A 137,485-nucleotide genomic window follows, 5' to 3' on the forward strand; every position below is an offset into this window, starting at 1 on the left:
TGTTCCAAATATGCAGATAAACTTTTTTTTAAAGATTTTTTATTTATTTCTCCCCCCCGCCAGTTGCCTGCTTCTGTGTCCATTCACTGTGTGTTCTTCTTTGTCCGTTTCTATCCTTATCAGTAGCATGGGAATCTGTGTTTCTTTTTGTTGCGTCATCTTGCTGTGTCAGCTCTCCGTGTGTGCGGTGCCATTCCTGGGCAGGCTGCACTTTCTTTCGCTCTGGGCGGCTCTCCTTATGGGGTGCACTCCTTGCGCGTGGGGCTCCCCTACGCGGGGACACCCCTGCGTGGCAGGGCACTCCTTGCGCGCATCAGCACTGCGCATGGGCCAGCTCCACGCGGGTCAAGGAGGCCCGGGATTTGAACCCTGGACCTCCCATGTGGTAGGCGGACGCTCTATCCATTGGGCCAAGTCCACTTCCCCACAAAAAATTTTTTGTTTGTCTAAACCAGGGTGCAGCAAAAGTTTTCTGTAGAGGGCCAGGTAATAAATAGCTTAGCTTTGCAGGCTGGAGGGTCTCCATGGCAACACCGTAGCCCCAACACAACTATAGACGATACTCGTCCATGAATGGGCGTGGCCGTGTGCCAATAAACTTGATTTTTTCGGGACCCTGACATTTGAATATTTGTACTGTTTTTGTCCATGTGTTTTGTCTTGTTTGTTAGAGAAGTCGGGATTTACAGAACAATCATACAGTTTGTTTGGTTTTTTTTTGCAGTTGGAGATGGAGTTTATTGTAGGTGGACAGATGGACACGGACATTGAGGGAGAAAGAGAGGGGGTGCAGCTGTAGGTTTTGAGCTCAGATTCCTACAGGTGGAGGCTCTGGTAGCAGAGGTCAGGCTGAGGTCACTTAGATGATGCAGGCTCCTGCCTGATAACGGAGGAAGAATTCCATATACTTCTCCTGTGTCACAAAATCTCACCCTTCTTTTGATCCCCCGCCCCCAGCCATTTACAAAATCATCCTTAACTCCTTCAAAAACGGACCTGGAGCTGGAGTTGGCTCCCAGGCTGTAGTTTGCCAACTCTTAGTCTAAGCAACTGTTGCAGTTACTGTTCAGTTTTTAGTAAGTGGAAGCCTCAAATTAGTGCATTTGTGTTATTGACCATGTAATAAACATTGTATCTTAGGTGGAAAGTAATTTCCACTGCAGCTGGCCTGGACACACACAAACTCAGCCACACACATTCCTTTCCAGGTTCATTTCAGAAGGGTTCCAAAGCTTTTTTTAAAAAAATGGACCTATCATATATATTTGCCATTTTAACCAGTTTTAATTGTAAAATTCAGCAGCCTGAATTACCTTCACAATGTTGTTCTACTATCACTGCCATGCATTACCCCAATTTTTCTCTCACCCCCAAAAGAATCCCCAGACCCATTAAGCAGCTGCTCACCGTTTCTCCTGCCCCCAGCCCCTGTCTCTGTGGATTTGCCTCTTCTGGACATTTCAGGTCAATGGAATAATAGGATATGTCTCCTTTTCATCTGGCGTCTTTCATTTTATGTAATGTTTGCAGGGTTCATCCATGTTGTAGCGTGTACCAGAGCTTCCTTTTTCATGGCTGGATAGTACTCCATTATCTGGAGGGACCACAGTTTGTTGCCCCATTCATCGGCTGATGGACACTTGGGGGGTCTCCACTTTCTGGCAATTGTGAACAATGCTGCGATGAACACTGGTGTGCAATTATCTACTTAGTCCCTCTTTTCAACCCTTTGGGGTCTCTACCTAGGGATGGAATTGCTTGATCTTATGGTAATTCTGTTTAACCTTTTGAGGAACCATCAAAGTGCTTTCCATTTCCAAACCTTCTTCTGAGCTCACTTTGGGGACAGTCCATGTCTCCAATCCCTGTGGGCAGATTTGAAATAAATAACAATAGGGAAACGGATTTGGCTCAAAAGAGCGTCCGCCTACCACATGGAAGGTCCAGGGTTCAAATCCAGGGCCTCCTGACCCGTGTGGTGAGCTGGCCCACACGCTGTGCTGATGCACAAGGAGTGCTGTGCCACGCAGGGGTGTCCCCCCCACGGAAGGGAGCTCCACGCACAAGGAGTGCACCCCGCAAGGAGAGCCGCCTAGCGCGAAAAAAGCACAGCCTGCCCAGCAAGATGACGCAACAGAAAGAGTCACAGATTCCCGGTGCCGCTGACAAGAATACAAGCAGACACAGAGGAACACACAGCAAATGGACACAGAGAGCAGACAAGGGGGGAGGAAGTGGAGAGAAATACATAAAAAATTAATCTTTAAAAAATAAATAAAAATAAATAACAATAGCCCAGCGATTATAAATGCAAAGAAATAGAGCTTGAACTACTGCAATACTTTTGTTCTGACTACTCAGAAGATTTATTTGCATTTAATTTTTAAACAGTGGAAGAGTTTGACCTGCAAATAATATTATTTTTGTTTGGTAAGCTCAAATTTTAAGTCATCCATGAATTATTTTTCCTGAATTTAAGCCATATCGGTAAAACTAAAATTTCTTATTTTTTATTGTTATTCTTATTTTGATTGCTTGTCATTAAACTGAAATGCTAAAATTTATTACTGCGACAGACTAGTATGTTAAAATAAGTTTTTCTTTTGTTAAAAAAATTTAGGAGTGGATATAGCTCAGTAGTTGAGCACTTTTTTTTTTAAGATTTATTTATTTATTTCTCTCCCCTTCCCCCCCCCCCCACCCCGATTGTCTGTTCTCTGTGTCCATTTGCTGCGTGTTTTTCTCTGTCCACTTCTGTCGTTGTCAGCAGCACGGGAACCTGTGTTTCTTTTTGTTGCTTCATCTTGTTGTGTCAGCTCTCCGTGTGTGTGGCGCCATTCCTGGGCAGGCTGCACTTTCTTTCGCGCTGGGCAGCTCTCCTTATGGGGTGCACTCCTTGTGCGTGGGGCTCCCCCACGCGGGGGACACCCCTGCGTGTCAGGGCACTCCTTGCGCGCATCAGCACTGCGCATGGCCAGCTCCACACGGGTCAAGGAGGCCCGGGGTTTGAACCGCGGACCTCCCGTGTGGTAGACGGACGCCCTAACCACTGGGCCAAGTCTGCCGCCCGAGCACTTTTTTCACATATACAAAGTCCCAGGTTCAATACCCATATCTCCTTATTAAAAAAAAAAATTACTAATGGAATGAAAAGATATGCATTCATTATGACATTTTTCCTTTTTTTTCCCACTTCATTCATGTTACTGGCATGTGATTCTATTAGAAAGTTCAATAAAAGAAGACATTTATCTCTTTATAGTTCTTTTCTGACCATCGTTATTTGTTTCGTTTCATAATTACTACTACAATATTCTGTCGTATAGACGAGGGGTTTCGAACATGACCGTGGGTGTGAAATACATTTCTTAAGCCTCTGCGTTTAAGCTCTTAGTGCCTGGTGAGCAACAGTTGAGTAAAAATGTTTATTCTCATCATTTTGAGCTGCGTCTTGTCTCTTTGTTGTTACAGATGCGAAACGAACGACAGCCCAAGGCCGCCTGTTTTTGTACAGCCCAAGAACTAAGAACGGTTTTTACGTTTTTAAATGGTTTAAAAAAAAAATAGGAAAAAACTCTTCCTTGACGCGAAAAAAGCACATGAAATTCCCATGTCAGGGTCCATCAATAAAGTTTTATTGGCACGCAGGCCCACCCAGTATTTGTTCAGGGATGCCGACGGCTGTTTTCACGCTCCCGTGGCAGCGCTGAGGCGTTGGGACAGACGACTTCTTCATCCTCTTCTCTTTAAGGAGAGGTTTGCTGACCCCTGGCCCACCCCGCGGACCCGTCTCCTGCGAGCCCCACTTCCAGAAGGGCCGAGGACGCAGGGCCGCGGCCCCCGCCGGGCGGCGGGGAAGGTTTGCTGAGCTCTGGCGCCCTCTAGAGGATCCCGGAGCAGCTGCCTTCTCCTCCTCCTCCCCAATCCCTCTCTTCCTGGGAAGTGGGAGATTCTTCTTGCACCCCCTCTTTGCCTTGATTCTGTCCCCTGACGAGGTCGCCAGGGCCTCCGCCTCCTGGGGCCATGACTTCCCACCACCCGAAGCGTCCTCAGAGAATAAACCACACGAGCTAGTGCCAAAGACACGGGCATGTGCACGCGCGGCCGTCCACGGCCTTTCTTCTGACGTACCTGCGAGGTCTCGGGCTGTGCGTGTCGGCCTCGCATTGTCTGGTGCCCCCCCCAGGTATTCTGGGATCCATCATTTTCATCAGGCATCTGCATGGACCGGCAGGTTTATTCAGAATTTTAAAAATAGAAGGGTCAAGAAGTCCAGTATTTGGTTTGAGCTCATGGAGAATGTTGGGGCCGAAAGAGAAGACGAGGCTGACGAGGGAGGCCTTTTCTCATTCCATGCTGGGACCAAGCCCCTATTCTACCACTTGATACCTTCCCACTGCCCCCCCCCCCGCTTCAGTTCCTGCGTCTGTAAAATAGAATGTGGGCAAGGCTGACGCCCCGTGTTTTCAGGGTGCGAGTGGAAAGGAGGACGTTCTCCAGGGAGGGGACATCCATACCAGCTTTGCCAGAGATACCTTGGGAACGGATGGGGCTCAAGCACCTGAGGGTCCCCCTCCCGCATGGGAGGTCCTGGTGCCTCCTAAAGAAGACAAACAACGAGCAGACAACAAGCAAAAACAACGAGCTGGCAACGAGCAGAAACAAACGAGCGGGGGCAGATGTGGCTAGGGCAGTTGGGCCCCCGCCTCCCACATGGGAGGTCCCGGGTCAGTTCCCGGTGCCCCAACATCACCTGCCTGGACCCGTGCAGTCGTCTCCACCCTGGGCCCTGACCCCTACCCTCACTCCCTTCCACAATCTGTCCTTCCTGCAGCAGCCTGCATTAGGTCCTGTCCCTCCTCTGCCTACGGCCCTCCATGGCTCCTACCTCCCTTGAGTAAAAATCCAAGGTCTCCCCGGAGCCCACCAGGCCCTGCACAACCTGCCCCAGCCCCTGCCTGCCCTCCTCCTGCTTCCTTGGCTCCAGCCGCACAGGCCTCCTCACTGTTCTTCCAAAAGGCCAGGCTGGGTCCTGCCTCAGGGCCTTTGCACGGGCCGTGCCCTCTGCCTCAAGAGACCCACATTTCCATGGGGGCACCCGCATCCTTTTAGGCCTTTGCCTAAATTTCCCCTTCCCCCTGGGACCTCTCCTAATACCTTCCTGTCCTCCAGGTCTCCTGTTCCCCTTCCTTCTACGTGTTCCTCCAGGGCACTTACCAATAGCTGAAATATTCTTTATTGTACTTTTTATTTGTTTACGGTCTATACCTCTCTCACCAGGCTGAGGGCTCCATGGGGGTGGAGATTTGGCATAATTCGCCCTGATGTCCCCGACGTGTAGACAGGGGCTTGGCACAGAGCAGATGCTCAGTGAAGACTCGTGGAATGAATGAGTGGCTGCAGAAATGCTCCATCCGCCTGAAGCAGAATCATTTACCGTGGCTTGACAATAAAGAGCACAGACGTGCTATATATTCCAAACACTTCTCAGAGGAAAGAATGGCTTACCACGCGGGAGCAGGGGCTGGCAAGCCATGGGCCCGAGGGCTAAAGCCACCCTGCCTCCTGTTTTTGGTGTGGCCGCTGCATCAAGATCGGATTTCACATACTTAACTTTTTTGTTTTTAAGGAGGTACCGGGATCGAACCCAGGATCTCGTCTGTGGGAAGCAGGCGCTCGACCACGGAGCTACATCCGCTCCCCAATGAGAGCTGGTTTTCTCATTTGTTTTTCTTCCTTTTTTTTTTTTAAAGGAGGTACCAGGACTCGAACCCGGGATCTTGTACATGGGAAGCAGACACTCAACCCCTTGCGCTACCTCCGCTCCCCTTTGACACACGAAAGGTCCACAGAGTTCAAGCTTCCGTGTCCATGCATTTTCACTGGAATGCCGCCCGCTCGTCGATGCACTGCCTGTGACGGCTTTGGCGTTGCAACGGCAGACTGTGTGGTTTGCAAAGCCCCAAATACTTGCCATCTGGTCCTTTGCGGAAGAAGCTGGCCGACCCCTGCTCTAGAGAGGAGGAAATCATTTTGCAAGAGGGGAAACTGAGGCCTGGAGCACTGCAGGAAGGTTTTTTTAATCAGTGCCCGCAAGCCCGAGGAATTCCACATTTACCAGATCGCCCAGGAGGCCCCAGTCACATTCGCAAACAGGCACCTCCATAAACGGAAGGTCGTTCCTTCTGGGTATCGAGCACATACCATCTAATCTTGCTAAGCCGGGAGACTTTTAATTGCCCCTGTAAAAAAAAAAAAAAGTCACAGCTCTTTCTAGAGACCTTGAGTTTGGAACTTTGATCGGAGCGACGGCCCCATTGCATCACTTTTATTTCATCCCCTCTAGAGGCATTTCACGGGCACAGGTGGCCTTTGGCGGCAAAAGGCAAGGCTCCTCCATGGTGACAGAGAGGGGATGAGCAGCTGGCAGGGCTGGGGGAGGTGGGAGTGGAGAGTGACCGTCCACGGGTACCGGGTTCCTGTTTGGGCTGATGAAAAACGTTTCGAAAACAGATACCGGTGACGGTTGCACAACGTGGTGAACGGAGTAATTAATGCCACTGAATTGAAATGACATATTTTATACTATATATACATATATTTTTTAATATCCCCCCCCTCCCCGATGGCTCCCTCGTCTGTCTGCTTGCCTTCTTTAGGAGACGCCAGGAAGCGAAACCGGGACTTCCCGTGTGGGAGGCAGGTGCCCAACTGCTTGAGCCCTGCTTGTTGCAGCATCCGCTCGCTGCGGTGTCTGCTCGCCACAGCACCTGCTCGTTGTGGCGCCTGCTCATCTTCTTTAGAAGGCACCAGGAACCAAATCTGGGACCTCCCACGTGGGAGGCAGGCACCCAATGGCTTGAGCCATATCTGCTCCCCTACATATATACATATTTTGTCACAATGCAACTTAAAAGAAAGAAAAAGGAAGGAAGGCAGCTGTGATGCACACCATGGATGAGCCTTGAAAACATCACAAAAGCGGAAGAGACCAGACGGGAAGGCCACGGCTTGTAGGACCCCACTTCTCTGAAACAGCCAGAGTAGCCAGGACCTAGAGGCAGAAAGCAGGAGAGTGGCTGCAGGGGGCTGGGGCACAGGAGATTGGGGGGGAATGCCCGATGCGCACTGGGTTCTCTTGGGGGTGATGAGAACGTTCTGGAATTAGAGAGCGGAGATGGTTGGACAACCTTGTGAAGATCAGGAAGCCCGCCAAATGGCCGGCTTCCATGTCAGGAATCTTACGTCACGGGAATGAGATCCCGATTGAACAAAATAAATAAAGCAATGCTCACCTTTTTCAGCTTTTAATTCAAAGGAATCATTATGTGTGTGTGTTTAGGAGGCACTGGGGATCGAACCCAGGACCTCGTACCTGGGAAGCAGGCGCTCAGCTACTTGAGCTACATCCACTCCCCCAAAGTAACAATGTCACCTGTCGCCCTCCCCTGTCCCCGTCAAATGCTGTTCGTTTTCCACGTTCGTTGTCTGCGTAGGTCTTTTCTCTGCGGTGGAAGAGCCGGAGGGCATCTTGACCAGCTGTTGGCCAGGCAGCAGCAGAAATTCTGGGAGCAGGCATCCCAGAGCCTGGCCTCGGTGCACCCCAGATTCTAGCCTCTGCCTGAGAATCGCCCCCCACTCCTCACCCCTCCCTCTTTCTGACTAAGCATCTGGAAGCATGGGGGGAAAATGCAAGACATTTTTTATCGATTGAAATGCCAACAGTCAGCTTGCCCTCTGGGAGGAAAATGCATGCATAGGCACACACACGCACACCTGCTAGGAATGTCACCGATAAAAAGGTGTCGCATCCAGCTTTCAAAGGTGGGTACCGTTGTCCCTGGCTGCTTTCAGGCAACAATCACAGAGTTGGGTGATTGCAACAAAGTAGAATATTTACTGGCTGACCCTTTACCAAAAAAGCTCGTTGACCCTTAGTCTAGACAATCAAAAAAAACACAACAAATAATAAATCAAGCCTTCCTGTGTAGCATTTGCTAATCTCCTCGGTTTAAATAGTCCCAACCTGGCCCATTGCAAGCTACCAGCATGATGTCCGTGACCGTAAACTTGGCAAAACATGACCGTAAACTTGGAAAGACATGCGGCAGCTCAGCACCCAATAGTATTTCTACAAACGGAGACAGTAAACAAAATAACCTCAGGAATATCCATTGCAGCAGAAAGTAGTAAAATCACTGGGTGGTGAGGTCTTGAGTCTTTGTTACCTTTTTAAAAAAGGTATTTAACTACGTTTATCTACTTTAATTTTCTTTTTTTAAACTGTTGGCATTCCTGCATGGGGCAGCACTCTGTGTGGGCCAGCTCACCACGTGGGCCAGCTCCACGTTCACCAGAAGGCCCTGGGCATTGAACCCTGGACCTCCTATATGGTAGGCAGGAGCCCAATTGCTTGAGCCACATCTGCTTCCCTTTATTTTGTTTTGTTTTGTTTTGGGAAAAACTGGGGAATGAACCCAGGACCTTGTACATGGGAAGCAGGCGCTCAACCACCGAGCTACATCTGCTTCCCAATGAGAGTTATTCTTTCATTTGTTTCACTGTTAGATCAACAAAACAAAACAAAACTTTAATTAAATAATTAAAAAATATAAAACAAAACAAAACTTTAATTAAATAATTAAAAAATATATCTAACAGTACTTTTATCTACTTTAATTTTTTTTTTTAGGAGGTACTGGGGATTGAACCCAGGACCTTATACCTGGGAAGCAGGTGCTCAACCACTGAGCTACACCCACTTCCCTAGTTTAATTTTTAATAACAGTTCTTGACAACCAGTTGGCCAAATTCCGGAAAAGTTAACCATCGGGTCTCGCACACCTGGAACAAGGAGGCCCTAGCATGATACTACAAACATTCTTAGGATATCCTAGTTTAGTTTGTTCCTTGAGCATTGCGTCCGAGGAGGTTGAGTCAGCGCGTTGGAGGCTGGGGAAGCAAGCTTAGATTGTTTTCTGGAGTTTCACTGCTGGCTGAGAACCCCAGGATCCCTCGTGAGGTGTTTTATCAGGGATCCACTTGATTTAGGAGGAAAAGTGACCCACGACTGCAGTAACCAGTAACCAGGCAGACAGAGGAAAATGAGTGCCCTACCTTCTAAGAGCTCCCACGGGGAAGCGGGTGTGGCTCAAGTGACTGGGCTCCCGTCTACCAGAGGGAAGGTCCAGGGTTCGATTCCTGGGGCCTCCTGGTGAAGGCTAGCTGGCCCATACGATGAGCTGGCCCGAGCAGAGAGCTGGCGCAGCAAGGTGACACAACAACAAGAGACAGAGAGGAGAGACAACAAGAGACACAGCAGACCAGGGAGCTGAGGTGGCGCAGGAGATCGAGCACCTCTCTCCCACTCGGGAAGGTCCTGGTACTGCCTACAGGAAAGACAAGCAGACACAGAAGCACACGCAGCAAAAGCACACAGAAGGCAGATGAGAGTTGGGGGACAGATAAACACATACTTTTTTTAAAAGCGCTCAGGCTTCACAAAAAACAAACAAAACATGTATTGCTGTTTTGTACCCCTAAACATTATAAGGTTTCGTTTTCTGGGTTCTTTTTTTTTTTAACTTTTTAATTTGAAATAATCTTAGGTTCCCCGTAAAAGTTGCAAAAATAGCACAGAGCTCCCCCCAGCTTCCCCCAATGCTCACACCTTCTGTAACGGTAGACCGATACCAAAAAACAGGAAATTCACGTTGCTACTCTACTGTGAGCTAAAGTAAAGACTGTTCAGATTTCACCAGTTTTTACACGCCTGCGTTCTTTTTTTGGAGGTACCAGGCATTGAATCCGGGACCTTGTACCTACAAAGCAGGTGCTCAACCACTGTTCTCTGCAATTTGGTCGCACCCGTAGAGTCTTCTCCTCACCACCGAGGAAATGCCCCATGCTCCCTTTTTATAGTCACGATTGTCCCCAAGAATGTCACATCCACGGAATCATGCAGAATGTAACTCGTTGAGACTCAATCAAGGAGGTCGATCGTTTATTACCATGTCCAGCCGAGTGATAGTCATTGTGCAGAGGCTCCACAATTTGTTCATCCGGTTATCCGCAGAGGGACATTTGGGTTGCTTCTGATTTGGGGCGATGACAAATAAAGCACCTATGGACATTCACAGGCGGGCGTGTGTGGGATACCTGAGCTACATCCTGGGTAAATCCTTAGGATCACCATGGGCAGGTGTGTATGTTTAACTTTATCAGAAACTGCCAAGCCATTTGCCGGGGGGGGGGGGGGGGGGGGGGGGGGCTGTACCATCGTGTAGCCCCCCAGCCAAGTTGGACACGTCTTGTTGTCCTGTACCTTTGTCAGCACTTGGTCTTGTCAGGATTTACCTTTTAGCCAGTCTGAAAGGTAATGTCTTGTTGATTTAGTTTGCATTTCCCTAATGGCCCATGAAGCTGAGCCGTTTTAATCTTCTAAAAGTGGTATCGGGGAGCAGATGTGGCTCCGTGGTCTGAGCACCTGCTTCCCATGTACAAGGTCTCAGGTTCAATCTCCTAAAAAAAAAAAGTGTCAGAGAGACCTGTGACCTTTTGTAACTGGCATTTTTCAAAAAAAACTTACGCTCCTAAGACTGTTGTCTTATTTTCCACTGTGTGATATCCCTTTGTAGGACAATCCCAAATATATTTTTCCATTCTCCAGGTGACAACCATTTGCAGGGGCTTCAGATTTTTTTTATATTGTATGTGTCTCCTTATATCCAGCCACGGGTGTCCCTAGAAGTAGAATCGCTGGGTTCATAGGGTACTTAAGATAGGGCTAAATTGCTTTCCAAAGTGGTGGGGTCAGCCCTTCTCTCCATGAGGGGAGGGAGAGAAAGTTCAGGGTGCATTTCGAGATAGGAACAGGGCACAGACGTGGTATTACCACCAGATTGTCCCTGGAGAAGATAAAGGTGACCTTGGGGCGAATCTATCAGCAGAGCTACGAGGAATTTATTTCCCGGGGGAAAGCGAGTGAGGAGATACCCAAGGCTCCAGTACATTGGAAAACAGATGTACTAAGTAAGATGTGACTGGAACAGTGATAAGTGGAAATACGTGCGCCAGGGAGCGGCTACGCACCAGAACGGGCTTGGTAATAAAGATAGAAAGTGGGTGGAGCGTGTCGACGTGCCCTGTCACCTACCAAGGGAAACAGCACGTTTCCTAAGACGTGCCCAGAAGCCTGTGATGAGCAGGAAATCCATCTCCCCGAGGACAAGCTCACCCATTTACTTCCTTCGCGGACGGCCCATATAGCCAGCGTCAACTATATCCGAGAAGTCGGGTTGGGCGAGTAGGAGGCAAATTCCGGTATTTTCCTTGCCCTCAAAAAGTTCCGTAATGAGTAAGGAAAGCATAACTAAAAAGTGGACAAATGAATCCAAAGGCAGTGAGAGCGAAACAGCAGTGATAGGTGCCTTGGGAATTCTAGGAAGTAGGGACAAGCAACCGACTGATGGGAGCTGAGATGGAAAACATCTGGCCATCGGAAAAGACTCGGAGGGAGTGGACGTGGCTCAAGCAGTTGGGCACCCGCCTCCCACGTGGGAGAAACCGGGCTCGGTTCCCAGTGCCTCCTAAAAACGATGAGCAGGCACAACGAGCAGGGAGCAGGTGTGGCTCAAATGGTTGAGCACCTGCCTCCCACACAGGAGTTCCCCGGGTTCGCTTCCTGGTGCCTCCTAAAGAAGACGAGCAGAGACAATGAGCAGAGACAACGAGCAGAGAGATGAGAGGTGGCAATATAAAAAAAAAAGAAAAGACTCGGGGAGTGGATGTAGCTCGGTGGTTGAGCGTCTGCTTCCCGTGTACGAGATCCTGCGTTCAATCCCTGGTAGCTCCTTTAAGAAAAAAAAAAAGATTTGATCTTCTTGTCTTCCTCAAGAAGAATCCATCTACTATTCCATTGCAAGGGTGACTCCCAAAATATATATAAGGGAATATCGTACAGCGAGGAAAAAGAACGAATTACGTACGGTCACATGCCACCACATGTGGCGAATCTCAAGGACACCGTGCTAAGCAAACAAGCCAGATACAAGAGTACATACTGTACAGTTCCATCTCTGTGAAGCTTTAGAACAGGAAAAGTCAATCCTACAGAGGCACATCTTCCCACTGCAGGCGAGCTGGAACTCAGCCACGGTGGGAAGATTTGCACCACGGATATGGGCAAATACTACAAACCAGACTCTCCCTTCTCCTCTTGTTTGAAAAACGAGTTGTTAAATATTTCACAACGGTAGGGCGGGGCGGTGGTTGACTGGGGAGGGCACAGAGAAAACTTTCTGGAGTGACGGAAACGTTGTGCTGTATATCTTGTTTCAGGGGATGGTTATGCCGATGTGTTCCACTGTAAAAACTCAACGAACTGAACAGTTGAGAACCAGGGGTTTATTATATGTAAGCTATAGCTCAATAAAAAAAAAAAAAAAGAAAACCATGTAATAAAAAAAGGGTGTGATCGCTGGGCAGAACCCAAGCAGGGTGGAAACACCCAGCGCTGTGAGAGGACGTGGCATTATTTGAGGCCACACATTGCCCTGAATTTTGGGTGGCTGGGGGAAAGGAAGAGACAAAGAGGAAAAGCCTCTAATTCCGAAGGTGGCTGAACAGACACAGTGCAAGCAGCTTTAATTAGGGGGAGACTGCAACTTTGGGGGTCAGATTTTGCCAAGTTGCAATGCTTACGTTATGTAGCAATTTTTCACATTATATCCCTGGATCCCAGTAAAGGACCTGGCACATCAAAAGCAACGCAAACTAGCCCGGAAGAAGATGGAGCGGGGGAAGCAGGTGTGGCTCAAGCCACTGGGCAGCTGCCTACCCCACGGGAGGTCCCGGGCTCGTTCAGGTGCCTGCTAAAGAAGAGCAAGAAGACAGCGGGGTGGCGTGGCGAGCTGACGGGAGGACTCTTAACCAGGAGACACAAGCAGGGAGCAGATGTGGCTCAAGCAACTGGGCACCTCCCTCATGGGAGGAGGCCTGGCGTTCGGTTTTCAGCACTGCCTAAAAAAAAGACAGGAGACATGGAAAGCACAACAACGAACAGACACAGAGAGCAGACGGCAAGCGCAAACAAGTAAATAAATAAATCTTTAAAGCAAAAAATAAAAGAAGGATGGAGGGGCAGCTGGATAGGAAGTGGGGCTGCACTGAGCCACGGGAGAGGAGGCCTGGGGTGGGGTGAAGGGAAAGGGGCAGGTCTAGCCGGGACCCTGGAGTCAAGGTACACCCCTGTGAAATGCCCACGGGTGCTCAAAAAAGAAAACAAGTGGGAGACTCTCAGGGAATCAACGCCCCCCCACCCCGCCGTTTAAATGCCTTTTATTCTGAACTACGTGCTTCCTGCCTTTGGGGTGTTAAAATGGCCTTTCTCTTCTGAAAGAACGGGCCTAATGGATGCCACGAGGTGGTGGCGACGGTGGTGGGTGCGTGCAGAGCATGGCTAAGGAAAAAAAGGGTAAGTCGAACCCGGGTCGGTTTTCACATTTTTTTTGCAATTGCACTGGCTCACGTAGGCCCAGTCTGGGGCGCCCACAAGGCCCCGAGCGGCCTGGCCCACCCCCTCCACCGCCACCTCCCCCAACTCTGGGCGCTCAGCTCCCCCCAATCTCGCTAAAGCCGGGTAGCCCAGGCGCATGCGCACCGGCGCGGAGGGAAGGGAGCCAGCGCGCACGCTCCCGGCCCCGCCTCGAGTCGGTCTCCGCCCCCTTTCCCTCGCAGGAGGCGGGCCCGGGCTGGTGCGCAGGCGCGGCGGCCGCGGGGCGGGGCCCGGCGCTGGCTCTCGCGAGAGGCCGCCCGCGATCTCGGCCCCCTCCCCCCCCGCCGCTCCGCGCCCGCGGCCTCCCGGGTCCCGCTGCAGCGTCAGCCTCGCTCGGGCTTCGGCGCTGGCGGCGGCTGCTCGGCCTCAGCCCCGGCGCCCCTCGGCCGCCCCTCGGCCCCGGCCCGCAGCGCCCTCGCCCCCGGCCGCAGCCCCGGGCCCGCGCCGGCGCCGCCCGCTCCCGGCCCGCCCCCTATGGGCCCCGGCTAGAGGCGCCGCCGGCCCGCGGAGCCCCGATGCTGGCCCGGAGGAAGCCGGTGCTGCCGGCGCTCACCATCAACCCCGCCATCGCCGAGGGCCCGTCCCCCACCAGCGAGGGCGCCTCTGAGTGAGTGGTGGGCGCGGCGGGGGCCCCCGGCGGGAGGATGGGGTGAGGGGAGGTCCCTGCGGGGGGAGGCGGGGCGGGCGTCCGCAGCAGTGAGATCGGGGTAAAGGGGTCCCTGTGGGGGGAAGATGGGCTGGGAGACCCCCAGCAGTAAGGTCGGGGTAAAGGGGGTCCCGAGCACTGCGATCAGGGTAAAGGGGGTCCTTGTGGGGGAAAGATGGGCTGGGGGTCCCTCAGCAGTGAGGTCGGCGTAAAGGGGGTCCCTGCGAGGGGAAGACGAGAGGGAGGGGGATTCGCGAGCAGTGAGATCGGGGTCAAGGGGGTCCTTGCGGGGGGTAAGGGGGGAGATGGGCTGGGGGGCCCCCAACAGTGAGGTCGGGGTAAAGAGAGCCCCTCCTGGGAGGAGATGGGGCGGGGATCCCCCGGCAGTGAGATGGGGATAAAGGGGGTCCTTGCCGGGGAAAGACGAGCTGGGGATCCTCCAGCAGTGAGATCGGGGTAAAGGGGGTCCCTGCGGGGAGGAAGATGGGGCGGGGTCCCAGAGTGGTAAGGTGCGCGTAAAGGGGGTTCCTGCGGGAAGAAGATGGGGTAGGGCTCCCCGAGCAGTGAGATCTGGGTAAAGGAGGTCCCTGAGCAGGGATCGGGGTAAAGGGGTCCCTGCGGGGAGAAGACGAGGTGGGGGTCCCCCAGCGGTGACATCGCGGTAAAAGGAGTCCTTGCGGGGAGGAGACAGGGCAGGGGTCCCCCAGCAGTGAGATGGGCATAAAGAGGGTTCTTTGCGGGGCGAAGACGGGGTGGAGGGGGTCCCTGAATAGTGAGATGGGGGTAAAGGGGCTCCTTGCAGGGGGAAGACGGGGCGGGGGTTCCCCGAGGAGTGAAGGTCCCTGCGGGAAGAAGATGGGATGGGGGTCCTGGAGTTGTGCGATCAGGGTAAAGGGGTCCCTGCAGGGAGAAGACGGGGCAGGGGTCCCTGAGCAGTGGCATCAGGACAAAGGGGGTCCCTGCGGGGAGAACATGGGGTGGGGGTCCCCCAGCAGTGAGGGGAGTCCTATGGGGGGAAGGTGAGGCAGGGGGGGTCCCTGTGGAGAAGAGGATGCGGTCGTGAGAGCCGAGTGAGGGGGATTCCTGGAGGAGATGAGGGGCACCCCGAGTAGTGAAATGAGACAAGGGGGTTCCCTGTGGGGAGAAGGTGAGCAAGGCATCCCTGAATATTGCAGTCGGGGGAGGGATCTTGGTGGAGGGGTCCCTGTGGGGTCAGGACGGAGTAAAGGGAGTCCCTGAGGAGTGCAGTTAGGATGGGAGGAGGGGTCTTGGGGAAGGACAAGATAGGAGGCCCCTAAGGGACTAGAATGGGGCAGGGGGTCCCCGCGGGGAGAGGAGGGGCCTGAGAGGCTGGGGTGGGGTAAAAGGGGGAAGAAGAGGGGGGCCCTGAGAGGCCAGGCTGGGGGGAGGGTCCCTGAGAGGTCCAGTGAAGGAGGGGGGATGGGGCAGAGGGTCCCAGAACTAGGAGGCTGTGGGGAGGGGTACCTGAGGACTCAGGCTGGGGGGGTCCCTAAGAGGTTGAGGTGAGGGAGGGGTCCCACAAAGGTCAGGCCGGGGGGCCCTAAGGGGCGAGGAAAAGATCCTGCTGGTGGAGGGGCTCGAGCCCTCGGAGGCTGGGGTATCCCGCGACGGGGGAGGGGAACCCCGAGGCCTAGGGCTGTGGGCAGACCTGGGAGGGGTTGAGCCCCAAAGCCTAAGGCCAGAGGTGACTTAGGGAGATTGGGGGGCTGGGGGAGTCCAAAAGGCTGGAGGCAGGGGACTGAGGAGGAGCAGCCCAGGGGCACTGGGTTAGGAGATGGGAGGGTTCCTGTTATATGCTGGAAAAGTCTGGAAACGGTGAGGGGAGGTGACATCAGGCATTGGGGGGCACGTAATGGTGACATCGCGGGACAAGCCCATCCGACACCCCCTCCCCCCATTTATGTGTCCCGTGCTGGAGCGAGACCCAGCCGGCCGGGGTCGGTTGTCGCTGTGGCTTGAGGGGTGAGAACAAGGTGGGGCTCCTCCAGGGCCCCCCCTTTTTCAAAGGCCCTCTCCTTAATCCTTCCTAAGAGCTTTCTTTCCCAAAGCTTCTGATTTTCCTCCAAGAATTCCCCCAGCCCTTGGAATTCTGGGGTTTTCTAATAACCACGGTCCTGCGCAGTTGCCGTTTGATTGAAAAACCCTCTGGGTTCTGGCCTCAGAGCTGCCCCTCCGCCCTGCAGTCCCCGGATGAACCGGCCACATGCGTTCGTTCCCAGGCCACCCGGTCCCGGCCCAGGGGTTAGAGACATGGGCGGGGGTCCTGGGTCGTGATTGGGATACCCCGGGTTCCTGGCAGCCGCTGCCGTCCCCAACGGCCGTGACCTGGGTGAGCTTCTGAGCCTCCGAGCCTATCAGCCCCTTCCTGGGCGGAATGACAAGGTGCCAGGTGCCCGCCCCCCCGGATGAGCCCTCAGCTCCGGGCACGTCCCTACGTGCTCCAGGAAGGGTAGCCACCTCACCCCGGGCCTGCCTGAAGCTTGTCAGCGCACGATGGTCGGGCTCGGGTTGGAAGGTTCCAGAAGGCGTGGCCCGTCCGCCCGCCCCTTCATCCCCTGCTTGAATCCCCTCTGACGTGGCCCGCAGGTGGGCCTAAACGCTGCCCTGCTCTACTCAGGCTGCCGTACCGAAGCCCCACAAGCGGGGGGGCACTTCAAGCAACTGACATTGGTTGTCTCCCCATTCCGGAGACCTGAAGTCCAAAGCCAGTGTGAGCGCTGGGCCGTGCTGCCTTGGTAGGGAAAGCTCTGCTCCGTGCCCCCTCTCGGCGCCCGGCCTTGGGGCCCGCGGGCAGCACCGTGTCCTCTGCTCTGGTCGTCACGTCGTGGTCCCTGTCCTGGTGTCCAGTTCTCCCTTCCAGGGACCCCGGTCACAGTGGGTCGAGGGCCTGGTTACGGCGCCCCTGGAGGCCCTGCGGAGTGGGCCTTAGCACCTGCGGCCTTAAACGTAACTTCACTTCCCCCACCCGGTGTCGCCGTGGCTTCCAGGACGCTTTAACTCTCACACGGGGCTCACGCGTCTTTCTCCTGGACAGCCCGGGGTTCGTTTTTCCAGCTGTTGAGCTCAAATCCAGCCTCCTGGCAGAAGGAGCTGCTTGGTACCCCAGGATTTGGTTCGAAGCCGAGGCCTTGATGAAAATAGCCTGTGGTCAAAGTGTGCTTTGAAAATCCCTTAACCCGCCCAGTAAAGTACATCCCCCCCAGCAGAGCGTCCTAGAACCTAGTTCAGGAATGTGCCTGTGTAAGTGTGTCCTGTTGAGGGCCATGCACTGGATGGAAGGAGCGCGTCCTCGAGTGGAAAGCCCTGGAATTCCTGCACGATGCCCGCGGCGTCCCAGCACGTGCCTCGGTTTAGCCGAGGTTAACTAAGCGCTCGTAGGACACCATTTCTGCCTTCCACTGTGCAAGTTCTCTTGTTCTCTCGGAGGCCCCTGGCCCCCCCCTGCTCTCCCCATCCCTTGAAAGACACTTGTCCTACCCTGGGCCGTTGCTCACCTACCCCCATTCACGCCTCCCCGGCCCCCCCCTCCTTCTAGGTGTAGTCTGGGGTCCCTGGACCAGGAAGCAGGACCCCTGGGCCCAAGGCCTGCACTGGGGAGCCCACGAGTGGCCTTGAGGCAGCGTCCGCTGTTCCTGGGAGCCGGCCTCCTTTCCACCCGTGTGCGTGGGTGGGTGCACAGGCCCCCCCACGCCTCTCTCTCCTGCTAGACCGTCAGCCCCTCCAGGGCAGAGTGGGGTCCGCTCACCTCGGCGCCCCGCGGTCGGCGCGGCTCGGGTGGAGCCCTGTCCTGGCAGCTCGCTCGCCCCGCGCTAACCCCTGCCCCCGGGGCCTCCGCAGGGCGAGCCTGGTGGACCTCCAGAAGAAGCTGGAGGAGCTCGAGCTCGACGAGCAGCAGAGGAAGCGGCTGGAGGCCTTCCTCACCCAGAAGGCCAAGGTTGGCGAGCTCAAGGACGACGACTTCGAGAGGATCTCCGAGCTGGGCGCCGGCAATGGCGGCGTGGTCACCAAAGTCCAGCACCGGCCCTCGGGCCTCATCATGGCCAGGAAGGTGAGGGGCCGGCGGGGGAGTCCCCGGGCGGGGCGGGCGCAGGCTCCGCTTTCTGTGCTCGAGGCCCTTCCCCCCAGCGATGGGCCCTGAGGATGTGGCAACAGGCCCGGCCCTGAGGCCACCCTTCCCTTCCGCGGGTGACTTCTGCCTTCGCGGCCCTTTTAACTCCAGGCGCCCGCGGGCATCCCTGCCCCGTGCGGTTTGGCGTGAGAAAGAGAGCAGATGGGGTTTTCGCAAAAGAAAGTGGGAGAGCCAGGGCCCTTCAGAGCTGGCGCGGGCCCCGCCATCGGCTGTGACGGCCGCGATCGGGTCCGAGGGTGGCGGCAGGATGGCCGGCATCCCGGCCTCACTCGGCCTCCGCGCCCCTGGCCCTGACTCGGTCTCCCCCTGAGCAAGGGCATGACGAGAGAGACGTAGGGGCTGTGAAGACGAGAACGCGAGCGTCTGAGGACAGGGCTTCCTGGCACACTGCCGGGGCTTCTTCCTCTTTACAGGTTGTTCAGCTCTCATAATGTGGCGGATCAGCCAGACGCCAGCCAAGGGGGCACTCGGCTGCACTCAGTTGGCTTTTATAAAGGGTATTGATCTGGGGTAGGAGCTGACAGGCACAAGGCCACCAAAAGTAAATTATGTCCCTCACCCAAGTCGGTTGGCACGTGGTGAACCAAGATGGCGGGCGGCGTGGTCCCAGCTTCCCGATCACGGCTGTGGGCCGGCACAGGGCGCGTCTCTCTTCTCGGGGCTCGTTTCCGCTCGGCTGCTCTGCTCGCGCCACAAGGCCAGCTGTAGAGCGTCCGGCTCATTCTCTTCCCAGGACCTCTGCTGTGTCGCGCGGCCACGTCTCTGCTTCCTCGCTGTCTGCTTCTCTGTGTATTTGCTTCCCGGGGCTCCAGTGTCGATACCCCGTCCCTCCTCTGCCCTCTGTGTTTTCTCTGTGAGGCTCTGCCCAGCAAGGGGGCAGGGATATGACGTCCTACTGACGCGGCCCAATCAAAGCCCTAATCATAATTAATCATAATCATAATTCAATCAAGTAAAAGTAAAACTTTGGAATCTAATATACCCAGAGGAAGAGACCAGTTCACGAGCACAAGCCAGTGTCTGTGTGTGGAGGAGTCCATAAACAACATCAAACTGCCGCCCGTGGCTTCTCGGAGACCCCCCTAGAAAGCTGCCTCGCCCCGTGGCTCCCCGGATCGTGTTCCCAGAACCAGCTCGTTATGCACCCCGGTGGGTCTGGGGGCCCTCGGCCGGCCCTCCTGAGCCCCGCGGCCGCAGCCTTTCTGTTTCTGTCCCCTGACGGCAGGCAGCCTTTGACAAAACCAGGGCAGCGCCGCCCATCTCCACGCTGCCTCCGCCAAAAGCTCGGGGAAGCCAAAGGCTCTGACAGCGACGGGGAGCGGGGAGGGGGGCCTAAGCGCAGAGTCAGGGCTGGCGGTGGGGTCCAGGGCCCACCCTCAGGCGAGTGGAGGGGCTCCAGAGTCAGGGAGAAGGTCTCCTTAGGCGGGCATGGGGGGCCCCTCAGTCAACGTGAATCCGGAACCTTCCGTCAGCGCTCCAGCTGAAAAGCACGGTTTACACGGGCCTCCCGGGTTTTGGGGGGTGGGGGCAGGCCTTGAGCTGCAGCCTGGACGGGAAGGTGTGGGTGTCTCCACCTGGGTGACGAGGAAGTCGTCGACAAGTCTCGTCCAACGGAAAGCAGACTCCAGGTCTGGCTCTCGCCCGCCAGCCCCAAGCGCCATCTTCGGGAGAAGCCGGGTGAAGGGCCTGTAGCCCTCTCAGCGCTAATTTTGCAACTTCCTGGGAGCCTATAATAATTTCAGAATCAGAAGTTAAAACCAGTAAAAAGTGGGCCCCCAACATGAGAGCGGGGGGGCGCCTCAGATTTTACTCTCCCCCGATGGCGGCCCCCTCCGGGTGACCTGCCGCCTGCGTGCCCGGCGCAGTGGTGGAACCCGCAGGAGGGCGTCTGCCTCGCCGCTTCACCATGTGGGCCTAGAGCACCTCAGGGCCCAGCCCATGGCGCCAGCGGCTCCTCGAAATCCTTCCAGAAGGCCGAATGGCGGCCGGCTGGCTGCTCAGGAGGGAAAGCTGAAGCAAAAAGGCCGTGTTTACCGACAGTGGCCTCCGTGCTTTCGCCACTGTGTGGGGCCACCTTCTTCACTGCCCGGGGAAGACAGCACGAAGGAATTCCAAGCCAGCGAGTCAGAGGACTTCTCTGCAAACAGGCTCACCTACCAGATCTCCAGGTGTGGGGGCTGGTATGGAAGCTTCCGGAAAGCCTTTCAGCTCCTTCTCCGTGGACTGGCATCATTTGTTGCCAGCGTCCCTTGGGTCCTTGTTGCAGCGTATCCTTATGTAGCCACTGCGACGTAAGACGGGGCAGCGACAAGACCGTTTCCGTTAGGCCCAAGGAAATGGGTCTCAATCGTGACCGTCACTGCCCGCCTGGAAATGGTTCCTCGACCCGAGCGTGGCGTTCAGGCTCCTCCCGTGCCCTTCTGAGAGCCGGCAGAACGAAAATTTGTGCATTCCTTGGGCCAGGAGAGACCAGTGATGCATCTACTGTGCTCGCTACACATCTGCGGAGCTCGCTGCACGTGAGGCCGTGCTCACATCCCCGCGGTCGTGGCGAAGGAATGTTCTGGCTGGACGTCTGTTACCTGCTCTAGCTTACTTCTAGAATCGCCCGTGGCCACACCCGACAGTTTCTCAAGAATTAGCCCGTGCGGGAGCCGGGCTTAAAAGCCGGACGCGTGTTCTCCCTGACCTCCCTCATTAGCTCCGCTCGGCCGGTGAGGAAACCGAGGCCCAGCGAGGCGGGGCCAGCCTCGAACCCTCTCGGGCCTGCCCCTGAGCACCGAGGCTCCCTGCCTGGCTCTGGCTGCCGGCAGGGCCGAGCCCAGAGCCGCCCTCCTCCCCTGCCCCGGACCCCCGCCTGCGGCCTGCCCCAGCTCGCTGCTGTTTGAGCTCCTACCAGCCGCTGGTGGGTGAAGAGGCCCCGCCCCCGGGCCGCCCGCCCCGGCCGTGTGGAAAGAGGGTGGACTTTGGAGCTTGGCGAGACCGGCTCCGGGTCTGGCTCTACCGCTTTCACTGCCCTGTGCCACCGGGGACGTCCCTTAACGTCCCCAAACCTGCACGTGCTCACGGGTCGCGCCCGCCTCGCAGGATTGTCACCAGGCGGGTGGCCAAGCACCAGAAAGCCCCCTGTCCTTTCTCGTTTACTCTCATTTACATCCCCTTGCCGGCCCCTTTTTTGTCGACCTGGACGGCTCGGGGTTTTTTTTAGATTTGTTTTTTTCCTTTCGCCCCCCCCCCCCAAGTTGTCTGCTCTGTGTGTCCGTTCACTGTGTGTTCTTCTCTGTCCACTTGCATTCTTGTCAGCGGCACTGGGAATCTGTGGCTCGTTTTGTTGTGTCGTCTTGCTGCGTCACCTCTCCGTGTGTGCGGTGCCACTCCTGGGCAGGCTGCGCTTTTTTCACGCTGGGCGGCTCTCCTTATGGGTGCACTCCTTGCACGTGGGGCTCCCCTGCACGGGGACACCCCTGCGTGGCAGGGCAGTCCTTGCGCGCATCAGCGCTGCGCATGGACTAGCTCCACACGGGTCAAGGAGGCCCGGGGCTTGAACCCTGGGCCTCCCATGTGGTAGGCGGACGCCCTAACCACTGGGCCATGTCCGCTTCCTGGGACGCTCACTTTCACAAGCCCAGGTTATCACGGAGCCCTTCAGCAGAGCGGCGCGCACACTGCTCTTCCCGCACCCCCTGCTGCGCTGGCCTTCCCGAAAGCCCCGGCTTCCTGTGGCCCCGCTGCAAGCGAAGGCCTCGGCCGCCACCTCCCACACCTCTGCCGCCTGCCACTTCCTGTCCGAAGCCTCCAGCGCGCGCTCCCCTCTCCCTCCACCTGCGGCTCCTCTGAGGTGCTTGGTTAGACCTGCGCTGCCCAGTGTGGCGACCAGCAAGCCCTGGCGACGCGGCCGGGCCGGACCGAGACTGCCCCATGTGCACGACCCACACCTGACCTTGCAGGCCTCGTGGGAGAGGAAGAGCTCGCTGACCTCTTCCCATTTTGTAATTTCAAAACCCCAAGTTAAACCAAATCACATGGAAAAGTGATCCCCACTGCGCCTCTGTCCTTCAAACGTGGCGGCTGGGAGAGCTGGCATCCCTGCGGCGGCGCTCCCTCCACCAGCCGTCGTCAGCCTGCTCCGTCCATACACCCTTCTGTTCTTTCAGAGTCACCCCTCCATCCTCCGTGCCAGCGTCGCTGCCTAGTCACCATCAGGCTCTGTGCCTTGCACACGTGAGCACACGCAGATGGCGCCTTCCCGCCAGAGGAAGGCGCCTCCTGGATTCTGGAATGTTCCTCCGACCTGCTCTGGAGCTTTGGGCTGGCAGCCCACGGACGGCGTGGCTCCACAGGCTGGCCCGAACAGAGGCGTGAGGGGCGGTCAGGGCTGGCAGGCTCAGGGCGAAGGGCAGGAGGCTTAGCTGGGAACAGCTGGGGGGTGCCGGGCCCCCCGTTTCCGGCAGGTTCAGGCCGCTGCGCTCAAGGCCGCCGGAGTCAGCGATGTGCTTGACGCACAGGCCCCGGGCTCAGCCAGCTTCCACTGCTTCTTGCCTCTGTGCCCTTGGCCAGGCAGGTGCCCCCACCCAGCCTGGCCTGCCCGTCCCCCTTGCCGGCCTTCCCCAAGCATCCGGCGTGTGGCAGCCACAGCGTTCCCACGCCCAGTGGCCTCGCCTGAAGGCCCCCCGCCGTGGCCTGTCTCCAGGCAGGGCCTGTGTCTCGGGTCCAGAGTCTTGAATCGGCAGCTGTCGTTTTCAGATCCCCGGATTCTTCCCCGCTCTGCCGGGCGTGTGACCGCCGCAACCTTCCCTTGTCCTGCTGCAGGGACCTGGATGTCTAGGAGTCCAGACAGCCAGGGCGCTCGGCCCCGAGTTGCCCCGGCTCCTCGGCCCACACGCTCTCTTTGGCCGGGGCTTGCCCTTGGCATCCGTGGGCGTCTCTGCCGCCTCTCTCGACTGATGCTTCGGTTTCTCACCTGGCGCGGCGTCAATTACAAATTCCCTTCCTGCGTTGAACTGAAGCGGGAGGGGGCTCTGGACCTTAGTGTGGCGGCCTGCGTGCTCCACGGGGGTGACGGCCCCGGGTGGCGTCTCCAGCCTGCAGGGGGAGGGGTTCCAGGTAAAGCGCCCCTGCCTGAGAAGGGCCACAGGGCCAGTCGGCGCCCCTCTGACTGGGCGTCCCCAGGTCAGGGAGAAGCCGGTGCTTGGTAAGAGGCTGCCTTAGCGGAGGAAAAACCAGCGCTGTTAGCAGAGACCCCATCGTAGCCAGGCGTGTTCAGGCGGCCTCGGCGGCTTTGTCGAGCCCTGGAATTTACTCTTGGAGAGCGACGAGACGTGGTTTTTAGTGTAATCAGAGTCCTGCGCCTTCACCACTGCCAATTCTAGAACATTTCATCGCCCCAAAAGAAACCCCTCATCCGGGAGCTGTGACCCCCAAGCCCTGGGCAGCCCCTCCCCTTCGGTCTCTGGATTTGCCTGTTCCCGGCGTGTCACGCCTCGGGGAGTCAGGCCAGGTGGGGCCTCCTGGGTCTGGCTTCTCTCCCCAACCCTGGCGTCTTCAAGATCCATTGGGGCCGTGGCGGGCGTCGGAGCTTCGCGCCTTTTCACAGCGGGTGACGCTGCTGTGCAGACGGAGCACGGTGTCCCTCTGCCCATCGGCACGCGGTGGTTTCCACCTTTCAGCCGCTAGCAAATTGTGCCGTGAACGTCCCCCTCCGAGGCCTCAGGTGGGCGCGGGGTCGCGTCTCTCTCGGGTGAACTCCCGGGGACGGGGATGCTGCGGGCGCCGAGGCCGAGCCGCCCCCTCCCCAGTGTCAGCCTCAGCGGCGTGGCCTTGCCCTCCCCCGCAGCTGATCCACCTGGAGATCAAGCCAGCCATCCGCAACCAGATCATCCGCGAGCTGCAGGTCCTGCACGAGTGCAACTCGCCCTACATCGTGGGCTTCTACGGCGCCTTCTACAGCGACGGCGAGATCAGCATCTGCATGGAGCACATGGTGAGCGGCAGGCGGGCCCGGGCAGGCGGGGGGCGCGGGGACAGAACGCCCTTCCCGCGGGTTCTGGGAGCCAGAAGTCAGGCACGAGGATGCCGGGGCCCCTGGCGGCCGGCAGCGCCCACGGGATGCTCGCGGCGCGTCCCGCCGGCCTCTGCCCCTCCGTCTTCCCGTGTCGGCTCAGACACCCCCGCTCAGCTCTAGCCACGGGATCGGCGCCACCGACGCAGTGGGGCCTCGTCTCCAGTAATCACGTCCTCAAAGACCCTGTGTCCGGATGCGAGTGTTCCCGGGGCCAGGGGGAGGCTCAAGCACATCTTTTTGTGGGAGGCGGGGGGAGCGACACCGTGCAGCCCCCACAGCTCCCTCTGTGTTTAAAACACCAGTGCCCCTGTCCTGGACGCCGTCTTCCACACTCGGCTTTTCCGCCTGCGCGGCGCGGGCCCTGCCGGCCCCGCCTTGTCCCCGCCACAGCATACCCCGTTGCGTGCGTGTCCCTCCGCGGCCATTTCCAGCGCTCCCCCGCTGTGGGCACTGAGCTTGTTTCCCGTGCCGGACGCCCTGGCACGGGGGCTCAGTGCCTAGATGGGGAGGTGCTGCGGTGAAGGGTCTGTCGCAGGTGAGGGTTTTTAGCGCTGTCTCCACACTCTAAAGCGATAGTCGCAGCCCGGGCCGCTCTTCCAGGGCACCCGAGTCTCCAGCCCGGCCCTCCAGGGTGGGGCGCAGCGTCCGCCCCCTCAGATCGCCCTGGCGGGGGCCGATGAGCCTCCTCATTAAGAAACCCCGGTCTGGAAGCTCAGCCGTGGGTGGGACGGGTGTCACGAAAGCAGAAGCGGTGGGCCCAAAGGCCACAAGAGGAAAGGCCGCCGACCCCTCGTCTGCGCGGTGACTGCTGTCCGCGCGGCTCGGAGCTCAGGCCGCCGGGGCTTGCGACACCAGGATGCCCGGCGGCTTCAGTTAACGCCTCGAGAACGCACCGTCACCTCTGCTGGTTGTGTAACGGGCAGGAAGTGTGGATTTGAGCAAGCGCGGGCAGGAGCGCTCCGGGGTGGCCGCGGACAGCCCCCATGCCCTCCCACCCGGCCCCCGCTCCGCTGCCAGGTCCCGGGCGAGGCCGCGTGTGGGTCCGTCCCCCCAGCCCCCCGTCAGGGCCTTGTCCCCACCCGGGAAGGGGAAGTCGCATCTGCGTGCCTACCTCTCAGATGCCGCGCAGACGGAAATCAAAGGGAGCGCGAGGACGCAGAAGTGCCCTGCGGGCCGCGTGGTTGAGGTGGCTGCCCCGTCACCTCTGCACCCCGGGCCCGCCCTCCTGCCTGTCAGAGCCTCTGCCTGTCCCCACAGCGCCGGCCGGCCCGCTTGCACCTCGTGGGGAACGTTCAAGCGGCGGCCTCCTGCACAGGTGTGGGCACTGCAACAGGGCACAGACCGGGCCGCTGGGAGAAACTGCCGGAACTCCTGTCCGGATTGATCATGTGCCTCTGTTAAAAACGCCCGTTTTCACGTTCCAGTCCGGTTTTACCAGCGAGCACCGTAGACCACGTTTGTCGCGCCCAGATAAAAACGCGCGTACCCAGGGACCGCACACGCCCCCCGCGTGTTTTCTTCCGATAGGGTCTGTAATCGAGAGCTCTGGGAGGCCGTGGGCATTCAAGTGCGGGCGAAGATCCTCACCGGTGGGCGCATCCTGGGAGAGGAGACCGCGAGCGCAGTGGCTGTCAAGCAGCGAGAGTGAAAGCGGCACCCCAACCCTTGTCCCCTGCCGCTCTTCACCGGGGCTCCCCCGATTCACCCGCGCGCCACTGGGTTTTCCCAGCAGGCTCCTGCCGGGCCTCTCACCCTTTGCGCATCCGCGTGCCGGCCTGCCAGGGCCCGTCGGGGCGCAGCTTGGCGTGGTGGCCGGGGTGGGGGCGAGGAGCCAGCACTCCAGTGTCTGTCCCCGAGGGGGCGGCTGAGGATGGTACAGGGCCACTCAGCAGCGGGAAAGGGAAAGAGAATGCAAGTACTGACGGCAAAATCCCCAGATTGACACTTTTTCTAGTTTTTTTTCTCTTGAGGTCCCGGGGCCGGGGATTGAACCCGGGACCTTCGTATGTGGGGATCCAGCGCTCCACCGCTAAGCCACACCGGCTCCCCAAAATACGCTCTTAGGTGGGGAAAAAAGGGAAGTTGCAAGAAATGTACCTAGTAGGTTGCCATTCACACGTTTTCCAGAAGTCCGCCATTTCCCCGTGCAGGGCGGTGTGTGTGGCCGGGTGTGGAAGGACCTGGAAGCGCATAAGCCGCTTCTCTGGGAAGGAAGGCGGAGTCCCTGGGGCGTCTGAGGGCTGTTGATCTGCCTCTGAGTTTATTCAGCAAGTAAAGCATGTTCACGTGCGTGCCACGTGATAGAGACGCAGTTGAAGGGCCGTTAGGGAAGGCACTCGGCGCGCGCGGTCCCACCGAAGGGCGCGGCGTGGGGTCCGAGCGACCCAGCTGCCGGGCGTCCTGCGCCCCGTCCTGCCTCCGTGACGCACTAACCCCGCTCGGCCCTGCTTCCTGTGGCCCCGGCAGGCCCTTAGGGCCCGGAGGCACCTCGGATGGCCCTGACGGGGGGTTGAAGGCCCTGGGCGCAGCGCAGCGCCCCCCAGGGCACAGGACGGCCCCGCGCCAAGGCTCCCCACGAGCGGCCTTGGTCAGCCAGCGCCGGAGGCTGCCTGCAGGCCCGTGTCCACGTGGCCCAGGCGGAGCGGGTGAGCAGAGCCGACGCAGCGCGGGGCCTCGAGTCGTAAACGCGTTCTTTGGAAACCCCTTTGAAGGGCGACCGACTTAAAAAACGAGGGGAGCGGGGGGAGGTCCTTGCTTTCCTGAAGCGGAGCCTGCTGGGAAGGTGCCCCGGCCCCCACGGGCTCCCTCAAAACTCCATCCAGGGGCCCCCTCCTCGCTCCCGCCTGCCTGAGGGGAGATCCCGCCCCTGGGGCCGCCCAGGTCTCTCGGTGCCCGCCCCGGAGGAGGCTGAAGAGCCCCGGGGCAGCCGCGTCACTCCCTCCTGTTCCCGGGCCCCCCGCTGAGGGCGCCCCTCTGGGGCTGCCGGCTCTCCGGGGCCGTGGCCTTGCGCAGGGCTGGGGGTTACGGCCGGTCTCCTCGTTTGTCCAGTGATTGGGGCCACGGCTGGGGGGCGACGTGCCAGGCCTGTGCACGGTGGCTCCACGGCCAGGTGTCCGTGCAAAGGGCCAGAGGCAGCGCTCGATTCCTGTGGGAGCGCCGCTCCGGCCTGGTCTTCGGCTCCTTGGGCACGACAGCCCTGTCCATGTCACCTTGGGGGGACGAGGGGACCGTCCCTTGGGCAGGTGTGGAGCTCGTGATGGGTCTCAAAGCAGCCGGACGCCCCGTGATCCCTGCTGGGAGCAGAAGGCCCCGCGTGGCCACCCCGACCCCAGCTCGGGCGCGTTTGTGGCCACCCCAACCCTGAACCCAGCACCTTCCCCGTCACCCACACGGCTGCCGGGGCGCCCCGAGGGCCGGGCGAGGACAGCGCCCTCCGCAGGGCAGTTTCCGGAATGCTGAGTCACGCCCGGCAGCAGGACGGGCTCCCGTGGCAGGAAGCCACGCGGGGCGGGCACGACATCGCGGGATTGCTTCCTCCCCCGCCCCCGCCTCGCCCGCGACCCTGAGGCTGCGGTCGCCCTCCGTTTCCTCAGGAAACGGAACCTGGACCCCCCCCCCCCCCCCGTCCCAGCCCTGCGCCCCGACCCCTCAGGCCGCCTCTCTCCTGTGGGACCCCAGGACGGAGGCTCCCTGGACCAGGTGCTGAAGGAAGCCAAGAGGATCCCCGAGGAGATCCTGGGCAAGGTCAGCATCGCGGTAAGTGTGCCCGCGCCGCCTGGGCTCGGGGAGCAGCTCGGGCCGTGTGGGGAGGGGCCGCGTGGGGAGGGCCCGCGTGGGGAGGGGCCACGGGCTCTGCCAGCTCAGGGCGGGCGCCGAGCCATGCCCCGGGTCCCCGAGGGCCACCTAGCGTGAAGACCGGGTGGGCGAGGGGCTGGGGGACTCCGCCCGGCTCCCTGGACAGGGGGCCCCGTGGCTGTGTGCGCCCGCTCTCCGGCCCAGCAGCGGGCACAGCGCTGGGCGTTGCTCCGGACCCTTGGTGGCTGCCGCTCCCGCCTCAGCCAGGCCCACGGGGCGTCGGGAGCAAACGGCGGCGCGGTCGTCCTGTTGCGTGCCGCGCACCTGCCGCTGGGGGCGTGACTTGGAAGTGGCCCCCCGAGCCCAAGGGCTCAACGGCGACCCCCAGGCTGGGGAGGGGGAGGCAGTGCTGCCCGCAGTGAGGGGCGGGGACGCGGAGCCTGGCCGACCCCTCCCGCACCTGACCAGGGCCGCCATCTTGGCATCCGCGTGCCTCAGTTTCCCTCCTTTTGAGAACGGAGGCTGTTGCAGTGCGTGCCTCGCAGGCGGGCTGGGGCGAGAGCAGCGGGCTCGCAGGACGGCCGGGGGTGTGGCCGTCGCGGCCACTGCTTCGCCCCGATGTCGCCCAGCGCGCCGCGGGCCGCTCACACTGTGGCCCCCGCAGGTCCTCCGGGGCTTGGCGTACCTCCGGGAGAAGCACCAGATCATGCACCGAGGTAGGGGGCGGGCGGCCCGGGAGCCGGGGGCGGGGCGCGGCGCGGGCGGCGAGGCCGTCATCCGTGGCCTGCTCTCTCCCCAGACGTGAAGCCTTCTAACATCCTGGTCAATTCCAGAGGCGAGATCAAGCTGTGCGACTTCGGCGTGAGCGGGCAGCTCATCGACTCCATGGCCAACTCCTTCGTGGGAACCCGCTCCTACATGTCCGTAAGTGGCGCGGGGGGCCGGGGCGGGGGGCGCGCCACGGGGGGCCGGGGCCGCTGGGGCCGCGCGGAGACGCCCTCCCTCCGCCGCCCCCACGGAGGTTCCGGAAGAACCCGCGCTCGCCGCCGTGTATTTCCTCCCTCTGCCCGCTCTCTCCTCTCCGTCCCGTCCTGGTCCTCCTCATCTTCTCCCGGCACGGCTGGCTGCTTGGGTCCCCTCTGCTGGTCGTCAAGACCCCGCTGAGCCCGTTCAAGCTCTTGAACTTGGTGGCTGCCTCAGGGGTGGCAGAAGCGAACCTCCTCCTCCTCAGGAAACACATGGGGGCATCACGTGTTCAAGGGGCACGCTGCTACATCCCACTCTCCAACGCTCAGAAAATAGACAAGCCGGGTGGTGGGGTGGATGGTGAGACAGATAGCAGGAGCAGAGGTGGCGTGAGCGGTTGAGCACCCGCCTCCCACATGGAAGGTCCCAGGTTCGGTTTTTGGTGCCTCCTGAAAAAAACAAGCAAAATTTAAAAAAAACAATGTGGCTCAACGGTTGAGTGCCAGTTTCCCACGTATGAGGTCCTGGTACCTCCTGAACAAAAACAAAAAATAGATGGTTGGATGGATGGATGGATTGACAGGCTCCAGCATAGGTAGATAGGTAAACAGAACGCTTCAGCAAATGGAGCAAAACGCTTGGAGCTGGATCTCAGCAGCTGGGGGAGACGGGTGCGGGATGTCATACTGATTTTGCAACCGTCCCGAGATTCCACATTTGAAATTACTTCGATACAAGGAGCTTAGAAAGAAAAGAAAACGCTCCACCTAGTTGGATCATCGGTTCGTTCATTTCCAGCCCAAGAAATTGACCCTCATTTTCCGGGTGAATTTTCACAAAACGGCTGGGGCCCCAGGCCCTGCTGAGCCGCCCTTGGGTATCCGAGCAGGCTCTTAGGAAGCCAGCCTGCGGGCAGCCAGGGCCGGGGAGGCAGTGCTTCGCCCCGCGCAGCCCAGACCCTTTCCAGAAAGCACCGAGCGCCGGGGCCCGTGGGGCAGCTGCCATTAGCAGCCGCTCGGAGCCTCTGTGGCCTGGAGCCCCCGGGCGGGGCGGCAGGGAGGGCCCGGAGCCTCCTTCCCCCTGCAGCTTTGATTTGGGGCCATGGCAGGAGGGGCGGCCAGGGCCTGCGGGGGGCTGGGGGCTGGGAGGCGCCCGGCGCCCCCCTGGCATGGCGTCTCTGTCTCGCCCGGCAGCCGGAGCGGCTCCAGGGCACCCACTACTCGGTGCAGTCGGACATCTGGAGCATGGGCCTGTCGCTGGTGGAGCTGTCCATCGGGAGGTACCCCATCCCCCCGCCCGACGCCAAGGAGCTCGAGGCCATCTTCGGGCGGCCCCTGGTCGACGGCGCCGAAGGAGAGCCCCCCAGCGTCTCGCCGCGGCCACGGCCCCCCGGACGCCCCATCAGCGGTACGGCCCGGGCTGGGGCTTGCGGTGGGACAGGCGGGGAGTCCCCCCGGGGAGGGCTGTGCCCCAGGGCGGTGGCAGCTGCCACCCCTCCGCAGCGGCACCTGGCCCCCGGCAGGGCGTGCGGGGCTCAGCCGCCCTCCGCCCGGGCCGCGGCCTCTGGGGGCAGAGCTGGAAGCAGCGCCCTGAACCTGTCGTGCTGGGCAGCTGCACCTGTTGTTGCCAGCTGGAAGGATCCGGAAATGAATTCCTCGGCCGGCCTCTGCTGGTCGGGCAGAGCCCGGAGTCACGGGAATGTTCAGGCACCCAGAAAAGCCGGAGGGCACCTCCCCGCAGCTCGGGCTCCACACGGAAGGTTCTCTTCCGAGGCGCCTCGCAGTGCAGGAGAGCCTCCACCCGCTGGGACTGGAGTGTTCTCGGGGGGCTGGTTCAGCCCCAAAGCAGAAGCGGCGTCTGGAGAGAAGGGAAAGTCCGGGGGCCGGGGACAGCTGGGCCCTGGCAGCTGCCTCGGGAGGCGGGGGCCCCGTCCCGTGGGAACGCTCTGCCCACCTCGGGACAATGGCCTGGCGAGGAGGGTCAGGGCCGCTTCAGGAAACTACCAGAAGCTTCCGCCAGGGCCATGGTCACAGCCCAGGGACCACGGGGTCGGCTGGGGTGGTCGCTTCCGTCGTTCACCAGCTTTATTGAGGAATTCATACACCAGGCGGGTGACCGATGATGGTGTAAGTTCGTGGTTTTTCCCATATTCACCGAGTCATGTAGCCCCCACCACTATCCAATTCCAGAATGTTCTCACCACCCCCAAAAGAAACCCCGATCCCCTTAGCAGAAGCTCCCCATCTCTCTCCCCCTGAGCCCTCAGCAACCACGAATCTACTCCCTGCCTCTGCGGAGCCGCCTTTCCTGAACGTTCCGTGTAAGTGGCATCTTGTGGGGGCAGCCTCCTGCACTGGGCCACTCTCAGACAGCAGCGTGCTTTCAGGGTCCGTTCCCCTTCACGGCCGAGGACCGTCCCAGCGTGCGCACAGGCCACGTATTGTGTCTCTGTTGGCCAGCTGGACGCTCGGGGCGTCGGGCCGTGGCCTCCGTGGCGCTTTCCCTGTGTTTTGGGGGCTGTGTCCAGGCAGCAGTGGGTGTCAGGGTTTCGCCTGAGGATTTCGTCCCCCAGCCTGGCCCCCATTGGGCCCTGCACCCCCTGCCCGGAGGGAAGGTTATCGGGGAGCGCCAGGCCCCTCCCGCCCCCGTCCTCGTGCCCACTGCAGGTCGGGCAGCCGCCCAGCCGGACCCAGGGTGGGTGTCGGCACCCCAGGCCTCGGCCGTCCCGGGTGTGTCGGGGGCCTGGCCTGCGGCTCCCCACAAGGTCACACCCTCCTCGTCCTCGACACGGGGCCACACGCGGGACGTCCCGGAAGGCATTCATGTGTGCCTCCCGGCTTCTTCCTTTTCCTTCTTTTTTTAAATTTCTATTTTGTAATCCGCCCCCAGAGGCTCAGGAGAGACGCAAGTTTCCCTGGGAGATGAGCCAGGCCGGGGGTGCCCTTCTCCTGCGTCCGAGTGCGCATCCACCCTGGGCAAGGGCCGGGGGAGACACCCTGCGGGGCCTCGGCCCCGGCGATTCGCCCACTCAGCCCGTCCTTCCTCCCCGCAGGGCACGGGGTGGACAGCAGGCCCGCCATGGCCATCTTCGAGCTGCTGGACTACATCGTGAACGAGGTGGGTGCCCGGCCTCGCCGGCTGCGCTCACTCGCCCCGGGGGGCACGGCCCGGGAACGGGGGGTCGCCGGCTCGGCTGGGCCGGGGTCAGGGAGTCTAGGCCCTTCTGTCCGTGGAGTGTGTGAGCCGGGGGGGCGCCGGCGCGAAGCCCCCGGAGACTGGGGGCTTTTAGAGGGGGTTTTTTCCGGGTAGAAGCCTCCAGGCACGAGGCCCCGAAGAGGCCAGCTCAGGGCCGCCGCGTCCCCAGAGCCAGCGGCCGCGTGTTGGCGCACGACGGCGGGCATCTGCCCGGCCTCGCGGGCCCAGCCGCCTCCTCTCTGTCACCCAGCAGGGCCGAACGACCAAGTTCTGTCCTCTTCCATCCGTCTGCTTGAGTGTCCGTTTGTCTCAGCCCGCCGAGGGGGCGGGGACTCGGGCTGAGCCTCGCCCTCCTGAGGGTCGAACCCGAAGCCCTGGGTTGGTTTAATCACGTAAACGCGCAGCCTCGGAGTCGAACGCACCTAAGGTGGCGTCCCCCCGGGGCGGGCCAGCCTGCGCACGCGCTGTTCTTTTTGGGGGTTTGTAAATCGTACCGACCTGCCACCGGGAGGTGACCGGGTGTAAAGCCGTCATCCTCTTTCTTCCCACCGCTCCCGAGGGGAAGAGTTTATTGTTTTGATGAAACCGAGCCCAGGGTCTCCGCTGCCGCCCCCTCCCTCCGAGCCGAGAGGTTCGCGCGCCTGTCCCCGGAGCCCCGGGGTGCGCTGTCCCTTTCCGTCCGGGCATCTCGGAATCGGTATTGATACGCTCGCCCGTACTCCCCACTTCCTCGGCAGAGAGGGCAGGTGTCGCCCAGCCCTGGGGAGGGAGCCGGCCGGCGCGGGGCCGGGGGACTCCGGGAGCAGGCCGCCACGCCTTGCTTGGTCCCCCACGTCCTGCGGGGCGTGTCCAGGGAGGCAGACAGTGAGGACGGGGACACGGCCAGGCGGGCCTACGCCAGCAGAGCAGAGGAGCCGGGCCCCGAGCCCCCGCTCGAGCCCCCGCTCGTGCCCCCTGCAGCGGACGTGGCCCCAGGCCAGCAGCGGACCTGGGGGCCGGGGCCGGGGATACAGGCCGGGTGGGGGGCTCTGCTGGCACAGCTCCACCCCTGCCCCAGGCAGGGCCGCCCGGGCCCAGCACACACGTCCGTGCGGGAAAGCGACAGCCCGAGTGGGAGGTGGAGGGCAGAGAAAGCCGAGGCTTCTGGGGCTTCCTCCAGAACATTCTCGGACCCTGCAGCTGCCCCTTCCACAGTCGTCCCCCCACGGGCAGCGAGATCCCACGAGGGCCAGGGCTGCGGGCACCGGCATGCTGTGGCGCCGCTCTGTGCCGCTCCCGGGCTGGCCACTGGCCTTTCCAGGCTCTTCCGTAGCACAGGGAAGCGCCGCCCCCCCCCGCCCCCACCTGAGCCGGCCTGGCTCCAGTGCCTGGGGGCTGCGACGTCCTGTCCTGTCCTGTCCGTAAGCCAGAGTTGCTTGTTGCCTCCGTAACCCCCCGTGGTACCCAGGCGAGAGCTTTTGGAGGAACATTCTAGTAGAACAGCCCTGGGGCCTGCTGGGTGGGCCTCCGGCGGCAGGGCAGGCAGACAGAGGGACGCCCTCTGCGCGCAGCAAGGCACCGGCAGGCCAGTGGTACCCCTGTGCCCTGGCGCCCCCGCGGCCCTGACCCCCCGCGGCCCTGATCCCCCGCGGCCCTGACCCCCCGCGGCCCTGGCGTCCCCCGCGGCCCTGGCGTCCCCCGCGGCCCTGGCGCCCTGCGGCCCTGGCGTCCCCCGCGGCCCTGACCCCCCGTGGCCCTGACCCCCCGCGGCCCTGGCGTCCCCCGCGGCCCTGGCGTCCCCTGCGGCCCTGGCGTCCCCCGCGGCCCTGACCCCCTCCCGTTCTCCACAGCCTCCGCCCAAGCTGCCCAGCGGGGTCTTCACCCAGGACTTCCAGGAGTTTGTAAATAAATGGTAAGGGGCGCTCGGGAAGCTCGGGGCGGGGGGCGGGCCCGGCTGGAGCCTGCCCGCAAGGCTGAGCCGCCCCGCAGGGCTCTTGCTCAGGCGGCGGGGTTTGGGGCGCCTCCCGTCACCCCAGTCCCGGCCGTGGCTCCCGCTGGGCCGCTGTCGGTGGAGTCCCTGGTGTCCCCGCCCCCCTGCTTGACACCCGCCAGCCCGCAGGGTCCGGGGAGCGGGTGCTGTGGGCAGAGGCCGGCAGGGGCCACTGGGCGTGCCCGTGGGCCCCCCTGCCCTTGAGCGCTTGCACGGCCTCGATCCCCTTTTAAAGGACACATTCTACTTTCTCGGGGCGTGTGAGACGCTTCCCCGGCGTTTCAGAGAAATACCACGCACTCCTGCGCTCCCGAGCAGCCGCCTCTCCGCGGTTCTGCTTTTCTGGAGGGAAAAAGTTCCACTTTGACTCTCGGGCTCCCAAACATGGGGCTTTCACAAGAAATTGAGCCGTGGCCGTTCCCGGGACGCGGACGGAGAAGGGCGGGTGGGGCTTCCCGCGCCCCCTGCTTCTAGGCCCTTCCGCGGGGCGCCCCGCCCTTGCAGCCAAAGGGCAGAGGTGGGGCCCCGGCCCCAACGGGGCCTCGTTCCTGAGCCGCCCGCGAGCACGGCCGCCCCGGCCGCGGCTGACCGCCCCTCTGTCTCGCCCTCTCCCCCCGCGGCGCCGACCGCAGCCTGATCAAGAACCCCGCGGAGCGAGCCGACCTGAAGATGCTGATGGTGAGCGGCGGGCAGGGCCCGGGTGGGGGGCGTGGCCGCAGGCACGGGGGCTGGGGGGCCCGAGCTCCTCGGCCTCAAGGGCTTCTCCCCCGACTCCTTTCCTCCGGCTGTGGGGTGGGCCCAGGCTGGAGCGCCCCCTCCCATTCGCCCCAGGAGGGCCGGTCCCCGCGTCCCCCAGACCCGGCTGCTCCCGGCCTCGCCTGCCCCGCAGCGTGGGACGGGCACGGGCCGCACGGGACCGAGGCCCACTCTGGCCCTCGAAGAAGGGCACTTTGAGGACGTGGTCCCTCCCGCCCCGGGCCCCAGGGCCCTAGTCAGCCCCTCGTCAGCGCCCCGGGCTGCCTCCTCTCGGACCTGAGGACGCCCCGTTAGCCCTGCACCCCTAAGACCAAGCGCGTGCTGCCCAAGACAGCGAGCCGCCCAGCATCAAAACGTGAGGAAACGAGCCCGCCTGGTTGTTGGAAGGTGGCGTTTTCACCAGCCGAGCCGCACCCTTCCTCACCCCAGGGCCGCTGTCCCTCCAGCGGCGCCGTGCTGCTCTCCGCCCCAGGGCCTTTGCACAAGCCGGCCCCGCTCCCCAGAAGGTGCTTCCCGTCCACCACCAGGCGGCCGCAGGTCCCCCACCTCAGCAAGGCCGCGGGCCCTTGGCCCCCCACTGGTGCAGGGCTGCCCGTTTGTCCTCGTCCCCGCCTGTAACCGAGTTGGCCGTGGCCTGAGCGGAGCAGGGGTTCTCACCCGGGCCCCGTGGGGGTGACCTGAGAAGCAAAGGCGCTGCTCGCCACGACCGCGCAGGGTGAGGGGTTCATTACCTCATACGCAGTGCAGCGCGGCCTCAGGGAGGGGTCCGTGTTTTCCCTTGAGGGGCCTGGGGGTCCGTGGAACAAAAAAGCTGAGAGTCCTGCTGTGGAGGGCCGGGGCCGGGGCCGCTGCGCACGAGGTTTCCCCTCGCCGGCGCCCGTGGCAGGCCCCCGGGCTACAGACAGACACCAGCCACGGAACAGGAGCCCACCCATCCCCGTGCCCCCCCCACGGAGCCACGCGTGGGACCTTCTAACGCTCCCTCTTCCTGCCTCGCGAAGAGGACTCGTGTCCCTGGTTATTTGGCCTTTTCGTGGACATGGCAGCTTGCCTTTGAAAAGCGGTCCCTGCTTGGGGGCTCTGGGTGCCGCCCTCCCGCCAGCCTGGCCTACGGAAGTCCCGTCAAGGGCGCTCGGCCCCGCACGGGGGGACAACCTTGACGCGCAGGACGTGCCCACCTGAGCGGCAGCTCGGGGGCTTGTGGCCCTGGCTGGCTCGTGGCAGAGGCTCGGCCCCCCCAGGGAGCCCCGAAGGGCCCTCACCCAGCCCGCCCCAGCCAGGGGCCCCCGAGCCAGGCCGCGAGTGGCCACCTGGCCCCGGGGGCCCCGGGGACGTTTGGGTGGTCACGCAGCGGGGACGGGAGCTGGGGGTGCCCCCGGCCTCGAGGGGCCGGAGCCCAGGGGGGCGGCCGCAGGCCCTGACGAGCCCTGGGCTGTCAGCTCTGCGGAGGGCACGGGGCCCAGGCCGGAGGAGAGGGCGGCACCCTGGGGCGCCGGGCAAGCCCCGAGGCCTGGGCCATGTCCCCGGGCGGGGCGGGCAGCTGACGCCGGTCTCCTTGCAGAGCCACGCCTTCATCAGGCGCTCCGAGGGGGAGGACGTGGACTTCGCGGGCTGGCTGTGCAGGACGCTGCGGCTGGACCAGCCCGGCACCCCCACGCGCGTGGCCGTGTGAGCCCTCGCCCTGCGCCCCGCGGGGCCGCCCTGGTGTCTGGAGAGGGGGCGCTGCTTTGGAAACTGCTCATTTAGGTTTAAAAAAAAAAAACGGGAAGAAAAAGCGACCCGTGCCCACTGGTCTCAGCTCCGTTTGTCTCAGGGCGGGCAGGGGGGTGCCCCGGGACTGGCCCTGGGTTGCCAAGCCCTCGGCGGGGACGGCTCTGGGCTCGGCCCGGTGCCCACCGGGCAGCGGGAGGGGGAGGACGGCGTGGGGGGCCGGCGCAGCCCCCGCCCGAGGGGTAGGGCCCTGGGAGACCCTGGGCACTGGCGGCGCCTTCCCTTGTCGAGAAGGGCCCGGAGCCCCCCTCGGCCGTGACAGCCTGTCCCCTGCCTCCCCTCCCTGGCCGCCTCAGCCCCTCCTCGGCCGCCCCGCCCTCCGGGTGGCACCCGCTGGGCTGCTGGTGCGACGGAAAGGAAGCGCGGGGTTTCCAGGCGTGGGTGTGGCTGGCAGCCCAAGATGCCCCGATAAGCGCTGGGGCAGTGACAGAGGTGGCGGGAGCGCTCCCCGTCACCCACTCACGGGGCCAGTCCAGGGGGCCGCCCGGGCGCGGCGCCTCCTCCCGCCGCCGTCGACTCTCGGCCGCTCTGAAGGGGGCATCGGCCGGCAGGGCTCTTCCTGGAGTGAAGGGTGGGGGGTCCCTGCCGAGACCCGCACTTGGCCTGGGGTGGGCTTCCGCCGAGGGAGACCCCAGGCCCAAAGCAACTCGGTGGTGCCGACTCGGTGGTGCCGTCTTGGACGAAGGAGGATCCAGGCTGCGGGGGAGGGCAGGGCTGAGGCTTCCCCTCTTCTCTGAAGACGCCCCCGCACACTTCCTGACAGCGTGACACCAGCTCATCTGCGGGCGCCCTGCAGGCGGAGGGTCCTCTTGGGCCCAGGACCTGCGGCGATCGAGGAGCTGCCCCTGGGTTTGTGGAGAGGGAGCCACAGAAGGCGGCTTGTGGTCCTTTGGGAACCACCTGATTGTCCTTTAACCTTTCTTGGAGAGACCTTCGTTGTCTTCCATGTTTTTTTTTTTCTGGAGACGCCAAAGAGGAGACAGGTTGGCGGCTCCTTCGACCTGCTTTCCAGGTTCCTGCCTCTTGATACTTGAGGCCCAGCATTGCACACGACTTTTTGAAAAATGATCAAAGTTTTGAAGGTGTCCCCTCGGAGGTAAAAATTGGCCAGGGTGCTTCCACGTCCTCCTTGTCCAAGGGCGCTGGCCTCTTGTGATAGTCACAGGTTGCATCGTCGGGCCTGTCGGGGGAAGCTCGGGGCGCAGGCCAGCTCCCGCTGCGCAGGCCCTGCCTCCTGAGGGGACACCACAGCCAGGGAGGTCCCAGGGGAGTGGACACGACGGGGCCAGTGGGGAGGACGGCCGCCCTCCTCGCCTCTCGCTCCCTGAAAACATCCCCAAACATGAGCACTCAGGGGCCCGCGCTTTGCGGCAGTCGAGCCGGGAAGCGAGGGGGGCGCCCCGGCAGGTGCGCCCAAGTCGGCCCTGGCTCGGGTCCCGGCCTCTGGCGGCCAGGGCGCACGGGGGCTCGGCCGTGCCAGGCGCAGCCCGCGTGTCTCCCTCCGCATCGCCCCTGCGGGAGGCGCGGGCTGTGCGGCTTCTCCGCGGGGAGGCTCGGCAGGGCCGGGGGCTCTGCACGCCCCAGCGCCCCCCTGCGTCCCCGCGGCGCCTTAGGGATGGAGCGCTCTGCGCAGGCGTGCTCAGGCTTGTCACCGTCCTCACCCGAGTTTCCCCCGTGGACGCTGTGACGGCAGCGGGCGCCCCAGGGCTGGGAGCCGGCCCCGCCCCCTTGAGCCCCCGTCCAGACCAGGAGGAAGAACCCGGGAACTGGGAGCCGGAAGCTTTAGAATGTCACGCCCTGGGGCTTTTTGTGTTCATTTGTGTTTTCTTGGCCTTTTTTTTTTCCCCCTTTTTTTTCAGTACTGGATGTGGAAGAACAAAGTAGCGAGCTTTTCGTTGGTGCCTCCCTTTTTTTTTGAAACTCAGTGTTTTCATGGTAAATAGCCCTTTGCTCGGCAGGCGCGGGGGCTCTCGGCCCCCCAGGGCGCGTCCTGGCCCCTGGGTTCTGCGCGCTGACGCACGAGGCCGAGACGGAGCGCGGCAGGTGTTCGTCTGATGCTGTCCGCGCCCGGCCCGAGCCCGCCGTCCCGTGCACCTGGCCGTGGAGGCAGGGGACAGCCGTGCGGCCCGCCCGAAGCGCACCAGCGTGATGAAGACGTCTCGGGCTCCCCTCAACCCCGGGAGGCGGCGGCCGTGCAAGGCCGGGGTCGGATTTGCCTAAAGATGCGATTCATTACGCCCGGGCGCCTCGGGTGCAGCCCGGCGGGGCTCGGGATGGGCGCGCTCCCTTCTCAGAAGGTCTAGGGCGGTGCGAGTTCAAAGAAAAATGCCCACAGAGCGTGCCGGCCGGTGGTTTCCGTCGTCGTGACGCTGTGACGCCGTTTAAATGTTCTAGTAACAGGGAAGCGGAATGGCCTGAGATAGGGCGTCCGCCTGCCCCATGGGAGGTCCCCGGTTCAAACCCCGGGCCTCCTTGACCCGTGTGGAGCTGGCCCATGTGCAGTGCTGATGCGCGCAAGGAGTGCCGTGCCACGCAGGGGTGTCCCCCGCGTAGGGGAGCCCCACGCGCAAGGAGTGCACCCCGTAAGCGCCACCACCACACGAGAAAAGCACAGCCCGCCCAGGAGTGGACCGCACGCACGGAGAGCTGACAGAGCAAGATGACGCAACAAGAAAAGACACAGATTCCCGGTGTTGCCAAGAATACAGGTGGACACAGAAGAACACACAATGAATGGACGCAGAGAGCCGACAATGGGGAGGGAGGGGAGAGAAATAAATAAATCTATTAAAAAAAGGTTATAGTAGCATTGTTGTCCCCCCCAAAAAACGCAAAATGGAAAAGATGAGGTTAACATAATTTATTTTACTGAAACCCAGGTGTGGCCAAAATCTCACCACTTATCCCGTTATCAGTATAAACAGAACCATTAAGTGTGGCCTCCTGGTGCCTTCATGTTTCTGTAGAAGCTTCTGGAATCCGCTGGCTTTTTTGCACACACCTTGGACCGGCCGCATTTCGAGAGCCGAGTGGCCATGCGGGGGGCAGAGCAGGCCCGAGCCCCCACCCCCCTGGTCCCGCCCAGCTTCCACGTGCCCACCGCACCCCCACTTCCTCTCGGGGACACTTGTGACGTCTGGAGGCATCTGGGGTGTCGCAAGTGCCAGGGTGGGAGGAGCCCGATTTCACCCAAACCCCTCCCTGGAACTTGAGCACCCGGGTTGTCGTGGAGACGAGACCCCGGGCCCCCGCTGCCCCGTCCCCCGCCGTCACCTGCCCAAAGCCGGCAGCTCTGGCAGACGCGATCGAGCGGGGACGAGGCGGCTCCCCGTGCCCTGGTGGGAGCGGCCGGGGCTGGAGGGTGTCGGGGGCCCGGGCGCAGGGCAGCGGGCTCAGCCCCAGGCCGGGTGGCAGGAAGCCCCGGGGGCCCTGGGGGTGGTATCTGGGTGAACCGAGCTCAGAGGAAGTTGCAACAGGGTTTCCCAGAAAGCGGGGTCCCGTCTGCCAAGGGGGGAAGGAGGGGCCCTCGGGGAATCGGCCTGCATGCTGCTCCCCACTTCTGCCTGCGAGCCCGGTGGGCGGCACGGGTGCCTGGGACCCGGAGACCCCACCCCTTAGCAACGGGGCCGAGCTTGAGCCACCTGGTCTGCAGTCACTGTGACAACCGCATTGTCACGGAGGGAGGGAGGACACCACCTGAGCCCAAAGCCGGCCTTGCTCTTGAACTGCCACCCGGGCTCGCTGGGGGGTGACCCAGCTACTTGAGGCACCCCCCACTGCCCCCGTGACCATCTATTTACTTGTCCCCAGGGCAGACCCCAAAGAGCCCGTGAGCTCCGCCCGGCAGCTCCCAGGGCCCTGCGCTGTCTCCCAACTGGGGTCGCCCTACACACCCCACAAAGGTTTGGGGCTCTAATGCAGCACCCTGGCGGGGGATCCTGAAAGCTAAAGGATGTGCCCACCACCTCGTCTTGTGGGAAGCCACAGCTGCCCAAGCAGAGGGGCCCAAGGTGAGCAGAGAAGGCGAGAAAGTTCTGGCGGTGGAGGGTGGCAGGGACACCTGACATCGGGGACGGGGCGGGTCCCACAGGCTGGTGTGCTGGGCGGGGGCCGATCTGGGAAAGCCTGGGTTGTGTTTACGTCTCCACAATGAAAGAAAACAAAAGCAGAGCACCAAAGAGACAGGTGAGCAAACGCAACACATGACCCTGGAGGGGATTTCATAACGGAGGAGAAAAGACCCCGAAGGACATTACCAGGAGCAGATGTGGCTCAAGCGATTGAGCTCCCGCCTACCACATGGGAGGCCCCGGGTTCAGTTCCCAGTGCCTCCTAAAGAGAAGACAAGCAGACACAGAGAGTGGACAGCGAATGGACAGAGAGCAGAGAGCAGTGCAAACAATGAGGGTGGGAATAAATAAATAAACCTTTAAAAAAAAGATATTATTGGGACGTGAAAAAATTGTAAGCTTTCCATCAATATTAAAGTTCTTGAACTTGACAACTGCACTTTAGGTAGATTCAAAAGGGAATATCCTTGTTCTTAGGAAATGTACGTGGAAGTGTTAAGTATTCAAGGAGCATGACGTGTATACAACCTAGTCTCGAATGTTCAGAAAATAGGTGGATGGATGGATGAACAGATGATTGGTAAGTAGGTAGATGATGGGTGGGAGACAGATGGAGAGATGATAATGAATAGATGGATAGATGACAGATTATGATGATGAAAGATGATGGATGGATGAAGATGGATAAAGGATGGATGGATGGATGGATGACAGACAAATGTTTGGATGGACTGATAGATGATTGATGGGCGGATAGATTATGGATAGGAAATAGGTGGAAGATGAATAGATGATGAAGACAGATTATAGATGATATAGATAATATGGATAGGTGGATGGATGGATGGATGGATGATAATAGATGGTGGATAGATAGAAGAGTGATAGATAAATGGATGAATGGATGATAATAGATGGTGGATCGATGGATGATGGGGGGATGGATGATGGGTAGGCAGGTAGAATGATAAAGCAAATGTGGCAGAATGTTAAAAGTTGGTGGACCTGTAGATCTGAGGTGGGGGGGGTGGAGAGCTCCGTATGGGTTTTGTATTATCTTCGCAACGGTTTTGTTTTTCAAAATAAAACATTTTAAGGGGGGAAAATGTGAGGAGAGAGCTACAACGACCCCAAGGGGCCAGCAGAGCCCTGAGGACGGGGGTCCCACCCGCAGCCACGTTTGAAGGAGGGAGCGCGCGAGGAGCTCGGGCGCCAGAGAGGTCACCACCGCGGGGCACACCCCACCGCGGGGGACACTGCACCGCGGGGCACACCGCATCGCGGGGGACACTGCACCGCGGGGCACACTGCATCGCGGGGCACACCCCACCGCGGGGGACACCGCACCGTGGGGGACACCGCACCGCGGGGCACACTGCATCGCGGGGGACACCGCACCGCGGGGGACACCGCACCGCGGGGCACACCCCACCGCGGGGGACACTGCACCGCGGGGCACACTGCATCGCGGGGGACACTGCACCGCGGGGCACACCGCATCGCGGGGGACACCGCACCGCGGGGCACACCCCACCGCGGGGGACACCGCACCGCGGGGCACACCCCACCGCGGGGGACACCGCACCGCGGGGGACACCGCACCGCGGGGGACACTGCACCGCGGGGCACACCCCACCGCGGGGGACACTGCACCGCGGGGCACACTGCATCGCGGGGGACACTGCACCGCGGGGCACACTGCATCGCGGGCTTCCTCGGAGAAGCTCTGCCTGGCGGGAGGGGAGGGGGCTACTTAACACCAGCCAGCACACAAGGGGAGCCTGAAGGGGCCTCGGCTCAGTAGGGGTCAGCGAGGCCCCCGCTGCGCCTGGCATTAACCCTTTGCGTCCTGGGGGCCCGGGACATTGGCCGGCCACCAGCTGGGACGGAAGAACGTGGAAGGCAAACGTCCATTTCAACCCAGTGGCCGCCGGCGGGCAGCCACGTCAGCTGGACGCAGCGTGAAGGCTTAGACTGTGTCGTTGAGGAAACAGGACTTCGGGCTGGGGCCGGGGGCCAGGGGGAGATGGTGCGTCACGAGCGGGACGGACTTCCAGAAGGGCGGCTCCAGCCATGAGGACAGAGACGGCCAGAGACACGGCAGGGGCCACCAAGGAGCTGCAGGACTTACCTGGCTCCAAGGGGACGGAGACCTAGCAATCACACCCGTCTTCCCGGGAGCCGGGCCCTTCCGTGGGTTCTGGGCTACAAAGTCTGTGGCCCCTGCCCGGGAGGATCCCCAGCCCCTGCGTTCGAATCCCGGCATTGCCATTTTCGAGCGTAAGTGTCCGACACTCAGGTAAGTGACGTCCCCTCTGAGCCTCACGTTCCTCGGCTGTAAGATGGGACCAGGCCAGAAACCTGCTTCTCAGGGTGGCCGAAGCATCAGACGCCCACAGAAATCTTCACCACCATTCCAGATGCCCACTGAATTCTATAAAAGGAAGCTATCGGTGCTGAAAGAGTTAGACGTGGATTACCTTAGGATGCAGCAATTCCGCTCCTGGAAAAGTACCCGAGAGCGGGGAACGCACACGTCCATGCAAAAACTTGGACTCATTACTCACAAAAATGGTATTCACAATCACCCCAAAGCAGTAACAACCCAAATGACCACCGGCGGATGAACAGGGAAACAAAATGCGGTGCATTGTCCCATGGAATGATTTTCAGCCATGAGAAAGAGCGACGCTGAAATACACGCACAACATGGATGAACCCTGAAAGCCTGATGCTCAGGAGCAGATGTGGATCAAGCAGTTGAGCACCCACCTCTCACACAGGAGATCCCAGGTTCAGTTCCCGGTGCCTCCTAAAGAAAAAAAAATAGACAACGAGCCAACAACAAGTAGGAAAAACAACAACAACAAGGAGACAACAAGCAAATAGATGAGGGAGCCATCTCAGGGGAATAAAAGAAAAAGAAAACCTGATGCTCAGTGCAAGAAGCCACGTGGCACGTGACTCCACTTCTATGAACTCTCCGGAACAGGCAGATCCTTCGAGACAGAGAGTAGATCGTAGGTCACCAGGCAAAGGGGAGCTATGGCCTAATGGGTACAGACTTTCCATTTGGGGGTGAGACAGAAAAGCTGGGTCATGGCTGGTGGTGGCAGCAGCACAACATTGCGAGTGTAATTCCTGCCACTGAATTGTACACTCAAAAACGTTAACGTGGGAAGCGGATGTGGCTCAAGTGATAGGGCCTCCGCCTACCATATGGGAGGGCCTGGGTTCGATCCCAGGGGCCTCCTGGTAAAAAAGAAAAAAAGAAAATGCGCCTGTGTGGTGAGCCAGTGCCCACGCCAGTGAGCCACACAGCAAGATGATGTCGCAACACAAGAGAGACGAAGGGGAGAGTCAAGGTGAAGCACAGCAGAGACCAGGAACTGAGGTGGCACAGCTGACAGGGAGCCTCTCTCCCCATCAGGGGTCTCCAGGATCAAATCCCAGTGAATCCTAGGGGAGAAAGACGAGAAGAGAAGACAAAAAGAGAAACATACAGAATATCACACAACGAATGAACACAGACAGCAAAAACAGCAGGGCAGGAGGGAGGGGGAAATACATAAATGAAATGAAATTTTTAAAAAACGTTGATGTTAGGTGTTCTTTGGGGAGTGGGTGTAGCTCAGTGGTTGAGCGCCTGCTTCCCATGTACAAGGTCCCAGGTTCAATCCCCGGTACCTCCTAAAAAAAAAAAAGTAAAAAGTTACCGTGGTCAAGTTTATGTTCTAAGTGTGTTTTCATGAAACGAACAAACCGACAAAATAACCAGATGCTGCAGCTCCAAGAACCAGCTGAAATGCTAAACACCCAGGTGACCGGAGCCTTGTGTCCCACAAACCTTTCCATGGGAATCCAGGCCTCGCTGCGCACCCACCAGTGCCAGGATAAGCCTTGGGGCCTGGGGGACCCCTGCTCCGGCCCCCGCCCTGGTGCTCCGGCCCCCGCCCGCCCCGTGGAGGCCTCTGGGCCTTCGCACGTGCCGGTCATCCCACCTGGCTCCCCCGGGCGGCCGCCCCCCCCCGTCTCCTCCGAGCCCCGTCCCCCTCCTGTGGTCTGGTCACTGCGTGTGGCGGCCGCCCGCCTGCTGGCTGGCATCTCGCTGACCCTCAAGGTCAGGGGCGGGGGCCGGCACCATCTTCCTGCCCTGGCACCCACCCTCCCTCCCTGTGGGGACGCGGGGGTGCCACTCACTCGCTCAGCAGGCATCACCCTTACAGCAGATGGGCCCTGCAGACGCAGCCCACAGGGTGGTGCCGGGCATGAGGGATGGGGGTGCTCGAGGAGGGGGTAGACGGGGCCCCCCCGGGAGCGGCAGTGTGGGGGCAGGCCAAGTGGAGGTGGGGAGGAGTGGTCGGAAGTGCAGGGGGGACGTGGAGGTGGGGGTGGAGAGCTCACTGTAGGGGGGCATGGCTCGCTGAGACCCCCAGGGAGGTCTCCAAGTTGGCTTGAAGCCAGAAGGGGGGAGGAAGCCGGAGAGGAGTCCCCAAGAGTGGAGAGCAGGAGAGAGCTTAGACTGGTGCAGTAGCTAGTGCGGAGTGGTGTCGCCTCCTCTGTGCTTTATACAGACATGCACCCGAGTAATTCCCCCGCCACTACCACCCCTGGAGGGAGCAACTCTTATTATTCCCATTTCCCAGGTAGAAACACTGACGCACAGAGAGGTTAAGCAGCCTGCCCCAGGTCACACAGTGGAGCCGGGATCAACACGCAGGCTGGCTGGGTTCTTCTGCCTCTCCTGGGGGGAACTGGGGTGGAGAGGAGGGGGCATGTTTTTAGGATGGGAGGGGCTTCAAGCCTGGGGTCCAATCAGAGGAAAAGCGCCAGCAGCCCCCCCGCTGCAGCAATCCTTTCCCTTTTCTGCCTCTTTGCCTCCGCACCTGCTGTTCCCTGCCCTGGAAGGGCTCAGGGTAAACCTCCCTCCTTGGGGGGCCCCGGGCCCCCACCGTAAGCCTCGTCACCGTTTCTCGTCTAACTTTCCGTCCCCCCAGGACTTGGATTTGGCCACGGACGCCTTAGGTAAGGACACCAGAGGCGCGAGCTGCGGGAGGGAAAAGCAGGTGGGACCTCCTTAGACGAACGCCCCGGGGCCCCAGGACGTGGCCGAGAAGGTGAGGGAGACGGGCGGAGGGGAGAAGGGCCCCCACCCTGGTCTGCCACGGGCCCGGGCACCCCACCGTGGGGAGACAAGCGGCCCGGCTGAGGAACGGGCCAGGGGCTCGGCTCGCCGGGGCTCCCCAGAGGATGCGCAGGGGACGAGCGGGCAGGGCGCCCCGTGGGGTCCTCGGAGGAGGCGCAGGGGTCCCTGCGGCGGGGGTGGGCGGCGGGGGCAGGGGCAGATAGCCGGGGGTCCGCGGGAGCCCCCCTCCCACGTCCCTGGCCCCTGGGTTCGCGGCTCGGTGGCTGCAGGAGGCCTGAGCGCAGGGGTGAGAGGAGCCGGAGGCGGGGCGGGAGCACAAGGAGCGCGGGGGGCGCTGTTCTGCCCGCCGTGGGGGGGGAGGGCCTTCACCCCCCATCGAAGCGGAGGAAGGGGCTTCGGGGCGAAGGACTGGGATCCCGCAGGCCTCCCCCTCCTCCCACCTGCCCGGGGTGCTCCTCCCGCGCGAGGGCGAGGGGCGGGGGCCTGTCCGCCCCCCCCCCCCCCCCCCCGCAAGGGGAGACCCCGACGGGACGAGGGCGGCACAGACCCCCCCCCCCGCCTCTCCTTCCCCCTCCTTTCAAGGCTGGTCCCCTCCTCCCCTCCCCTCCCCTCCTCTCCCTCCCTCCCTCCGAGGCTGATCTCCCTCCTCCCCTCCCTCCTCCCTCCCTCCTCCGTCCTCCATCCCAGCTCTGCGCCTCCCAGGGGCTGGTGCTACAGCCCCCGACCCCCGGCTGGTCTCTGGGGCCCAGCAGCCCCCTCTCCAAACGCAAGCGTCAGCGCCCAGGGTTCCGCAGCCTCCCCAAGACCCGCTGGGAAGTCCCGGGGTCAAGACCGGGCAACCCAGGGTGGGCGCAGGGGCCTCTTCTCGGCCCCAGCACGGCCGCCGCGGGCTCTCCAGGGAAATGGGAAGCCCCCGCGCAGGGGCTTTGGCTCCCTTGAAACGGCCTCGCCCTCGCCGCCCCCAGAGCAGGAGCCGCCCGAGTCCCCCGCGAAGGAGGGCCCGCGCCGGCGGGGAGTACCATACAGCCCCGAAGAGGAAGCGGTTCTGGGCCGCGCGCGGGTGGACCGTGGAGACGCGACGCGGCGGGAGCGAAGCCAGGCGCCGCGCGCTGCGGGAACCCGCGCCCCTCCAGACGGCAGCAGAGCGGGGCTTGTGGGGCGGGGCGGGAGGTCCCGAGGACGGGCGCCGGGCCTCTCTTGCGGGCGATGAGAACGTTCTAAAATTGATGGTGCTGTAAAAAGAGAAGAAAAATGAATTTAAAAATAGAAAGAAAAATAAAATAGATGGTGGTGAGGGCTGCACGGCTGTGTAAATGCACCACAAACTGTGGAGTCGTATACGCTTAATGGGTGAATTGCGGGGTGGATGAATTATATCTCAATAAAGTGTTTTTGTTTAAAAAAAAAAAAGCCCAATGGGGAAGTGGATGTGGCTCAAGCAGCTGAGCACCTGCCTCCCACATGGGAGGTCCTGGGTTTGGTTTCTGATGCCTCTCAAGAAGACCATGAGCAGACAGCAGCACAAACAACGAGCAGACAACGAGCACAAACAACGAGCAGACAAAGAGCAAAAACCACAAGCAAAACAGACGAGGGAGCCGTGGGGTGGGAGAAAAGCTATTTTTTTTTAAAGCCCACCTTCCCACACCTTTACGCGGGCTACTGCCTACCTCAGCAGAGACATACTATGAGCACCCGACACGGGACACCCTCATCCTCTCTGACGTGTCCCCGGGTGCCTCAGCAGGCACCCACGAGACCCCTGGCCAGTGTGTCCCCGTCCCTGCCGGCCAGCGGCTTCCAGCCAGTCTTAGCAGGAAGCGGACCCTGGAGGACGCAGGGCGCCAGGCCGGGTGGGAAGGACGGAGCCCAGAGGGTCTCGGGGGACCCGGCCAGGCCCACCTGACCGGTGGGGACATGGACCCCCGGAGAGCAGAGCAGCTGGCCTCCCGGCCGGGGCAGGGGCGGGGCCTCGGGGACACGCGTCTCAGGCGCCCTCGGGCTCCCTGCCGGGTGGCCTCTGGGCCCGGGGGCCCCTCGTTCTCTCAGAGGCTGCCCCGCCCCCGCCCACACCCGGGACACCTGCCCTGGGCGGGGGCGGGGCTGTGAGGCCCCCCTCCCAGCGCCCCGTGGGGTGGCTGTGACTCTTAGCACCCCTCCCCTTTATGCCAGGGCGGGGACACCCAGCCCCAGCAGGCGGCCGCTGGCCTGGCCCAAGGTCATTGAGGTCGACCTTGACCTTGACTCCTTGACCTTGGCTCCAAGGAGCCCCAGGCCAGAAGGAGGTGGGGAAAGGGAGGCGCACGCCCCCCCCACGCCACCCCCGCACCCTCCCGCCCTCCACCCCTCTCCCCCTCCCTCCCGCAGCGCCTCTTTCTTCTCTCTGGCCCCCGAAAGCGAAACCAGCGGTGACTCCGAAGTGAAACCGAAGCCGCGGCCGGGCCGCCAAGCCTGCGGGGCGCGAGGCCCCGGGCCGGGCTCCCAGGCGCCCACGTGGCGCAGGGAGGGGCCGCGCCCGCCTCCGCGGGGTTCACAGCAAGCCCGGCCCGGGGCGGCCGCCACGTTCCCGGCTCCCTCCGGGGGGCCCCGGCCACGTGGGGCTCCCTGGGTTACCCCCAGGGGAAAGCCAAGAGTCCCCCCCCACCGGGGTGGGGGGACGGGCTGCCTTGGGCGGTGGGGTGGGGGGGGGACACAGGAGGGCTTGCTGGGGGGGTGGCTCAAATACTGGGTGGGCCGGGGACCGCAGGGCAGGGGCTGTCCCCTCCACCGAGCTCGGCGAGGGGAGGAGCCCCGGGGCGTGGTCTGCAGCAAGCAGACTTGCAGTTAGACTCGAGTCGGGACTTTTCGACCTTGGCCTTGCCGCTCTTTGGGGTTGTGGGATGTGGAGCCACGTCCCTGGGCTCGAACCCCGAGCTGCCGGGGGCGCCCACCCCCTCCCCGCCCGAGGCGTGAGGCTGAGCGCGTCCGCAAGCCTCGCCTGGTGCTCCCACGGCAGAACCGGCCGCAGACGAGACCCCTTGTCCGAAGTCAGGACCCGAAAGACCCAAAGTCTGGGGGCTCCTGGAGCCAGTGCCCCAGCCTGGACGTCCGGGCGAGCTAGGGACGGGCTGGCGAGCAGGGAGCTTGCGGCCGGAAGGGCCCTCTGAACAGATGGGGAAACTGAGCTTTGGAGTGGATTAAGGGGGCAGCAGCCTCCTCAGGAGTCGGAGAAAGGGCCTCTCCCGGGGCTTCCAGAAGGTTCTCCGACTGTGCCCCAATCTGCCTCCCTGGGGGTTCAGCGCAGCGGGCGTCGACTGTGCCCATTGCAGGGTGGGGGCTCAGATGGGAACAAGACCAGGTCTGACATGCCGCCCACAGAAGCCTCCGGCACCAATTCCCTCTTGCGCGTGGGTGGCCCGCCTGTCGGGCTTTCCGTCTTTCCTCCCAGGATGAGGCGCCTTGTCCCCTTTTGCCAACCCGATCTCATCCCCGGGATCCTTTGGTCAGACCATCACCTCCCTTGACCTGGGCAGTAGACCTCTCGTAATATGGCCTGAAACAACGTCAGCCTTCCCGGAAGCCCCCTGTGCTCTCTTCATCGCCCGGTTTGGCCATTCGGACCTGCGGTAGACAGAACGGTGGCCTGCCAAAGCCGTTCCTATCGCGATCCCTGGAACCTCTGGCTATGGGAATTTACAGGGCAAAACCCACCCTGCAGGGATCTGGAGTTGAGGCGATTATCCTGGGTTACCGGGATGGGCCTCACCTACTCCTAAGGGTCCTGAGAAGAGGCAGACAGGATGGGAAGGTGCTAAAATTCAAAGCAGGAGGGAGGGGCCCGAGGCCAGGAATGCGGGCGGCTTTTAGAAACTGGAAAAGGCCAGGAAATGGATTTTCCTCTGGAGCCTGCAGAAGGAATACTGCCCTGCCAACGCCTTCCTTTCAGTCTGAAAGACCCATTTCGGACTTCCGACCTCTTGAACGACAATAAATGGGTGTTATTTCCAGCCACCCAGTTTGTGGTCACTTGTTACAGCTGCCAGAGAAGAATCATATAAAACTTTCACAAGCGCCTCTCTTTCCTACCTAATGCAATCGCCTTTTTTTTTCTTACTAGAAACGCAAGATACATTCATTCAAGAAAATTGCAGCTGTTCAGAGAAGCAAAGAAAAAAGAATCATCCTTATCACATCACTTAGGGATACCACCGTAGCTTCTAGGAGGCTTTCTTTTTGGACTAATGAAATTGCTCTAAATTTTTTTGTGGTGATGGATGCACAACATTGTGATTATACTAAAAGCCATTGATTATTCGCTTTGGATAGATGGTAGTAAACTACTTAATAAATAATTGTTCAAGAGTAGCCAGAAATAGCAGCTCTGTACAGTGGGGGAAGCATAGTGAGATGGAGTGAAGAATCTTCTTGTTTGTCTGTTTATGATTTTTTTCCATTTTATTATTATTATTTTTAAAGATGCATAGATCACACAAAATGTTACATTAAAAAATAGAAAAGGTTTCCCTAGACTCCACTCCCCACACCCCCACTCCTATTACTATTACTGAAATAATGAAAATGCTCTCATAATGAGCGAAGTGATGAATGCACAACTACGTGATTATATCAAATACCATTGGCTGTACCCTTTGGAAGAATTGTATGCTTTATTAATATGTATCAATAAAATTGATCTGCTTGAAAAAATAATAATGGAGATTTTTTTTTTTTATGTACTGGTTTGTAACCTACTTTTTTTATTAATATACTGAAACATCTCCTCATTTCAATATGTGACTCTAGCTACAAGATCGTTTATTTACCCAAATCAGGCCATCTGGGGTGTTTTCCAAAATTTTGCTTTAATTAGCAATACCAGGTAAGATACCCTTGTAGCTAAATCTTTCCTGGAGCAACATCTTTAATTATTGCTTTTGGATAAATTTCTAGATACGGGATCTCTGGGTCCAAGGCTTTGCATCTTTTTAGGGACCAATAACTATTTGGTCATTTGACTTTTGTTTTGTTTTTTTTCTGGAGGGCAGGTGTTTTGCGTTTTATTTCAGTTCAGGGATAGGATGTATGCAGTCCGGTGCACAGATCTTACGTACACAGTTCAATGAGTTTTAACAAAAGGCAAATTTGCTTACCCCCATAACTTCAGTTTGTGACTTTTAAAAAAAAAGGTCCTATTTTGGAATAATTTGAGATTTACAGAAAGGCTGCAAAAACACCGCGGCCCTTCACCCAGCCTCCCCTGACGCTGACGCGCTACGCGGCCACGGCACATTGCCATGGCTCAGAGACCGATGCACACTCAGAAAACCCCAGGCTCTGTTGAGATCTCTCCAGTTTTTCCACAAATGTCTTTTTTTTCTGTTTCAGGAGTCAGTCCAGGATCCCACCTTGCATTTAACTGATAGACTTTTTTTTTTTAAATTTGTGGTGAGATTCACATCACATAAAACGAACTATTTCACAATGTACAATCAGGGGTACTGAGAACATCCTCCTTGTTGTGCCACCACCACATCTATCTAGTGCTGAAACATTTTCATCACCCCAATTTTTCAAACCCACCACCCATGAAGCAATCATTCTCAGTTCCTCCCTTCCTGGTCAATTGACTTTTTAAAAACATTCATTTTTCAGTAGCTCAGCGGTTGAGCGCCTGCTTCCCACGTACAAGGTCCTGGATTCCATCCCTGGTACCTCCTAAAAAAATGTCTTTTTTCAAATTTTTAGTGCTGGTAAAACATAGAAAACCTAAAGGCCATTTTAGCCATTTTAAGCAGACAAGTCTTTGACGTGAAGCACATTGATAAGACTGGAACTTTCACCACAGTCTATTTCCAGATTTTTCATCATCTTAAACCCAAACTCACACTCATCGGGCAATATCTCCCCATCCACCCATCCCGCGACCCCTGGTAACTACTCTCCCCCTTTCCAGCTCTATGAATTTGCTCATTCCAAGAACTTCATCTAAGAGAAAGCATAGAATACCTGTCCTTCGTGTGAGGTTTCTGTCACCATGGTGCCTTGAAGTCTCACCAACGCCGTGGCACGGGCCAGCATGGCACTTCCTTTTTACGTCCCGATAGCATCCCAGCGGCAGGATGGACCACATTTCCCCTCCGTCCACGCGCTGCTGGGCGCTCGGGCTGCCTCCACCTTTTTATGGACTTGTGAGAGTATGAACGGAAGAGGACAGCTGTCCCGGTAAGCTAGTTGCGTGTTTGTTTTGGTTCATCTCGAATCCAAGTCTGACATCTGAATATACGTCCATCCTCCCCAGGCCTCTCCACCCCACAGAGCTGAGCTGATAAGTCGGCTAGCATTCAACACCTTCAATCAAGTCACCAATCAGATAGATGGCTAGGGGGATGGAGGGATAGAAAGATAGATGACAGATAAATAGATGATAGCGATAGATAGATGATCGAGACAGAAGACAGAGATAGATAGATCATATAGATAGAGGATAGAGATGATAGATGACAGAGATAGATAAATAGATGATAGAGATAGATTAGGTAGATAGATGATAGAGATAGATAAGTAGGTAGATAGATACATAGATGATATAGATAGATAGATAGATAGATAGATAGATAGATAGATAGATAGATAGATAGATAGATAGATAGATAGATAGTCAGTCTCAGTTTGCCAGAGCTGCTATGACAAATACCACACCCTGGTCAGCTTACACAATGGGAATTTATCGCCTCGTGGTTTTGGAGGCTGGAAGTTTAATAGAAAGGTCGTGGCAGGCCGTGCTTTCTCCCGGAGTCTGTGGGGTGCTGGCCCTGGCAAGCCATAGTCCTTGGGGTTCCCAGGCTTGCTGCTCTGCCCCTGTCACGTGGCCGTCAGCCTCACTCTCTGGTGTCGTCTCACTTCTGGGCTTCCCCTGACCGGCTGTGTCTGAATTTCCTCTGCTTCTAAGGCCTCCAGGCTTCTGGACCACGGCCCACCCTGATTCAACTCCGCCTCATCTAATCAGCATCTTCGGAGACCCTGTTCACAAAGGAGCCCGCCCCTTGATGAAATACTAACTTCGTCAAAGGTGCTGCTTACAGATGGGTTCTACTCCCAGGTATGTGCAGAAGAAAGACTTGAATTTGTCTTCTGTGAGGGGCAAGATTCAATCCCCAAAATAGCTATACATATATATTTTTTGAAGATTTTTATTTATTTCTCTCCCCCTCCCCCAGTTATCTGCTCTCTGTGTTCATTCGCTGTGTGTTCTTCTGTGTCCACCTGCATTCTTGTCAGTGGTGCCGGGAATCTATGTCTCTTTTTATTGCATCATCTTGTTGTGTCACCTCTCTGTGTGTGCGGCACCACTCCTGGGCAGGCTGCACTTTTTTTGCGCAGGGTGGCTCTCCTTGCAGGGGTGCACTCCTTGCACGTGGGGCTCCCCTACGCAGGGGACACCCCTGCATGGCACGGCACTCCTTGTGCGCATCAGCCCTGCGTGTGGGCCAGCTCCACACGGGTCAGGAGGCCCGGGGTTTGAACCCTGGACCTCCCACATGGTAGGCGGACGCTCTATCTGTTGAGCCAAATCCTCTTCCCCCAAAATAGCTGTATAGATCCTGTATGCATGTATACAGCATGCAGGTGCATGTGTGTGTACATGAGCACACACATTTACAAGTACATACATACCTGCACACTTAAACAATATACATACAAATGTAATACTTACTTCAGGCAGGTCTAGGAACATTCCATTTCGACCACTATCTATTTTTTTTCCTTTGGAGGTACCGGGGTTTGAACCCAGGACCTCGCACCTGGGAAGCAGGGGCTCAACCACTTGAGCTACATCTGCTCCCACCACAATCTATTTTGCTTATCGACATCCCTGAGGAATTTCTCTTCGAAGCTTACCCACGCCATCCAGTCCACAAACTTGGCTGAAGTTCAGACACCCTCCATGGCAGTTTGAGATTATTTTATGAATCCCACAAAGAGAAAAATGATGTTTGTAAATGAATCTCCCCTCCAGGGGCGATACCCTTTGATTGCATTGAGTTCAGCTGAGTTGCCTTTGATTAGATCACTTGATAAGATCAATTCAGCTTTGGGGCTTTTGACTGGGCTATGTCTGTGTGGCGTGACTCAGGTTGTGTCCCTGCCCTCTTGCTGGGTCCGATATAAACAGACTCACATGGACTGACTGAGGAAAAAGGGAGCACATTAGATATTGCAACATGAGAGAGAGAGGGGAGATTGCTTAAGCACGAGGCTCCCGGAAGGCTGGCCCAGGGAGCAGCTCAAGAGGAGACCAACCCTGCTATGGGCCTGAGAGCTCACAGCTGAACTTGGAAAGAGTGCAGAACAGCGAAACTGATATAAGAGGCCCTGAAAGGGTCGAGCCCTCTGCCTGATTGCTCAAAGCTGAGCTCCAAAAGACGGGAGATTCTGGAAGGGAAAGAGAGACCTCTGCAGAGATCGCCCGCCATCTTGCTTCACCACGTGGCAACTGACTTGGGTGAGAAAGCACCTCTTACGGTGCCTTGAGTTGGACTTTTCACTTCCTTGAAGCTGTGAGCTTTTACCCCCAAATAAATTCCCATTGCAAAAGCCAACACATGTCTGGTACTTTGCATCGGCAGCCCTTGGACAAACTAAAACACCCTCCAACTCTCATTCCCTGTTACTCTGTCCAGAAATCCTGCCCAGAAAAGCAAATGGAGATCTGACTGGTGTGACTTTTTTCATGCCTGATTGTTTAGAGACAAATACTCATTCTTTAAACAAATCTTTGTTGGGTGCTAGGGTATGGGACAGCCTTCTTAGCCTTGGGCCATTCGTCTTTTCCAAGGAACTGGCGCTCTGGAGCGAGGAGAGAGAAGGGGAACAAAATCATGTCAGAAGTTATAAGTGGGGAAGCGGATGTGGCTCAGGCGACTGGGCTCCTGCCTACCACATGGGAGGTTGCTGGTTCAGATCCTGGTGCTTCCTAAAGAAGACAGTGACCTGGTGCAATTGTCAGGCATGGCGAGCTGACACAACAAGAGACACAAGAAGAAAAAACATAATGAGAGACACAACGAGAAGGTGGGGAGCAGAGGTTCCCAGTACCTCCAAAAGAAGACAGTGAGCTGACGCAACAAGAGGATGCAACAGGAGGTGTGGGGAGGAAAAACAGAATGAGAGACACAACAAAGCAGGGAGCAGAGGTGGCTTAAGCGATTAGGTACCTCCCTCCTGCATCAGAGATCCCGGGTTCAGTTCCCAGTGCCTCCTAAAGAAACAAGGAAGATGAACAGATAGGCAAGTGAAAAACGAGGGGTTGGGGAGAAAGAAAGAAATAAAATAAACCTTTTTAAAAAAGTTATAAGCACCTTGAAGACCACACAAATGGGTCTCGACAGTTAGGAGAACGTAGGAAACCCAGTGGGGGCGTCATCTCCCTCCCACCCTGCTGGGAGTCCTTGTCAGGACTTCCGTGTTGGGATCCCCCAGACTCAGCCCTCAGATGCCCCTCCGTCTTAGAGCTGGGAAGTGTGGCAAGACCCCTGTAGCTCCAAGCGGGCCCCCTCCCCTGACACTCTTCCCTCATCAGCTCTGTCTCCTTGTCTCCATGGGCTCATGAGTGTCTAATCAGTGCTTGACTCCCACCCAACCTGTCCCCCTCAACCCTGGAGAACTCCATGGTGCCCCCACTGGAACTGAGCCTCTGTGGTGAGCCCCTGCTTTTCCCCCTCCCCCCCGTCTTGTCCACCTGACCCCTAAATGAGGGCTGAGGCTGCCGGTTCTTCCATCCCCCACCCCCTTATCTCCATCTGTGCTCACCCAGGGAGCACCCCAAAGAGAGAGGAAGGGGAGCCCATGCAAGGGAACAAAATAAAATGACAGAAGCCATCTTTGAGGAAGCCCAGAATGTGGTGTTGCTAGACAAAGATGTTGAGTCCACTCTCCCACCGAGCCTGGAGAGCCAAGGAAAGCCTGGGCAGGGACTCCGAGCGGCCCTCCCTCCTTCCCCCCTCCCTGCCTTCTTCTTTCTCTTTCTCTTTCTCTTTCTCTTTCTCTTTCTCTTTCTCTTTCTCTTTCTCTTTCTCTTTCTCTTTCTCTTTCTCTCCTTCCTTCCTTCCTTCCTTCCTCCCTCCCTCCCTCCCTCCCTCCCTCCCTCCTCCTTCCTTTCTCTATTTTTTTTTCTCTCTCTCCTCCCTCCCTCCCTCCCTTCTTTCTTCCTTCCTTCTCTTTCTTTCTAACATAAAGAGATCTCAGCTTTCATCTGCTTAAACCACATTCATATCATTCTATCACACTTTTTGGGAATGTTCTATTTTTTAAGTTTTTTTTCTGTTTTGAAAGAAAAATATATTTTCCTTTTATTCTTAAACAATCACACTTATTGGGCACCACACAGCATCTTAAATTTTGGAATCAGATTGGGCTTTGCCTGCCTCATATCTCTTCCATGTCGATTTCTTTCTTTTTTCTTCTTCTTTACTTTAAAAAAATTGAGATATTAATATTATCAGGTCCTTTTAACATTTTTCTTATTTTTTAGGCAGCGTTGGGGATTGAACCTGGGACCTCGTACTTGGGAAGCAGGCGCCCAACCTCTCCCTGCCATGTCATTTTGTGTCCTATAAGCCACCACCAGCACCATCGAGCAAGGGGCCGCTCGGCCCCCACGTCCGCCCGCCCGCCCTGCCGGAGCCCCTGGTGACCAGGTTCAAGTCCAGCCTGGCAGCAGGCATCTACAGCCCACAGGGCTCTCGGGAGACTGAGCCCGAGCCCCCTGCTGCTGGCCCCCAGCCAGCTCAGGCTACAAAGAGGAGAAGGGTGGGTGGGGGCTCGACCAGGCGAGCAGGGTGGCGGGAAGCTGGCGCTCGGCTCCCTGCCCAAACACCTCTGTCCGGTCCGTGGGGACGTGGCCTCTGGCTACCAATGCGGTGTGACATCCCGTGACGCCTGCAAAGCTGTCCAGGGGCAGCCCCCTGCCCTCTCCAGAGCCCCTTCCCCTGGATCCCTGGGCCACCCACCTCCCAGGAACACCCTTTCCCTTAGAAGTTTGATGAAGCCCCCCAGGCTCCGGTGACGGCTTGGCTGTGGGTGTGAGAAAACCAGCATGTCTCCCAGGTACAGCAGGCCCAGCACCTGCCATGGTGGCTCTGAATACTTCAAGGCACCCGCTGCCTGTTCCTAAACTTGTTTTAAAAAAGATTTATTTTTATTTAGTTCTTCCCTCCACCACTGTGTGTGCTCCCTGTCTGTTCTCTGTGTCCGTGGTGTGCCCGTCATGTTTTTTTTTAAAAGAGTCACCGGGAACCGAACCCGGGACCTCCCATCTGGGAGGGAGGCGCCCAATTGCTTGAGCCACCTCTGTGCCCCGCTTGTTATGTCTCTTCATTGCATCGTCTAGTTGTGTCAGCTCACCACACCAACCCATTACGTCAGTTCACTGTCTTGCTTGTCTTCTTTAGGAGGCGCTGGGAGCCAAACCCGGGACCTCCCGTGTGGTAGGCAGGCGCCCAACTGCTCAAGCCACATCTGCTTCCCTGTTCCTAAACTTTGTCCTTGCTTCTGGTATCTGATGCCTTCTCACCAGCCCAGAACATGCCCCTTCTGCATGCTTTCCTCAAAGCAGCACCCACATAAGGCAGGTTTTTAGGGATAACTACCTTACTTAAAACCTCAGCACCCAACTTTAAAAAGACTATTAGGGGGGAAGCGGCTGTGGCTCAATCAGCTGGGCTCCCACCTACCGTATGGGAGGCCTTGGGTTCCTGTCCCGGGGCCTCCTGGTGAAGGCAGGCTCGCCCACACGCTGCAGAGCAGCCCAGCCCGCAGACGCCGCGGAGAGCCGACTCAGCAAGGTGACGCAACAGAAAGGAGACAAGCAAAAACACAGAGGAGCACGCAGTGAATGGACACAGAGAGCAGACAGCAAGCAAGCTGCAAGGGGGGGCAGTAAAAAAAAAAAAGAATATTAGGCAACAAAATAAAAAAATAAAAACAAACAAAGTCTATTAGGCATCCCTGATCCTCAAAGTCACTGGACTTTTCTCAAACATAGCAACATACAAGCGATTGATCGAGATGTTGATGTAAAAAAAAAAATCGAGATAGAACACACATGCAAGAATATTCACTCTTAGAAAGGATAGATGGGAAGCGGATGTAGCTCAAGTGATAGGGCCTCCACCTATCATACCATATGGGAGGACTCGAATTCGATCCCTGGGGCTTCCTGGTGAGAAAGAAGAGAAAGTGTGCCTGTGTGGTGAGCCGAGTGCCCACACAGCAAGCGAGTGCCCGCGTGGTGAGCCAGTGCCCGTGCAAGTGAGTCACACAGCAAGATGATGACGCAACAAAAGGGAGATAAGGGGAGAGTCATGGCAAAGCGCAGCCGAGACCAGGAGCTGAGGTGGCGCAGCTGACAGGGAACCTCTCTCCCCATCAGAGGTCCCCAGGATCAAATCCTGGTGAATCCTAGAGGAGAGAAAATGAGAAGAGAAGACAAAAAGAGAAATGGATACAGAAGATTCCATAGCGAAGGCACAAGGACAGCAAAAAGAGCAGGGTGGGGGCGGGGGTGGGGGCGGGGGTGGGGGAGAGGAAGAAACAAACAAAATGATAGATGGATAGATAAAAAGATGGAATGACATGGCAAAATGTTAAAAACTGGTAGATCCGGGTATCACAGTAGAGAGTACATTCACGTTCTCTGTGAATGTACCAGTATTTTATTTTATATTTTATTATTTTATTTTGTTTTATTGTATTTTATTATTTTTATTCTTTTAGGAGGCACCAGGGCCTTGTATATAGGAAACAGGTGCTCAACCACTGAGCTCTACCTGCTCCCCAGGTTTTGCATTGAGGAGCAACTGTCTGAAAGTCTGAACAATTTAAAAAATTTTAAAAAGAATATTCAGGGAAGCGGATGTGGCTCAGGTGACTGGGCTCCCACCTACAACATAGGAGGTCTATGGTCCGGTTCCCGGTGCCTCCTAAAGAAGGCAGCACACTGGCACAACGGGCAGGCATGGCAAGCTGACACAACAAGAGACACAAGAAGAAAAACATAATGAGAGACACAGCAAAGCAGGGAATGGAAGTGGCTTAAGCGATTAGGTGTCTCCCTCCCACATCAGAGGTCCAGGGTTCAGTTTCCGGTGCCTCCTAAAGAAACAAAGAAATCGAACAGACACAGCAAGTGAAAAACAACAAGGGGGTGGGGAGAAAGAAAGAAATAATAAATCTGAAAAAAAAAGGACTATTCAGGGAAGCGGATGTGGCTCAACTGACAGGTGCCCGCCCACCACATGGGAGGTCCACGGTTCAAACCCAGGGCCTCCTGACCCGAGTGATGAGCTGGCCCATGCGCAGTGCTGATATGCACGAAGAATGCCGTGCCACGCAGGGGTGTCCCCGCGTAGGGGAGCCCCACAGGCAAGGTGTGTGCCCCGCGAGGAGAGCTGCCCTGCATGAAAAGAGCACAGCCGGCCCAGGAGTGGCGCGGCACACACGGAGAGCTGACACAGCAAGATGACGCAACAAAGAGAGACACAGATTCCCAGTACCGCCAAGAATGCAAGTGGACAAAGAAGGACACAGAAGAACACACGGCAAGTGGACACAGAGAGCAGACAACGGGGGGAGGGGAGAGTTGTAAATCTTTAAAATAAAAAGGAACACTCATCCTTTTAAAGCATACAATTCCGTGGCTTTTAGTCTATTCACAAGTCGAGCCGCCATCACCACTCTCTAATTTTAGAACATTTTCGTCGCCTCAAAATGTTTTTCTCCTCCCTCCGCAAGCCCTAATCTAATTTGACCCTATGAATCAGCCTGTTCTGGCCAATTCAGGTCGATGGAATCAGAGCATACGTGATCTTTCTGCTTCTCCCTCGCTTTTTTCCGGCGGAACCCAGCACACCTTACGTAAAGCCCAGAGCCCTGGCCACGCTTCCCGCGGGTCGCAGGACCTGCTCTTTCGGATCTCTTCTCAAAAGCCACCGCCTCTGGGAAGGGGAGAGAAATAAATAAAAAAATAAATCTTAAATAAATAAATAAATAAACAAACAAACAACGCCCTCTCTCTGGGCTGTCTGATTCCATGGGGCCCCCATTTCTTTTTGCTGTCTTTCAGCTCTTTTACTACGCTGCCACGTTGTAGAAAACCGATAATAATGGCAACCGTCCTTGTCCCCAGAAATGGAAATGAATCGGATCCAGTGGAAGGCAATTCGCCTCTCCCTGCTTTGTTTCTCTTTGTAGAGTCGCCCCAGGGTTGCCTAATGAATAGGGCTGTGCATTTCCCTTTGAATCACTGGTAACATCTTATCGGTTTCCTCATTCATTAAAAAAAAAAAGTCCCCAGGCCTGGGTCACTGTTGGTCGCATTCCAGGGGTTTCTTTCCTCCACTGCACTGAGTGCGTTCTGGGGCCGCTGCCTTTACCTTTCTCCCCCCACCGGGATGGGGCTGGAAGGGTAGGGACTGGACCCGCGGGTCGCGCCCCGCCCGTTTTTGCTGAAACCAGACTCCTGTACCTGCGCTCCTGCAGGCCCGACTGCCAGAAAGGAGTGGGCCGGCCCTGTGGCCTTCCAGGCAGACGGACGGTTGGCTGAACAGAATGTTCTAGAATTGTCAGAGTCCACAACCAGCTCAGGGACCCCTGGCTGCTAGATTCTGCCTTCCCCCATCCTTTTCCCACACTGAAACCCTTTGGCTCTCCCAGGAATTCCTCCAGGAACACCGGCTCTTGAGTCCCAAGGCCTGCGTGTGAATTCTCTTAACACGTCGGCCCAGCAGCTCTAGCTCCAGAGGCGACCGGGCAAGGCCCTCTCCTGGGTGGCGGCTGAGGACAGTTGATCCCAGCTGAAAAACCCGAAGACACTCAACCCCTAACCCCATGGGTAGACTGAGGCACGGAAAGGGGAAGCAGCCTGGGTGGGGAGGGTGCGGGCTTAGGACGAAAGCATGGTTTTTGGGAAACGCCAGCTGCACGGCAGGGGCGCAGCCAGCCACCCCCGTGGGCTGCGGGGGGCTGGGGGCTGGGGCGGTCACTCTACCCAGGAACTCCGTCTGGAGAAATTGGGGGCGCCCGAGGCTGCTGCCCACAGCTTGCAGGGTTCTGGGAGGCTCTTTCCCCGCCAGCCCCCCAGGATGGAGAGAGCTCGATGCAGGAATGTCAAGCTGGTTCTGCCGAGCAGGACACGGCGGGGCCACGCGTGCGCGTGTGTGCCAGGACGGACGCCCAACGCGGAGTCGGGTCGAGCCCCACCTTTGAGGGCCAGCACCCATGGGAGCTTTCTGCAGCAGCGGGGTGACAGTCTCTCAGCTCAGACTGAATGAGCAGATGAAGACGTGAGGGTTTTGGAAGCTGGCAGGTCCAAAGTGGTGATGTTTCCATATTTTACATATTTTCATTTTTTATCGGGACCTGAGACCCGGGCCATAAAAATTCACCCTTTTAGGTGTTCAGTGGGTTTTTAAAATAATTTTATTTTTTTTAAATTTATTTATTTTATCCCTGCCGCGCTGCCCGTTGTCTGCTCTCTCCGTCCGTTCGCTGTGTGTTCTCCTGCTTGCATTCTCGGCGGCACTGGGAACCTGCGTTTCTTTTTGTTGCATCGTCTTGCTGCGCCAGTTCTCCATGTGGGCGGCGCCAATCCTCGGCGGGCTGCGCTTTTTTCGCTCTGGGTGGCTCTCCCTGTGGGCTGCGCTCCTCGTGCGTGGGGCTCCCCTATGTGAGGGACACCCCTGCGTGGCAGGGCACTCCTTGCGCGCATCAGCACTGCACATGGGCCAGCTCCACACGGGTCAGGAGGCCCGGGGTTTGAACCCTGGACCTCCCATGTGGTAGGCAGGCGCCCTATCTGTTGAGCCACGTCTGCCTCCCTGGTCCATGGGTTTTAGTGCATTCACAGTTCTGCCACCATCCTCGCTAATTCCGGAATATCTTCATCACCCGCAACAGAACTCCTGGCCCTTCCGCCGTTCCACCCCCAGGCCCCACTAGCCCAGATCTGATTTCTGAGTCTCCATGAATGGAAGCAGACAGGCCGCGGCCTTCTGGATTTGGCTTCTTTCGCCGAGCATCAGGTTTTCCAGGTTGAGAACTTCCTTCCTTTTTTTTTTCTTTTTTTAACGGCCTAACACTATCCCATCTCAGGGCACTACCACATTTCACGTCTCCATCCACCAGCTGATGGAAATGTGGGTATTGCCGCTTTGGGGGCATTAGGAATCACACTCTCAGGAACATGCATCTGCAAAATTTTGGGGGGCACTGGTTTTCATTCCTTTTGGGAATATACCTCGGAGTGGAACTGCTGGCTCGCGTGGTAATTCCATGTGTAACCACTGGAGAAACTGCCGGACTGTTTTCCACAGAAGTTGCACCGTCTTCTCTGCCCACGAGCAGAGGATGAGGGCTGCGTCTTCACCATCCTTGCCCACACTTGTAATTGTCTGTCTTTTTGATTGTGTGGTTGAAGTATCTCATTCTAGTTTTAATTTCCATTTCCCTACTGACTAATGATGTTGAGCATCTTTGCATGTGCTTATTGGCCCTTTGTAGATACATACATACATAGAGAGAGAGAAAGGCATTTCTATTTCAGCCCTTGTCCCATTTTTTAATTGGGTTATTTGTGCTTTTATTGTTGAGTTGTAAGAGCTCACTTAATATTCTGGATCCAAGTCCCTTCCTGGATATGTATGTGCAAATATTTTCTCCTAGATGCAAGTGGCTCTTTTACATTCTTGATGGTGTCCTTCATAATGGAAAAATTAACCATCTTTAAAAAGTACTTTTAAAATATAGATTTATATGCAACGTGAAATTTTTTTTTTAAGTTACCAGGGATTGAACCTAGGGCTTCATACATGGGAAGCAGGCGCTCAACCACTGAGCTACATCCACTCCCCATACAAAATTTTTAAAAGATCCAAAGGGTCATAGACTCAGCAGTAGAGGCAATTCCCCAGCTCTCCTATTTTTCCCCAGCCCAGAAGCAACACTGTTTAAATTATTCTATGACTTGGCAGCAGAGTCTAGCTGGCCCACCCTGAATCCCAGTTTCTCCACTCCCTTGCTGTGTGTCTTTGGCAAGGTCCTTGCCCTCTCTGGGTCTCTGTCCCCTCACCTCTAAACCGAGGAGGATAGCTCCTGTTACATTGTGAACTAAGGTAACACACCAAAGGCGAGTGCAGAAAACGAGGGCTGGTATTAGCACCCTGGAACGAACCTTTGAGACAAGTGCCCACTGTTGATCAATTTTTTTTTTTTATGGCTAAGAGGGAGCTGGGCCTGATGGATTCAAAGAACCCTTTAGACAAACATCTCTGGAAATGGGGATTTCATCTCTGCTCGCACCGGGAAGGCGGGGAGAGGGGAGGCACCGAGGAACGGGGCAGGGGGAGCAGGACAAAACTGTTCGCCACTCATTATGTTTTCACTGCAGGGACAGCGGCGGCACGGGGCAGGGGTCTGCCTTCCCGGAATTTCCGGAAGGACCTTTTACCCACACCCACCCTCCCTGGCAGGGCCCAGAGCCAGGGGAGTGAGTGCTGGGCTTGACGCCCTTGCTCACTGGCCCCTCCGGGCCTCAGTTTCCCCAAAATGCCAGCTGGGAATCCTCACCGCTGCTTCTGAAGGTGCGGCGAGGGTTGGATTAATCCCCCAGGAACCCTTTCCCGCCAGCGCCTCTGAGGCTGGGTGGCGCAGGAGGGGAGACGGAGGCACCCCGCTGCCCCGGCCGGGCCAGTGATGGGGACACCGGCGGCTCCCCGTGGCAGCCAGACCCTCGGGGGTTAAGGCTGTGAGCCGCGGCGACCGCACAGATCCAGCGGCCGGAGCCCCGCTTCTGCGCGGCCTGGGGTTCCCGAGGCGGGTGGCGGGTGGTTTAAGGAAGAAGGGCCGCGAACCCAGCAGGGTCGTTAGAGCAAAGTCTGCGACGGCCCCACCCCTGTCCCTTCCCACCCACCCCGCGCGGTTTCAGGCTGCAAGTCCCGGGGCCAGCCTGCCACTTCCCCTCTGGGGGCCTCCCCAGTTCCCCCTTGCAGCCCAAGGATTGTCACAAAAAGCCAATTCGCCCCGTTTGGGACCTGAAAGGTGCTTTAATAATGCTGAGCCCGGGAAGCAATAAAGGACAGAGACAAAAGGAAGGCTTTGAAGTCAGAGGACAGGCCCTGGGGCGGGGGGGGGGGGGGGGGGGTTCCACCCCGGGGGGCCCTAAGGTAGCAAGGTAACTCCAACCCCAACAAAAACCATAATAACACCGGGGACAAGGGGATAAAGGGACGTTGGCCGGGCGTAAACAGGACCCGGGACAGAGCTCGGGGCGCTCAGCGGCCGCCCAAGCCGGAGCCCGCCCTGTCCGTCTCAGGGACCGAGGAAGGGGAAACTGAGGCCCGGAGCCCCCCCCTCCCTCCGGGGCTCGCCAAGCCGGCCCTGGCCGCCTACTGTGTGCAGCGGGGCGGCCGGGGCGCGCTGGTTCAGGCTGTTCTGGTCGCTCGTCCCCTCCCCCGTCCCCCGCCGGACCTCTCCCACGACCGGGGAGGAAGTGGGAGAAAATGGCCAGGGAAGAAACTTGCGCCGAGCCAGCGCCTGCCCCACTCCCCACCGCCGCCCCTCCGCGGCCACGCACACCCCTGGCGGCGGCGGCCCGCGGGACCCCGGCGTCCGGAGCCGGGTCCCCGAGTCGCGCCCCGCCGCTGGGTGGGGGACCTGGGCGAGCCGGGGGAGGGGGGGAAAACAAGCGCCCTGCCCGCCCCTCGCCAGCCCCTTCCCCTGCGACGCCCCCGGAGGGTGGAGGCGACCGCTTTATATAACCGCGGGAGCACAGGTTGGCAGGCGCGCTGAGGGACGAGGGCAGCGCGGCCGTCGCCCAGAGGGCGCCCCGGGGCCGGGGGCTCTCCCCCCCCCCCAAACTCCCCCCCCCCGGCTCCCCACCCCAGCAGCCGGGGCCGCCGCGACCCACGCCCGCGCGCGTCCTCGCAGCCCTCCCCGCCCCCGCTGCCATCCTGCCACGCCCCAGGCGTCGGGGGCGCAGCCCGCGCTCCCTCCCCCGCACCCCGCCCTCCGCAGAGGCTGGGGGCCTGTTTATCTGGAGGCCCCCACCCCCCCCCTCCACCCCGGGGGGCCCGCGCCCCCCCGCGCCCCGCGGAGCTCTGGGGCCAGATAAGCTGGCAAGCTGGCACGGCGCCGCGGCGCGGGGCGGAGAGGTCAGAGGAGGGGGGGGGCGCGCCGGGGGCGGGCGGGACCCCCCCCCCCAAACTTGACAAAACCTCACAACAGCCCGGTCTCCCCGGCGCAGCGGGCGAAGCCCCACGGGAGGGCAGAGACGTGGCAAGAGGGGACCTGCCGAGCCTGTTCCAGCCTCCGAGGCCGGGCTGGGGGGGGGGCGGGCTGGGCGTGGGGGGGGAGCGGGCGGCTGCGGCACCTTTAAGACTAGGGAGGACCCCTCTTGCCCTCGGAGCAACCAGGAAGGGAGTCGCGAGCATCATACGGGGCTTTGGCTGTACAGTAGTTACTGTAGGGGCAGTGACGCCGCCGCCGGAGCGAGCGAGCGCGGGCGAGGGGGGGAAGCGCGAGCGCCGCCGACCCCCGAGCGAGCGCCCACCAGCCCAGTCCCGAGTCCGGGCCCCGGCTCCGGCCCCGCGAGGTAAGTCGAGCGCCCGGGGAGCAGCAGCAGGGCGGGGACGGGCCGGGGGGCGCCCACCCCGGCCCGCTCGGGCAGCGGAGGGAGCCGGGGACGCCCCCCCCCCAGTTGGAGGGGAGGGGGCTGCTGGCAGCTGCCCGGAGGCCGGGGGCGCCCCGGGTCCCGAGCACGGGGAGGGGGCGCCGCCCGGGAACGTGGGGGGGCACTGGGGGCGAAGTGCAGGGGCTCGGGCGCCAGTTCTCCCCCCCCCCCCCCGACCCGGGTGCATGGCTTTTCGGGGCGCGCGGGCAGCGGGGGAGGGGAAGCGGGGCTGCAGTGAGGGTGGGGGGAGCCGGCGTGGGGGGACCCGGAGGGGCGCGTCGCGTGCTAAGTTTGCAGCCGGGCGCGGGGGGCGCGCTCGCCCCTCGGGGGGCCTAGTGGGGCTGCGTGCAGACGTTGGAGTTGGCCGGGATTGCGCTCCACGGGGGGATGGGGGGGGAGGGGGCTGAAAAAACAGGGAGGGGGGCTCTACCCGGGAGGGGGAAGGGGCGGGGCGGCCGGGTGGGCGGGCGGCGCCGCGGGGCCTTCTGGGCATTGTAGTCCCGCCGTCCGCTGGCTCCCGGCGAGCCGCGCGTGCCCGGGACTCCAAGTCCCAGGGTGCGCCGCGCAGGGGCGGGGCGGCGCGGGGAGCGGCGGGCCACCGGGCCAATGGACGCGGGCCGGGCGCGCGGCGCGGGGGCGGGTCCGGCGTGCGCGGGGGCGGGACCCGGAGCCGGGCGCCCCTCGCCGGGGGCCGGTGGCGGTCCCCGGCTTCCGGCTGCGCGGCCCGCGGCCCGGCCCCCTCCCCGCCCCGGGGCCCCTCCCCGCCTGGTTGTGTAACCGTCCCCAGCCCCCCCCTCCCGGCCCTCGGCCCCCCGCCCCGGCGGTGGGGGGGGGGGGCGCTCCCCGGGGAGGGCGGCGGCCCCGGCGGTCGCGCGGCGCACGCGAGTCCGGGGATGCGCGGCCTAGCGCAGGCCGGGCCCGGGCGTGGGGGAGGCGGGCGGGCGGACCCAGATCCGGGGTAATTTGCATCGCCCTCCCCCCAGCCCGGGTGGGGATTGGCCGCCGGCGGCGGGGGGTGGCGCGGGGCCAGGCTCACTGCCGCCTCCCGGCCCCTCGGAGCGAGCCAGCCGAGCCGCAGCCGCCGCCACCGCCGCCGCCGGGGCCCCCTCGCCGCTGCCCCGGGAAGGAGGTAGGAGCCCCCCGCGCGGGCGGCGCGCCGGGGGGGGGCGGGGGGCGGCCGCGCGGGGGCCGGGGGAGGGGGCCGCTTCCTGCCCCCGCCCCGGGCCTGACTCAGCCCCGGGTGGGGGGCCCCAGGCGGGCCCCCAGGCCCCGGCCCGCGCGCGGCCCCCGCCCGCGTCCCCGGAGCGCGTGACCCCTTCTCCTCTGGCCCGGACCCCCCCCCTCCGCGCTCCCTTCCCCTTGACGCCACCACCACGTGCGAGCCCCGGGCCGGGGCAGCGGAGGGGGAGCGCTTGGTGGGCCCCGGGCCTGGCGAGCAGGCGGGGGGGGGGGGGGGGGGAGGGCCGCGTCGAGCAGGGGCGCTCGGGTGCACCCCGAGAGGGCTCGGGGACCTCTGCGGGTTCCTGGGAGGCGCCGGAGCGGGGAGCCCCGGGGAGCCGCGGCGGCGGGGTGCTGTCCAGCCCGGGGCCCTCGGTGGGCGCCCGCGATCTGTTTTGGGGGTATCGAGCCGGGAGCTGGTGGCGCGGCAGGGTGTGGGGGACAGGCAAGTCCCCCCCCTCACAGCAGCCGGCGGAAGTGAGAGAGGTGTCGATGCCCCCACCGCGATGCCCACCTGGCTCACCCACGGGAGGCCCCGAGTGGCTGCACCCCCCTCCCTGCCAGCTGCCTCCCGGCGCAGGAGAGGGCGTCCGGGATTTCATGTCAGTACCCCTCCCCAGCGGGGCCAGGGCGGCACCCTGAGAGTGCCGCACCCCCCACTGGGGGGGGCCTGCCCGCCACCGGCGAGCACTTCCTATTGGCAGAGCTGCTGGGGGAGAGGTCTTGGGCCGCGCGGGGCGCCCCCCCCACCCCCGGCCTTGCCGCTGGGGTGGGGGCCTTGGCCCCAGGGCCCTGAGCAAGGGGTCATGTCCCCCAGGGCCACCCCTCGCGGGGCCCCTCCAGCCCGCCGGGCTCGGGGCTCTGTTTACCGCCAGCCATCTCTGTGGAGACAAGCCTGGGGGAGAGGGGGGGGGCGGGAGCCGAGTGAGTGCGGATACAACCAGCTGTGGGAGTCGCCTGCCTGGGGAAGGAAAGAGGAGCCAACGGGGACACTGAAATTTTAATTCGTGGGTCACTTTGGGGGGGCATTTATTATTCAGCTCCGATTGGCTGCAGGGCAGCCACTCAGCACCCTGGCTGGGCCGGGAGCCACGCACCTCTCGAGGAGGGCCCTGCGGGGAGCCGATTGCCCTGTGTGGGGAAACTGAGGCCCGCAGCCTGGGGCCCGGTGTGGGCGTGTTCCCCGGGGACTTGCCAGCCCCTGGTGCTCTGACTTTCTTTTCCTCGAGGCCCAGTGGAGCCGGGCAGGGGGTCCGGTCCCCATGGCTAGAGAGGGAAACCGAGGCCCAGGAGGGAGCCAGGAGGCGTGGGTGGGGGCGGGGAGGGTGGGGCGGTAGAGCAGGTGCCGAGCAGGGTTGGGGAGACTGAGGCCCAGAAGGAAGTCGTGCGCCATCCAAGGTCACCTGGCCGGGGCTGAGCCTGACCTCTGTGGCCCTGCCTCCCAGCCCAGGACCTGTCCAAAGTCCTCCCCGTGTCGCGGGCCGAGGGGCGCTTGCCCACCTGTCCGCGAGAGGGGCTGGGAGGTCAGCGGCCCGGCCCGCGCCGCCAGCACCTGCCCGTGGCGCCCTCCCTGACAGCTAGAGCCACTCTGCCCCCGGGGCTCAGAGAGGGTCGGCAGGGCCCCCAAGGTCACACAGCGCCGGCCCCCTGGGCTTCTTGCCTGCCCAGCCTGGCTCTCAGGAGCTGCGGAGCCCTTCCCCGCCCCCTCCTAGCCACAGTCCCGCGCCTTGGTGCTGGGAAAGGGGCAGGGCTCGGGTTTACAGCCCCTCCGTGACCTTGGACAGTGGGCTTCTGCCTCGGGAAGGTGGGCCTGCGGTGCCCACCCGCATTCCCTGGCACTCCCCTCCTCCCCCCCGCTCCACCCCGGGTCAGCTCAGGACCCTGCCGGGATTGCGTCTGGGCGCCAGGCAGGGGTGGCAGCGTGGGCTGCGGCACCCCCCACCCCCCCCACCTGTCACCCTGAGCTCCAGGCACCCAGGAGATCATAAACCGCCCTGCAACAGCCCTGGGCAGCGGGGACCAGACTGACAGGCTTGGGTGGGGGCGCGGGTGCCCCAGTCCCGGCCCCCGCTATGGGCCACCCGTGACGGTCCCTTCCCCTCAGCCCAAGCAGCTGGCCCGTCCCCACACCGGGAAGATGGCCCTCGGCCCCCACGTGTCATCTGGGAGGTCCACCCGGGGCCCCCACCCCCAAGCTCCCCAAGGTTGGCTGGACCCCAGTCCTGAGCTCGGGCACAGCGGGGCCCTCGCTGGCCCTCTGAGCTTTCGGGAAGCGGTTCCGAAGGGGCACGAGCGAGTGGGCCTCAGCTCCGCCACGGTCCCCCAGGGCGGTGGGGGGGGGCAGTTCCCACTGGCACCTGGGGGCTGGCAGTGGCAGGGGGCAGTGGGCCTTCTAAGCTGCGTCATGGGGAAAGTGGGCCTCCGAGCCCGTCAGGCTCTTCTCCAGGCCTGCCTGTGCTGTGTGACCCCAGGCGAGTTGCCACCCCTCTCTGAGCCCCTTTTGCCCATGTGTCAAGTGGGACGGTGATTCCAGGGCCGCGAGGCATGATGGGTTTAACGTGCACGACATGCCCCTCTGCCTTCCACCGACCACACCGGGGACCCCCTCACCAGGCCGTGGAGGAGCCACCCCCCCGCCCTCGGGGCCCAGGCTCTGCCCTCAGAGCGCCAAGGTGCCCTGTGGAGAACCTGGCACCTGCGGGGAGGCCGGCCAGAGGGCCAGCCTGTCCATCTGTCCCCCCCAGCGGGCCGTGGAGGCTCGCGCGCGCAGTCCCCGCCCACGCGATTCTGGTTTGACGGGAAGGGAAGGCCCAGTCCCACCCCCCTGTCCCCCCCACCCGCCTCCTGCCTGGGCTGCCACCTTCACCAGAGGCCGCCCGGGCCACAGGGGTGCAGGTGCCGCCAGGTGGGCCGCGGGCCGGGGGGAACGGGGCAGGGGCTCTCCCAGCTCCCCCGGGCCCCTCCGGTGGGCCCCGCGCGGAAGCAGGTGCAGCCTGAGCCCGGGGCGACGCAGCCCCGCGGAATCCCAGCCCGGCCTTGCCTACCCCTGCGACAGGCAGCTCATTCCCGCCGCGGGCATTGTCGTGGGCCGGCTTCTTGGGGCTGGGCGTGGCTGGACCCTGAGCCCGGGGAGAAGGTGGGCCCTGGCCCCACCCGGGAGCTGGGGATCAGATGGGAGCTGGCGCCGGCCTCCCCTCCCACCGCCCCCCCCCCCTTGGCCCTGCACGCACTTCCCACCAGGCCTGCGGCCCTTCCTGGTTCTGGCCCTTTAAGGCCTGGGCAGGAAGCCCCTCCCCGCCCGGGGCGATAAATGGACACGTAAAATGGCTGAGGGCCTGTGGTGTGGCGGGGAGGCCCGGGGTGCGGGGGAGCCTCGGGGTGTGGGGAGCCTCGGGGTGCGGGGAGCCTCGGGGTGCGGGGAGCCTTGGGGTGTGGGGAGGCCCGGGGTGCGGGGAGCCTCGGGGTGCGGGGAGGCCCGGGGTGCGGGGAGGCCGGGATGCGGGGAGCCTCGGGGTGCGGGGAGGCCCGGGATGCGGGGAGCCTCGGGGTGCTGGGAAACCTGGGGTGCGGGGAGCCTCGGGGTGTGGGGAGGCCCGAAGCCTCGGTGTGCTGGGACCCTCGGGGTGTGGGGATCCTCGGGGTGCTGGGACCCTCGGGGTGTGGGGAGGCCCAGGGTGCTGGGATCCTTGGGGTGCGGGGAAGCCCGGCGTGCGGGACGCAGCTGGCAGCCACCCTGTGCCCCTGCGGCCCCGAGCCCCTGCCCAGGACGCCACGTCCCTGCCCCAGTAAACCCGGGCCCGGGGACTGGGCCAGGCGGGGATTGGCACCAGGTCAGGGTGGGGTAACCCGTCGGGACGGACCTTGCAACACAGCCTGTTGGGCGGGGGCCGGGGCCGGGGCCCACACCTGCCCGCCCGGCTGGCTGTGTGACCTTGGGCTGCCCGCCCACCCTCTCTGGACCTGGTCTTTCCCTCCAGCCCACCCCCCCAGCTATCTCCCTGGGCCCCCTTCCCCCACTTCCTTGCCCCGGGGGGCGGTGGGAGAGAGGATTCCTGGAAAAACTCGCAAAAATGCGGTCCTGAGAGCTGGGCCGAGCAGCCGTTTTGTGCCCCTGGGGCATGGCGCCTGCACACAGCAGGCAGTAGGTGCGCAGCAGGGCGCAGGCAGGGCTTGCGGCGCTCCCGGCTCCAGCTGAGCCCCCTTCCCACTGTTCGCTCTGAGGAAACTGAGGCGCAGAGAAGCACTGTGTGTGGCCCAAGGCTACAGCTCCAAAGCACTGGGGCCGGGATTCGAACCCGAGCCCTGCCTGGCACGCAGCAGGCCTCACAGTCCTCCCTCCTCCTCTTCCCTCATCCTTTCTCACGGCAGGGGTGTGGGCAGGGGCTGGCAGGGTGACAGGCCCTCAGGGGTGGCGGCCCACCAGCTGCCCCTTCCTCCCGGGGTGCGGGCGGGCGGCGGCCCAGCGACCTTGGGGACGCCCCTTCCTCCCCGCTGCCCTCTGCGCCGAGCCCCCAGCCGCCGCGGCCGCTGTTCCCAGGGCCCCCGAGTGTCGAGGCCTGCTTCCTCCTCGCAGCCCGCCTGGGGGGCACCTGCCGCACTGGGGGCCCCGCCCTCTCCCAGCGCCGCCCCCCCCCCCCTCCGCCCCACCGCCGAGGAGCGGCCAGAGCATGGCCCGGCCGGGGACGGGGGCGGGCGCGCCAGCCGAACGCTCCCTTGCTGTGTGACCTTCAGCCTCCTGCCTAAGCCTCTGCACAGCCCAGGTCTGCAATGAGAGGAAACGAGGGGCGCCCGGGTGGCTGCCCACTCCAGCCCCACCAGGAAAGAGGCCCGGCCTCGTTCCCGAACATTCCAGGGACAGGGTCAGACCGCAGGCAGGCCCGGGTCCTGTTGCCTTTGAAAGGAGCTACAGCATGTGACCTTAGGTTAGACTGGAGGTGGGACTGGCAGGCACTCAGAGCCCCAGCGCTGGGTGTGCCGGTCGGCCCGGCGGGTGGGGCTGGGCGTGGGCTGTCTCGGGCCCAGTTCCCTGCACTTTGGCTCATCCCGGGCTCTCTGCGCTCCTACTGTGTGCCGCCGCGGGGCGGGCCGGGCCGGGCGCGGGGGCCTGGGACAGGCGGAGGGGAGGCGGGTGCCCCACCCCCGGCCCAGGAGGGGCCTGCCGGGGCCTGCCCCTCCGCCGAGTCAGCACCCGCGCTCCCGGAAACCCCACTGGGCGACGTGGGGGTGGAGCCGCGAGGCCCGGGGTGGGGGTGGGCCCGGCCGGCTCCCCGGGGACCCTGGCGTTGGGGGCGGGCCTTCCTGAGGGCCAGGACGCTGTGCCCCAGCTGCCGCCCGGGAGGGTGCACCTACTGTGTGCGAGGAGCCTGGCCTGGTCAGGGGCTACCCGGGTATGCAGCAGGCGCTCAGCTCGTGCCTCTGCCCGGGCTGGGCTGGCCCCCCCCCCCCCCCCCCCCCCGCCCCGGGCCCCTCGGCCTCCCTCTCTGGTCTTGCGGGTTTGCGGCCTCCTCTGGGCGGGGACAGCGGCCAGGGCGTGGCAGGCAGGTGGCAGGTGGCAGGTGGCCTGGCCAGGGCGCGCACGGCAGGGAGGCTGCGCCAGCCCTGCTGTGTGTCCTTGGCCAGGATGCAGCCCTTTCTGGGCCTTGGTTTCCTCTCCTGTAAAATGGGGTCCCGAGGCTGGCGCGGGGTCTTCCTCCCTTGGCTGGGGCCTCCCTGGTCCTTGCCCTTTGCAGGGAGGGAGGTGGAGACCCCAGGGGGGCAGAGACCCCAGGGTCGCCCCATACCATGGGCCCTTTGGCCCTTCCTTGGCCCCCCCCAGCTGGGGGGAGGGCTCCTGGCAAGTGGCCCCCCGACCAGCCCCCATTTCTTCACCACCTAAAAGAGGGCCCGTGGCCGGGAGAGATGGGGGTCCAGCAGGAAGGGGGCGGCGTGGGGGCGCCGAGTCCCCTGGGTCCCGAGGCGCCGGGCGGGCACCCGCAGCCCTTCCTGGGGGCCGAGGCCCTGGGGGACCTGCTCACCCGGGGCACCTGGCGGGGGCTGAGCCGCCATCTTGGGGTGTGGGTGACTGGGGTCAGAGGTCGCCTCCCTGCTGTGCCGGTGGGGGGTTGCTGCGTGCTCGTCTCGCCCTGTGCCCCCACGCCCGCGGGGCCAGGCGGCAGATGGCGGCAGAGGGTGGGAGCCGCCCGAGGGGCACCTCCAAGGCTTCCGGAGCCCACGCCCGGGGGGGGCGCCCCTGCCCCCCCCACCCAGCAGCCACATCTGAGCCACCCCCCCTCCCCGGCTGCGGGCTGGCGGCGCGGAGGGGGTGCTGAGCAGCTGGTGCCTGGGCCGAGGCCGCGGGAAGGAGGACGGGCGGGAGGCGGGCGGGGGGGCCCCGAGGCACCCTGGGAAGTGTAGTGCCCGGGCAGGCCGCCCAGAAGCCTCGGTGCCCGCCCGCTCCTGCGCCCCCAGCCCCGGGCCCGTGGCGGGCACAGCCACCCCCGTGCCCGCAGGGCCTCGAAGCCTGAGGGATCCGGGTTAGCCCCCGGGGCTGGGGAACGGGGTGCTGGGGGGGTGTTGTGGGTGCCCCCCCGAGCTCTCGGGTCCTCCCCAGGGAGGGTGTCCAGGGGTCGGGGCCATGGGGGCTCCACGGGGAGGGCGGTGGGGTGGGGACGCGAGCCAGAGGGTTGCACAAGTCCGAGTGGGCGGGTGAGTCACGGGGGGGGGGCCGGGCGGGCAGACCCAGTCCCCCTAGTGCCTGGCTCCTCCTGAAGCCTCTGCCTGTTCGACAGATGGGGAAACTGAGGACGGGGAGCCCTGGGGCGGTGGCCCCCGCTGGCACCCAAGGCCCCAGTCCCCCACCCCTCCTGGGGGGCGTCGACTGCGGCAGGGGCTGGTGGCCTGCTTCCCTGAGGCGCCCACGGCCAGTGGCGCGCTGCGTCCTGGGGGCTCCGAGGGGCGGGTGGGGGCCACCCTGTGGGGTCGCCACACTGACCCCCGCCCCAGGAGCCAAGGGGTAGGAAGGGCATGGGTGGCCCCTCGGTCGCAGCCAGCTCTGGGGTCGGGCAGACCAGGGTCGAGGCTGCTGGGTGCACCCGTGGCCTCGCCAGGGACCCTCGTCTCCCTGAACCTCAGTTTCTCCCCTCTGCGAGGCAGGCCGTGACATTCGTGGTGCCCTCAGTGGGGGGACATGCCTAAGGCGGTCAGCACGCAGTGGGCGCTTTGCAAACGCTATTGCCGCGGACGCCTGGAGAAGGTGCCGGCAAGGCCGCGCTCAAGACGCCCCAAAACGACCTGTGGTGGGATGCGTTTATCGAGCACCTACTGTGTGCTTCCGGGGCGGCTCAAATCCCGCCTTCGAGGGGCGCCCCCTTGTGGAGGGAGGAGGGCAGCACGGTCACCCGTCGGTGATAGCAGCCCGCGGGGCGGTGGGGGGCGGGATGCGACCCTCAGAGGGGCCTCGGCCCGCGCCGCTGACAGCCGCCCCCTTCCCTCGCACCCTGGCAGGTCTCGGCGCGGAAGATGGCCGGCGGAGTGGACGGCCCCATCGGGATCCCGTTCCCGGACCACAGCAGCGACATCCTGAGCGGGCTCAACGAGCAGCGGACGCAGGGGCTGCTGTGCGATGTGGTGATCCTGGCGGAGGGCCGCGAGTTCCCCACGCACCGCTCGGTGCTGGCCGCCTGCAGCCAGTACTTCAAGAAGCTGTTCACATCGGGCGCCGTCGTCGACCAGCAGAACGTGTACGAGATCGACTTCGTCAGCGCCGAGGCGCTCACCGCCCTCATGGACTTCGCCTACACGGCCACACTGACCGTCAGCACGGCCAACGTGGGTGACATCCTCAGCGCCGCCCGCCTGCTCGAGATCCCCGCTGTCAGCCATGTCTGCGCCGACCTGCTGGACCGCCAGATCCTGGCAGCTGACGCCGGGGCCGCCGCCGGGCAGCTGGACCTTGTGGACCAGATCGACCAGCGCAACCTCCTGCGGGCCAAAGAGTACCTCGAGTTCTTCCAGAGTAACCCCATCAACAGCCTGCCCCCTGCCGCCGCCGCCGCCGCCGCCGCCGCCTACCCGTGGCCCTTTGGCGCCTCCGATGACGACCTGGACGCCACCAAGGAGGCCGTGGCGGCTGCCGTGGCCGCCGTGGCGGCCGGCGACTGCAACGGCTTGGACTTCTACGGGCCGGGTCCCCCAGGCGAGCGGCCCCCCGCGGGGGACGGGGACGAGGGCGACAGCAACCCGGGGCTGTGGCCCGAGCGTGCCGAGGACCCGGCGACCGGGGGCCTCTTCCCGCCACCCGGGCCGCCGCCGGCCGCCACGCAGAACGGCCACTTCGGCCGGGCTGGGGAGGAGGAGGCGGCGTCGCTGCCCGAGGTAGCCCCGGAGCCGGGCGACTCGCCTGGCTTCCTGTCGGGCGCGGCCGAGGACGGGGATGGGGACGGGCCCGAGGTGGACGGGCTGGCGGCCAGCACGCTGCTGCAGCAGATGATGTCGTCAGTGGGCCGGGCGGGCGCGGCGGCGGGGGACAGCGACGATGAGTCGCGGGCGGAGGACAAGGGCGTCATGGACTACTACCTGAAGTACTTCAGCAGCGGCCACGACGGCGAGGTCTACCCGGCCTGGTCGCAGAAGGTGGAGAAGAAGATCCGCGCCAAGGCCTTCCAGAAGTGCCCCATCTGCGAGAAGGTCATCCAGGGCGCCGGCAAGCTGCCGCGGCACATCCGCACGCACACGGGCGAGAAGCCCTACGAGTGCAACATCTGCAAGGTCCGCTTCACCAGGTGAGGCGCGGGCCGCGGGGGGCTGCCGCAGGGGTGGGGCCAGGGGAGGGCGGAGCCATTGTGGTATGGGGCCAGACCTGTGGGTGGGGCCAGGAGAGGGTGGGGCCACTGTGGGGTGGGGTCAGATCTTTGGGCGGAGCCAGGAGAGGGTGGGGTGGGGCCAGATTGGGCGGTGCCACTGTGGGGGCGGGGCCAGATTGTGCTTGGCCGGGAGAGGGCAGGGCTACATGGGTGGGGCCAGACCTGTGGGTAGGGCTAGGAGGGTGGGGCCGTCGTGGGGTGGGGCCAGACCTGTGGGCGGGGCCAGGAGAAGGAAGGGCTGTGGTGGGCGGGGCCAGGAGAGGGCAGGGCCGTCGTGGAGTGGAGCGAGGCTGGAAGGGATGGGACCAGCGGAGGAAGGGCCTGTTGGGGCAAAGCCAGGTGCTATGGGTGGGGCTGTGGGGTAGGGCCAGGAGGGGGCGGGGCCAGGGGAGGGAAGGGCAGTGCCATAGCGGCAGGGCCTCAGTTTGAAAGGGGACATCCAGCGCCCTTTGCCCAAACCTCCTGCTCCTGGACCCCCTCCCCAACCTGCCTCACTCCTGCACTTCATCCTGGATAAAAACAGACACTAACCTGGTTCGGTGTCGCTCCCCCGTTGTGGGACACCCTTCTGGGACGTGGGGGACCAAGCGGCCCAGCCCCTGCCTCAGAGCTACCATTCCCCCAGGGGAGAGCAGGGGCACAAAGCCAGATGACCCCAAGGACGGGAAACCTGCCCGCAGCATCGGGGGGGAGGGGGACAGGGCCACCCAGTTTTTGCTCTGGAATGGGGTGCCTCCCCGTCTTTGCTGCCTCCTTGAGAGTTCTGGCTGCTGGGACAGTTTGGAGTCTCCCAGGAACCTGCGAGAATCAGACCAGGATCATTTGCTTCATTCTGCCAGCACTGATTGAGTACCTGCTGCGTACCAGGGCCTGTTTTAGGGACACAGTGAAAAGACAGACCGAGAAACCTGCCTTCATGGGCTGACGTTTCCAGGGAGGGGGTCTAAATAAAGGCCTAGAATTTATGGTACTGGCTGGAAGAAAGTGCTAGAAGGAAAGCCGCAGGGAACGGAGTTGGGGTGGTGCGGTGGCTGCGATAGGAGGTGGTGATGTTTGAGTTGAGGCCTGAAGGAGGCGAGGCAGGCGATGCCGGGAAGGCCGTTCCCCGTGGAGGGCACAGCCAGCGCAAAGGCCCTGCGGCCAGTGTGGTTTGGGGGGCCACGAGGCCAGAGGAGGGAGAAGGAAAGGGGCACAGGACTCCAAGGCCAGCGAGGCCGGTAGGTCCCGGGACAGGAGCAGCGGGGCCAGGCCAGGGAGGGAAGGGGGGAGGTCTGAAATGCAGTGTTAAGAATCTGGAGGGGGCTGGCTCGGCCGAGTGGACCCAGAGCAGGCCGGACCCGTGGGGGCGGGGGGTGGCATGCAGGGGCCCCGCCAGGCCGGGTGACTCAGCATGCCCCCCGCCCCCCACCCGCCCTGGGGTTCCCCCAGCCACACCCGCCTGGGCCAAAGAAAGAGGCCATTGTCCCCGCTTCCCGGCCCCGCCCCGTGGACACAGGAACTGGGGCTGGCCCCCCCCAGCACCCCTGGACTCGAGGGGGGCCGGGCAGGAGCAAAGGGTGCCGGCTAGGAGGAAGGCGGTCTACCTGGCAGGCCGGCCCCGTGATGAGGTGGGGCCCCAGGGCTCTCGGGGGTGTCTGGGTCCCCAAGGGGTAGCATCCAGGGCTGTTGGCCCAGGCCCAAGAACCAGGGTCTGGAGAGAGAGGAATTGGCCTGAGCAAAGGGGCACAGGGGAGACTGAGGCAAGAGAGGGAGCCGGCCCCCAGCCCCACCCCTTGGACGGTCCTGTTTGGCAGGGGGAGAAACCGAGGCACAGCCGAGCACTTGGCCCGGCCTCAGCCCCTCGACGCCCCCACCCAGGGCCCCAGCCCCCAGCCCCTTTCCCCCGGGCCCGGGGGCCCCCGTCTGAGTCACACCGCGGCGTTGAGTAAGCCAGGCCGGTGGCGGCTGGGGCTATAATTACCCGGCTGAGGCTTGCGGTGACGGAACTGGGGCTGCCTCCGCCCCCATCCCGCCGTGGTACTGCCCCCGGCCCGCTGTGCAGCTCTGAGCCAGGCGCTTCCCCTCTCGGAACCCCCGCGAGCTGAGCGGGAGCTGCGGGGGTGGTGCGGCGAGGCCTGGAGGCGGTCCAAGGGGGCCCGTGAGTTCATGCCAGGGCCAGAGAGTGGGGCGGGGGTCTGCTTGTGAAGGGCCTCTCTTGTCAGGCCCAGCAGCTTTGCCTCGAGCCTGAGGGTGACACAGGGAGCCACGGAAGAGGAGGAGCGAGTAGGGTCGCTGCTGTTCCCGAGGGAGGGTCCTAGAATTGAAAGAGCCCAGAGCGGGAGCCAGGCTTGGTCCAGGGTTTGGGAAAGGCTTTCTGGAGGCAGAGGAGCATTTGAAGTGGGGCTTTGGAGGATGAACAGGAGCTACTTGTGAAGATGCTTTCAGTTTAGCAGAGCCCCAGTGTGGATGTGGGACACAAGAGGCAGCAGCAGGTAGCCCGTCAGAAGACCCAGGCCCCGGCCCCGGGCTGATGGGCTCCAGGCAGGTATTCCAGGGCTTTGCAGCCAAAATATCTAGGGAATAAAATCATTAGGTGGGGGAGTGGATGTCGCTCAGTGGTTGAGTACCTGCCTCCCACGTACAAGGTCCCAGGTTCAATCCCCAGTACCTCCTAAAATGAAAAGGCCATCATATGATTTTAAATCTGCTGGCCATACTAAAAAGAAAAGAATCTGGTGAGATTCATTTCAGTCATGTGTCTCCTCCATAGATCCAAACTAGGACCGTTTCACCGCGCGATCAGTAGGTAGACTTGTTAGCGAGCTGACGTTCATGGCCCGTGGCGCATCCCCGTTCGGACCGGCCGCCTCGGCAGGGCTCAGGAAACGGCGAGTGGGCAGTGAGGGTCCCCGCCGGGCCCCGGGGAGCCAGCCGGCTCCCGGTCCTCCCTGGCGGGCATGGCAGCTCTGGGCGGCTTCCCGGGCACTGGGGCAGCCGTTGGCCGATTCATGCCCAGTTCCCACCGTCTCGGGGTTCGTGGTCAGGTGTGGGGGCACCGATGAGAAACAAGGAAGCGCTTTTACCTATGGGAGAGTCAGGTGGTTGAGGACCAAGGCCTGGGGGGGGTCCTTACTGAGGAGGTGACGTTTGAGCCAATACCATGACTGTGACAGTTCGGGAGAAAAAGTGGTTCCAGGCAGGGGGCAGCACGTGCCAAGGCCCTGCGGTAGCCGGTGCTTGGTGTGTGCGGTGGCAGCCAGGAGGCCAGTGTGGCCCAGGCGAGAGTTGGAGAGGATGGGGTCACGGGGTGGGGCCTCCCGGGACACGGGACTTTCAAGGGCACAGACCGGGAAGGTCCCTGGCAAACGGGGACTCTTGGTCACCCTTTCCGCCCCCACGCCCCGGCGATGGCCAGCTCTGCAGGGAGGGCCCGGTATTCAGCAGGCGCTCAGTAATAGATCGAGAGCCGTTTCCGCCGTCCTGCCGGAACAAGGACGGAAGGGGCCGCGCCGTGCTGCCCGGGGCCACACGGCGTGCCGTGTCCGAGGACCGGCCCCCACCTCCTCCTCTGTTTTTTTTAATCGTGCCATCTGGTCTTTGATGTGGGCTTGGGTTTTTGTTTTTTTTTTTGAATTTCTATTTTGAAGTAACTTCAAACTTAGAGGGCAGTTGCCAAAATAAGCCAAAACCCATGCCGAGAACGCCAGTGCGCCTCCCTTCCAGGCCCCAGCGCCCCAGCTTCTCACATTCTGCTACCATGTGCTGTGTTCTGTCCTTCCACCCACCCATCCGTCTATCCATCTATCCATCAAGCCATCTGTCCGTCCGCCCGTCCATCCACCTGTCCATCCATACCTACAAACATACATCTGTTCATCTATCCATTTATCCTTCTGTATCTATCCATCTGCTCACCCACCCATCCATCCTTCTATCCATCCATCCGTCCATCTGTCTGTCCATCATCCACCTGTCCATCCATACCTACATACCTACATCCATCTGTCCATCTGTCCATTTATCCATCTGTATCTTATCTTTCCATCTACTCACCCACCCACCCATCCAACCATCTGCTTGATCCATATGTACATACATCTGTCCATCTTGCCATCTGTCCTGTGTATGTGTCTGTCTGTTTATACACACATCCATACATTTGTCCATCTACCCATCCATCCCCCCGTATCCATCTGTCGATCCACCCGTCCATCTGTCCATTTATCTGTATCCATGTGTCCATCTGTCCGTCTGTTCACCCATCCATCTAGCCATCCACCTGTGCATCTCTCTGTCCATCTGTCCATCTATCCACATGTCCGCCTGTCCATTGTCCGTCCACCCGCCCGCCCATCTTCCCGTTTCCTCACCCTTTGAGGGCAGCCTGGGCACCCCCCGCTGCTTGAGCGTCAGCCCTTCCCCTACGTCACCCCCTTTTGGGTGCTTTCCAAGGTCAAGAGCGCCATCACGGGCAGCCGGCGGTCCAGTTCCTGCCGGGGTCCCGACCACGCCCTCGGGGCGGCCGCCTCCCGTCCCCGTGTGAGCGTGCTGGGGCCGGGGCGCCCGTGGGAAGCCGAGGCCGGCCGGGGCCGCCGTTCCGGAGGGCTTGGCGCGACGGCGGCGGGCGCCCGTGCGCGCCCGGGGTGGGGGGCCCCCGGCCGCCCCCCTGACGCTCCCCGCCTCCCCCCCCACCCCGCAGGCAGGACAAGCTCAAAGTGCACATGCGGAAGCACACGGGGGAGAAGCCGTACCGGTGCCAGCAGTGCGGCGCGGCCTTCGCGCACAACTACGACCTGAAGAACCACATGCGCGTGCACACGGGCCTGCGCCCCTACCAGTGCGACAGCTGCTGCAAGACTTTCGTGCGCTCCGACCACCTGCACAGGCACCTCAAGAAGGACGGCTGCAACGGGGTGCCCTCGCGCCGCGGCCGCAAGCCCCGCGCCCGGGGCGGGGGCGGCGGGCCCGACCCCGCGCCGGCGGCCCCCGCGCCGCCCGGCGCCCCCGGCGGCCAGGAGAAGCACTTTAAGGACGAGGAGGAGGACGAGCCGGGGCCCGAGGGCCAGGGCGCCCTGGATGTAGCGGGCGGCGCGGGCGGCGCGGCCCCAGACGGTAACTGCACGCCCGGACTCGCCTAGAAACCAAAAAAGAGCGAAAGGAGCACCCCGAAACCCGAGGGAGAGAATCACCCACCACCCCCGACACTCACACAGAAACCTATCTATATCCAGATATCTCTATCTCTATATATATATGCGGATATATATATATAGGGCGCCGCTAGGACCTAGGGTAGTTCCGGTTCTTAGGGTTTTTCTTTTTTGTTCTCTCCCTTACGATGTTCTCCGCCCCCCGCAGGGACCCTCGCCCGCCCCGGCCCCCGGCCTCGCCCGCCCCCCACCCCGTCGCGGGGTGTCGGGCCGGGGCTGGGGGCAGGACGCCAGGATCCGGAGGCCCGGGGCTGGGGCGGGTGGGGGGAGCTGGGGGGCCAGGCGGCAGGGGGGGCTTTCATTTTCCTCGTCTCGCTGGTTTCTATGAGTCTTTCGGCCAAGACCCTAAATGCTCTCGGTCCGCTGTGAGCGGACGTTAAAAAATGGTCCCAGGCCCCCCATGCCCCCCCACCCTCCATCCTCAGGGCACTTACGGGGGGTCTCCCCCCCCCACTCGCTCCCGCCTTCCGTTCCCGCCTGTGGCTTCCCCTCCTGAGACACAAATCTATTTATTTCCAGAGAGAGGGGCTAAGACCAGGGAGGTGGCAGTGGAGGGGTGGGGGGCTGTCGAAGGGGGGTGGCCCCCTGGGCCGGCGGGGCGGTGGGGGCTCCTGCCGCCTGCGTCCCCCGGCCCAGGCCGCCCACCTTCCCATGAGCTGTTTGGAGATTCAGAATGTTTTCTTTTGACCCTCCCTCCCAGCCCTCTCCCAATTTTTTTAAAGCACTTTTTAGATATTTTTTTTTTTTCCCTTTTTTTCCTCCTTAAAAAAAAACAAAATTTATATATAGATATATATAGATATATATATATAAAAAAATATACTTTTCCTCAGAGGAGCAGGTAGCAGCTTGGGGGAAGTGCAGCCACGAGCCGAGGCAGGGGGGACCCAGGGTCTCAGCCAGGGAGGGGCCACACGGAGGGGGAGAAGAGGGTCCAAAGTTCCAGTGTCACAAAAAGCAATAAAACCCAGATTTTACAAAACTGAAAGGAAACAAACAAACAAAAAAAAGACAAAAAAAAAACAACCAACCACATTTGATGTCTTGGCACTTTGTAGCAGAACGGGTACTACGCTTTATCTTGATTCTTAATTTAAAAACATGTTTACAAGTCGCAACCAACTTCTATGAAAAGTTGAAAAGACAAAAAAAAAAAAAAAAGAGCGAGAGAGAGCGAGCGAGAGAGAGAGAGCAAAAGAAATTCCTAAAAGTCGATTTATTTTTGTACAAAATAATAAAAAAAAAAAACCCGCCACTACCGTAAAGAATCCACTTCTGTTCCCCCACGGCGGGGGGGCCAGGCCAGGTTAGGCTTCCGGAAGGACCTGGAGAGTCTTCCGAGGGGTTGCAAGGCCGGACTGGGGGGGGGGTTCCTGTGATTGTACCGTGTCCTCCCCCCCCCTTTCTGTTCTCTCTCGGCGGCTCGCCCCTCGCGGTGGGGGTGTCCCACTGGCTGCGACAGTGGCCACTTTGTCGGGGGGGAGCCGCCCTCCTTGACGTAGGCCCCAGCTCAGGGACGGGCCCCAGAGGGCTGGCCTGGCCACCAGTAGCCGGAGTGGCCCCCCCCCCCCGGCCGCGCCCGCCGCCCCGGCCTCCCCGCGGCCCCCCCCCTCAGGACCGCCCTCCAGCATGGCCGCCCTACCCCGCGGCCCCCGGGGGCCGCCATCTGGGATGTGGAGGCGGGCCGCGGAGGGGGCCGCACCCCCCTCCCCTGCCTGGGCACCCCTCATTTTACTCACAAGGCACTGACTGTAACTCGGGGGCTGGGACCTGCCTCCCCCTCCAACCTCCGGCTCCCAAAAGGGCCCGGCACTGGCCGGGCCTCAGGCCACGGACTGGGACCCGGGGTCGGGGCGACGACATTGCCGCGAGGCTGGGGACCCCCCCCCCCCCCGCGTCACCCCTCCCCCGCATATGCAAAGTCCCCTGGGGCTGGGGGTCTCCGCGCCCCCCCCCCCCGCCCCTGGTCCGTCTCCCTGGCGCCCTGCGTGACAAACGCATCGTCTTGTCTTCTCTTTTTCCTGTCCTCTCTCACGTTCTTAAAGGGAAGCTTTGCAAGAAGGCACCTGCCATCCCTCTCTCTAGGGTGTCTGCCCCCGCTCAGGCTTCTCTTGGGCCGTCCGGGGGGCAGGGCCAGTGGCCGCGGGCTGGCCTGGGCCCCCTGGGCCTATTTGGGGAGCCCCCCGGCCGGGGCCCCCACTCAAGCACCCATCCCCAAGGTCCCCCCTCGCAATAAAACCAATTGAAAAATCACAGGTGTCGTCCTGGCCAGTGGGGGGGGGACGGGAGCCGCCTCGGGGTGGCGAGGCCTGCCGGGCCCCACTTCCTAACACAGACCTCGGGAATTGCACTAAACTGCCCCCCCCGCTCCGAGCGCAGCTTCCGCCAGCCTCGCCCACCCCGTCTTGCCTTAACCTCCCCCCCCCCCCCCCCCCGCTGCCCGCGTCCCGGGGGGCCGCAGCGTCTGCATGGGCCCAGAGCCGGGACCCCCGCCCCCCCCAAGCCCCCCGGCGACCCCCCCACGCGGTCACATACTGTATATAGACATGGATCAATTTTATTTTTATTCTTTAAATTAAGGTCGTGATGAAGTGTTGCCAAAGATACTGCTGAATTCTCGCTTTTCAGGAAACAAATAATTAGAGGAGGGGGCGTCTCAGAAAGGACACAGCAAAGGCTTTTTTTGTTTGGTTGTTTGGGGTTTTTTTTTTCTCGTGGTTTTGTTTTTTATTTTGTTTTTTTTTTTTTAACTGCCTGGTACAAAAAAAAAAAAAAGAAAAAGAAAAAAAACAAAGCGAAATTGTTATTTCCACCAGCGTGGTGAAGCCGTGTGGTCGGGTGCGAGCGTGTGTGAAGGAGCTCCAGGCCCCAGGCTTTGGCCGGAGGGTGGTCTCTGGGGCAGGGGACCCCGAGGGGCTCAGGAGACAGTGACGAGTGACACCCTTGCTTGGTAGATGCTGCTTGTCCTCGCCTGGCCACCGCCACACTCCCCCCCCAACCCCTGCTGCCTTTTGAGATTGGAGAGGGGGGCGGTGTTAAAAAAAAAAAAAGGCAAAAAAAAATGTAAACCAGTGAATGTAGCCTGCTGGGCCGCGCCTGGGTCCAGGTAGGCTCGCGCGGGCGATGCCCGAGGCCGCCCACCATTTGGGGTCACGGGGTTCCCCCTGCTGGCTTCCTGGGGGGAACAGAAGGGGCCCAGCCCTTCCAGGGCCTTCCCCAGAGGAGGGCGGCCGGGGCGGGAGTTTTGCACTCTTCGGCCTCCCCCCATCTCTGGCACCCTGGCCAGAGGCAGGTGCAGGGGGGCCCCCCAAGAATGAAGTACACCAGGCAGCTGGGATTGTAAATCGGAGGCCGAGGTGGAGAGCTGAAAGGACAAAAAAAAACAAAAACCCACAAAAAACAAGAAAAAAAGGAGAAAAAAAAAAAAGGAAAAAACCAAAAAAAAAACTATAAAAAGAGAAAAGTCCTATTTTTTGAGAAAGAAAGATATTTATATTTGCAGTTTTATTTTAAAAAGTTATTTAAGCTGAGGAAGCGGCCTTTGGGGGGGGTGGCGGCTGCAGAGGATGGGTCTGGAGCCCCCACCTCAGTTACAGACTAGCTCGCACTAAATCTAGATTTACATGGGGGGGCGGTGGCAGGAGATGGAGGGGCTGGGAGACCCCGTTCCGCGGCCGGGGCTGGACACGAGGTGCCTTGGGTTTTGGGGGGACGGGGATGGTGCCCGGGGGGGCACATGGCACAGAGGAGACATTCCATGGACTGTATTTGAAAGTCTTTATAAAAAAAAAAGTGTGGGAGATTAAAAAAAAAAAATGAGTTGATAAAAAATGCACTTTTTGGGGGTGGGGGGGGAAGCTTTAAAAGTAATAAAACAGAAACAAAAAGATCAAAGATGATGAAAAACCAGAAAAAAAAATCCTTTTATTTCTTGTACATAAAAAACCACTAAACGCAGCCTGTTACGACCGCGGCCGCCTCAGTTGCCTGATTTTGATGTTCTTTGTGTTTGGCTGGGGGGCAGGGGGGAGGGCTGGGGGGGGAGTGGGGGTCCCCTCCATCCCCGAATTGGAATCCAGGATTAGGGGCTGCCTGGTCCCTTGCGGCTTGGGGCCCAGGGTGGCCCAGCCTTGGGTGCCAGTGAGAACACCCCAAACCCAGCTCCTGCCCTTCCTGCCCGCCCCCCGGGGCCCCTCTGCCATGCGGGGGGGGCAGGGGCGAGGGCGCCAGGTGCGACCAGTGGCACCAGGAAGGGGCGGGGGACAAACTGGCCTGGCAGGTTGACCGGGCCAGGCCCCGGCTTCCAGCACATCCAGGCACTGGGCGCGGGGGTGGGGGCGCGGGGGTGCCCCTCGGCCCTGGGCGCCCCAGCTCTCTGCTGGGCCCCCCCGAGGCCCCTGAGGGGCTGTGCCCCGCCAGGTCCCGAACCCCGAGCAGGGCCACACCCCCCACTCTGGGGAGGGACGCCACAGGCTGCAGAGCCCCCCCCCAACCCTGGGCTGAGGTCCCCAAAACCCCAGGCCCTCTTCCCATCTGGGCCCTGACCAGACACAGCTCCCGGGCCCCGCTGCCGGCCCCCCCACGGCCTGCAGCGGCCTGGTCCACGGGAGCCTCGGCTTCCCTTTCTGAGCATTGGGCTGTTGGTGGCAGCCTCGGGGTTGGTGCCCGCCCCGTGGCCATCACGGCGCAGGGGGTCCCACGCGGGGTCGGGACCAGGGTCTCCCGCATGTCTCACAGGCGGTCCCGTCAACGCCACGGAGGCCAGCAGAGGCTGCACAGCATCCAGAACCCGCTTCACGGGGGGGCAGGGGCCCTGCACCCAGACACCGGCAGGGCAGCAGGTCCAGCTGCCGTGGCCTGTGCTGGGCCTGGCACGGCCACTGTCGATTCCGGAACATTCCCACCTCCCCCAGGGACAGCCTGTGCCCACCGGCTGCCGTCCCCTGGGCCCCTTCCTGCCGCCCCTGGAGACCACCGACCCCCGTCCCGCCTGGTGGACCTGCCAATGTCGGACGTTTCAGATCATCGGGGTCCTGCCGCAGGTGGCCTGCGTGCCCGGCTCTTCCCGCAGCGCCGTGCAGGCCCGCGGGCGCCGTGTGGCTGGGACGGCCTTCCTTTCCCACGGGGACTGGTCACGCTTTCTCCGTCCTTCCGCTGGCGGGCACGTGCCACTTCTCTGGGGAGCCTCAGGAGGGGGGCGGCAGGCCGGGGGTCTTGACCGCTCCACGAACTGCTGGGCTGTTCCAGGGCTGCGCCACTTTCCACCGTGACAATGACTTGGCCTGGCTGGCCCCGGTGCCCAGGGTCGCCGGAGCCCCCCAGGGCGCGGGTGGGCAGCTCCAGGCAGGCGGGGCAGCCGGGAGGCTCTGCTGGGTGACCCCGCGCAGCCGCAGGCCCAGTCTTTCCCCTTTGACAAGACGCCTCGCCTGTTGGGTCCCGAGCCTCACGGGGTGAAAGGGACGAGACGCACGGGCTGGGGGTTCTGTTTCTCTCCTTCCCTCCTCTCCTCTACAGAACGGACGCCATGGGTCACGCTGCCGGGGCGTGCCCCCACACGCTTCAGGACCAAGACGGGCGCGGACAGAAGAGCGGGGCGCCACGGTGGCTTTGCCTCGACTGTTTTTATTCTCATTTTTTAAAAACAATTAAATTAGAATACAAATATTAGAAAACCATGGCCCCGGCGGTCGCAGGGGGCTGAGCTGCTCAAGCGCTTTCGTACAGGGAGCTGCCCTTGCCCTCGGCCAGGTCCCGTCTCCCGTTCTTCTCGAAACCTGACACGGTATTGCTTCCTGACAAGGAGAGGTCTGTGGACATAAAGAGAAACGATCCCGGGGCCAGAGAAGAGCAGAAGCGCGACGGCAGGGCGGGCACAGGGGCCCCGGGGCCCCGGGGGCGGGGGGGCCGGGCGCCCGGCTGCAGGCCCTGGAAGCGGGGGCCCTCCCGCGGCTGCCAGCCTGAGGCGAGGGCGTCCCGGGGGGCGCAGGGCTGGTGCGGTGCCTGCGAGCCGGGGGGACCCTGCGGGGTCCTGCCGGAAGACCGGTGCCCGCCCGAGAGTCCAAGGGCGAGGAGGACGAGGGCGAGCCCACCCGGGTGGAGGCGGCGGCGCGGGGGGCCACGCGGGGGGCCAGGGGTGCACGCCCCGCTCCGCGGGGAAGTTAACCTGAATTGGAGTTACCGAGGTAGCTGGCTAAGAAAACTGAGACCCGCCCCGCGCCCGCCAGGCCCGCAGGATACCAAGTTATTGCACTTTCGAAAAATACAACGCATCTGTGGCTGCGCCCCCCCAGCCCCCAGCCCCCGCCGCCCCCTTCCCCCCCCAACCCCCCCATGGCTTCTTGGCTAGAACAGCTCCCGGCTCGGCTCGGCATGCGCGGCGGGCTCCGGGCGAGGACGCAGCTGCAGAGAGGAAAGCTACGGGACGGACGGGCGACGCGGCCGTCATCTGGGGGCCGCCGCCCGCCCCGGGTCCCCGGGCACCAGCTGGAATGTCGTCGGAAGCGGGGCGGGCGCAGCTGCCCGGGCCCTGCCCGCCCGGCCGGGGTCAGCGCAGTCTTTGGCCGGGGCGCTGCGGGGCGGCTCCGTGGTTGGCTCGCCTCATCGGTGAGAGTTTGATTTTTTTGTGTTTTTGTGGGTGTTCCGTTTTTCCTTTTTTTTTTTTAAGCTTTTTTTTTGTTTTCGTCATTTTTTACTCTTTAATCCCCCCCGATGGGAGAGTCCAGAGGTACAGGTGCCGGGGGCCGGGGGCAGGGGTGGAAAAACAAAACCAATGACAGTGAAAAGAAAAGAGAAAGCACTCCTCCCCGCGCCCTGGGCCGCCTGCGCCCTCCGCCAGCACCAGGAGGCCGCGCGTGCGGGCGGCGCGTCAGCAGGCCGACACCAGGCCCTTCTGGAAGGGGCAGCGGCGCTTTGGCCGGGGCCCGTCCTCGTCCTCGTCCTCGTCCTCCTCGTCCTCGTCCTCCTCCGAGGACGACGAGCTGTCCAGCGTCAGGTCCACCACGTCCGCGCCCGGCTTCCCGTTCTCCGCGCTGCTGCCCGCGCCGGCCCCGCCGCCAGGGCCGCTGCCCGCGCCGCCGCCGCCGTTGACGTTGGGGGTGGCGAGGAGCCCGTTGGCGTCCGGGGTGCCTGCGGGCGGCACACGCGGGCCCTCAGGACACTGCTGGGGCGGGGAGGGCGCCCTGCGCCCCCGTCCCCGCCCGGGGCCCAGCACACAGCGGGCGCCCCGGCCCCACGAGGTCCGGCCAGCCTGCCCGCCCCCCCGCGTGGTGGCGCGTCAGTGGAAACGCCAAGCCGCAGTGCAGCCTGGACGGGGGAGGCCGCCGCCGGGGGACAGCACTGGCCGCTCACCGAGGACGAGGACGGGGCATTGCGGGCTGCAGCTCCGCTCCTTCTCGGCGCGCACCGGGCACCACGAGCCGTCGGCCAGGAACTCGATCTCGTCAGCGTCCTCGCACTCACTCAGGATCTTGGAGAGCAGCCTGCGGGCGGGCAGGGACTGAGGCGGCGCCCCGCGCCCCCGCCCGCGGCCCCGCCCACGCCCCTGCCAGGCCCCTGAGCGCCTCGACCCCGAGGCAGCACGCCAGCCGCTTCCAGGCTCTCAGCAAAACTGCCTGCAGCCGCGCCCTGCATCCCCACGACCCCTTGTCCCCGCACCCGGCCCCCAGGTGCTCCGCCCTGCACTGAGCGCGGCACGCGCTGCAGACGTGGGGTCTCCAGGCGGCCGAGGCGGAGGGACTGTCACGATGCCCGGCCCTTCGCGCCCCGGCCGCCTGGCCTCTCCTCCTGCCCGGGTTCTCTGTCCCATTTTGCACACGAGCAAACCGAGCCCCATGGGGACACTGTCGGCATGAGGGGACCTCAGGGTGCCGCCCGCCCAGCAGACGGACCGTGAGGCTGGGAAGCGGAGTGGCCACAACCCAGCCCTGGGGTGTCAAGGCCGCCTCGTGCCCACTGGGCACCCGTCACACGCAGGGCCAGCTGCGTACCAGGCCCTGGCAGCCTGCTCAACCCAGCACCGCCGTGCAGAGGCCCTGCAGCCGGCTTCACAGCTGCCCCCAGTGACCGGGGGTGGCCAGAGGGCTCCCTGCCACAGGGCCACGGGCAACTTGCCCCAACCTGCCTCAGTTTCCCCTCCATGGCGGCGGCGGGTGCGGTGCTCACTGTGCCCAAGGGAGCCACCAGGTGCCCTCCCCACCGGGTGCTGAGTGCTGGGGCTGTGACGGGTCCTGGGGTGAGCTGGATGGCAAGGGGCACGGGCTCCGGGGTTTCCACCCCGTCACAATCCCTGTGTGCCTGGTGCCCCCACCGGCCTCCCCTCCATCCCCAGCCCACAGGCCCTGCCCCCAGGCATGAGCCCAGCTCCACTGCCTGCAACACGCTACCTCCTCTGGAAAACTCCTATCCACTCTTCAAGACCCCACCCAAATGGTGCCTGGCACAATGGGTGCAGCCCTGCACCCCCTCGAACACAGGCTCTGGGGAACCCAGGCCACCCAGCTCCAGGCAGGAGCAAAGGGGCAGGGATTGGGGGGGCCAGGCCCCTGCCCAAGGACCCCTCGTCTGGAAAGGCCCCCCGCTGCCCCACCCGTCTGGGCGCAGCCCGCCTGGCCCCGGCCCCTGCCCCCGGGCTGGCCTGGGCTGGTGGGGGAGGGCGGCCGCACAGCTGCCAGGCGGGGACAGAGCGGCCATTCAGGCCCGGCCACGTGCTGGCCCAGGGGCTCCTCGCCCGACCCGGCCCCACGCTGGGGGCAGGGCTCAGCCCTCCCGGGGGGGGGGGGCGGAGACCCGGGCGGGGGGGCGCTCAGAGCCTCGGCGACCTCCCCTGGACGTGAGCCCTGTGCAGAAGCGTGAGCTCGCGGGACCCCCTTGTGGGGACGCTCCAGCTGCGTCACCAACGGCCCCCAGGGGGCGCCGGGTTGCCGGTGGCTCCATGGGGGCCTGTTGGGTGCCGCCGGTGGAGAGCGACAGGGTCGGTTTCTAGAAACCCAACACCTCAACGCATCCCCGCTCTGGGGAGAAGGCGGCTCCCGCGTCCCGGGGTGCAGGCTGGGCTGGCCACGAGTGCCTGGCAGCCGTGCGCAGAGCGCTGGGCAATGGCTGCCCTTCCCACTGGTACGTGAGGGCGTGGCCATGGCCACGTGTCCTCGGGTGGCTCGGGCTGCAGTTCTCGTGGCCGCACCTGACAGGGTGGGGGGCCGCTGGGACCCGGAGCCGCCCCGCGCCCCTCCGCCCTGGCCCCTGTGCTGCACTCCACGGCAGGGCCGCAGGCGCAAGCAGCTGGCACCCGGGGCGGGCTCACCCGTCGATGATGAGCTGGTCGTAGGAGGCCGGCTTGTCGCACACGGGGCACATCCAGGTGGGCTTCTTCTCGTTCATCTGGAGGTAGAAGACGGCGTCGAAGCACTGCAGGTGGGCGCAGGTCTCCGCCCGGCAGGGCACCGACAGCCGCATCTTCACCAGCTGGGGGCAGGCGGGGGCGTGACCGGGGTGCCTCAGCCCTGCCCCCCGCCTGGCCACAGCACCGGGGCGCAGGGACCAGCCCGGCCCAGCCCGCCCCCGAGAGCGGCTGGGAGCGGCCCCCCGGCTGGATGGGGGGGAAGGCGCCCGACTTACGGGGCAGATGAGGGAGACGCGCACGCCGGTGGTGGCGATCTCGCTGTCGGGATCCAGGCGCAGCTTCTCCTGGACTGCAGGGGAGGGTGGGGCGTCAGCGCGGGGGCCCCAGCAGCGATGCCGGTGTGGTGGCCGCCACCCCGGGGTCCCAGGCTCCGAGGGCCACCTCTGAAAGGCCTGGCGGAACCGAGGCCTTCCGGGGACCGGGCTGCAGCCACCAGGCTCACCGCCGCCCACAGAGCCTTCTGGGAAGGCTGGGGCAGCCCAGGGCCACCGCCGGGCTGCACCGCCCGCTTCACCAGCAGGAGCCGGGGCGCAAGAGCCCACTGCGCAGGGCCTGCTCGCTCAGCCGAGTGCGGCCCCTGTGGCGGAGGGAAGACCGCGCCGAGGCCACTTCTCCGGGGTCCCGGGTCTCCTGATACTCTCTCCACGTGGAGCCGCCAACCAGCCTGACAAGCGCCGCGGCCGGCGTGCGGGAGGGAGCCGAGGGTCCTGGGGAACATCTGGTTGCAGGAGACCCCAAGAGTCCGGGCAGGGCGTTGGAGGCTGCCTGCAGGGACGCGGTAACTGGGGAGGGGGCCTAGGAGGACCCGCGACAGGGCCCAGTTCCACCCGGGAGGGGGCTTGGAGGCCATGCGCTGCCTGCCGAGGCCTGTCCTAGACGACTGCGCACGCTGGGCTTCCCTGCCCGGGGACCCCGGCCCACCCACGGTGTCGGGGGAATCCCACCCTGACGGAGGAGGCAGCCCCAGCCACCTGGGCTGCCCGTGCCGGCTCCCTCCTCCCCAGGGGGTCGGGCCAGGCCTCCAGGCAGCTGCGGGGCTCGGGGCCAGGCTGCCCGGGCTGGGCCAAGGGCGGGTCACGGGGAACAAGCTGTATGGACCGGCCGTGTGGACAGGCCACTTAAGACAGGGCACGTGGACAAAACTGTGTGGACGGGCTGTGTAGACAGACCGTTTAGATAAGAACACGTGAACCCGCTGTGTGAACAGAGACGTGGAGCGGGCCATGTGGACTGCGCTGTGTGGACCGGCTATGTAGACAGACCCTACGAACGTGCTGTGCAGCCAGGTCGTTTATCCGGGCACGGGGACCCGCCTCCGGGCAGGACCAGGCCCTGCGCAGCGGTGAGGGGCGGGGGCGGGAAGTGTGGCACAGAGGCAGAGGCTCCGTGGGCGCAGAGCCCCCGCGAGGCAGCAGGGGAGAGCGGCCCACAGCGCCCCGCACCCCTCAGCTGACCTGGGCGCGGAGGCCACCAGGGCCCCCGCCGACGGGGCTCGAGCCGCCTGGCCTCGCGGCGCAGGCCGGCCACGGCCCCACCTGCCGCGGTCCCGTGGGGAGAGTGGAACCCACGGAGCATCGTCTGCGCTCGAGGGAGACTGGCTGAGCCCCAGGGAGGCCGCGGGGGCGTCTTCGGGCTCCCCACGGCCCTCGGCTCTGCGCCCCACCCTCGCCCCTGCCCCTCTGCCGGCCGCTGGCCTCCCTGTGCCGCCCAGGCGCGCCCCTGCCTCGGGGCCCTGGCCCACCTGGAGCCCCGCAGCCCCGGTGGTGCTGTCCTGGGGGGGCTCGGCCCCGCGGGAGGCCCCTGCCCATGCCAAGCCCCCGCCTCCGGGCCGGCCAGGGGCCGGGGCTCCCACCAGCCCCGGGGGTCCCTGCCAGCCCCCGGAGCCCCGCCCCCGCGCGCACTCACCCAGCGCCTTGCACAGCTCGGGGTGCTTGACGCCGATGGTTTTCAACCGCTGCAGCAGCTCCGAGGACGTCAGCTGCCGCACCAGGTACAGGGCCACCGAGTAGCTCTGGGGGCAGAGGGGGCGTCAGGCCAGCCGGGCGCAGGGAGGGCGGGAGCCGCGGGCGCCGGCCGCTCACCTTGCCGTAGTTGCCCCAGGTGACGGTGATGCGGTTGGTGGCCGAGGACAGGTACATGAGGTGGGTGAGGTTGACGGGGCGGCAGGGCCTCTTGGGCTCCACTCCGGGCTTGTTCGAGGGGTAGTAGCCCTGGGGCAGACCCGGCCGTCAGGCGCCGCGGCAGGGGAGCGTGCCCCCGCGCCCCGCGCCCCCGCGCCAGGACGGGCGGCTCACCGGCACCGAGCAGTAGCTGTGGTTGACCTTCACGGCGATGTTGGGCGGGTACTGGTCCTCCTGGGGGCAGCTGGCGTCCGAGTAACAGATCCTGCAACGACAGCGAGGCCGTGGGCGGCGCCAGGGGCCTGCGCCCGGTCGGGGCATGGGGAAGGCCCGGGCGGGTGTGGGGGGGATGCAGAGCTCCATGGTCCCCAGGCTGCCCTCGGGGCCCCAGCACACCCGGGCTTACCTGAGGACGACCTGCACGGCTTTAACTCCAGGCTGGAGCTCCCTGCGGACGGCAACGAGAGGTGGCCGGTGAGAGGGCAGGATCCTGGCAGCCACATGGACCGCTGTGCCCAGGGGCCCTTGGCCCCTCTCCCAGTGAGCCCAGGCACGACCCGCAACCTCCCTTGGCCACAGAGGCTGAAGGGGCCACCAGATTCCCAGCAGCGCCAGCAGCAAGGCCGGGCAGCGGCCCAGGCCGCCTGTGCAGGACGCGAAAGCCCCGCCAGCTCCGCGTTTGGCTCCACAGAACGGACAGCACTGCTGGCTTCCGCCACGGGGCGCAGGCCTGAGGTGGCACCTCCTGCGTCTCATGTTCCCCGGGGGTGGCGGCAAAGGCCAGGGCCAAAGGGGGGGCCTTGGCCGGACAAGGTGTGCCCCCAGCCGGAGAAACCGAGGCCCCGGGAGTTTTGTGGGCGCCTGGGTGAGACGGGGGCACCCGTGGGCCCTGGGAAGGGCTGCCTCCTTGGAAACCGGGTGAAGCAGCCACAGGAGCAGAGAGCGAAGAGAAAGCAGGCACCTGCCCGAGAGCCGTGACGCACTCCCGGGGCGGGCGTGGTGAAGGAAGCTTGGGGCGCAGATGCCCGGCAGCTGGCCAGCCCTCGGCAGCAGGAGAGCGGGAGGCGCCGGCCACCAGCCCCGGCAGGAAGCGGACCCCAGGACAGTGGTGCATCCGCAGCAGCCCGCGCAGCGTGGTCGCCGCGGCCTGGTCCGTAACCGCACCAAGGTGGGGACCCCCAGACGTCCACCCGCGCTCGGCTGGCTGCACCAGGCGCCACCCACCGGCGTGCTGAGGGGGGACGCACCGCTCCACGCTGCGACGTGGGCGAGCTTTGGGAACTGGCATGCTGTGAGAGAAGCTGACGCCCAGGGACCCGCATCGCCTGATCCCGCTGATGGGAGCCCCGGGGGGGAGGCCGGCTTGGAGATGGGAGGCGCCGGGCGGCAGCCCGGGCTGGGGGTGACTGCCAAGGGGCTTCACCTCTGGGGGCCGGGAAGTCCCAAACCGCATGCAGGGGCTGACCGCACGGCCCCGGGCCTGCCAGGGCGCGGCACTGCGTTTCTAAAGGGGCGAGGCCCGCGCTGAGTGGCTACAACCTCAGCTTCTGACAGGAGAAGGAAGATGCAGGACCACGTGGAGGCTGTACGGACCGCTGAGTGGACAGGCACAAGGAGACGGATGGACGGGAGGCAAGCAGGTGGACGGGGGGCTGAAGGGAAGGAAAGCCCCAGCCGCGGGCCCGGCCACCCCCTCGGCGTTCTGTAGCCCTGGCGTGACGCGGCTCGTTCGAGGAGGGGTTTGCGGCCGGGGAGCTGGCGGGAGGGGCTCGGGCGGCCGGAAGGCTCTCGGGCCGCCGTGGCCCCCCACAGCCGCTGCCACGGGCTCTGTGCCTGGAGCAGGCGTAGCTGGGTCACCCCGGCTCCCAGGACCAGGAAAGCTGGGCTTGCAGCAGGGCTGCCACCCGCCGGGGTCGCTCTGCTGACGCCCCGCCCACGCGCCAGGTGCCCCTTCTGGAAGGCTCCGGGGAATACCGTGGGGCCTGCGGGGGCGAAGGCCGAGGGCTTAGGGCACGGCGCCTGCTGACCTGCCCGGGGCGGGGATGGCGGTGCGGGCACCACTCGTGTAAGGAGACTCGGCCTGGGCCGCAGCTGCTGCCCGGAAGGTTCTGTCCTGGGGCGTGTGGAGGGACACCAGGGGACACGGCGGCTGTCATGACCGACCCGGGGCTGACGTGTGGCCGGTGCTCAGCGGGCGGAGGCCAGGGGGTGCCGCACACCCGCGGCGCACGGGACGCCCCCACCACGACCGGCCCTGGTGCCGACGGTGCCGCGGCAGTCCCCGCTCCAGGGCGCGGCAGTCCCCGCCGCAGCGCCAGGCGGGTTTGGGGACCGGCATGCACACGAGGCCCAGCCCCGCCTCCCGGGCACCCTCCGGGGCTGCGCCCAGCAGTGGGGCCGCGCCCAGCAGTGGGGCCGCGCCAGGCCAGGGCCTACCTGGAGTTCCGGATCAGCTCCACCTGCCGCGGCGTCAGCGCGAAGATGCACGGGCTCTCCTGCAGCTTCTCGCTGTTCTGTGGAACTGAAGGTGGGCGCGGGTCGGCGGCGGCCTGGCCCCGCGGGCGGGCGGGTCGCGGCCACAGCCCTGGCCGGCCCCTCCGCAGGCCGCGGGGAGCCGGGAGCCGAGCCCTGCCCAGCGCAGAGCAGTGCGGGCCGCGGGGCGCCGCCCTGGGGCCGGGTCCTCGCTTCCCTCACCTGCACCTCGCTGTCCCAGGAAGGCGGGACGTGGCGGGCGGGAGGAGGGCGCCGTTCTGCCCCGTGCCCTCCGGCCACTTCCCGCCTGGGCCTGCTCCAGGGAGTGGGTAAACGCCCCTGACGACTGCCGTCCTGGCCCAAGACCCCGGAGAGGGCTCGGGGTCCTGCTTCCAGAAGTGCCGGGGCACTGCAGGACGGCTGGGCCGGGGCACACCCAGACCCCCGGGGAGAGGAGGAAGTGGAGCAGGAACGCAGCCGCAAGTGGAAAATAACAAGAGCCACCAGGGAGGGCTTCGCCCCCAGCTGTGGGCCCCCAAGAGCGGGCGGGTCTGGGGGGGCCATGGGGAAGGGCGCAGGGGCAGGGGGAAAGCTCTACCAGGGGGTCGATCTCTTTGCACACAATTACAACGGGGCTGAGAGTCACAAGGGCAGCGAGAAACTGCCTTCAGCTCAACAGTAAAATAGCACATACCAAAGCTGGTGGGAGGCAGCTAGCACGGTGGAAGGGGAAGTGACGGCTGTAAGTGCTTATAAGATAGAAGGAAAACTTTAAAACAAATGGTGTGCGCTTCCTCCAGAAAAAAAAACTGGAAGGAAAAGAGCAAATTAAAACCAGGGTTATTGAAAAGAAGGAAGTAACAGAGACAAAAAAGGAAATCTATAAAAGACACAACAAAGAAAAATCAACACAGCCTCAAGTTTGTTCTCTGATGAGCACCTAGCAACGCTAAATAATAAAAAAGGCCGCCAAGAAAAACCCCACACAAATTACCAATACCGGAAACGAGACAACACTACAGACCCTAGAGGCTTTGACTGTGACGGTAGGTGACAACTTGATGCTGATAAACCAACAACTTCCACGCAACGGACAAATTCTGCCAAGGATGCAAATTACTGAAACTGGTGCCAAATGAAACAAAAGTTGAACCATTCTACACCTGTTGAAATAACTAAAACTTTCCCACAAAGAAAATTTCAGGTCTAGGCTGGTGAACCATCAAACATTTAAGGAAGAAACCACATAAGCTTTACAGACTTTTAGAAAATAAGGGAGAGAGAGAACTTCTCATTTATAGAAGGCCCACGTATCCCTGATTCTAAACCCTGACAAAGGCGTCAAGAAAATAAAATTACAGATGAATATCCCCTATAAACATATGTTCCAGTTTGAGTCTTTCGTGGACCCCAGAGAACCACTCCTGTGTGTGGAACCCTGCTGTACAGGCACCTCTCGATTAGGTCGCTGCCGATTAGGTAGCTTTGGTGAAAGGTTTTTGATTAGTTTGGGAGCCAGGTGTGTTCCATGTTCCAGTCTTTTTACCGGAGCTGGACTTAAACTGAGGACTGAGGGCAGAGACAGGGAGAGCATCCCCATCTGCTTCAGACAGCCGGCGTCTCCCGGGGAAGCACCGAGGACCGCTGTCAGAGCCCCCGGCCGGCAGCCTGCCCCCGGGCGTCCCCACGGCCGCTGGGGCAATTCAATCAAACCTCGTAATATTTACAGGTACCTCTTGCCGTCTGGCTTCCCTAGAGAATCCCAGAGAAAAACACAGGTTTAAAAACCCTCAACGAAGAGTGAGCAGGTCAAATCCAGCTACGCATAGCGTGGCCAGGTGGGGTTTGTCCCAGGAACGTGAGGCCGGTTTGAAGCTTCCACACAGCCGCTAGGACGGGTGGAATGAAAAGACCGACAACTCCAAGCGATAGCAAAGACTCGGAGCAACAGAGCTCTCAGGCGCTGCTGGTGGGAGGATAAGCTGGTGTTGCAACCACTTTAAACCGTCCAGCAGTTTCTTAGCAGATTAAACACGCATCTACCCTACAACTCGACGGTTTCACTCCTAAGCATTTAGCCAAGACAGACGGAAACACACCTGCAAAAAGACATGCAGGAGAACACCTACGGCCAATTTACTGATGAACCCAAATGGCCATCAATAGAAGAAAGAAGGAACAAGCAGAGGCACGCTCAGGCAGTAATACACAACTTCTGACAAGCTCAAGCTCACCGACGAAGCTCAGAAACACTGTGGGTGAGAGGAGCCAGACACCAGCGAGGACGTGTCGCGTGTGCCTCCATGTCCAGTTCACGTCCAGTTCACAATCAGGCAAAACAAATCCACACTATGGGAACCGGAACAGTGGGCGCCCACGTCCAGTTCCTGAGCACGCAAAATGGATCCATGCTACAGAAACCGGAACAGTGACCACCCACGTCCAGGTCTGAACAATGGGATGGTGGGGGAGACGGGGTCTGACGGGGAAGGGGCACTGGGGGCTGTAAGTGGGGGAAGTGTTATTTGGGTGGGGTGTGGCGTATGGGAGCACATTCGCCTGTTGAAACTCAAAGCATACATCTAAAAAGGGCATGTTTCACTGTGTATAATTTATACTGCAATTTAAAATTTTTTTAAACCACACTGAGAAACCATGTGATTGGGGGAAGGGAAGATCAAAAAGCTGGATAAAGGGGAGCGGCTGCGGCTCCATCCGCTGGGCTCCGTCTACCACGTGGGAGGCCCTGCGCTCACGTCCCGTGGCCACCGGGTGAAGGCAGGCTCGCCTGTGTGCGCGGAGTGCCACCAGCTCGCAAGCACGTGGAGAGCAACTCAGCAAGGTGATGCAACAAAAAGGGAGGCAAGCAAAAACACAGAAGAACGCACAGCGAATGGACACAGAGAGCAGACAGTAAGGGAAAAAAAAGCCACGGGGGGGATAAAAAAATAAAAAATAAAAATTGGATAAAAACGGGTGTGGGTGTGGCTGGTAGGAGTGGAAACCTCGGCGGTGAGCATCTAGCAACGACCGACCAAGTTTACGAAGGGACAACCTGAAGAGCAGCAGCGCCTACGCGAGGACCTGCCACTCCAGACTGTCACACAGGCGCCGGGCGGCACGGGTGTGGACATGCTTGCACCACAGGAGTACGGCGCACAGCGACACAGGCGCATGCCCACTCACCCGCAGGCGCGTACACCCTGCGCGCACCCCACGGGTACGGCACACGGCAGTGGAGGCGCGGACACGCCGCACGCACCGCTGCGATGGATCTATCAGCCCGCACTGGCGGGCCGGCCTCGGGCGCTCCCAGCAGGCCGGCAGCCACACGAGGGAGTGTCACGCAAGCACGACGGCGGATCATGAAGACCGGGGAGCTTCTCCAGACCCCAGGAGCAGCCCCTGGTGTGTCCGTGGAGCGGAAGAGCAGGTGCCGGGCAGCGTGCGTGTGACGCTGCGACTGAGGGACAGGAAGGGGGCAAGGTCGCGTACACAGGTACTGGCTTCCGCAGGCCCCCAAGAAGCGAGTCTGGAAGGAGGCGCCCTGCTCCGCCCTGTGCGCACACTGCGAGGCGCGGCCACCGCCGCCAGGGAGGAAGGCGCCCTGCTCCGTCCTGCGGTGCTCGGGCGCAGAAGCCGGCTGCCTTTTCCTCCACAGGCGCAGGGCGGAAGTCGCACGTCTCGCGGGCACTTGCTCTGCCCCGGCAGCGTGAGGGCAGCCACTGGTGGACCCGGGGCACGTGGTGCGCATAGGACAACAGGGTTTACCGAGGCAGCCGGAGGCGCCAGGCCCTTGGGCCCCAGCGGCCCACGTCCAGGACGCACTCGCCGGGCGCTGCAGGGAAGGCCTGGCCCTGCGATGCGCTCAGTGTCGGGACCGCAAAAATCGGCCTGTTTGCTGAGAGCCTGCTGGTCCCCGGCCGGAGCCCTGGGGGAAGGAGCCTGGCTGGGGAAGGGGGACACGCCGAGGCCTGCCCACGGAGCCCGGGGAGCGCTCACCTGGGCTGGGCAGGGAGGCATTGCGGAGCAGACACCTGAGCCAGCCACGGAGGCGGGGTGGGGGCAAACCCCCAACGGGCGCTCTGGGGCCACCCCGCCAGCCACCTGCCTGTGGCCGAGACAGCGCTCGGAAACGGGCCGAGCCCGGGGCCGGAGAACAGGGTCCTGGGCCCCTCCCCCGGAAGGGCTCCACCTAGGGGGGCACCCTGAGCTTCTGCTCCCCCAGAAAGCCAAGACGCCCATCTCCTCACCCGTCTCCTCACCCGCTCAGCCCGGCATGCCCTGAACACCTCGCGCCACCGCGGCGACCCTGCCGTCGACTCGCACAGGGCGCCTCCGGGCGCCGTGTCCTTCCCTGGGCTCCCAGCCGGCCCCCGCCCCCTGCTCTCCCCACAACTCTAGGGGCCCCCGGGTCACGCTGACCCTGAGGAGCTGGGACCACGGCGGCCGCCCGGCCTCCATGTTTCTCACCAGCCAAGCACACCCCACCTCGGGGCCTCTGCGCGGCAGGCCCAGTTCTGGAACATTCCACCTGAGGAGCTGCCCGGCGTCCTTGAAACCTTTGCACGCATGCCCCTGGAGCGAAGCCCCTGAACGTTCCCCTGCCGGATTTCCCCCCAAAACCTTATCTCCTACGAGCTGACGCCGCTTCCCGATATCCAGGCACGTCTGCTGCAGAAGGCGCAGCCACTGCCCTGCGCGGAGCCGCTGCCCTGCGCGCCGCCTGGCACACGAGAGCCCTATGCTGGTGGCGAGATCCGCGCTGGGGTGTGGTGGGAACCAAGACGTCCATCTAGGGTGGCTCTAGCCGCGGGGAGAGGCCCGAAAAGGCCTGCTCGGGATGAGAAGACCCGAACAGGACAGGGCGTTTCCCTCGACGGCTGCTCTCAAGCGCCCCCCCGACACCCCCAGCCCGTGAACTGTCACCGGGCTCTTGGGGAGGGGGAGCGGCAGGATGAAGGGTGCTGGGCGCACGACACGGCCAGCCTGCGCTCCTGCGTTCCCGAGGCGGATCCTCTACGGATGGACGGGTGGAGAGACGCAGCGCTGCGGCGGGGCTCCTCCGAGGCAGGGCGGCCATGCTGGGGTGAGGGGCACCCCTAGTCAGTGGGGAGCCCCCCCCAGGGCCCCCTGCCCCCTGTGCTGAAGGGAGCGGCCCCTGCCCCCCCGGGGGCCTCCAGGGTGCCGTGGGACGCCCCCGGCTGCTGCTCATGGGGCAGCCAGGATGTGGGCCGGCGTCATGCCACAGCACAGGCCGAGAGGCGGCGCTGGGAGGGGACCCGGATGGCGGGGGGTTGGCTCAGGCAGCGCCCCTGCCGTCCACTTTTACATCTCCTCATGGTTAACGGAAGTTTAAATAAAAACAACAAAAAGGAGGCGAAGCAGCAGACCAGGGAGCAGACCCATCCCACAGACCCGAAGCCCACCTGCTGGCGGCGTCTGCCCCTCGGGCCAAGGGCCAGCCCGTGACAGCCACCAAGATGCCCATCACAAGACGGGGAGGGAGGGGGTCCCTTTCCAGGCTGGCCCCACCCCGGGCTCGCCCTCGCTCCCACCGCCTGGCCGCGACCCCCCAGGAGGCCCCAGCGCGCCCGCTCCGCTCTGCCAGCCGCGCTCTGCACCACTGGGGACCCGGGCTGCCCTGGGTCCAGCCCCGGCCTGCGCTCAGGGCGAGGCCCTTGGGCGACCTGAGCCCCGCCCCGGGGCCACGGCTCTTCTTTCTTTCAGGGATGAAGCTCCCGCCAAGGAAGGGCTCACGGGAGGTTGCTCCCTCACCCCGCCGGCCTCCCCAGGCCCCTGCGCCCCTTCCTGGGGCCCCCAACCCGCTGGCCCTCGGCACGGGGGCCAAGTAAGACGACGCACAAGCTAACAAACAGCACCTGGGGCAGGCCGGGAGGGCGAGAGGTGGTGAACAGTAAGGAGGGCGAGGCCCCCCAAGTGGGCGGCGGGGAGGGAGGGCCCTCGGCGGGAGGGCCTGGGAGCGAGGCCGGCAGCCGGGGCCAGCAGGAGAGCCGGGGCAGAGCACAGGGCCCGGGGCAGCCCACGCAAAGGCCCTGAGGTAGGCCTGCGGGGCGGGAGCGGACGGAGGAGGGGAGGCCAGGGCAGGGGAACTGGGTGGGGGGGCAGCAGCGCACACAGCCAGCCGGCTTCTCCTTACAAGTCCCCTGTGCTGGAGCGAGGCGGGGAGCAGGTGGCGGGGGGACCCGAGGGAGCAGGTGGGGGGCCAAAAGGCTGGTGGAGAAGGCGGGGGACCGACTCCTAGAGCCGGAGGTGCTCCCTGGACCCCACCTCCCGTGGGCCCCTGGCAGGCCCTGGGGGTCCGCCCCACCTCCTCAGCATGGGGCACTCCCTGTTGCTGCTGCCTTGCTCTGGAGCTCGGAGGTGGCAATGTGGGGGACGGGGGCCGCGGGGGCGACGGCAGGCCCACCGCACTGCGCCCCCTTTCCTGCTGACCGTCGAGGGGTAAAAGGACCCGCTACAAGGACGCCGCGGTCCTGAGGGGCGGTCCGTGGTCCCGGCCTCTGCGGGAATGCCAGGCTGCGGCACCTGCCCGGGGTGCTCCTTCCAGGCAGTGGATGGGCCCCTCTGCTGCCAGGTCTGGCCCCCCGGCCTGGCCCCTCCTCTTTACCTGGCTCACGGCTGCCCACCCCCAAGTCTGGACGGGAATGTCACCACCTCCAGGAAGCCTTCCCAAAGGTGCCCTGTGCCAGACAGCCGCCTGGGGGCACGCCTCGCCCAGCAGGCACCACACGTGTGGGTGCCATGCCGCTCGGCCCGGTGCTGGGCTGTGCTGGCAGAGGACGAGGCCCGCAGAGGGCCCAGGCAGCCGCTCTTGCCCAGCATCAGCACCAACCAGCCGGGGGGCCTCCGGGGACCCCGGGGCTGCTGAGCCTGCTGGCTGGTGGGGCACCCCCCACCCCGAGGGCTGGCTGAGGAGCACCCGGCCATGTCCGGGGAGAGGCAGGGAGCCAGGGCGCGCACGTCCCTCCCCGCCCATGGGGACTTCCCGCGCTGACAGTGGCCGCCGTGCCCCGGGAGGCCTGGGTGTCCTGCACGCCCTGCTCCCCGAGTCTGCCGAGGCCGGAGGCTGGGCCGTGGGGGCCTCCCAAGCAGGAGCGCAAGGGGCTGCCCAGGCCGAGGAGGGTTCGGGGGGTGCCCCCTGCAAGGGTGCAGGCGCCCATGGCCAGGGGCAGGAGACGGGGCCCGGGCAGGCCTCGGGCCCCTCCCTGCCGCCCCCAGGCCCTGTAGCCCCCACAGCCCTGGTGCTTTCCTGCCCGTCCACCGCCGCCCAGCAGGCCTCTCCACGTGATTTATGCCCCTTGTCCCCGGCACAGGCTCTTCTGGGGAAGCCAATGGAGTCTTTGAGCCTCACTGGTCGCTGGGTCACAGCCAGGTCCCGGGAAACGGCCCCAGGCAGGGCCCTATGTGGGTCGTGGGCAGCCCCGCTGTGACCTGGTGGCCCGTGGCCTCCCTGGCCGGGCCCCTCTCCTAAGGGCTGACCCCGAGGGAGTCCGGGAGGGGGCAGGCCTGGTGAGAGCCCCCGCCCATGCCCAAGGGCTGGAGAAGCAAGGCGGGGTCGCCACCTTTGTTCTGGGCCAGCAGAGCCCGTGCTGGTGTAGATGGGCACAGGCTCCCGGAGATCAGGTGACGGGTCCCCCGGGGGTTAGGGAGAGCGGTGCATTGTGGGGCAGGAGCACCGCCAGGCAGGAAGGAAGCCCGCGGTCGGTCCGGCTGGAGAAGGTGAGGCCCGGCCCTGCCCCGCGCCCCGCCCCGCTTCCTGGTGGCACCCGGGCCACCTCCAGGGCCGCCAGCCGGCTGCTCCCTGCGGCCCCGAGAGCTGCTGGGGAGCGCTGCGGAGAGACGGGGCTCCTGAGGGGCCTGGGTGGGGAAGGCCGGTCCCCACGCCGCCACCTCGGCCCACGCCACCACCTCGGCCCCAGGCCAGGGCTGCCGGGCTGCCCTGCCTCCTTCCCCTGGCCCCATGGCCCCCCGCCACCCACGCAGCCTGTGGGCGGTCCGCAGGGGTCCCCATGGTCTGGTGCCAGGATCCTCATCAGGCTGGGGCTCCTGAGGCGGCTGCAGTGCACAAGGCTCGGAATCCCCAGTGGCCCAGGGCCCAGGCCCGTGCTGCCCCATCCAGCGCTGAGGGGTCCCAACTGGCGCCTGAGCCCCGGGTATGGGAGCAGCAGGCGCTTGGGAAAGCCGGGGTGATGGACCCGAAGACGTGAGTGGGGCCGCAGCGGGCAGCCACAGGCTGGGGGCGGCCACCTGCCTCCAACGGAGGGGCTAGGACGGAGGCCCAAGGCCCTGCTTCCCGTGGGTGCCTGGGCGGCGGCTGGCCTGGTGGACGCTCAAATGTATCACGCACGAAGGAGCAAGGCAGGGGAAGAAGAGCGGCCCACACCACGCGGGGCCTGGCAACACCCGAGCGCCTGGGCGGGCCGACGAAGGGTCCCGGCGCCCTGCCCACCGAGCTCGGGGCAGCGTCGAGACCAGGCTCGATCCGAAGCCCGTGTCACCAAGGCTGCGGGGGAGCAGTGGAGGGGCCCATCCACGCTGCCTGCTCCCGCGCGGTCCCAGCACACAGAGGGACACCTGGGACACGTGGGAACAGATAATCGGGTGGAAAGGGGAAGCATGCGTCCCTGAGGCAACCACCATGGCCCTGCCTGTCCCCGACCTTTCGGGAGCCCACGGCACGAGCGGCCCAGCCAGCAGCACCCCAACCTGCCTGCTGGGGGACGCCTCCCGGGGAAAACCCGCTTCCAACCACCGCCCATGCCTGTGCGCTCTCCCGCACTCTCCTCTCTCGGGCCACGCGCCCTGGGGACGCTGCCGGCCACACGAGCCCCTCGCGGGCAGAAGACCTGGCCACTGTCTGGATGGGTAACGTCACGAGGGATCCCGAGTAAGAACCCCCCGCGGCTAAGCCGCCTCGGGTTCCTGGCCCACAGACGCGGAGAGAGCAGGGATGTCTGCTGCTTTAAGTTGCTGACTCTTGGGGCTCTTTGTTACACGGCAGTAGGTAACCAGTACGAAGACCACTGGTGGGCCCCGGGCTTCCCAGGACAGTGAACTCCCCGTCATCTCCCCCCCCCTCCCAGAGAACATCCCCGAGGTGGCTGGTGCGCGGGGAGGCCCAGGGCGCCGCCAGGGCGCCGGCCGACTCACCTAGCTCGGTGGGCTTCAGCAGCTCGTCCAGCATGTTAAAGAACGGCAGCTTCACCAGGCGCACTTCCGGCTTGAGGGCCTTGGGGGGCAGGCGGCCCAGTCCGTTCAGGCACTTCCCGTACAGCACGGGGTAGTCAATGTTGGGGCCCGAGAGGGCAGTCCTGGGCACGGCGCCGGGCCGGCCGTAGGCGGTGTGCACGGCGAGCGGCTCCAGGGGCCGGTGGGGCTGCAGCGCGGGCTCCGCGCTCTTCTTGGCGTAGCGGGTCTCGTACAGCTCCTTGATCTTCTTGAAGAGCTCGGGGCTGCAGTCGAACTGGACCAGCTGCAGGGCCCGCGTGACGAGTTCGTGCTTCAGCCCGCTCTTACTCCGCCCGACGAAGCCCAGGAGCATCTGAAGGTCGGAGACTCGAAAACTCATCACCATGTTCTGGGGGAGGCAACCAGACACGCGCAGCCTGAGAGAGCAGTGGGGGCGGGGCCCAGGGGGTGTGGCGGCCGCCCGGGACCCCCCGGGCCGGGCACTGGCGGCGAGGCTTTCGGGGCTACACCTGTTCCTCGGGGAGCCCCCCAGGCTTGTGATGGCTCCAGGTGGGGAGCCCCGGAGGAGGAGGACGCCTCCAGGGGGCCGGGCAGCGGTCAGGCAGGGCCCAGGCCCACCGCAGGCTGAGGGTCCACCATTCCAGGGTGCTGCCCGCGCCCCGCCCTCCCCCTCCTCCACCCCAGCAAAGCGACTCCCACCACACTGCCTTCTATTTTAGGTCCTCTTTTCCCAACGTCAAGCCTGAAGGCATCCCCGGGCAGCAACTGGGAATCTGGCTTTACCCGTAAGACAGTGTCCTAACTGGCAAACACGGGCGGCCGCTCTGACCCTCAGTCTCTTCGTCAGTTACATGGACCACGGTACTCCCTCAGGACGTGCGGAGGACCAGGTGAGGGAGCTGTGTAGGGCCCTTGGAGGAGCAAGCGCTCAACCTGGCCACCAAAACACCTTCCCTGGGAGCTGACGGGGCTCAGGGCCCGAGTGCCAGCTTCCCCCGTATGAGTTCCCGGGCTCGATCCGCCGGCCCTGGTACCTCAAAAAAACAAACCACAAAAAGCCTTCTCTTTGGAATAAAAAGTGGCAGCCATGATTAGCTTAATACCAACCCACTGCCCGGAACCACATTGGGTGTGAGTCTACGCTTCACCTCTCGTCCTTAAAACACCCCTGCGAGGTTGGCGTCAGCTCCACGTTACAGAAGAGGAAACGCCGGCTTGCAGGGCAGCACCAAGATTCAAATCCAGGCCCCCTCCGAAGCCGGAGGGGGAGCCGCTCTCCTGTACCGCCCTCGGGCGCTGCCGACACGTCCAGAGCGCCTCTCTCCCCCTGGCACCAGTGACCCTGGGGACCGGACTGTTCTCCGCGGTGGGGACTGTCCTGCTCGCGGCAGGAGGTGAGCTGCATCCCTGGTGTCCGGCCTCTGGGCACCAAGAGCAACCCCCAGCTGTGACAACCACGAACGTCCCCTGGAAGCCACCAGGGCAAAGGAGCGCCAGCTGCGGGCAGCCTCTGGGCAGCGGGCAGAGGGCCGGGCCACTTGCCGGGCTGCGGCAGTGATGGATGGGGCTTGGCGGGGTCCACCGCCCGGGTCCCTCAGACAAAATCAAACCAGACGGAAGCGCCTGGCCGACCCCCATGTTTTATGTGGGGGCTGCCAGAGCGTGGCCTGCCCCCCAGGAGACTCTGGGAAACCAGAGGAACGCGGGCGCCCTGGTCAGCTGTGCCAGGGACACGCCCGCGAGGCACGGCCTGCAGGGTTTCAGGGCCGCCCAGGCTGAGGCCGGGGCTGGCCTCCGATGAATGAGATGTGGCGGGAAAGAGAAACTTCCAGGCGGAACGGAGGGAAAGAGGGCAAGCGACAGAGGAGGCTGTGGAAAGCTGGCAAGGGGCGTCAGGACGGCACCCAAAGAAACCAAGACGTGGCCCGAGCTCAACCTGAAAACCTCTGCCGGCTGCAGCTGTGTGGCGCCACCACTGGCGGGGCAGTTACATGGGCACTGCGTCACCAGAAAGCTCTGGGGTTGCCAGCTTCTTGGCTGGGTGGAAGCGAGCCAAGGAGCCGTGTGTGGTGCGTTGCGGGTGGAGTCTGGTGCTGGCCCGGGGAGTCGGGGGCTCTGGGTTCGAATCCAGACTCAGCTCCAGGCTGCCAGACACCCCTGGGCCAGCGGTCAGGCCTCTCTGCTGCCTGCCAGTGGGGATGTGCGACGAGCCCTTTGGCCTCTACCAGGCCAGGATCCTGCTGAAGGTGGAGGCTGTCTAGGCTCAGGACAGAAACGCTGGAGGGGGTGCTTTCCCACCGCCGGGCTATCCTTCCACCGCGTCCCACCCCGTGTCGCTGGGAAGCGCGGAGACACGGCGTCCTAGTGAGTCAGGCGTCAGGAAGGGCCTGTCAACGTCGCCAAGCTCGGCGACCGTCCCCACAAGGCAGGAAACCATGGAGGCTCAGAGAGGCTGGCCCAAGTCTGCGGGGGGCGGATGGCGCTCAAACCCCCATCCGTCAGGCGCCCAGGGGTGTGTTCCTTCCTCCCGTGAGTACCCACCAGCCTGGGGGACCCAGCGGGGCCCTCTGCCACCGGCACTCCCCCTGCTCGGGGACCTCTGAGGTCCACCGGCCTTCGGGGAGGCCAGGCTGCCGCGGAAAACAGAGCGCCTCTGCCCCCCTCGGCCTGCCTTCCTACCTTGAGCGAAAAAAAGGCTTGTGGACAAGATGTTTCTTCTGGAAGAGGCCCAAGCTCTCTGAGGAGAGGCAGTGTCATCGGAAGCTTAACACCCGGAACGGGGCCCAAGGCAGGTGGGCCCGGCCATTCGGGCTCTGCCCACGAGAGATCTGCTGGCATCAGCTGGCGCCCGGGGGCCCCTGCCCAGGCCCAGCCCCTCCGGCCAGGCTGGACAGCAGGAACTGCCGCCTGCACGCGCATCCCAGGGTGCACCCCTCAAGCTGCCATATGCTCACGACTCGAATTTCTCAGCAGCTGCCACCACCGCGCAGCCTGCCCTTGACACTGGTGGGGATGGGTGTGTGGGGGAAGGAACGTTCAGGAAGAAGCCCCAAGCGCTCGAGAGCACTTCCTGCTGTGGCTGCATCCTGACCCGCCTGTCGGAACTGTTTGTAAACAGCTCTGGACCCTGGCGCAGCTTCCAGAACAGTCTCAGCTCTGGACGTGCCGGGAAGCTGCGCGGGGAAACGCCGGCAGCTGGGCTTCCTCTCTTCCCCAGCACGGGCTCTGAGGACCGTTGGGGGCAAAGCTAAGGCCCCTCTCTCCAGGAAAACCAAGGTCTGTGCCAAATGCCAAATGCCAAATGCCACAGGCTAGCGCGGGGAGTTTGGGGACCTCCTCCACCCAGCCTGCCCTGCAGTGGGTTAAGGCTGTCAGAGTTCAAAGTCAATCAACGCGCTCCCACGTTCTCCCCTGGAACCAGCACCCCAAACGGCAAATCTCCAGGTCCAAAGGCGAGGAACTGGGGAAGAGGGGAGGAGTCTCAAGGACCCCAAAGGGCCTGATGAAAGGGGGGAGCGGGCATTCCCATTCCACATAAGGCACTGTAGGACGGTAGCAAAGAGGCTCCCTAGAAGGGCGAGCTGTGCTGCCATTCCAGGGCCCCTGGTATGGAGGCTCCCGGTTTACAGAACTTGACAGAAGGGTCGCCTAGTTTCAGTGGGGTGGGGGGGCTCCCCTCGGCCACCACCAGGTCAAGTAGAGTTCACGAGATCACATTTCAAGGCCCTGCACTGCATAAAGAAAGCCGCGCAGACCCTCCCCAGCTCGGCCTGGCGTGGGGGTGGGGACGCAGGCACAGCTCGGCGCCCAGGGAGGACACTGAGTCCCAGGGTTCTAGGGGACTTTCGGTGGGGAGCTGCCGCCTCGGGCTGGCCGGGCCCAGTCCTCCACCTCCAGGGCAGGCTGGCAATTTCTCAAAACCCTAGAGAAGTCAGGAGTGAGTATGGGGGTACTGGGGAGGTAGACGCACTATAATCACCGAACCTGGAGGGCAGCGTGCCTGGTCCCAGGGGAGGGAGATGTAAGAAGAGAAGCAGGGGAGAGAAGGGCGGGAGGGACCGGGAGACGAAAGCAAGCATTTACAGGTCAGGACCTGGGGGCGGGAGACCCGAGGGGGGAGGGGCAGGCCCCTACCTCCCTGGGAGCAATGGCCGTGAGTGGACCTCTAAAGAGAAGACCCACCCTGGCCAGGGGCAAGGGAGTTTGGGGCTACACCCGGGGGAGGGGGGCAGGGAGGCAGCTGAGAGAAAGTTCATCCCTGGGACGCGGATGCCGGGAGCTCAGTCCCAAGAGGGACTGTGAGAGAGGACGGAGGTCTGTGGGCCCCTTCGAGAGCACGGGGGCGAAGGAGCAGGAGCTTCTAAAGAGGCCTACTCGGCCGCCAGTTGGGGACCCTCCAAGAATCAATGGAGGAGGAGAGGCAGAAAGGGAGGGGGCTCAGAAGCCAGATCTGGGGTGCATCAAGAAACATAAAACCAGGGTTGCGGGGCCAGAAAGGAGCTCTGACTTAGGAAGCAGGGTCACCGGGGAGCAGCCTTAGAGAGGAAGCAGCCGAGGTTTAGAAGTGGGAGCTGATCCTGCCTGTGTGTGGGCTTCGCGGCCCCCAGAAGCCGAGGCCACTGGCTCCTGGCTGCTGTCCCAAGGGGAACTCAAGAGGAGGAAGGCAGAGCTCAGAACCCGGGAACGAAAAGGGGGCAGCGAGAAGGCCCGGACCCCAGCGCAGGGCAGAGGAGTGGGCCCAGGCCACCCTCCAGGGGAGAGGGACGCTGTCAGGAGGGGGGCGGGGCTCCTGGACTACCGCAGGTGCTGAAGAGGGACTCCAGACCAGGCCCCGGGCGCACGCCGCCGGCGCACACACCGTGCTGGGGGGCGGCCCGGAATCCGGGCGCACTGCCCCTGAAAGGAGGGTAGCGGGACAAGTGCCGGGAGCCGGGGACCCTGCGAGCCGGGAGTCGCAAACTCCAGCGAGGCCGCGGAGGAAAGCCCTGGGGCCGTGGAAGGAGGGGCGCAGACACTTCCCAAAGGGCAGCGACAGCCGCACGGACGGAGGCGGGGTCGGGACCCCCGAGCCGTCACGCCGGCCGGGGGACCCCGCCGCGGGGCCGGGAGGCGCGGCCCTGCCCTCCGTGTCCGGGGCTCCGGGCGCTCCAGGTCGGCGGCGGCGGGGACCCCGCCTCAGGCCGGGGGGGCCTGACCCCCGGCGCGGTGACTGGGGCGAGGTGTCGGGGCTCCGCCCCCGGCCTCCCCGCCCCCCGCCCGCACCCCGAGCCCCGGGGCCGCCGGGCGGCGCGCAGAGCCCCGGGCGGGCGGCGCCGAGGGCCCCGGGCGGAAGGCGCAGGCCTCGGCCCCCGGCCCGCGCCGCGCCCCCGGCCCCTCGCCCGCCCGCCCGGCGCGGCGCCGCCGCCGCTCACTCACTTTGGCCTCCACCAGCTCCGCCGCCATCTTGGCCACCAGCGTCCCCCGCGCCGGGAGCCCCCAGCCGTCGCGTCACGTGACCACCCGCCACTCGCGGGCGGGGCGGCCGGCGCGGCCAATCAGCGCCCGCGAGCCCGCCTTCCCGGCCGGGCGCGCGCTGCCGCGCTCTGCGCAAGCGCGCGCGGCCACCGCCCGGGCCGCGGGCCAATCAGGCGCGCCCGCGGACGCCCCCGCCCGGCGCTCGAGGCGACCCCGCCCACCCCCGGGCAACGCCTGCTTTCTTAAAGGGGCAAGAGCCCCGCGCAGATCGCGGCGGGGAGAAAGAGGCGGGAGGCGGCGGCGGGGGCGATCGTGCAGCCGGGTCCTGCGGGCCATGTGCGGGGCTGCCGCCAAGTACGCTCTCGGACGCCCGGCGGCGGGAGGGAGGTAGGGAACGGCCGCTCCCCTGCGGCGTAGGCCGGACCCAGCGGACCCGGGCGCCCCGCGCGCTGCACATCCGGGTCCTGTGGCGGCAGGTGGGGGCAGTCCCCCCCCCCGCCCCGCCCCGCCGTGGCCCAGGCCTGGGAAATGCGTGCCCGTTCCCCGAGTCTCCGGAGCTCGTGCGTCCTGCGCCGTTTTGCAAGCGACCCCACACCCCCACCAAAAATCTTAGGATCCTGAATTAGCACTGAGCTCTATTTCCCCTGCTCAAGAGGTCTCCTTGGCTCCCCAGTGCCCCACGCAGCCAAAAACGGGAAGAGAAAGGACCAAAAAAGTATCTTCCCTATGGCTAGTAGTTGAACTACATAATAATGGTTCATAAATTGTAACAAAGGTACCCACTAATGCCAAATGTTAATAATAAGAAAATTAAGGGAAGGGAGAGCATGTGTGGGAGTGCTGTACAGTCTGCCTGATTTCTCTGTAATCCTAAAACTAATGAAAAATGTGTTTTTCAGGGATATGAGTTCTAATTCCCAGGCAGGAGTAAACAGGTGCGAAATGGAGGGGCACACAAGAAAACTCAGTAGTCAAGAAGAAAATTTTAAAAAATAAATACTGGGAATGGAGGTGCGGCAAGTGATTGAGCTTCTCCCTCCCACGTGGGAGGTTCCAGGTTTGGGTCCCAATGCCTCCTAAAGAGAAGACGAGCAGACGTAGAGAGCACACGACAAAATGCGCAGAGAGCAGACAGCAAGCGCGAACAACAAGCAGAGGGATAAATAAAATAAATCTTTGGGAAAACAAAAAACCCTTTCTTTTAAAAATAAATAAATTAGTATCCCCCTCCAAATCTGTGATGAACAAACAAGCTGTGATCTAAGTAAACACAGAACCCAGCTCCACTACTGCAGAAGTGAACCTCTTACCTCATTTCCAGCCCTACTCATTCTGTAGTTTTCTTTTGTTTTTAAATTATCATCTCTAATTTAGAACTAGCTTAAGATTTGCACGAGTGGGAAACGTAGTACAGAAAGTTTCCATGTACCCTTCACCCAGCTTTCTTCAATATTTTCCGTAACTATAGTGTGTGGTCAAAACGAGTGTATTAGCCAAAGGCTTGCTGATGCAAAATATCAGAAATCTGTTGGCTTTTATAAAGGGTATTTATTGGGTAGAAGCTTACAGTCACCAGGCCATAAAGCATAGGTTACTTCCCTCACCAAAGTCCATATCCACATGTTGGAGCAAGATGACAGCCGATGTCTGCCAGGGTTCAGGCTTCCCGGGTTCCTCTCCTCCTAGGGCTTGTTTCTCTCCAGCCTCAGCTGCTGTTTTCTCCACAAGGCCAGCTGTAGACTATCAAGCGACCAGCTCTGTCCCTCTCTCCAGGGCTTGATTCTCTCTGGGCTCAGCTCTTCTGCTCTTCTGTGTGCTTACTTCCCAGGCTCCAGCTCAAAACTCCAGCATCAAAACTCCAACTCTGAAAATTAAAAAAGAAAGAAAACAAAACTTTGCCATGTCTTTTATCTGTGAGTCCCTACCCACCAAGGGGCAGGAACTCAACACCTTAATGACGTGGCCCAATCAAAGCCCTAATCATAACTTAATCACACCCAGGTACAGACCAATTTACAAACATAATCCAATATCAATTTTTGGAATTCATGAACCATATCAAACTGCTACAACCAGGAAATTATATTGCTATGGTACAATTAAATCAGATACAGGCCATATTTAGATTTCAGTAGTTTTTACATGTATTTTTTTTTTTTTGGTGTATAGTTCTACAAAATCTTATCCTGTGTGTAGATTCTTATAACTGTCCTAATGTGAATGTTTTAGTACGTGATAATGGTATTGTGGCTATATTTTTAAAAAGAGTCCCTGTGAAAAATACATGCAGGTATGTTTACAGAAGAAATGGTATAGGATTTCTTTTAAAATAATGGGGACAGGGAAGTGGATGTGGCTCAAGCAATTGAGCTCCCACCTACTGTATGGGAGATCCCTGGTTCGGTTCCTGGTGCCTCCTACAAAGACAGCTAACTGGCGCAACAAGACACACAAGAAGAAAAACATAATGAGAGACACAACAAAGAAGAGATTGGAGGGTCCCTGTGCCTCATAAAGAGGATGAACAAGACAGCAAGCTGGTGTGGCAAGCTGACACAACAAGATGACATAACAATAGACACAAGAAGAAAAACACAATGAGAGGGAAGAGGACTTGGCCCAATGGATAGGGCATCCACTTACCATATTGGAAGTCTGCGGTTCAAACCCCGGGCCTATTACAGGGAAGCGGACTTGGCCCAGTGGTTAGGGCGTTCGCCTACCACATGGGAGGTGCGCGGTTCAAACCCCGGGCCTCCTTGACCCGTGTGGAGCTGGCCCATGTGCAGTGCTGATGTGCGCAAGCCGTGCTGTGCCACATAGGGGTATCCCCTGCATAGGGGAGCCCCACGCGCAAGGAGTGTACCCCATAAGGAGAGGCGCCCAGCGTAAAAGAAAGTACAGCCTGCCCAAGAATGGCACTGCACACATGGAGAGCTGACACAACAAGATGACACAACAAGGGGAGACACAGATTCCCGGTGCTGCTGATAAAGATAGAAGTGGTCACAGAAGAACACACAACAAATGGACACAGAGAGCAGACAACTGGGGCGGGGCAGGGGGGGAGAGAAACAAATGAAAAATAAAAAAATCTTTTAAAAAACCCACCACAATTAGAGATACAACAAAGCAGGGAATGGAGGTGGCTCAAGTGATTAGGTGCCTCCCTCTCACATCGGAGGTCCTGGGTTCAGTTCTTGGTGCCTCCTAAAGAAACAAGGAAGATGAACAGACACAGTAAGTACAAACAACAAGGGGGTGGGGAGAAATAAGTAAATAAAATAAATCTTAAATAAAATAAAATAAAATAATGGGGGGGAGTGGATATGGCTCGAGCAGTTGGGCACCTGCCTCCCACACAGGAGGTCCTGGGTTCAGGTCCTGGTGCATCCTAAAGAAGATGGGCAAGTCGGTTAGCTGACACGTTGGGCTGGCGCAGTGAGCTGATGCAAATGACACAACGGGGAGACACAACAAGGAGACAGTGTGAGACACAGCAAGCGGGGAGTGAATGTGGTTTAAGTGACTGGGCTCCTCCCTCCCAAATGGGGAGTCACGGGTTCAGTTCCCAGTGCCTCCTAAAAGAAGACAAGCAGACAGAGAGCAGATGGTGAGCGCCAACAATGGGGTGGGGGGAGTAAAGAAATAAATCTTTAAAAAAATAATAATGGGGAATGCTTGGGGTAGAAGAGGTGAAGCAAGATGGCCCCTGAATTGTGAATGGTTGTAGCTATAAGACTGATTCGCAAGGGGAGAAAAATTAGATAAGGAACACTGTGTCGATACTTATTCTGCTTCCCAGTACTGTCGGATCAAGCGCTGATGTGTACTGCAGCTCCTCATTCGCCCCATTTTCTGATGTTGACATCAAGGCTCAGAGACACAAAGCTGATGGTGGCAGAGCCAGTTTTACTCCGTCTCCAATCTCCTCAGGCCCCAGTGTCGGGCCCTTCCATCAGTATTCAGGAATATCCCTCCGCTTCTTGAGCACCTGCTACATGCCACGCCTTACTGGGTCTGGAGTTGGCAGATTAAATATTTTAGACTCTGCATGTACAGCCTCAGTGCTGTGGTCAGAGCTGGGAAGCAGGCACGACACTGTGAGACAAACAAGCCTGGCTGTGTGCCGATAAAACTTTATTTTTAAAATTATGTTCTTTTCTATTTTTTATTTCTCTCTCCTCCTCCCCCTCCCCCTCCCCCCGTCCCGTTGTCTGCTCTCTGTGTCCATTCGCTGTGTGTTCTTCTGTGTCTGCTTGCATTCTTATCAGTGGCACCAGGAATCTGTGACTCTTTTGGTTGTGTCATCTTGCTGAATCAGCTCTCCTGGGCAGGCTGCGCTTTTTTCTCGTTGCGTGGCTCTCCTTGCAGGGTGCACTCCTTGCACGTCGGGCTCCCCTATGCAGGGGACACCCCTGCGTGGCACGGCACTCCTTGCGCACATCAGTGCTGCGCATGGGCCAGCTCCACACGGGTCAGGAGGCCCTGGGTTTGAACCCTGGAGCTCCCATGTGGTAGATGGATGCTCTATCAGTTGAGCCAAATCTGTTTCCCCTGATATAACTTTATTTATAGACACTGACATTGAAATTTTGTGTAATTTTCATGTTTAATGAAGTACTATTCTTGCGATTTTTTTTAACCTTTGAAAAAACATTGTAAAAAATCATTCTTAGCTCAAGGGCTATACTAAAGAAGGTATCTGCTGGACTTGGCCTGAGGCTACAGTTCTCAGGGTAAAAAGCTGAATATAGGACAAATTCAGATGGTGACGAGAGCTGGGAAGAAAAATAAAGTGGAAGGGAGTGTGGTGGTTTGAATTAGGTAAATCAAATAGAAATATATATTTTTTTAGGAGGTCGTGGGGATTGAACCCAGGAACTCGTAAATGGAAAGCAGGTGCTCAACCACTGAGCTACACCCACTCCCCAATGAGAGTTATTTTTTCCATATGTTTATGTGTTTCTTTTTAGGAAGTACCAGGGATCGAACCCAAGACTTTGTACATGGGAAGCAGGTGCTCAACCACTTGAGGTATGTCCGCTCTCACATATTCTTTTTTTTTTTTTACTATGAAAACACTATATTGATCAGTTTTGAAAACTAAGGAAATTACATGCTTTCTCACCACTATGTACTTACATTGACCTACAATCAATGTTAAAACACAGGACACAGATAGTGAGCTGTGAAAAGACAATCTAGATTACTTTTGAAAAGTAAGTAAAATATGTGCTTTGTTCACTGCTATGTACTTATATTGACTTATCCCACATATTCTTTTTTTTAGATTTATTTATTTCTCCCCACCCCCTTGTTGTTTTTTACCTGTTTGTCTGTTCATCTTCCTTGTTTCTTTAGGAGGCACCGGGAGCCAAACCAAGACCTCTGATGTGGGAGGGAGGTGCCTAATCACTTGAGCCACCTCCATTCCCTGCCTTGTTGTTTTCTCATTATGTTTTCCTCCTGTGTCTCTTGTTGCGTCATCTTGTTGTGTCAGCTTACTGTGCCCGCCCATTGCACCAGCTCGCTGTCTTCTTCAGGAGGCACCGGGATCCAAATCAGCGACCTCACGTGTGGTAGGCAGGAGCCCAATCGCCTGAGCCACATATACTTCTCCCACATATTCTTAATCTGCATTTCTGTGGGTGGGAACGCATTCTGAGTAGGAGCTGTAGAAGATGTTTAGTTAAGCAGCAGCTCAACGGAATGAGGGGAACTTTCTTCGGACGAACTGGAGTCCTTGACAAGCGGAAGAGATTTCAGGCAGAGAGAGAAAGCAACAAAGAGGGAGCCGAGCGGGAAGTCAATGGGAAGCCGGAAGAGAACAGGGAGGACAACGCCGTGTGGTGGGAAAGCTTAGGGCCCAGTGGTCGCCAGCAGCCGGCACCGAAACATGCTGCAGTCTTCAGAGAGAAGGCGAGGTTGCTGATATCTAGGTTTTGGACTTCCCCTACCCTCAAAACCGTAAGCCAGTAAATACTGTCATTTAAGCCAACCCATTGTGTGGTATCTGTGCCCGTAGCCTGGACAACAAAGAAGGGAAGCTATGGAAAATCCTCACACGACCATGTTCCAGCTGGCGCTTAAGAGAGTAGTAATCAGATCTAAACCATATCTGTGACAGTTTGAGGTTCATTTGTGACTCCCTCCCCCCAAGATGACTCCCTCGTCGGTTTTGCTCGTTGCTTGCACTCATTGTCTGCTTATTGTTTTTGCTCGTTGTCTGTTTTTCCTTTAGGAGGCACCGGGAACCGAACCCGGGACCTCCCATGTGGGAGGTGGGAGCCCAACAGCTGGGGCCACCTCTGCTCCCTGCTCTTCCTTTTTTGCCCGTTGTCTGCTCATTGTTTTTGCTCATGTCTGCTCATTTTTTTCTCATCTACTCGTTGTTTCTGCTCAATGTCTGCTCATTGTTTGTCTTTTTTAGGAGGCACCGGCAACCAATCCCAAGACCTCCCATGTGGGAGGCAGGTGCTCAACTGCTTGCTCCCAAGATTGTGTTTCTGAACTAATCCTTTCCTGTGGGTGTAAGACCCTTTGGATGGGACCAGGTCAGTGAGATATGACTCAGGTTGAGTCTCTGCCCTCATGCCAGGTCTGATATAAAGAGACCCACAACAGAAAGAGGGGTACAGGAAAAGGGTGCTCTGCCATTTTGATGCTGCCATGGGAGAGAAGACCCCAGGATTGCCAAAGCTTGAACACCAAGCATCCGAGAGGCCGGGCCCACGGAGCAGCTCAAGGCTGAGAGACGAGCCGTGTGCCTGCTTGCCCATGGCCGAGCTCCGGGAGATGGCAGATTGCAGAGGGGAGAGCAGCGTCTTGCTTCTCACGTGGCCAGACGATAAGCTGACTTGGATGAGAAAGCACCAATCATGGTGCCTTGATTTGGACATTTCCCAGCCTCAGAGCTGTAAGCTTTTACCCTAAATATATCCCCCTTGCAAAAGCCGGCCCATTTCTAGTTCTTTGCATTGGCAGCCCTGTGGCAAACTAAGACAGTAGCCTTCAAACCCGAGACCATACTCACAAACATCTATTACGTGCTAGATAAACAGATACTAGATGATGACAGAGAGAAAGGCAGGAAGGGAGGGGGGAAGAGAGAGAGGGAGGGAGGGAGGGAGAGAAAGGGAGAGAGAAATAGAAAGAAAGAAAGGGAGAGAGAGAAAGAAAGAAAGAGGCAGGGAGGGAGAGATGGATCGAGGTATATTTGACTTTTCTTTTTGCGTGAAAATAAAATGAGTTCTGTCCTGGTCAAGAATACCTGTGAATGGGAAGCGGACTTGCCCCAGTGGTTAGGGCGTCCGTCTACCACATGGGAGATCCCTGGTTCAAACCCCGGGCCTCCTTGACCCGTGTGGAGCTGGCCATGCGCAGTGCTGATGCGCGCAAGGAGTGCCGTGCCACGCAGGGGTGTCCCCCGCGTAGGGGAGCCCCACGTGCAAGGAGTGCGCCCCGTAAGGAGAGCCGCTCAGCGCAAAAGAAAGTGCAGCCTGCCCACACACGGAGAGCTGACACAGCAAGATGAAGCAACAAAGGAAACAGATTCCTGTGCCGCTGACAACAACAGAAGTGAACAAAGAAGAACAGGCAGCAAATAGACACAGACAACCAGGGCAGGGGGGTGGGGGAGGGGAGAGAGAGAAATAAATAAATCTTAAAAAAAAAAAAAGAATACCTGTGAAATGTTAAGGCTGGTGTTAGAGCACCTTAAAATAGAGAGCAATTGTAAACACACTGTAGGTCATTTAAATATACAGAGTAGGTCACTTGAATACACTGTGTATGTGCATATTTCCATATGCCACTATATAGAGAGCCCAGTATCGTAATGTATTCTTGATCATTTTTCTGGTTCGAAGAGAGAGAATGTTCATTCCCTAAGGATGTTAGAGGTAAGCCGTGTCTAACTAGGAGTTCAGGAATCAGCCTGTCAGTCCCTCTTGCCACCCCACGCCCAGAGCATTTTCTCAGAAATATAGAGCACTCTCCCTTCCCATCATTCCTTTCACCTTGCTTTGGTCCCAATTTCTTTCTAGGGGTCAATATTTTGCTCCCCACCATCCTTAAGATATGGGTTAAACTCCTACCCCAACGTCACGGCCCTCTATGGTGGGGCCCCGACACTTGTCAGGATTTCTGTAAACATGTCCAGTTGTGCCCTCCCTTGTTTACTCAGCATGGCACGTTTTCCCTCTTTCTCCCTCAAGCCTCCCAACACAAGGTCCAGTGCAGAAAAGGGGCTCAAAGCAGCCGCTGAATTGACGCTCTGGGAGCAGGGGTTCTTGGTTCCGTCTGAGCTCCCCGTTAAGGGTCCCTGCTTTTCTAGACTTTTCCCGGATGCCTTCTTGAAACACGTGGCTAGAGCAGGTGGGGGGCCGGGAGATGACCAGGGGTCCAGCTGTGTCGTGTTGAGTTCAAGAGGTGGCTTAGGAATCCCAAAGCAGATGTCACGCAGGTAGCTGGAGATTCAGCCCTGGAGTTTGGGCCTGGACGTCTGGGTAAGGATTTCCCAGGTAGACACAGTAAAAATAAAGAGCGAAAAATCCGACTATGTGAGGGGAAATTAAAAATTATCTTGGTATGTGCCCAAAAGAATAGGAAACAGGGACACAGATGTGACTCAAGTGACTGGGCTCCCATCTACCATATGGGAGGTCTAGGGTATGATTCCCAGGGCCTCCTGGTGAAGGTAAGCTGGCCCAAGTGGAGAGCTGGCACAGCAAGATGACGCAACAAAGAGACACAGAGGAGAGACAATAAGAGATGCAGCAGACCAGGGAGCCGAGGTGGCACAAGAGAATGAGTGCCTCTCCCCCACTCCGAAAGGTCCCAGGGTCGGTTCCTGGTGCCACCTAAAGAGAAGACAAGCAGACACAGAAGAACACATGGAGAGTGGACACAGAGAACAGACAACTAGGTGGGGAGGAATAAATAAATAAATCTTAAAAAAAAAGAAGAAAAGGAAGTAGAAGATCAACAGACACATTGTACATAAATGTTCATCACAGCTGTATCAGCCAAAGGGGTTCTGATGCAAAATACTAGAAATCGGCTGGTTTTTCTAAAGGGTATTTATTTGGGGTAGGAGCTTACAGATACCAGGCCATAAAGCATCAGTTACTTCCCTCACCAAAATCTATTTCCACGTGTTGGAGCAAGATGGCCGCCAACGTCTGTGAGGGCTCCGGCTTCCTGGGTTCCTCCCTTCCAGGGTCTTCTCCTCTCTGGGTTTAGGCTTCCTCTCTTCCCAGGGTTCCAGCTTTAGCATCAAACTCCAACATCAAAACTCCAACATCAAAACTCCAACATCAAAACTCCAACATTGGTGGTGGACTTGGCCCAGTGGTTAGGGCGTCCGTCTACCACATGGAAGGTCCGCGGTTCAAACCCCGGGCCTCCTGACCCGTGTGGAGCTGGCCCACGCACAGTGCTGATGTGTGCGAGGAGGGCCCTGCCACACAGGGGTGTCCCCGCGTAGGGGAGCCCCACGCACAAGATGTGCGCCCCGTAAGGAGAGACGCGAAAAAAGCACAGCCTGCCCAGGAGTGGCGCCGCCCACACAGAGAGCTGACTCAGCAAGATGACGCAACAATACGAGATACAGATTCCCGGTGCCGCTGGCAAGAACGTAAGCGGACACAGAAGAACACACAGCAAATGAACACAGAGCAGACAACTTGGAGGCGGGAGGGAGAGAAATGAATAAAAATAAAATTTAAAAAAAGAGTGGAGAAAGGCAAGCTGAGAATATTTAAAGAAGGCAAGGTGACAGTGATCTGGGGCGATTGTCCTTTGGAAAAAAAGGCAGCCCGTTGACCTTTGATGAATGGAGAACTACGTCATTATGCTGAATACCAGGCTCTGTTCTAAGCACGGGAATTACATTATCGTGTCGTCCTCACGTCAACCCCATGCCATAGTTGCCATTATCAGTTCCAACTTACAGTTGAGAAAAACTAAGGCCTGGTGTGTTTAAGTCACTTCCAAGACCTAGGAGAACAAGCGCATAAAAGAGTACGCACGAGTATTCATTGCAGCCTGGTTTACAATGATGACCATCTGGAAATAACCTAAGTGCTCAATCATGGGGGATTGGTTTGATAAGGAGGTTCCTGTATACACGTGGACTCTCAAGGCTTTGGGGCTGGTTTCCTTGAGTTCAAACTCCAGGACCTGTGTGCTGTGTGACCCTGGGCAGGTTATTCTCAGAGGCATAAAAGAGAAACAGTAACAGCGTACAGGCATTCCTCATTTTATTGTGCCTCGCTTTATTGCACTTTGCAGATACTGCGCATTTTGTTTTGTTTTTTTTACAACTTGAAGGTTTGCGGCAGCCCTGCACCGAGCAAGCGTATGGGTGCCATTTTTCCAACAGCATGTACTCAATGTTGTGTTTCTGGGTCACATTTTAATTAAGGTATTGCATTAGCCAAAAGGGGTGCTGATGCAAAGTACCAGAAACCTGTTGGTTTTTATAAAGGGTATTTATTTGGGGCAGCAGCTTATAGTTACAAGGCCCTAAAGAGTCCAACTCAAGGCTGCTTCTTCACCAAACTCTGTTGCCACGTGTTGAAGCAAGACGGCGGGCGACGTCTGCAAGGGTTCAGGCTTCCTCTTCCTCCTAAGGCTCTGTGGTCTCGGCTTCTTCCAGCATCACCTGTAGGCTGGCATAGGGTTCATCTCTCTTCCTGAGGCTCATTTCTTTCCACGCTCAGCTGCTCTGTTCCTTTCACAAGGTCAGCTTTAAACTATCAGGTAAATGGCTCCTCTCTCTTCCTGGGGCCTCTGCCGAGTCTATGGAGCTGTGTCTATTCCTCTGTGTATCTTCTCTGTGTATCTACTGTGTTCTTGACTGAGTATCCATTTATATAGCCCCCCAAGGGGGTGCGAACTCAACCCTGCATACCCTAGTGACATGGTCAAATCAAAGTCCTAATCTTCATTTAATCAAGTAACATAAAGCCTTTGAATTTATTTTTTTTAAGATTTATTTTATTTACTTATTTCTCCCCACCCCCTTGTTTGCATTCGCTCTGTTTGTTGTGTGCTGGTCACCTTCTTTTTTTTTTTTTTAGGAGGCACTGGGAATGAATCCAGGACCTCTAATGTGGAAGGGAGGCACCTAATTGCTTGCACTATCTCCACTCCCTCCTTTGTTGTATCTTTCATTATGGTTTCCTCCTTGTGTCTCTTGTTGCATCACCTGGTTTAATCAGCTTGCTGAGCCTGCCTATCATGTCAGCTCACTGTCTTGCTCGTTTTCTCTAGGAGGCACCAGGAACCAAACCTGGGACCTCCCATGTGATAGGTGGGAGCCCAATCGCTTGAGCCACATCTGCTTCCCAAGCCTTTGAATGGCACGGCACTCCTTGCGCTCATCAGCACTGTGCATGGGCCAGCTCCCCACGGGCCAAGGAGGCCTGGGGTTTGAACCGCGGACCTCCCATGTGGTACACAGATGCCCTATCCGCTGGGCCAAGTTCACCTCCTTGAATTTAAATCAGTCAAAGTGTATCATGCCCAGAGGAACAGACCAGCTTACAAACATAATCAATATCTTTTATAGAACTCATAAATAACATCAAACTGCCACAGGTATGTACACTGTTTTTTAAAACATCATGCTATTGGACACTTAGTAGACTACCATATAGTGCAAACGTAACTTTTATATGCTCTGGGAAACCGAAAAATTAGTGTGGCTCACTTTGTTGCAGTGATCTGGAACCGAATTCCGGACATCTCTGAGGCATGCCTGTATCAGTTATCTATGGCTGCATAACAAATGACCCCAAAACTTAAAACAACGATCAGCATTTCCTGTCTCACCCAGATTCTGTAGGGAAGGAGGTTGAGGGTAGCTCAGCTGGGTGGTTCAAGCTTCGTGTTGCTCATGGGGTTATAGACAGGATGTCAGACAGAAGTGGGATTAGGAAATCTGTTTCCAAGGGGATTCAATTACTCAGCAGTTCTCAGGAGGCCTCGGTTTTCTCACCATATGGGCCTCTCCAGAGTGCTGCTTGACATTTTCACAATATCCTATTGATTTTACCCATCAGCCCTATTCTGTGTGAGAAGGGCCACTCTTTCTTTTTTTTTAAAGATTTATTTATTTAATTATTTCTCTCCCCTGCCTTCACCCCCAGTTGTCTGTTCTCTGTGTCCATTTGCTGCGTGTTCTTCTTTGTCCACTTCTGTTGTTGTGAGCGGCACGGGAATCTGTGCTTCTTTTTCTGTGTTATCTTGTTGTGTCAGCTCTCCGTGTGGGCGGAACCATGCCTGGGCAGGCTGCACTTTCTTTCACGCTGGGCGGCTCTCCTTACGGGGCGCACTCCTTGCACGTGGGGCTCCCCTACGCGGGGGACACCCCTGCGTGGCAGGGCACTCCTTGCGCGCATCAGCACTGCACTTGGGCCAGCTCCACGTGGGTCAAGGAGGCCTGGGGTTTGAACCATGGACCTCCCGTGTGGTAGACGGACGCCCTAACCACTGGGCCAAGTCTGCTTCCCAGAAGGGCCACTCTTGGACGAGAACCTACAGCGAGAATCACTGAGTGCCATTTTGGAGGCTGGCTACCACAAACAGTGCATACTTTGTAGTGTGATTATAGGGCCATAAAGCAATTAGCCCAGTGCCTGGCATCTAAAAAAATTCCCAAATTTGTTAAATATTATTATTACTTCTAAAGATTTATCTATTTATTTCTCCACCCCCTCCTCATTGTTGGTGCTTGCTGTTTGCTCTCTGTGTCCATTCGCTGTGCTCTCTGTGTCTGCTCATCTTCTCTTTATGTCCCGAACCCATGACCTCCCATGTGGGAGAGAGGTGCTCGTTTGAGCCAGCTCCACTCCCTGCCTTGTTGTGTCTCTCTTTGTGTTACTTCTTTGTGTCTCCTTGTTGTGTCATCTTGTTGCATCAGCTCATCAGGCCAGCTTACCATCTTGCTCATCTTCTCTAGGAGGCGTTGGCAACTGAACCCAGGACCACCCATGTGGTAGGCGGGTGCCCAAATGCTGGAGCCACATCTGCTTCCCCAATATTATTATTATGGCACTAATATTCAACGAACAAAATCATCTTGTAGCAGTTTGATATGATTGTGAACTCTAAAAATAAATATTGGATTATGTTTGCAATCTGGTTTGTACCTGGGCATGAGTAAGTTATGATGAGGGCTTTGATTGGGCCACGTCACTAGGTCATTAAGTCCCCACCCCTTGGTGGGTGAGGACTCACAGATAAAAGGCATGGCAAAGGACAGAGTGGAGGGTTTTTTTGATGTTGGAGTTTGATGCTGAAGACTTAAGCGAGAGCTTAAGGGAAGTAATCTCACAGAGGAGACAGAAGCCAGACCCAGGAAGAGAGGACCTGAGCCAGGAGAACACAGAGGAATAGAGATGAGAGGCTCCTTAGACACAGCAGAAACCCCAGGGAGAGAGACAGAGCCATTCGCCTGATAGTCTACAGCTGACCTTGTGGAGGAAACAGAGGAGCTGAGCCCAGAGAGAAGTGGGACCTGGGGAGAGAGGAGCCCGGGAAGCCTGAGCCCTGGCAGACGTCGGCAGCCGTCTTGCTCCAAGGACTTTGGTGAGGGAAGTAACTTATGCTTATGGCCTGGTCACTGTAAGCTCCTACCCCAGATAAATACCCTTGATAAAAGCAACCGATTTTGGTATTTCGTATCCGCGCCCCTCTGGCTGACTAAGACACATCTCGAGGGCTTTATGCTGGGCTGAGTGGAAGAAAAAGCCCGCCTCGAAAGACCTCTCAGTTTCCACGCGCGGCGCTGGAGAAGTGTGGGCCTGGGTGGTGGTGCTGGGAGCACATCTCGGTGAATGTAATTAACACCACTGAATTGCACCCTCGAAAAGGATTAAAATGGGCGATGTCGTATATATGTTACCACGAGGCTTTTTTCCCAAATGTCACTGTCGTAGTCTGCTAGGCTGCCAAAAAGCAATATGCCAGAAATGGCTTGGCATTTATGCTGGGGATTTATTAGCTGACGAGTGTCCACTTCTGGGGCCCTGAAAATGTTCAGATGAAGGCATCATCAGGACAGCGCCTTCTGCATGGAGCTGGGCGGCCACCGACCCTGGATGACTGCCGCATGGCAAGGCACGTGGTGGCGTCTGCTGGGCTCTCCCTTCTCCTCTTGGTTTTGTTGCTTCCAGCTTCTTGCTTCCGTGGCTTTCTCTTTCCTTCACCTGAATTTCCCTCTCTTATAAAGGACTCCAGGAAAAGGATTAAGACCCACCGCAGGGAAGCGGGTGTGGCTCAAGCAATTGAGCTCCCACCTACCACATGGGGGTATCCCGGGGCTTCCTGAAGAAGATGAGCAAGACATTGAGATGATGTGACAGGTGTGGCAAGCTGATGCACCTAGATGATGCCACGAGAGACATGAGGAGGAAAACATAATGAGAGACACAACAAAGCAAGGAGCAGAGGTGGCTCAAGGAATTAGGCACCTCCATCTCACATGGGAGGTCCCAGGTCTGGGTCCCTGTTCCTTCTAAAAGGTAGATGAGCACACAACGAACAGACACAGTGAGTGTGTGGTGAGGGGGTGGTGAGAAATGAATAGATCTTAAAAAAAAAAGACCTGCCCCAAATGAGGTGGGTCACAATTTAAGATCCTACTCACCAAAAGCTCCTACTTACCCTGGGTCCACGCCCACAGGAATGGATTAACTTTAGGAACATGCTTTTCTGGGATCCATCCAGCTTCACACTGTCAGAGTCACAAACTGTGGGATCCCATAGATACAAAAGTCTTGAAATGACAGAATTGTAGAGATGGCGAACTGATTCGTGGTTCGCAGGGGGTGGGGATGGACTTGGGGGAGGGGAGGCAGTGTGCCTGTGAAGGGGCATCTCCAGGCAGGTGTTCGTGATGACGGCCCAGTCTCGTGTCTCGATTTTGGTGGGGACTACATGAATCTACTCCTATGAGAAAATGGCGTAGAACTGTATACCGCATTGCATCCGGGTCTGGGTTTGCTATTTGTGGCAGTTTGATATTATCGATGAATTCCAAAAAGAAATATTGATTATGTTTGTAAACTGCTCTTTTCCTCTGGGCGTGATGCCCTTTGATTGTATTAAATTCAGAGGGGAAGCGGATGTGGCCCAGTGGTTAGGGCGTCCACCTATCACATGGGAGGTCCACGGTTCAAACCCCGGGCCTCCTTGACCCGTGTGGAGCTGGCCCATGCGCAGTGCTGATGCACGCAAGGAGTGCCCTGCCACGCAGGGGTGTCCCCCGCGTAGGGGAGCCCCATGCGCAAGGAGTGCATCCCATAAGGAGAGCTGCCCAGCGCGAAGGAAAGCGCAGCCTGCCCAGGAGTGGTGCCGCACACACGGAGAGCTGATGCAGTGAGATGACACAACAGAAAAGAGACAAAAGAGATGCAGTTTCCAAGTGCCGCTGAGGGTGCAAGTGGACACAGAAGAACACACAGCAAATGCACACAAGAGAGCAGACAATGGCGGGACAGGGGGAGAGAAATTTTTTTAAAAATCTTAAAAAAATATATTTTAAAAAATCTAGAGGTTTCACTTTTACTCAAATAAATACAGATTAGGGCTTTGATTCAGCCATGTCCGTAGGGCGTTGAGTGCCCGTCCCGGGTGGATGGACGCTCACACAGAAAAAGACACGGCAGAGGAGGAGAGCCGGCTCGTTAGACATGCCAGAGGCCCCGGGAAGAGAGATGAGACTGATGGTCTACAGTTGACCTTGTGAAGAGACATGAGCAGCTGCGCCTGGAAAGAAAGGAGGCCTGGGGAGAGAGATGAGCCTAACGCTAGCCTACGGCTGAGCCTGGAAGGAGCTGGGACCACGGGACCTCAGGAGGAAGGAGCAGGCCGAGCCCACACAGACTTCGCCCGCCATCTTGTTCCAACATGGGGCCAGTGGCGTTGGGTGGTACCATGAGTTGGACTCTCTAGGGCCTTGGGGCGGTGAGCTTCTACCCCAAGTACAGACCCTTTATAAAAGCCCCCAGCGTTCTCGTATTTCGCGTCAGTGCCTGCTAGGCTGACCGATACTCTATTGCGTGGTAGTTATATGTGAGATGGCGCCACTGAGGGGACTGCGGGAGGGACATAGGCTCTCTTTGTTCTACCTTAATGGCTTCCCCTGAAGCTTTCTTTCAACATAAAAACTTTTTTAAAAGAACAACAAGAGGGGAGCGGAGGTAGCTCAGTGGTTGAGCACCTGCTTCCCACGTGCATCTAGGTCATCTAGGTTGTTATGGAACACAATTTTCAAAAAAACTCCAGGGTGCATGTGTCTCCAATTTTAACAACCCCAAACTGAGGAGGTTCTTGAAAACCAGTCATGTGTTGGAAGTTAGTTGGCAATTTATGTTCTTTCTTCTGAATGCATGAAGTCATGAGAATAGTGCTGTGTCTTACAACTGGCAGCAACAAAGATGCAATGAAATAATGGAGGCTGTCATGGTTTATGTGGAAAAAAGCCGCTTTCCAAGACTCACGATGCACTCGTTTTTTAAAACAGATTCATTTACTTATTTCTACCCCCCTCCCCTCATTGTTTTTGTGCTCTGTGTCGAGTCGTGGTGTGTTCCTTTGTATCTGCTCGTCTTCTCTTTAGGCGGCACTGGGAACCCATCCTGGGACCTTCTGGAGTGGGAGGGATGTGCTCAATCTCTTGCGCCACCTCAGCTCCCTGGTCTGCTGCATCTCTTATCGTCTCTCCTCTGTGTCTCTTTGTTGTGTCATCTTGCTGTACCAGCTCTCTGTGTGGGCCAGCTTGCCTTCACCAACAGGCCCCAGGAATCGAACTCTGGACTTTCCATGTGGTAGACGGGAGCCCAATTGCTTGAACCACATCTGCTTCCCTGATATACTCATGTTTATAGCGGCATTATTCAGCCCAGAGGTGGGGGGCACCCAAGTGTCCCCCAACAGATGCTTGGAGAACAAAATGGGGCCCATGCAGACAATAGAATATTATTCAGCCATAAAAAAGGAATGAAGTTCTGTACAAGCTACGACACGGATAAGTCTTGAAAACATGCTAAGAGAAATAACCCAGACACAAAATGACAGACATTACAGGCTGAGATCAGCTCACAATAGGTTGGCTTGAAAGGAAGGCAATGCAGAACTTTAAGAAATAAAGGGACAGAGAGAGAGACACGAGAGAGGAGATAAAGATGGGAGCAGGGAACTCACAGCTTCTGGAACTGAGAGCCTCGACCCCAGTTTCTACCTGTATTTCTTGGAAACTACCAAGCAGCTGTTTACTTTCAGAACTGCAACATCATCTACAATAAGAGGGACCAACTGCAACATCTACAATAAACAGATGTAACATTTACAATAAGGAACAGGTAAGCCAGTTTCCCACAACAATTATATGAGGAATTTAGGCTAGACAAATTCACAGGGACAGAAAGTGGAGTGGAGCTTACCAGGAACTGGGGGAAGGGAAATGGGGAGCTGTTGCTTAATAGGCACAGAGTTTCTCTTTGGGGCGATGAAAAAGTTCTTGAAATACTGGTAGTGGTAACACAACGTTGCGCACGTGCTTCGTGCCTCTGAGCTGTACACGTGAAGTGGTCAAAATATTAGATTATAAGTTATGTGTATTTTACCACAATGAAAAAGAGTAATGAAATTCCTGTAATTGATGTGCATGTACAAAATCCTGTGATTTCATAATGGTTCTTCATAAAAGCAGAAAGAAGAGAGGAAAAAACCTGAAGAAAACAAAAACAAGACTAAAGCATTCCTGAGTCATCTTTGGAGGTAATATCTACCCGTCAAAACAGACTTTTAAAGGGGAAGAGGGGGAAACAGACGTCGCTCAGGTGGTTGAGCACCTGCCTCCCACACAGGAGGTCCCTGGTTCAGTTCCCGGTGCCTCCTAAAAACAAAAACAAGCAACAAGCGAATGAAAGAAAAAGCCAATTCAGGGGAGCCGATGTGACTCGGTGGTGGAGTGCCGGCTTCCTGCATATGAGAATACGAGAAATAAAATAAAGAGAAAGAAGGAGCAGATGTAGCTTAAGTCGTGGAGCTCTTGATCCCATGCACGAGGTCCCAGGTTCGATCTCTGGTATCTCCAAAAACAAAACAAGCAAAAAATGAAAAAACAACAACTCTCATTGGGGAGCAGGTATAAGCTCAGTAATTGAGCACCTGCCTCCCATGTATGAGGTTCTGGGTTCAATCCCCGGTACCCCCTAAAAGGGGGGGGAGAATTAAACATTTGTTCAGGCTTTGGTGTCCAAAGTGAATTTCGGTGGATTCGAGTAGCCCCACCGGATGAGGGACAGTTCCTCCTTCCAGCAAGAATTCCAGCTGGTAAAGTAGAAGGAATGACGGCATTAGCAAGTGAGCGTTCTGCCACGCCTGGAGGACGCCTTGTCGCTGCAGAGAGGATCAGGGGTGGAAACCAACCAAAGGCAGGGGGGGTGGCCGGGGGGGAGTGGCCACTGCCACCGGACCTTGTGATCTGTGCCACATCCCTCACATGGGATTAGCAGCCTTGTGCATCTCCTGATCCAGAGGAATGGAAGCAAAGCGCACACCTGGGAGGGCCTCTCGGCGCCCACTTTGAACCTGAATTCCACCCTGACTCCAGCACTAGCTGGTGAGACCAGTTACCAGAGCTAGAACGTCAAGCTAAAGGATGTCCCAAGGAAGCCGTTTCTGTTTGCTCTTTGCTAAAGCCAAGATTGTCCGATGGATTGGCTTAAATCGTGGAAATTTGGAAAAGTAGAAATAAAAATTATTTAAAAAATTAAAAACCAAAGTGAAAGTGAAAAATGAAGAAATAAAAACTATGAAAGAATAAAGGAAAAAAACAAAACATTCTAAAAATAAGAAAAACAAAAATAATGAAAAAGTTAAAAAAAAAAAAACTATGGAGGGAAGCAGATGTGGCTCAGGCGACTGGGCTCCCGCCTACCACATGGAAGGTCTCTGATTCGAATCCTCTTGCCTCCTACGGAAGACAGTGAGCTGGTGTGACAGGCAGGCGCAACAAAGTGACACAAGAAGAAAAAACTTAATGAGAGACCCAACAAAGCAGGGAGCAGAGGTTCCCGGGGCCTCCTAAAGAAACAAGGAAGATGAACAGACACAGCAAGTGAAAAACAACAAGGCAGTGGGGAGAAATCCATAAAAATAAATCTTTTAAAAAAACATGGAAATTTATTGCCTCCCAGCTCTGAGGCCAGCAGAAGCCCAAGTCAAGGCACCGTCAAGGCGACGGTTTCCTTCTGAAGACGGTGGCACTGGGGACCGGCTGCTGGTGGTCCTGGGCTCCTCTGTCACATGGCGATGCACATGGCGGCCTCTCCTGGCCGCTCTTTTCTTTTCCAGATTCCGTTGACTTTGAGCTTCTTGCTTCCGGTGGCTTTCGGTCTGTCTGAATTTCATCCTGGTTAAGAGCAAGCAGGATAAGAGGATAAGACCCATCCTGAGTGAGCTGGATCACACCGTACCTGACGCCACCTCATCCAAAGGTCCTACTTACAATGGGTGCACACCCACAGGGATGGGTTAAGTTTACCAGCATGTCTTTCTGGGGTGCTTTATTAGCTAAAGGGGTACTGTATTAGCCAACCAGAACTCGGTTGGCTTTTATAAAGAGTATTTATTTGGGGTAGGAGCTGACAGTCACGAGGCCATAAAAAGTGAATTAGTGCCGTCACCAAAGTCTGTTGCCACGTGTTGACGCAAGATGGCGGGCGACGTGTGCGAGGGTTCAGCCTTCCTCTTCCTTTAAGGCTCCATGGTCCCAGCCCCTCCCATCTCAGCTGTGGGCTGGGGAAAGGCTCGTCTCTCTCCCGGGGCTCGTTTCTCTCCAGGCTCAGCTGCTCTGCTCCCTCCACAAGGCCAGCTGTGGACTGTCAGGCGAATGGCTCGGCTCTCTCCCCGGGGCTCCAGCATCAAAACCCCAACTGTCTCTTGGGCGGTGTCATCTTCTGTGTGAGTGTCCGCCCCCAAGGGGGCAGGGACTCAACGTCCTACTGAAGGGGGCGAACGGAAGCCCTCATCTTAATTTAATCAAGTAAAAGTGAAACCTGAACTTAATACCATGGAAGGGCGCCACGCCCAGAGAAACAGACCAGTTTACAAACACAGTCAATGTTTCTTTTTGGAATTCATCGACAATATCAAACAGCCACAGGTACATAGCTCCAAACCAACACAGAAGCTTATAGACAAACGCAAGTACGTGCAACGTTTTCCAGCGCAACTGACCTGCTTTCTTTAATGAGGTCATGGCTTGGAAAATAAAAGTGAGGGAGGAAGGAATGCTCAAACAGAGAGACTTGAGAAATAGAACAAAACTCAACACGCAGAGCCTGTTGGCTCCTAGTTGGGAAAACCAAGCAAAACAGTAAAAGAATATTTTGGCGAAATTCCTGAGAATTTGAAGATAAAGCCAGGATGAGACAAGAGGAATGAGGATAAGCACGTGGCGTCCTAACTGTTGTTGAACCCGAGTGATTGACATATGAGGAGTCATTACACGTGCTCCTTTATTTTGGGGTATGTGTATCAGTTAGCTGTTGCTGTGTAACAAATCACACAAATTTAGCAGGTTAGAACAATACACATTTATTATCTCGAGTTTTCTGTGGGTCAGGAGTCCAGACACGGCTCAGCTGGGCCTGTTTAACGAAGTCTCAAGGTGGCTTGAGCTTCCTCACCACGTGGTGGCCTCAGGAATCCAAGTGTGGACATTCTAGTGGACAAATCAGGAGCCACATGCCCTTTGTGACTTCGAAGTCACGTAGTATCATTTCTATTACCTTCCAGTCAAAACAATCACAAGACGGAGCAGGTGTGGCTCAAGCAGTTGGGTGCCCCGGACCTCCCGTATGGTAGGCGGATGCTCCGTCCGTTGAGCCACATCCCCTTCCCAGCCTGTTACTTTTTCACGGAGGCTGGCAGAAGACACAAGACTCCTGGGTCAGAAACAAAGGGCGCTACGACTCACGCTGCAGCAGGCAGCATGAGTATCGTGTTGTCCCCCCGTGTCCCCCGAGTCACCGCAAAGGACGCAGGTGGATGTTGTCAGCCCAGCAGGCTTGCATGGCAACTGAGGAACCGAGCTGGGAGACTGCACCGCTTCTTTAGCAGGCGGGATGCAAGCCTGCTCTCCGAGAGAGGTGTCAACTCGCCCCTCCTGCTTGCTTTCTACAAACATGATCCTTAGAAAGGGCCCAGGGAAAGAGGGTTCGGAGCCTGGCGTCCTCGGCACACCCCGGGAGAACACGCGGGGACGCTCAGGTCCCATGGCAATCGCCTCTCCCAATCGACCATTCGCTGGAAGCGTATCTCTTCAGCCCTTAGAGCCGTGCCTACCACAGAGCCCTCAAAAAATGTTAGCTAGTGTTATGTATTCTTTTTTTTTAAATGTTATTTATTCTTGTAACCAAACAAGTTAGGATTCATTTGATGGCAGGTGCCGTCAAAAATCAAAGTGGCTTCAACAAGCCCAAAATATATTTCTTCTTCATGGAAAAGAGACCAAAGAAGAAGACAGTTCCATGCTTTTTTCCCAAAGTCCCAGTTTCCTTTGCTCTTGTCACCATCCTGGTCTAAACGTGACATCCACCTCACAGTCAAAGGTGGCTGCTGGAGCTCCTGCCATCATGCCTACAGTCCACTGAGAAAAAAGGAGGACAGGTAGAGAGGAAAGAAGTACCCCCTTAAAGACTACTTCCTGTCAGTTGTGCCCCTAACGTCCTCTCACATCCCATTGGCCAGGACTGGCCACACGCCCACATCTCACTGCAAGGGAGGCTGGGAAATGTAGTCATTATCCCAGAAGGCCATCTGCCCAGCTTCAGAACAAGGGTTCTGTTATCAGGCAAGCAGTAGAGGAGGGTCTTTCACAGAGGCCCTTACTCTCTTCTGCATCCTTAGGATTCTTTCGCCTCCAAAGGGGGCAGCTTCAAGGGGAGCTGAAAATCCTCAAGTCGACAGTTTTTACTTGGAGATTTTCGGGCCCTTGACTGCCCCTTTCACTCCTGCCTACCGAAATCCCTTTGTTTTCCCGAGATTTTAGGATCCCATGGACCAGTCAAAAAAATAAAATAAAATAATAGCAAACGGTGGTGGGATCCCACATAATCGTGGGCCAACATAGTGGTTTGCCAGCCAAGGAGTTTGAATTTCAGCTCAGTGGCAAAGTTAAGCCACGGAAGGGTTTCTTTCCTTCAGGGGTAAGATAGGATTTGTGTCCACAGAGATCCAGTGGCCGGCCGCGTGGACATCGACTGCGGGGGGGGCAGGACCGGAAGCGGGGTGGGGGGAGGTGAAGGGGATGGAGAAGAAAGGTTTGTTTGCAATTCTGCCCTCGGGCAGCACATTGAGCTTTTTTAACTTTTTATTTTTATATTTTTTTATTTTCAGAGGTCCCAGGGATCGAACCCGGGACGTGGGAGGCAGGTGCTCAACCCCCGAGCTACATCTGCCCCCCTACTTTCTTACAGCAAACCTAAAAGCCACCGGCCCGCTCTTTGCCAGCTTTAGTTCAGACTCCTGCCAGCTCGCCCGTGGCCGAAATGGACACTCCTGAGCGCCAGTCCCAGCGCCCAGGTGCCCCCTCTACAGGGGGGAGGGAGGGGCGCACGGTCTGTTCCTCCTGTGGCCGCCAGAGGGCGCCAGTGAGCACCTGAGTCAGAGCCCGCCCCTCCTTCTGCCCACAGCCCCTCAAGGCTCCCACCTCGCTTGGAGCGGAAGCCCACACCCTCCCCGCGGCCCACCCGGCCCCACACGTCCTGCCCGGTCCCCTCCTCCCACTCCCCTAGTTCCCTCCGTTCCAGCCACGCAGGCCTCCTCGTTGTTCCTCCCACACGCAGGCATGTCCTGCCTCAGGGCCTTTGCACGGGCGGTTCCTTGGCCAGGCTCTCCCCCTCCCCGCAGGCCGACGCTGGGCTCCACCCCTCTGCGACCTCGGGTCTCTCCGCCCACGTCCCCTACCGAGAAAGGCTTTCTCCAACCACCCCATTCGTGGAAAATGTTTACTCCCATGCCTGAGTCCGCTTTGTCCTCTTCACAGCACGGCTGGGCCTCGGACATACTGCCAGTGTGAGGCATTTCTTTATCACCTGCCCCGCCTTGCCCTCCTAGAGGAGAAACTCGGAGAGGTTCGTCTCTTCCCTGCCGGGGCCACGAAGGCCTGGCTGGCCAGAGGCACTCGCGGAACAGCTGCTGAATGAATGCGTCCTGTCTGCCGCCGCGCATTCTGAAATAGGTCAGGCACGTTACCACGTTAAGTCACAGTTTCCGGGTTTCCCACGTCCTTGACATTGGGGCTGCTGTGGGCACTGGAGGGGGCCCAGAACCTTGGGCCCTGCCCACTCGATGCCAGTAGCCCCCTTCCCAAAATATGGCAAGCCAACCTGCCCCAGCCTGGAGAAGGTGTGGCTTCATGCAATGTATGCTTCTGAGCTTACTAGCCTTGATTTATAGGATAATAAATCTATTTTATTATTAGAGGAAAAATAAGGTCCCCAGACATTGTCCAGTGTCTGGGGGGGGGGGGCAGAATCGCCCCCCAGTGGGATCCAGTGACCTGGGGCAATAATTGCTTCTTCCGTTTTACCGATGAGGCTTAGAGCTGGCATGACATGTGTTGGGGGGCGGGGTGCAGCCTTGGGGTTCTCCACTTCCTTGTCCCTCCCATGAACAGGGTGACCACACTTCCCGGGGGTCCCCGGGGAAGCCTGTTTCCCCGGATCAGCTTGGTGCAATTAAATCACGGCCCATCCTGCTTTCAAAACTCGTGGATCTCCCGAAGCTGCAGGCCGAGTGACTCAGCAGCTCCACGCCAGGGGACGTACCCCAAGGAAAAGGCAGCCGGGACATGTGCCAGAGCCTCCCACAGCGGCTGCCTACGTCACAGCCTGGAAGCGGCGACCACCGCACGGCACACCCACTGCCCGACGGGCAAAGACGTTCATAGCAGCGAGAATGAAAGCGAGCCCAGCGGCTCCCAACCAAGGCAGATCTTCATAGGCCCTGTGGAGGGCGAGAAGCTGGGTATCAGAGAGCTGGCACCGCAGGACTTCAGGTACGCCAAGTTCAAGAACAGGCAACGGGGAAGCGGCTGTGGCTCAAGCTGTAGGGCTTCCGTCTACCATGTGGGAGGCCCAGGGTTCAATGCCCAGGGCCTCCTGGTGAAGACGAGCTGGCCCGTGCGGCGAGCCGGCCCACAAGGAGTGCCAGCCCACAAGGAGTGCCAGCCCACGAGGAGTGCTGGCCCACGAGGAGTGCCGGCCCGTGCGGGAGTGCCGGCCCACGAGGAGTGCCGGCCCGTGCGGGAGTGCCGGCCCACGAGGAGTGCCAGCCCACAAGGAGTGCCAGCCCGTGCGGGAGTGCTGGCCCACGAGGAGTGCTGGCCCACGAGGAGTGCTGGCCCGTGCGGGAGTGCTGGCCCACGAGGAGTGCCAGCCCACGAGGAGTGCCGGCCCACGAGGAGTGCCAGCCCGTGCGGGAGTGCCGGCCCACGAGGAGTGCCAGCCCACGAGGAGTGCCAGCCCGTGCGGGAGTGCCGGCCCACGAGGAGTGCCGGCCCACGAGGAGTGCCAGCCCGTGCGGGAGTGCTGGCCCACGAGGAGTGCCGGCCCACGAGGAGTGCCAGCCCGTGCGGGAGTGCTGGCCCACGAGGAGTGCCGGCCCACGAGGAGTGCCAGCCCGTGCGGGAGTGCTGGCCCACGAGGAGTGCCGGCCCACGAGGAGTGCCAGCCCGTGCGGGAGTGCTGGCCCACGAGGAGTGCCGGCCCACGAGGAGTGCCAGCCCACAAGGAGTGCCAGCCCGTGCAGGAGTGCCGGCCCACGAGGAGTGCCGGCCCACGAGGAGTGCCAGCCCGTGCGGGAGTGCCGGCCCACGAGGAGTGCTGGCCCATGAGGAGTGCTGGCCCGTGCGGGAGTGCTGGCCCACGAGGAGTGCCGGCCCACGAGGAGTGCCAGCCCGTGCGGGAATGCTGGCCCACGAGGAGTGCCAGCCCACGAGGAGTGCCGGCCCACGAGGAGTGCCGGCCCACAAGGAGTGCCAGCCCACGAGGAGTGCCAGCCCACGAGGAGTGCCAGCCCACAAGGAGTGCCAGCCCGTGCGGGAATGCTGGCCCACGAGGAGTGCCAGCCCACGAGGAGTGCCGGCCCACGAGGAGTGCCGGCCCACAAGGAGTGCCAGCCCACAAGGAGTGCCAGCCCGTGCGGGAGTGCCGGCCCACGAGGAGTGCTGGCCCACGAGGAGTGCCAGCCCACAAGGAGTGCCAGCCCGTGCGGGAGTGCCGGCCCACGAGGAGTGCTGGCCCACGAGGAGTGCCGGCCCACGAGGAGTGCCAGCCCACAAGGAGTGCCAGCCCGTGCGGCGAGCCGGCCCACGAGGAGTGCCAGCCCACAAGGAGTGCCAGCCCGTGCGGGAGTGCTGGCCCACGAGGAGTGCTGGCCCACGAGGAGTGCCGGCCCGTGCGGGAGTGCTGGCCCACGAGGAGTGCCAGCCCGTGCGGGAGTGCTGGCCCACGAGGAGTGCTGGCCCACGAGGAGTGCCGGCCCGTGCGGGAGTGCTGGCCCATGGGGAGAGCTGATGCAGCAGGATGACGCAACAAAAAGAGACACAAAAAGAGGAGAGACAGTAAGAGATGCAGCAGACCAGGGAGCTGAGGTGGTGCAAGAGAATGAGCGCCTCTCTCCTACTCCGGAAGGTCCCGGGGTCAGTTCCTGGAGCCGCCTAATGAGAAGACAAGCAGACACAGAAGAACACACAGCGAGTGGACACGGAGAGCAGACGAGGGAGGGAGGGGGGTGAAATGAATGAATAAATAAATAAATCTCTTAAAAAAAGGCAACAAAGGAATCTTGGGGGGTGTGTAGTGAGTGGAAGAGGCATAAGGGGGTCTTTGTGGGGGACTACCCATGTTTTGTCTATAACCTTTTTTTTAAGATTTATTTTATTTATTTTTTATTTATTTCTCTCCCCTTCCTCCCGTTGTCTGCTCTCTGTGTCCATTCGCTGTGTGTTCTCCTATGACCGCTTGCATTCTAGTCAGCAGCACCCAGAATCCGTGTCTCTTTTTGTTGCGTCATCTTGCTGTGTCAGCTCTCCGTGTGGGCGGCGCCATTCCTGGGCAGGCTGCACTCTCCTTCGCGCTGGGCGGCTCTCCTTACGGGGCGCACTCCTTGCGCGCGGGGCTCCCCTACGCGGGGGACACCCCTGCGTGGCATGGCACTCCTTGCGCGCATCAGCGCTGCGCATGGGCCAGCTCCACACGGGTCAAGGAGGCCCGGGGTTTGAACCGCGGACCTCCCATGTGGTAGGCGGACGCCCTATCCATTGGGCCACATCCGCTTCCCTGTATGTAATCTTGGTGCTGTTTGTAAAAACAAAACCAAACAAAAAAAACTCATCCAAGTTTTCCCCGACCCTTCTGCGCCCTTTCTATATTCCTCTATGGAGGGTGAACGTCTGTCACAACCTTCCAGCCAAAAAGCGCCCCCGTTTGCCTGATAAATGAGAGAGGCACCCCCCTCCTAGAACAGGCGCTGCCCCCTCCCAGGGGGGCAAATCCGGCCAGGCTGCCTCTTGTTGTATGTCCCGCATGCTAAGAATGGTTTGCATAGGGTTGAAGGAAAAAAACCCAAAGAAGAATATTCCGTGCTCATGGAAAGGATTCGAAATGCACGTTTTTTGCACCCACCAAGAAATTTTATTGGCACCCGGCCACGCCCATTCGTTTCCGCGTTGTGCGTGGCAGAGCCATGAGGGTAGAGGTCGAGAAAACGTGCTGCCCGTGAAATTGGGAACGTTTTCTGTCTGGCCTTTGGAGGAGAAAGCCTGCCCACGCTTGTCCCAGAGCCGGGCCGCGGTGGGCCTGAGTAACGCAGCTGCTTTCCCGCTTTTAAAATATGCCTCTCCTGGGCTTTTCTCAGAGAGCTGGCATTGCAGCCTGCTGGGGGGAGGGTTTGAGGCAGCCACACTGAGATTCTTTCTGTTGCTTTAACACGCCATGGCACTGGCTGTTCCCAAATCCCTGGATTGCCCTCCCCACTTTGGCCCCTTTTCCCATCTTTCAGGTAACGTCCCAAGAGCCTCCTCCTCTGGGAAGCTCTCCCTGATCTTCCAGGGAGGAGGACAGCCCTCCCCTGTTATACCTTCTCCCTGCTCAGTCCCCTTCTCCCTCCTGGCATAATCTGAAAGGTTTGATTTGGGTACACACTTGCGGCCTCATTTTATTGATTTGTTTATTTTTCCACATTTATTTTGTCTATTGATGTCTCCCCACCATGGTTAGCATTTTGCCGTGTCTGCTTGTTGTGTGCTGGTCTTCTTTTTTGGGAGGCACCGGGTACTGAACTTGAGGCCTCCGATGCGGAAGGGAGGTGCCTAATCACCGGAGCCACCTCTTCTCCCTGCTTTGTTGGGTCTCTCATTATGTTTTCCTCCTTGTGTCTCCTGTTGCATTGGCTCACCGCACCTGCCTGTCACGTCAGCTCACCGCCTTGCTCGTCTTCTTTAGGAGGCGCCAGGCACTGAACCTGGACCTCCCATGGGGTAGGCGGGAGCTCACTCGCTTGAGCCACACCTGCTTCCTGATGCCTCCTTTTAATATTTAATTTCCAAGAGGCGGTCAGCTCCACAAGGACACGAGGCCAGGGATTCTTATCATGTGTCCTTGACCCTGGGAACAGCACCAGCCAGGCACACCAGAGGCTCCTAGGAAATATTTGCTGAACCTATGTGCCCTGGTGGGCCTGACAGGTGTACGGAATTCCGTCTGGGGAGAA

General features: G+C 60.5%; 3 protein-coding genes across 10 annotated transcripts; 2 read left to right on the forward strand and 1 right to left on the reverse strand.

Annotated features, from left to right (window-relative positions):
• The first annotated feature begins 13,863 nt into the window (after nucleotides 1–13,863).
• Nucleotides 13,864–36,871, forward strand: MAP2K2 (mitogen-activated protein kinase kinase 2). Its single transcript, XM_058282090.2, has 11 exons — nucleotides 13,864–14,162; nucleotides 18,060–18,270; nucleotides 24,185–24,331; nucleotides 28,091–28,168; nucleotides 28,872–28,923; nucleotides 29,007–29,131; nucleotides 30,367–30,580; nucleotides 32,226–32,290; nucleotides 34,198–34,259; nucleotides 34,970–35,015; nucleotides 36,655–36,871. The coding sequence occupies exons 1-11, from the start codon at nucleotides 14,071–14,073 to the stop codon at nucleotides 36,763–36,765; spliced, it is 1,203 nt and encodes a 400-aa protein (XP_058138073.1). The 5' UTR covers nucleotides 13,864–14,070; the 3' UTR covers nucleotides 36,766–36,871.
• Nucleotides 36,872–65,314: 28,443 nt separating this feature from the next.
• On the forward strand, nucleotides 65,315–84,997 carry ZBTB7A (zinc finger and BTB domain containing 7A). Of its 4 annotated transcripts, none has more exons than XM_058282098.2 (3): nucleotides 65,315–65,703; nucleotides 74,482–75,758; nucleotides 80,518–84,997. In XM_058282098.2, exons 2-3 carry the CDS (start codon nucleotides 74,497–74,499, stop codon nucleotides 80,954–80,956), a joined length of 1,701 nt encoding a protein of 566 aa, XP_058138081.1. In that variant the 5' UTR covers nucleotides 65,315–65,703; nucleotides 74,482–74,496; the 3' UTR covers nucleotides 80,957–84,997. The 4 variants fall into 4 exon arrangements, with proteins under 4 accessions (XP_058138081.1, XP_058138080.1, XP_058138083.1 ...); XM_058282097.2 differs by lacking the exon at nucleotides 65,315–65,703 and adding an exon at nucleotides 66,728–66,910; XM_058282100.2 differs by lacking the exon at nucleotides 65,315–65,703 and adding an exon at nucleotides 69,858–69,904.
• Nucleotides 84,998–86,630: 1,633 nt separating this feature from the next.
• Nucleotides 86,631–109,736, reverse strand: PIAS4 (protein inhibitor of activated STAT 4). Of its 5 annotated transcripts, none has more exons than XM_058282094.2 (11): nucleotides 109,646–109,736; nucleotides 104,192–104,618; nucleotides 94,982–95,066; nucleotides 92,952–92,993; nucleotides 92,720–92,810; nucleotides 92,507–92,635; nucleotides 92,331–92,436; nucleotides 90,641–90,714; nucleotides 90,327–90,487; nucleotides 88,376–88,506; nucleotides 86,631–88,153 (listed from the first exon to the last, which is right to left on the reverse strand). In XM_058282094.2, exons 1-11 carry the CDS (start codon nucleotides 109,670–109,672, stop codon nucleotides 87,894–87,896), a joined length of 1,533 nt encoding a protein of 510 aa, XP_058138077.1. In that variant the 5' UTR covers nucleotides 109,673–109,736; the 3' UTR covers nucleotides 86,631–87,893. The 5 variants fall into 5 exon arrangements, with proteins under 5 accessions (XP_058138077.1, XP_058138078.1, XP_058138076.1 ...); XM_058282095.2 differs by having other exon boundaries at nucleotides 104,192–104,582; nucleotides 109,646–109,721; XM_058282093.2 differs by lacking the exon at nucleotides 109,646–109,736 and adding an exon at nucleotides 106,910–108,867 and having other exon boundaries at nucleotides 90,327–90,403.
• Between the last annotated feature and the right edge of the window lie 27,749 nt (nucleotides 109,737–137,485).

Source organism: Dasypus novemcinctus, chromosome 19, assembly GCF_030445035.2.
Source record: "Dasypus novemcinctus isolate mDasNov1 chromosome 19, mDasNov1.1.hap2, whole genome shotgun sequence".
NCBI classification, from domain to species: Eukaryota; Metazoa; Chordata; class Mammalia; order Cingulata; family Dasypodidae; genus Dasypus; species Dasypus novemcinctus.

Bases quoted from the DNA above. Each gene is read 5' to 3' on its own strand.
- MAP2K2 (XM_058282090.2), top strand. From the start codon at position 14,071: ATGCTGGCCCGGAGGAAGCCGGTGCTGCCGGCGCTCACCATCAACCCC. The intron at 18,271-24,184 runs GTGAGGGGCCGG...CCTCCCCCGCAG, and splicing joins GCCTCATCATGGCCAGGAAG to CTGATCCACCTGGAGATCAA. The intron at 35,016-36,654 runs GTGAGCGGCGGG...GTCTCCTTGCAG, and splicing joins CCGACCTGAAGATGCTGATG to AGCCACGCCTTCATCAGGCG.
- ZBTB7A (XM_058282098.2), top strand. From the start codon at position 74,497: ATGGCCGGCGGAGTGGACGGCCCCATCGGGATCCCGTTCCCGGACCAC. The intron at 75,759-80,517 runs GTGAGGCGCGGG...CCCACCCCGCAG, and splicing joins TGCAAGGTCCGCTTCACCAG to GCAGGACAAGCTCAAAGTGC.
- PIAS4 (XM_058282092.2), bottom strand. From the start codon at position 107,149: ATGCGCGTGCAGGCGGCAGTTCCTGCTGTCCAGCCTGGCCGGAGGGGC. The intron at 92,994-94,981 runs GTAGGCCCTGGC...TGCCGTCCGCAG, and splicing joins GAGCTGATCCGGAACTCCAG to GGAGCTCCAGCCTGGAGTTA. The intron at 90,488-90,640 runs GTAAGTCGGGCG...GCCTGCCCCCAG, and splicing joins GCGTCTCCCTCATCTGCCCC to CTGGTGAAGATGCGGCTGTC.